Consider the following 141,137-nt stretch of genomic DNA (forward strand, 5'->3'; position numbering starts at 1 on the left):
ATGTCAGGGTTTAAGAGGCTCTTGCTAAGGGCTGGCTGAGCTAAAGTGTCTTGAGCATATGGGCTTATTTTGTGCAGTTTCTGTGGTGGTTTCTTCGTTAGATTTTCGGTGGTAATGAGCCCACACAGTAGATTGCTGCAGGGAGAAAAAATCATTCTGAATAGGTTTGCTGAATAATTATGAACTGAGCTGAACTCTTACATTTGCTTACTAATTGTATGGTCCATGATGTTTTATGTATGATGCATTCATTTTGTTAAAAAGGAATTTTTTTTTCTTTTTTTTTGCTGAGCAGCAACTTTTCTCAGTGCAAGTTAAACTGACACAGTGGAAAGAGCTGGATTTAAGTCTAATGAATTGATGTTGTTTGAATTATTTTTTTTTTAAACATCAGTCCTACTATTTGGTTTTCAGAGCTTGCAATATGAAACCCAAAATTGTGCTATTGTCTGGAGAGTTGAAATAAATGAACCCCCTCAACTTTGGATTTGGCAGGCACAATTACCATTGTTAATTTAGAAAATAATCCCCAGCAGCTACAACTATTTAAATAATGCCTTTCCTTGCTTCCCCCATGATGACCGAAATCCCAAGACTGAAAGTAAAAATACGTTTCCTAAAACACACTTTTCACTGCTTGGTCTGATTGAGGGAGGCTTCCTTCTCCTTGCCTGGGGGCTGCGACCCTTTGTGACACAGGTGACCTGGTAGTGCTGGCCACAGCCCAGGGCCACGCTCCCACCAGCGCTCCCGGCCCCGTGCCGGACAGTGGGAGCCGTGGGAGCTGTGGGGGAGGTTGGCAGCCGTGGGTGAGCTTAGCCCAGAGCACACCTCAGTTAGAAACAGGGGCTGAGCCACCTTCCACAAGCACACCACGGGCCGGCAGAACTCTGCAGCTGGTGTCCGACCTTGCCATTCCAAGCATCTCACTGTTCTTACTGTCAGAATACTTAGGCTGAGATTATTTCCATGTTTGCCATTGTCCACTTATAGACACCATCTGGCTCCCACCAAAGTCCACAGAAGGAGTGGTGCTGGGCGAGCTGGGCCAAGCCATGGGTGGGCATCTGATGTCCCTCTCCAGCTGCGAGGCTGCGGTGGCTCTGGAGGGAGCGGGACTGAGCCCTGGTGCGGCGCACGGACACTCGAGACCCCGGGTGCAGCCCGGGGCGTGACATCGCCACTGGGCTCAGGGCCGTTCTGCGCCCACGGTGAAGAGTGGCCCGGGAGGGAGTGGCGGTATCCTGGTGCGGTGGGCTGCCCGCCCAGGGCCCCCAGAAAAGCGGCAGGACGGGCCGGGGAAGGGAGTGGCGGCGGTGCCGGTGCCCCAAGAGGAATCCGGGCAGCCGCTCCCGGCGACTCCGCCCGACGTCTCCCGCACCCGACCCTGTCCTCCCGCGGGGAGAATGCTCGGGGGTCTCGGCCCGCGCCGTCCGGCCCGACTATCCGCAGCCGGGGCGGAACGGGGGCACGGACCGTGGGGCGGAGCGGGGGCTCTCCGACCGCCGTCCGGGCGGATCGGGGGCGGGGGCACGGAGCGGGGCAGGGAGCGGGGCAGGGAGCGGGGCTCGGAGCGGGGCACGGAGCGGGGCTCGCTGGCCGGCGGGGGCACGGAGCGGGGCACGGAGCGGGTCACGGAACACGGCACGGAGGGGGGCTCGCTGGCCGTCGGGGTCACGGAGCGGGGCACGGAGCGGGGCTCGGAGCGGGGCAGGGAGCGGGGCTCGGAGCGGGGCACGGAGCGGGGGACGGAGCGGGGCACGGAGCGGGGCTCGGAGCGGGGCAGGGAGCGGGGCTCTGAGCGGGGCAGGGAGCGGGGCAGGGAGCGGGGCAGGGAGCGGGGCTCGGAGCGGGGCACGGAGCGGGGCTCGGAGCGGGGCTCGGAGCGGGGCACGGAGCGGGGCTCGGAGCGGGGCACGGAGCGGGGCTCGGAGCGGGGCTCGGAGCGGGGCACGGAGCGGGGCTCGGAGCGGGGCTCGCTGGCCGTCGGGGTCACGGAGCGGGGCACGGAGCGGGGCTCGGAGCGGGGCTCGGAGCGGGGCACGGAGCGGGGCTCGGAGCGGGACACGGAGCGGGGCTCGCTGGCCGTCGGGGTCACGGAGCGGGGCTCGGAGCGGGGCTCGGAGCGGGGCTCGCTGGCCGTCGGGGTCACGGAGCGGGGCTCGGAGCGGGGCTCGGAGCGGGGCTCGCTGGCCGTCGGGGTCACGGAGCGGGGCTCGGAGCGGGGCTCGGAGCGGGGCTCGCTGGCCGTCGGGGTCACGGAGCGGGGCTCGGAGCGGGGCTCGGAGCGGGGCGGCGGAGGCGCGACAGGGGCCGGGTGGGCGCCAGGGGGCGCTGTGTCCGTTCGGAAGAGCCGCTCCGACGGCGCGCACGCAGGCGCAGAGGGGCCGCGACGGCCGCGGCGCTGGGGGGAGCCCCGGGCGCGGGGCCGCCTCTGCCCCGGGGCCGCGGCGGGTGCGGGGCCGGGGTGCGGATCCCCGGTGCGGGTCCCCCGTCGGTGCAGCCGTGGGTCCGGGCCGGCGCCCCTATGCAGGGACGCAGCGCTGAGGCCGGCGGCTCCGTCTCTCACTCAGTCCCTCCCTCCGTTGCCGCCGTTCCCGTAGCGAGGGGCGAGACATCCCCTTCGTTCCTTTGTGCCGCGGCCGCGCCGCGCGTGCTTCGTTTTCCACCCCGGTGCCCGCCCCGCAGCTCGAGCCCCGGGTCCCCCTCCTCCCCCCTTGTCACTTCGCTAAGTAATAATTTCCACGTCCAATTCCATTTCTTCGCCAGTTCTGAAATCTCCAGGCCATCAGCAAGGAGGATAGTTCACATGAAAACTAATTACACAAAATCAATATTTAATCACAGCGCAGCATCCTGATCCTGCAGAAAAAAATCCCGTTAAAACTCTCCTGCCATATACAAACAGTCCTCAGCCGCTTATTTATAGATCTCATTTTTTTTGGTGGGAGCAATATTCATTACTATTTCTTTAAACTATCGACATGTGCATCCGCGAGCACCTGAAGCACCGTGTCCCGCCGGCGGTCTGTGGGCCCCCGGGCCTGGTGGGTGTTTGTCCCTCCGGGGGAACGGGGTTGTGACTCCCCCCCGCTGCCGCAGCGCCCGCTCCCCGCGCGGCTCCGTGCGGTGCCCGGCTCGGGGTGGGCCGGCGGGGCCGCTGCTGGTCCCGGCTCGGGGTTGCCGGGCGGGTTTCGCCCCGGCGGGCAGTGCGGCCGGTGGCTCCCCACACCCGCCACTTGGTCCCAGCTCCAGTGCCCCCAGCCCCGCTCCTGGGCCCCGCTCCGGGACCCCGAGGCTCCGCGCACCTCCCCGTCCGCCCGCGCTCCGTGCGCCGCGGGAGCAGCGGCGCCGCCGGGCACGGGGGGCGGTGCAGGGCGCGGTGCGGGCGGGGCGCGGGGCCGGCGGCGGAGCCACCTTAACGGCAGCCCCGCCCCGGACCGCGGCTCTCATTGGCGCAGCCCCGATGGCTGAAATTCATCGCTGAAATGCAAAACTTGTTGCTGCTCCGCCAGCGCTGGGTGAGAGCGCGGCAGCGCGCGGGGAGCGCGGCGCAGCCCTCGCAGCGCCCGCCCGGCCCCGCGCCCCGGCCCCGCCGCCGCCGGAGCGCTGCGAGCCGCGGGAGCGCACGGCTGGCCGGCGATGCGGCGCGCAGCTCCCGGGCGCCGGAGCCTGTGAGCGGCGGCGCGCCGCCCCGTCGGCTCTCGGGCAGCAGCGAGCGGCGAGCGGCGGGGTGAGCGCGGGCGAGCGGCCGGTGCCAGCGGCGCGGCAGGATGTGAGCGGGGGCGGCCGAGTGGCGCGGAGCGGAGCAGCGGGGAGCGGCGGGCAGCGGGACGGCGGAGAGGCGCGGAGCAGCCATGCCCTGCTGAGGAGCCGCGCAGGATGTTCGGGCTGGAGCAGTTCGAGCCGCAGAACAGCGGCCGGAGCGGCGGGCAGGCGGAGCGGGGCTTCGGCCAGCCCGGACTGAGCATGAGCGCGCACTTCAAGGCGCCGGCCTTCCCCGGCGGCGGCCCAGCGCCGGCGGACCCGGCCCTGGGAGCGCTGGGCGAGCCGCCCCTCCTGGGCATGAACATGAGCCTGGCCGGGGACGCCTACGGCTTCCCGGGCCGCGGCCCCGCCGAGCTGCACGGTGGCGGCATGCAGCCGCCGGTGCACGGCTTCTTCGGCGGACAGCAGCCGCACGGCGGCCCCGGCGGCGCCCCCCACCCGCACCAGCACCCCCCGCACTTCGGTGGCGGCTTCGGGCCCGACCCCGGTGCCTCCTGCGTGCACGGCGGGCGCCTTCTGGGCTACAGCGGCGCTCTGGGCGGGCAGACGGCGTTCGCCGACGGCTACGAGCACATGGCCGAGGGCCAGGGCGGCGAGGGCTTCGGGCAGCAGCGCCCCGGGACCTTGCCCGATTTCCAGCACCACGGCGCCGGCGCCGCCAGCCACGCCGTGCCGGCCCCCTGCCTGCCCCTCGACCAGTCCCCCAACCGCGCTGCCTCCTTCCACGGGCTGCCGGCGGCCGGCTCCTCCGAGCCCCACGGCCTGGAGCCGCGGCGGCTGCCGGCGCAGGGCGGCGTGGACTCGCTGGAATACAATTACCCTGGCGACGGCCCTGCCAGCCACTTCGAGCTGCCCGTCTTCTCCCCGTCGGAGCCTGAGGGGCAGCTGCCGCACTACGGCGGCGGGCGGCAGGTGCCGGCGGGCGGCAGCTTCGCGGGGGCGCCCGCCCTGCCCCGGGCGCCAGGCATGGCCGTGGCCAAGGCGCACCCGCCGCAGCAGCACGGCGTCTTCTTCGAGCGCTTCGGGGGGGCGCGGAAGATGTCGGCCAGTCTGGAGGCGGGGGCCAACGCCAGGCACCCGCTGATGCAGCAGCAGCAGCCGCCACCACCGCCACAACCACCGCAGCAGCCGCCGGGCTTGCTGGCCAGACAGAACTCCTGCCCGCCAGCCATCCCTAGGCAACAGCAAACAGAAGCCAACGCTCCCAACTCCAACCTGCAGGACAATGGGCCCATAATGCAGAACCAGCATGCACAGTTTGAATACCCTATTCACAGACTGGAGAACAGGAATATGCATCCCTACACCGACCCCGTGTTTAATATGCAGCACCCTCCTCCGCAACAGCCACCAAATCAAAGACTGCAGCACTTCGATGCCCCCTACGTGAGCGTCGCCAAGAGGCCGCGGTTTGACTTCCCCAGCACTCCTGGCGTCGAGCGCTGCGCCTCCTGGGGCGGCGGCATGCACGGCCCGGCCATGGAGAGTCACCTTTCCCCGACGGCCTACCCTGGCCTGCCGGGCGAGTTCACCCCGCCGGCACCTGAGGCCTTTGGGGGCCCATTGCCACACGGCGGCCCTGAGCACCCGGCACTGGCGCAGCGCCAGAACGCGGCCCTGGTGATGAAGCAGATGGCCTCGCGAAGCCAGCAGCGCCTGCGGCCGCCCAGTCTGCAGCAGCTGGGGCATCATGGTGAGGTGGGCGCACCCGGTGGCCTGCCCCCGCCAGCCTTCGAGCGGGAGGCTGGTGGCGGCCGCAGCTTCGATCCACCGGCGCCGCACCTGGCCCCTGACAGTGCCTGGTTCGCAGGACCACCGCCACCTGGGGAGCTGCTGCCGAGGCGCTTGGCAGCGCCCGGGCTGCCAGCTGAGGCAGCCCCCCACGAGCTGGGCCTGCAACCGGGTGGCCCTGCCGTGCTCTTCCGGCCGGGCGGCACTGGGCTGGGGTTGCAGGAACCCTTGCGGATGGCAGGCGAGGGGCCAGCACAGGCCCTGCCATCTCCCGGCGTCCACCCGCCCTTCACACCCACAATGGGTGGCCTCTCGCAGCTGCAGTCACCAGGCAGCGGTGTGGCACTGCCCAGTGCCCCTGCTGAGCGCCGTGGCCCCGCCGACTTCGCCGCTCAGCCTGGCTTTCCCTTTGCGGCGGCAGCGCGGCAGCCGGCGGCCCACGGGGCTGCACCTGCCCTCAGCGCCTCGCCAGGGGCCTACCCACCACCCCCGTCCGAGTTCCCCCCGCCACCCCCACCACGGCCCACTGCCAGTAAGCTGGGTGCCCTCTCGCTGGGCTCCTTCAGCAAGGCGGCCAGCAAGGACAATGTATTCGGGCAGAGCTGCCTGGCTGCCCTCTCCACTGCCTGCCAAAACATGATCGCGAGCCTGGGTGCTCCCAACCTCAACGTCACCTTCAACAAGAAGAGCCCGGCCGAGGCCAAGCGCAAGCTCAGCCAGGCCGAGCCCGACCCGCCACCTGCTGCGCCGGACTACTTCCCAGCAGGGCCACCAGTAGGCGGGGGTGGCACTGGCAAAGCGGCGGGTACTGCCCCACTGCTGCCCGCGGAGAGCAGCCTCTCACCCGGCTATGCGCTGGAGCCAGTGGCCGGGGGTGAGGGGAAGGCGGGTGGCGGGCGGGGTCGGGGTCGCCGGAAACGGGACAGCGGGCACGTCAGCCCTGGCACGTTTTTTGAGAAGTTCTCAGCTGCGGAGGGTGGGGGAGCCGGTGTCAGCCCAGGGCAGCCGGCAGTGCCGGTGGCGGCGGGGGGTCCACCGGGGGCTGCGGGCGCTGAGCGCGGTGGAGGCACCCCTCATGACAAGCCCCTGACCTCACCGTCCTGGGGCAAGGGCAGTGAACTGTTGCTGGCGGAGCAGCCAGACCTGATGTCCTCCCTGGACAGCGGCATCCAGAGCGTGACCAAGTCAGATGGCAGCTCCCCGCACGTGGACTTTCCCGACGAGGTCAGCACCAGCTATGGCAACGAGGACGAGGTGTCCTCCAGCTCTGACAATGCCACCTCCAAGCCCACCCGTAGCCCGCTGCTGGGTGGTTCGCCCAAGCTGCCCCGTGGGGAGCACGCACTTCTCAACGGACAGAAGCCCCTGGCCCTTGGCCTTCTCAGTACGTCTACCTCGACCCCCGACAGCTATGGGCTCAGCACCACGGCGGGCGCTCACCCTGGCACGCCAAGCATGGAGCAGGTGCGGACCCCCACAAGCACCTCGGCCCAGGATGAGATCCACCCCCTGGAGATCCTGCAGGCACAGATCCAGCTCCAGCGGCAGCAGTTCAGCATCTCGGAAGACCAGCCCTTGGGGTTGAAGAGCAAGAAGGGGGAGTGTGCGGGGCAGAATGGGGACAGCGACCTGGGCAGCTGCTGCTCGGAGGGTGTCAAGGGCACCATGAGCACCATCGACCTGGACTCCCTGATGGCGGAGCACAACTCCACCTGGTACCTGCCTGGAGAGAAGGCCCTGATGGAGGGGCAGGAGGAGGACAAGCCCATGGCGCCCTGGGAGAAGCCCAAGCCCCCGAACCCCAGCAAAGAAGGTATCAGTTGTCCCACATGGGTGCTGGCACAGGGGCAGGGGTGGTTGTGGGCTGCTCAGGGGAGGGGATGTGGTGGGGCTGCAGCCCTGGTACTCTGGGCACACACTGGCTCCACTCCCACTCCACCCTTGGTGGGTGCCAGGTGCCTTCCCAGTCTGGGCTGGGGCTGCAGGATGCTGGGTGACTCTGCTGGGAGAACCAGTGTCAGGGACAAAGTGCCTGCTGCCTGACTGGTCTAGGTGACAACTGCCCCATGGCATCTCTGCTGCCAGCCCTGTCCCCATCATGCCTCCTAGGGAATGGGCAAGTAGGGATGCTGAGCAGAGGGGGCTCCAGTGAGCCCCAGCTGAGCTCCTGGGCCTGAGGTGCTGCAAAGGGGACTGGGATGCTGAGGAGGGGGCTCCTGTGGAGTCCCACCAGGCACAGGGTGCTGAGGAAGGGGCTCCCACAGAGCCTGGTGTCAGCTGAACCTTCCAGCCACTTTCCCAAAACTGCGACTGAGGGTTTTCCTAAACCACAAAAATGTGAGGCTGGTGGTAGTGCTGCCCCTTCAGGTCCAGGTGCCCCCTGCTTGCATTTGGAGCCCACAGCAGCGTGATACTGAACTGAACGGCTTGTAACAAATTATTTCTCATTTAACTGAAAGGCAATTTAAAATAAGGCTCTGGGTCTGTTAGTGTAAAACTTGCTTAGTTGACAGATGTTTAATTTCGACATTAGTTGTCATTTTTGATCCTTCCTTGTGTCCAGAGGGCATCATAATTCCCCAGGCTCAGGAAAAAAAATATTTTAATGGAAAAAACCTCTATTATAAAAGCTGTTTAAGATAAGGACGATTATAGATTCAGTTGGTTTCTATTTTATCTTATCAAATCCCTATTTTGCAACCTGCCTGGCTGTATGTGTGATTGTTACAATGGGTGCACATGCTGTACCTGCTATCTGAGGGCAGGCGGGCGGGTTTTGGTGTGCTAGAAATACATGCGTGCAGTTTACACAATATAAACTCATTATTTGTGCCTAGGAAAGGTGGTACTTTGGTACTGCAGTGTAGTTTGAAATTGTTTTCATTACCTCTGGTAGTACAGACTGACTTTTTACAGCCCTCCACATTTAGTAATTTTGCTAAGAAAGTTGTTGGTGAAATTAGAAGGGAGCTGGTTTGGAAACTGGGCTGTTTCCTAACCCGGTTCTGGTTGGCTTTGCAGCTTTGGCTTTCTGAAGCGTGAATCCTAGCCCCCACGGTTTGTCTCTTTGTTCATGTTTAATGCCCAGCGCAGGAGACTCTCATTTCGAGCAGAGTGTTTAGCATGCACGGCAGACCCGAGGAAGCCCATCAGCATTCTCCATGCTTCACCCAGGCAAGGACATAAATTGGTTTGTTTGGGGCCCTTCTTTTCCATTTTTAAATGGAGTTGCACACAGCATCCTTCCTAGCCCCTTCTCTTTTATTGTTTCTTGTACACAACATCTAGATCTGACTGGATCAATAGCTAGTTAGCACAAATCACAGTTCCTGTCACTTCTGCCTTGGCAGGCTCAAGCACATATATACGTTCTCTCACACCACACGCACCCCGTTACGTGTGCACTTTCACACACACACACACACACAGATACACAGATCTCACACCGTGCTGTGTTTAGAAATCGATTTTAAAAGAATAACTTATTCTACAGATCTTGACTTCCTGGATGAAAAAAGAAATCCTAGGCAGTGATTTAATTCTGAACAGCACATTTATTAAAAGTGTAATTTGGCTTAAAATGATCTATATTTTGTGTGTGTGTGTGATACGGAGCGATGTTTCTGCAGCGTCTTTTAACAGCACTCCTCCAGTCACTTTGATCACAGCTATTCTTAGTAACAGCTAGTGAAAGAAGTAATTGCTTTCTGGTCGCGATAACCACAATGTTGGTGTTAAAACAGTTCATCACTTGGAAGGAAAACCATTTAATCAGTGTTCCTATATAAGGATATGTTTTAGTATTTCAGAGGCTTAACATAAAATAGCAAACCAGTTCCACAACAATGCAGAGGCGCTCGGGTTGGTTCATGCTTTAGTCACTTGAGGGATTTGAATGGGCTGGTTCCTCGGATGAGGAAATTTATACAGACTCACAGAGAATTTACTTAAACTGTTGTTGGAGATGATAAAGATACAATAGGTGAGACTAAACAGGCTGTTCACCTCGCTCAGTAGAAATAATGTAACTTTACATTGCCATACTCCTGAGTGTGTGAAACTGTGTTTAAGAAAAGGCTTTCTTTAGACATGGGCTGAGATTTTAAACCTCCTCAGTCGGCTGGGATCTGCAGTAACCCAGTGTCGGGGTGGATGCGCAGGCTCCAGACAGCGCTCCTCCGAATTCAGGCAGTTCCTCGGCGTGCGGAACGCCGTGCTGGAAGGTGGGCGCCGTTTTGGGGCTGGGCAGTGTCCATGAGAGCAGCATTAGACCCATGACCCCAACAGTCATTGTTGGGGGCTTCTGATTTACACCTGCCGTGAGAGGGCAGGCGGTGGGGGATTTATTCCCATTGTGGCACTGCTGCGATTAGCACCGGCGGCTCCTCAGGTGCCAGGGAGGCGGAGGAAGGGGCGGTGGGTGTCGGGGGGCAGTTTCCCCTCGGTGCAGTGCTGGGCACTGTGTCCACTGCCTGCTACTCTCAGCCAGTGCAGCAGAGGGTCCGGCTTCAGTGCTGGCCATGAAGGAAAGAGCAGGCTCCCGAAAACACAGCAGGATCAGGAACTTCTCAAATACTCTGTTAATGCACAGGTTATGGGGGAAACAGCTTGAGTTGTTTTAATGGCTGCTCAGATTCCTTGGAGCTCACCTTTTTTCCCATAACGGCATTAAAATGATTTGCTTATCTCTGGCAGTTGTGTGAGCTGTGGGTCTGGAGGTTGCTGAGAGCAGACACTGGTGCTGCTGGTGCCCCTGCGAGGTGTGACACCTCCGACGCTGGCCTGCCGCGAGCTCTGTGCGTGCGTTCACGTTTCGTTTCGGAATGTAGTATTAGTAACGCTGCCTGGATGTGGCTCTGCCCTGAAATGTGTTTTCTGTAAGGAGTTTTCTCTGATGCATCATTTCTTGTACCAACATGTTTTATGTGAAGTAGCTGGTTAGGTTTGGGGTTTTTTTCCTCCGAAAGTGCTTTCTAGAATTTCATGTTTTCCTCTGCCTAGCAGCTTGAGCTGGGAGTAAGAGATAAATAACACTGAGTCTAGAGGGGTTGTCTTGACTTCCAACACCACAGCTCTAGCTGACAAAGAATAACCAGATCAAATTCACTTAAAAATATAGGGCTGGTTTAATGGGGTTTTGCTTTTCCTGGCTTGACTGAACCAGAACAACTTCCCCTTCAGCGAAATGTGTATTAGTATTCTTTAGAAACCCAGTAATTAAGTGCTGGTGGGGTTTTGGTTTTAGTTTTTAATTGAAATTTTGAAGGTCCCATACTGCAGATGTCAGGTGAAGACATCATTATGTACCTAGAACTGTGCAGGTGTTGATTGGAAAGAATGGGAATATATTCGGCTGCTCGGTGGCTGTTGGGCTTGTCGGTCCGGGCTGACGGGCACGTGCCACACGGCACCATTAGCCTTCATCTGTGAGTTTTTGTTAATATTTCATCGCTACACCGATCCCATCACTGGAATGAGCCCACAGGCCAACCCTCTTGCTGGAGCAGCGCGTAACATCTGTGAATTACTAGAAATACATTAACAAAGGTCAAATTTGGTCCAGATGCGGCCGGGAGCCTTTGTTTTCTTTTCCTTTCCAGTGCATTCTGCTGCATGCTTTATTTTAAATACTGCCTACTTCTTTTAGAGGCTTTACCAAGGCACTGGGTTTGTTTACTGGGACCGAGTTTGTCAGACCTCTCGTGAGGTTTTTCAGGCACTGAACCCTCACTGCAAGCAATGTGCTGTGAGCGGCTGTGTTGTAGCGAGCGCTGTGGAAGCGAGTTCAGCGGCAAAGCTCAGCGCCCTTTGCAGCGAGGGGCCTGTGATTCCCGATGCTGCTTTGTTTGCCTCACTGGGATGCTGAAACTTACACAATTTTAACAATTCAGTGAAAAAAGAAGCTACTGCCTTTATCTTGAAGTTACACGATAAACTCCACGTACATCAAACGCACATCTTTATTAAATCATCTGAATTAGCAAGCAGAGCGATGAGGGAAGAACGCTCCCGCTGCTTATCCTGGGGGAGAGTTTGGTGTGCATTAGGTTTGGATTTAATATGATGCTTTAAACTTTTCTAACCTGTTAAAAAAAAAATTAATTGGAAGGGTTGCCCCTGCTTGGCCTCATGTGAATGACAGAAATTCTCTATTGTTTACCTTGACTGACTATAATTTTTAATACTTTCTACTAGAAAATGGTCCTGTTTAGAAATGTTTTCCTTTGTTTTATAAACATTCTGTAGCAGTGTGCTTGTTGACCTTTATGGCAAATATTAGAGAAAGCAAGGGACAAAATTTTCAGTAGTATTTCCTCTTGCTGTGATATACTAAAATATTTAGTGCAGGAAGTGTGTAAATTTATTGGCATTTCAGTAACAACTGTGGCCACTGTTTGCCTTTGCATCCACCGTCTGTCTGGCTATTAATTTTTGGTCTCTAGATTTACCTGTTCTCATTTCAGTGGGCAATCTGGCTATGTTTGAATTAATGCAGATTACCTATCTGGTTTGCATCCTGGTGCTTCCTTGCCCCAAAGTCTGTTATTTTCTGATGGCCCGTTCAGTTGCAAGGTGAGTTTTAACGGGGTTGTTTTGCACACACTTGGTGCGAGGATGTGCGTGACAGACTTCGAGGGAGATGTTTCTTGAAATTGGTGTGTGAATGTGCTTCAGATCTTTCTGTATAATGTAAAAGGAAATGAATTACACTTAGTATTTATATATGAGCTTGGATGACAGCATAGATTTATTTTGATCGGTGATGTATTACACCGTGTCTGCTCTTAATTTTTAAGGTACAATACCTGTTTTTTTTTTACCAGTGACCTAGTGGAATGCTCGACCATAAAACTGCAAATAATATTTTGATAAAAAACGTTATTAATTAGCAATACCTTCAGATACAGTTTGTTGTTACTTGTGTAGAACAAAGAGTAAGGCATCAAACAAAAATCTAACCTAAAACGATATAGTCTGCTTTTATTTGAACCAGCTGACTCCCAGCCTCAGTAGTGTTCTATACCAGGGAGAAGTTTTGGTACAGTAAAATGCCTTTATGTGGCCATATAAAATTTTAGTACTAGACAAATTACTGTACATTTTCAGTCAGTGGTTTCTCATGTATTTCTGTTAAATCTGAGCATGAGGAGAGTCTCCCCAGAAAGTGCAGAGCCAGCTCTAAAATGAATCTTCAGGTGGCCTAACGTGTATGCTTTGTTAACGCTAAATTTACTGAAATACCAGAAAGAGTTTAGTGACATAATTTCTCAAGCACATTGAGAATATTGAAAGAGGCCAGTCAAATTATAGGCAGAGGCTCATTCCCTGGTTTTTCTCTGGTATGGAATAGATTGTCCTTTGCGTGTTTCGGACTGGAGCGTGTTGGATGCAGGCAGTGTGGGTGGTGGGCGTCAGGCGCTGGTACCCACCTCGCCATCGCGCCGTGGCTCCGGCCGGCATCCGCCTCCCTGTCCAGCTGGTCCAGCTTTTCCATTGAAAAATCTACATCCTTGAGAAGAACAATGTTTGCACCTGTAAACACATGATTAAGGTTTGCAGGACGTGTTTAAGATTGGTGTGTTGTTTATTTTTAAATACGAAGTGATTCTTGTTTCATTTTTTTGAGGGGCGTTTTTAAACGAGAGCCTCTGTTAGTGAGGACTGTTAAGAACATGGCTGGCTGTGTACCAGATCTTGGGTAAGGGGCACGGGGAACCTCAAGGAAATTAAATAGGTGAAGCTGTGGAGTCACCCAGGAAATTCAAGGTCTGCCCTCACCTTCCTGGTCTTGGTTAGATTTCTCAGCTTTTAAAATGTAATTCCGAATTTTTGCTGTTCTATAGATAAACCCAGTTTACACACAGTGATTAGATGACTGGCTTATATAAAAATACTGCAGTTCTTTGTAGTTTGCTGCTTTTCCTTTGCCAGATGCTTTTGTGTTGATGCAGTTTAAAACATTCTGAGTTATTAGTGACCTTTTAATACAAGGGATTTGGGGGTTTTTTTACAAATTTAAATATATTTTATGGATTATGTGCCAATGTTCCAAAGTCAAATGCCTTCTAAATTTAAAGCTGAGAATTGAACAGCTGGAGGTCTAATCCATTAATTTTTACAAGCTGACTTTCTTAATACTTCAAAGAGAACATCTTAGATGATATTGCTTCGCTGTTCCCTTCCTCAGCACCCCTTCTTCTCCTGTCCCCTCCAGTGCCCTCTCCTCTAAGGCTTCATGTTCCGCTCATCTCCTGGCAAATGACAAAAGCATCTGGATGAGGGGGAATGCATTTTCCTTAGTTGATGTAATAAGTTTTAAGACTCAATGGTCTAGAAACGTGGCTTTCTTAGTGTTGCACCTTTTATCCATACTAATGCAAAAATACGTGGTCACCACTGTTCTGTGTTTCTTTCCTGTACGTGGGTTATTCTTTGCAGCAGCGCAGGCGTTGTCATAGGAGTATTTGTGCTCCGTGCTTGTGCCCTTTCAAGACACCTGACTCACACGTAGGGCACATCCCTCTCCGTAGGACTGGGTCTGATTCATGCTGGCCATTTGCAAGTAAGGTTTTTCCAAGTTTTGCCTTGCCCGTTTGGGCAGGAACTGCTCTGGCACCGCCGACTGTGCGGCTCCCTGGGATGCACGTGCGCATCCGTCACGGGCAGCTCCCGAGCAGGAGCCGAGCCTCGGCTGCAGGCTGAGGTGCTGCCTGGATGCTGGAGCAGGGCACTTTGTGTCTGTTTGTTTTCAATTCCAGCAAATCTGTTTGTGCCTGCTCAGTGTTTTAACGTAACACCACCAAGCATGACGCTGGGCGGTCTACATTTTTTATTAGCTTTTAACATTTGTCTAAAAAAAGCTCTTTTTGGTTTGGTAAGCAGAAATCTGGTTACGTTTAAGTGCTGCTTTGATAGATTTTTTTACATCAAAATAAATACAGTTTATTTGAGTTTAAACACAGACAACACGTGTGGGAGCTCAAAGGGCTCCACTAGCTCTGACTGTAAGCAGTGTGAGGGACGTGCCACAACCCTGCTCCCGTGGCCAGTTTGTGTGAACTTTGGGATATTTATCTTTTTTTATCCACCCCTGTGTTTGGAGCATTTAAAATACAAAATGAGGAACTTCGTTTTTTTTTCCTTTTAACTCTCCTACTTTCAGTTCTGACTGCTGGGGTTGTAGGACTTTAGGATCCCCTTGATCCCAGCAAAGCCTGTGATCGGTCAGTAGTTGGAAGACAGCAGGGTTTCTTTGTGGTAAAATATATGTTTTCAGAGTTAAGTCTGCATTTAATTAATTTTGTGAATTAGTATTCACAAAATACTCGAAAGCATTCTGTTGCTAATAGAAAGATCATCCTGAGGCTGGGGAAGCACAGTTAATTGAAAAAGCAGCCATTTGTAAAGTGAAGAAAATTTTAAAACATTTCATACCCTAATTAAGAATGTACTCCTGAGTTAAAATTGAGAATATTAATTTGATGTGTGAAGCAAATACCCTACAAAGCCCTGGAAAGAGTCATATCCTTCCTTCCTCCTTAATCTTCTCCCAAAATGCAGTTTAAGAAGAAAGGCATGACTTTTTTCTTTTTTTTTTCATGTAGCCTGAAACCATTTTGCTAGAAAGATGTAAATTGATCTATTAACATAGGAAATGGAGGTTGGGCTGGGGGTTATTATCTGGTCAGAATTTTAGGATCTCTTTCCTAGAAAAATTTTCCACTAATTTTTTTTTGGGGGGGGGGGGGTGGGGGGTGGTGCGGGGAGGGTGTGGGTATAATATTCCTCTATAATGGCATTTAAAAGCCTTTTGGTCTCAGGTGAGAGCAGTCAGAAGAGGCAGAGGATGCTTTCGGTGGGGGTGTCTGAGGCACAGCTGCGCTTCACTGCGAGCAGTGCCGGTCCCCAGGGAATGGGGCTGAGCCTTCCCTCCCATGCACTGCTGGAGGTGAGGCTGCCAGTGGGCTGGCTGGTGGAAACGGGCAGGGAGCAAGTGTGTCTGCAGCGTGTTCTGCTCCTGGCTGGATTGCTCGGTCAGTCAAGGCATCGCCATCGTACTTACAGAGATTGGGGTCTACGTGTGATTTAGAGCGCAGCGGAGTCCATATTCAGGTCCCACTCTAGGATTATTTTTATTTAAGATCATATTTATTGCACCATAAATTGCCACGGCGCTTTAGAAACCTGGGAGATGTTCCCACTGCTAAAGATTTACTGTCCAAATGAGATAAAACAGGCGTTGTTGGGCAAGGCAGCGGGCGGTTCACCGCCGGAACACGGTGTGGTGCCACCAGGGCTTGGGCAGAGGATGCTGGAGAGGTGCACAGTGGAACTGGAGGGACCCTGGGGCACTTGGGGACCCAGCAAAGGCTGGCACGCCGGCGCTGAATGGTGCTGGGTTGGGCGTGCGGTGGTTCGGAAATGTGCGTGGGCAGGGAATGAAGGGCTGAGAGATCTCATCTCACCTGGTGATCTCATTTCTGCGTGGATTCCTTCTTCGGTGGGGATGGCGTGGCTCTGCTGCCCTCTCTGGGGCAGCGTTTCTCCTCTGGTGGAAAAAAAACCCCACCAAACGCCAGTTATGGGCACTTCTGATTTGTGTGTGAGTGAATTTCTAAATAAGTTTGTCCGTCTTAGCAACAGGAAATGAGACCTAAATGTTGCAGAAGTAGTTTGATGCAAGGTGGGTTTTCACCACCTCCAGATGCCTGGGGTTGGAAGCATCACCAAGGGTGGGCTTCTCCTCCCTGCTCCTCTGGGCAATGGGAGAGGAGGACCCAGACCTCAGGTCTGAGCTGCCCGGTAGGTCACAACCACCTGGTGTGACTTATTCCTGGAGTGCTACTGAGCTGATAATTAGAAGAAGGGTGTCTCTTAGACCTGCCAGGCAGCCAGTTAACTGTTTGCATCTAGTGTTACAGGTATTTTTGGTCTGACTCAATTGTTTTAATTTTTATTGGTGCCAAATACTAGGCTGAAAAATGTTTTTTGTCGAGTCTGAAGAGTAACACAAAATTTCAGACCAAATACAGTTTTAAAAGCAAGAAGATAATAAATGGGCCTATTGATTGTATTGTACAAAAGAAAAAAAAGGGAGTTCCCCAGTAATTGTAATAAAAGCTACCACAATCCATGAGACAATAATTCTGAAACCCTTTAAAAATAGTATTATTATTCGAAGTGCAAAGCAGCTGGTATTTTATGATGGAACAGATTTTATTGTTGCTGGATATAGGGTCAAGCGCTTGCAGCACATTTTTGATTTAAACAAACCAAAAACACAAATGCTTTTTTTTGAAGATAAAATCAGTATGATTTATTTCTTTTTTTCCTGGATGCTATAGTTCCCTTCTCTACCTCTAAATATAGGCACGGGCTGTTCTTTCTGTGAAAGAACTGGGAGAAACCACATGCAGCCCAGCTCCCTGTGCTCTCCCTACCATGCCATGGTTCTGGAGGCAGAGGGAAAACAAGGGCTGTCCCAAGTACAATTCAAATCTTAAATGAATTACTTTGAAATAGGCAGATCACAAAAAAGGGAGAATAGCAAAACATTCCTTCATTCTGGCTTCTTATTATGATTATGATTATTATTATTATTATTATTATTATGGAAGTTTCATCCCATCATTTGCCAATTCCTTGTGCTCTTGGCAGGGCAGGTGTGAGGGTGATGGCTGGAAAATGTGCAGGGGGACGAGGCAGTGTCAGGAAAAGCTCAAGGGCAGCCCCATGGATTTGGGTGAGCTTTGCTTTTAAACTCTGCGCATCAAAGTCGCGTTGTATGTTACATGACAAAGTGGTTTGTCCTGTGGATAAATCCAGTTCATGTACTATGTCCTGATGTTACTTATTTTAGCTGAGGTGTGAACGGGAAGGGCAGAAGGGAATTTGCTGCTTGCCAGTGCTCCGGGCCCCTCGGGCAGGCGACCACGGTCCTGGCTCTGCCAGGGCTCCTGCTGGTGCAGGGGCACAGGAGTCCAGCTACTGCGGACCAACAAACACCAGTTTGGAAATGTGAGGTTTTAACAACACAGTGAAGTCTTACTCCAAATAAATTTCCAGATCCTCTAGTGTTTTGTGTAGTTTTCCTCGAGTGGCTGATGCCAATGGGGCCGCAGTGTTTCTCTTATGGAAAAGAACAGATAAAAAATCTCTTCTTTGAGCCAGACACGTGTGAGCCTCAGAGCTGGGAACGTGCATTGGGAGATTGTGATACAATTACGGTTTATGTCTACCTATTAAGCATAATGAAGGGTTGGTTGCTGGCCTTAAATTTGGAAAGGGCTTACTGTAGAGCTTAAACCAGAAGTAGATTCCTGTAATTACTGCTTTGCCGTGCGGAGTGTGGTGAGGTAGAGGGAATAAAAACTGTTCATTGTCCAATTGTATTTCCATAACTGCTGCACTTTTAAATGTCTGTTTTGAAAGATAAAATTTTTTGTTATACTAATTTTCTGAAGTAAGCTAATAAAAGTCAATGCAGGGGAAAAAAAAAAAAAAAAGAGGTGAAGAATGTCAAATGAACAATGCTTAGAAAACACGGAGCTTCAGCTTCTTCAGTGAGCCCTGCTGCGGTGCTTGGAAAGTCAGTGGCTTTGTTTGTTAAACACAAGGCCGCTGTGCTGTTGCGGTTTGGGTTCGCTTGAATCTGAGATCCTTGATGATGAAATGAAGAATTTTAAAAACTTTGAATTTTATGTTTGCTTTTCTTTGTACTAGATTAGGCAAACGTGGTAAAACTCAAAGCAGTCGGTTCCGAATCTGCTTTTGCTTTTACTTGACTTTGTTCTTGCTGTGTGATGGCAGTATGTCAGGGAAACTTGGATCCCAGCATCAGTTGTTTGAAATTATTGTTTGGATTATATTCAGTTTCAAGTGGTATGAAACTGTAGTGAGAAATGAGCATTTGTTTATGCTGATAAAATGAGTCTTTCACAGCATACACTTGTTTTGGTTGTACATACTAGTACATGTTATAGCTCAGAATGTCCGGGTTTTCAGAGTGATGACATGGCCAAATTCTGCTCTTTGTGTGCTTTTGGGACTGGGAACTGGAGGTGTTTCTGCTTCCAGTGAGGAAGAAGAGAGGGAAGATCAAAACTCTTCTTGGCCCCTAGGGAAAAAAAAACACCCTAAACCACATCCTTTTTCCTTTCCCCCTCAAAAATTTGACTTACATCTTTGAGAGAGGTTTTTTTCCTTTTCTTTTCCAGCCATCCTTTAAGGTGTGCTCTTCTGGCCTTTCTCCAGTTTGTGGAGCTTCTCTTGGAATACTATTTAAGGGGTTATATTTGACATGTTCCTGAAGGCTGCCTTCCACAGTGCTTGAATAGAAATGTGAAAAGTTCCCAGTACTGAGCTGTAAAAGAATACTGGAAATGGGTTATGCAGAAAAAACCATTTAGATAAAAATGCAATTTTCCCTTCCACATACACTGCTAAGAATTAATAGCACATTCTTCCTAAATGGGTAGTTCTGTATTATATTTTCACCTTAATGAAATTCTTTCCAAAACAGGAGAGTTTCATTTAAAATTGTAGAACAAAATTGATCTGTCTTTATCTGCAGCGCTCCCAGCTTTAAAATATTGCTGCCGTGGGCTGTCGGGGCACTCCATGGAAAACAGATGTTGGGTTCTAAGGTGGGTGTCCCAGTCTGACTCTGTCCCATCACAGGGTGTGCTCCTTACCCTGTTGTCACAGCTGGATTTGGGCTGTCACTGTGGTGGTGTGTCCTGCACACGCCAGTTGTGCTTTCACGGCTCCTCTACTTGGCCAGCGGCCACCACGCAGTGGGGACATGAATGTGGCACTTACCAGGGCATTTCTACCAGAAATACCCCAAAAGGGAGAAGGGCCAAGCCCACTGTGGCCTTTGCCTGTGTTGGTTCATTATTGTACACGTGGGGCACAGGTGGTGAGCCCAAGTATGGTGTGGCCTGGAACAACATCAGCAAAAACACACAGACTTTCTGTAGAAGATGCATAAATGCCTAATGAAAGAAAGAAGGGTGAATCCTCAGTGGTAGCGGTGAAACTGAAGTGGAGATGCCCCCAGGAACACTTGCCAGTTCCAGATAAGAGAAAACCAAACCATATATTCATGCTTTCTAATTGTTTCATTTTTTGGCAAAAGGTTTTTAATGTAATGGTAAGAACAGAAGTGTGCGTAAGGAGTAGGGCTGATGGAGAGACTCTGCTTTGAACAGCTCTTCACTGCTGAGTTGCAGTGGAGAAAATGCTTTTATTAAATAAATTGTTTGGTGTTTTCATCATTTTAATAAAATGGTTCCCACATATAAGCAATGCTCATAGTGATGGAGACACAGACAGGATTGATACAACTCAAAGTCTCCATGTTAAAAATACAAATTTTGGTGGTAGTGATGCTGCGCAGCTTTTGCATCGTTTTTGTGACAAATGACCCTTCGGGGGGCTGTGCTTGGGCTTTCCCCTAAAAGGTGAAATAAAGGAGAGGTGTGAGGCAGTCTGTCTGACTCTTACTCCAGACTAACACTGAGCTTAATCCAAATTCTGTTTTTGAAAGGGGTATTTTAAGTCATCTTCCGATAGTCTCCCAATCAAATACGATACTGCTCGTTAGGTGTGTTACAGAACAGCTGTTTTTTTAGTCACAAAACTTGCCTTTTATGATTCATTTTCTGTGAATCATAGTAGTTCAGTGAAGAGTGCAGATCACGACTTTTACAGCCAAATATGCAATTTCCTGGAAGCAGATATCAAAAAATTTAAATATTTTAGTGTAGTGCCTTGTAACTTGCAAGTTTTGTATTAATGGGACATAGGCTCTTGAGTTTTCCTGTAAAGCTTCACTCCCTGGGACAAGCATGCCCATCAGTAGGAGTGTTTGCTCCCTGGCATGAGTGGTTCACACTCAGAGTGTTGCCTGGTTCCACTTCAGGAAGGAATTTCTTAGGTGTCACAGTTTTATTTTTTCATGGTTTTTGCTGTTGGTGCTCAGTGTACCTGCAGGCATGCAGCCTGCTGAGTTGTGCATTTAAACATTGGCTGCTACAGTAAAAATCTTGATGGCCATTGTTTCAATCAAAAAAACCCTTCTCATCTTCAAAGTCACTGTTGTTACAATAATTTTCTCTTTGAACATGTCAGGATTCTGTCTTTGATTATAGACTGGATTGTCTCTTGTCATTGCATAATGATTTTTTTTTTTTGGGTAGGCAGAAACATTTTTCAGTTCCTCACAGTTCATCCCCCATTCCAGTACTTCTTTTAAAAGAGATCATGTTGAAACCAGGTATTTAAGAATATAGATCCTCAAGAAAATAACTGGTTTTGACTTTTTATTTTCCTGGGAATTTTATAAAGCTGGTGTGAAATACAGATTTATTTTACAATCTGAACTTAGGCTTTTAAAATTCCCCTTTCCCCCCACTCCTTCTTTTGCTTTTGATTGGACCAGAAGTCATTACTACAGAGATTTTCTTCTACTTTTTCATTTTCTCTTTTTGCAACTTACACCACACAAAAAGAATTGATCTCTGTAATTCTGCCGTTGGTTGGATGGTTGCTTGGATGGATGGTCGGGTGAATGGTGGTTAAGGTGGCTGTCTGACCTGGGGGCCTGAGCACTGCTGCCAGGCCCTTCCTGCACTGCTGCCTGTTGAGGATTGGTGTAAAACCTTGGTAAGTGCTTGCTGAGGCCTCTTCTGTTGGAAGCTGTTTTGTGGTTTGGTGGGCTATCCACTCTCTAGGGACCAGAGTTTCCTTTGCTGTTGCAACCCTCAGGGACCTTGCAGCTCTCTGAGCACGGTGGTGGGATGAAGGTGCCCTGGAAGCAGAGCTCCTCTCACACTGCTGCTGAGGTGTGGAGGGACTTAACAGCTTTGTGGCCCTTCATGGCTGATGGCTTTAACTGTGGTGCTCTGCACTAGTACAGTGTTCACCTTGGCTCAAAAGGCAGGGGACCTCCTGAAATGGGAAGAGCCTTGGAAGGTCCTCCCAAGCCTCCTCAAGCTAAGTGAAAGCCCAGAGGCAAGAGCGTTTGTGGTTGTCTTGCTTTATGTGTACGTGCAGTCTCTTCCATTGCTGGGTGATGTTGATGCCACCGTGGGAAAACTGGACAAAAATGGGGGACAGTAGAACTGCATCAAGCACTGAAAGAGATTTATCCCTTGGGAAAGGGGTATCATGTAAGAACAGCAGGAGACCCCGAGTCCAGGTGAGATCTGCAGATCTGTGCCTGGTTGTGATCATGTGTGTGCAGGCTTTCAGCCAGTCACTCTAAAGCTGTCATGTGATGGGTGTATTGCCTCAGAGGGTCTGGGATGACTAAATCCAAGATGCCCCCTCAGTGGGGGTTGCCTGCATGTGTCCATGCAATGGAAGCCTTTGTCACAGCATTAGTAAATCCTGACTATGGTTTTGCCCTTGTGTTTTGTAAGGAAAGAGCTAAAAAGGTTTCCCTGTGTCTTTAAACTTGGAGATCCTCAAAACCTCCCTGGAAGTAGAAGGGGGAAGGGATCCTTTCAGGATTAATTAAACAGAGATGTCTTGCTGTAGTCTTCAGGGTTTACTGATAAATGCCAGTCCCTCACCCACGTCTGGTGGTGCTGCTGTTATTTAATCAGGGCCTTGACAAGGAATCTGAGCAATCTTCCCTTTCTCCTCCTCTCTTCCATTTATCTGTCCTCCCAACCTGTTTGTTTGTGTATGGTTAAGTTTTCCATGCCAGGGAGAAGCAGAGTGGAAATGTCAGGGGTCAGGCTGCAGGCAGGGCAGGCAGGAGCAGGCAGGGAGCAGAAAGCCCAGCTCTGCAGCCTTGGAGTTTCTGAGAAACCGGAGATAGGTTGTTCCAGGCGAGATTAACTCCTTCAGCACAGCTGCCTTCTGCTTAAGACCTGCAGGAAGGGGGAGGCAAGGCAGGTACATTAAGACACTGAGCTCACCCCCTTATTGAAGCCTAGCTGGCCCATCTGCCTTGGCAGCTCTGCTGCTGGGGGATGAAACTGCACGGATCCAGACCTGAGACGGATGTCAGATAGCAGAACTCATTGCAGTACTGTTATGGATACCTGAGTTATTTGGCACGTTTCCCAGTGGACAAAATGTTCATCCATGGAGGGTAGGATGCTGCTGTTCAGAGACATGCCTTTGAGTAGACACGTAAGCTGGGTTTGTCACTCAGAAGTTACCTAAAGACCAGTCTGGATACCCTTGGCTTCAGAAAAACCAGTTCTGATGTTGTGCTGGTAGACTTGGTATCTCATAGGCTCTCAGCCATGTGCTCTGTGGTGGCTCACAGGTGTGTCAGCCCCAGCTGATGCTGCTGTGATGGCTGGGGTTGGGTGAAGTTTTGGTTGTATGACTCAAGCTGTTGAACTTGCACTTCACCCCACCTGTGCAAAGGAAAAGCCTAATTCAGGGTGGGGTGGAGGATTTTGTTTGTTTGTTTGGTGATGCCTTTGCATTTGTGTTGTGGCAGCAAAGCAGGTGCTGCAGAGCTGAATCCTGCCTGGTTTGGCAGTGTTTGCATTGCAGGCAGTGCCCTGCCTGGGACAGTTGCAGGTAGAGATTACAAGGTCCTTACGCCCTGCTAGTGGGATGTTCTGTAAACTAGACCAGGTTAACAGCAGTTGTCACAAACAGCCATAGTTGCAAATGGGACAGGAACTCATAGAAGAGAATCAGAGAATTACTTGGGTTGGAAGGGTCATCTCATTCCAACTCTGGGCAGGGACACCTTTCACTAGACCAGGTTGCTCCAAGCTCCATCCAGCCTGGCCTTGAACACTTCTCTGGGCAACTTGTTCCAGTGCTTCAGTACTTGCTGAGTAAATACTTTCTTCCCAATATCCAACCTAACCCTGCCCTCTCTCAGAAGGAAGACATTTCCCCTTATCTTGTCACTCCAGGCCCAGGTTAGAAGTCCCTCTGCATCTCTCTTGGAGTCCCTGTGGGCTGCTCCATGCAGTGAAGTCCTGGGGATGTGCTGTGCTCCCTGTGCCAGTGCTTGGGTGCTGCTCAGCCCCATGCCCTCCCCTGCTCTTGACAGGGGCAGCTGGTGCTTCTGGCCCCCACTCCCAGGGGAGGTGCTGCAGGGCAGAGCCCACACAATCCCCAGTGTAGTGGGATGAACTGATTGTCTGCTGTTCTTTCATTTTCCAGGAGTACTGAAATTGTTGTGGGTCATAAATCACATGAGCATATGGCCGGAAGAAGAACACAGGCCCGTATATCAGCTTTGGGCTGGAAGATGAGACTGTTCGTCCTGTGTTGTACAGGCCCATTTTGTTGATTTACTGTCCTGTGAAACTTTGGAGTTAATTTTTTGTTGAAGCAAGGAAAGTCTGTCTACCTGTGACTTTCCTGCTTGAACAGCTGTTTGCTCCTGATTCGTTGCTATTCTGAGAATTTCATGAAGACTCTCCACAGTGATGTGACAATTGGAAGTAAAAGATGAGCTTGTATTTTTCTTATCCTAATAGTGGCACTTACAGCCGTACCTAAGAACGCCAGGTTTCTTTGCGTGGTTTTTTTATGCTGAATTTCCCTCACTGCCATTCCTCCTCACATGGTCATGCATTTCTTCTCAGGATTTTTTTTTCCTTTCCTTCAGCTGGATTTAATTTTTAAACATGCTGTTCAATCAAACCCTGTTCCTCCATCAGATTTCTGGGCCCCAGCTCAATCACCACACCTTTTTGCTGCTGTAGGCGATGTTTCTGAATATGCCAAATCTATTATATGACAATGACATTTCTATCTCTTTCTGTAGTCAAAATTTGGGGTATACCAGAATTCGGGATTTTTCTGCATCAGAATAGATCTATCTAGCAAGAATTTGCACAGGAAGTGCTGTATTGATAGTATCAGCTCTCGGTCTGATTTGCCAGCACATAAATGTTTTCCAGCAGAGATTTTGACCCTTTTCTTTAAGAAGCTTAGGCCTCCTGACAATTCTGCTTTTTTAAGTTATTTCTTGCAGATTCTTTAGAATCTGCCTGTAAATTACTTGCAAGGGACTTGCAAACAGTGATTTGGAACCTCCTGTTTTTGAAGTGTCGAGTGTCAAGCAGTCGGTGCTGCTGGGCACAGAGCAGGTCAAGGAGTGCCGTAGCATCACAGAATGGTTTGTGCTGGGAGAGACCTTAAAACTCATCTCATTCCACGCCCCTGCTAGGGGCAGGGACACCTTCCACTAGACCAGGTGCTTAGAGCCCTGTTCAACCTGTTCTGTCCATCTCTGAATTGTGTCTCTGCAGGTACCAGCTTTGACCTGGGGTCTCTGGTCTCACTTTTCTCTTATCTGTGAGTGGCAAAGTTGCTTGAGCACCTTTTGTTGTCATGAATACTGTTTCCCAAAGTCTCCTCATTTACCCCTGAGACGCCAAAGTTCAGCTGTAGGTGTCCTAAAGAGAAATGGGATGTGTTTCAAGGTAGGCTATAAATAAATGGCATAAAAGAGCTAATGATCCTTGATGCTGGTTCTTCTCACTAATGTTAGCCTTTGGTAAACTCCCACTGTATTTTCAGGAATATCCTTGAACTTGTGTGGTTTAACCCCAAGCATTACTGCACATGATCACCGTTTCTTGGTGTGCAGGAGCCTCAGATGTGTGAGGCCCCTGGGAGAGATTGACTTTGCCTGTGGCAGTTTTGTGTTACTGTCTCTCGTAATTGTGAGTTATAGATGGGGCAGAGGCACCTCCGGGAACTGCGGGCAGAGCCAGCGAGGAGATGGAAGGACCAAACAGATCCCTGGCCCTGGCAGCCAGGCTGGATTCAGATCTGGCTTTGGGATGTGAGAACACAGGTCCTTGGGGAGCTCTTGGGGAGCAAGGTGACAAAACACCTAAAAGTCTTTGGCCAGCTGTATCCGAGCCTCACAAGAGACTGATAATATTCCAGAGCTAATTCCCTTCTTATGCTTGTCTAACAAGTGCTCATTTAATTTGCATCCTGAAACTAAATGACCACAAACAAAGTTCTTTGAAGGGAATCTTCGTCTTTCATTCTGTTTTCACTTAAGGAAAATAGTTTTCCAGGTATAATCCGCAGGGCTTAAATATCCTACTTGTTACTGTAATATCTATTTTTCTCCCCACAATTGTGTCAAAGCTCTTGCACAAATCTGATGAGGGAATGCTGGAATTTATGTGTTTCCTTTTGTGTTTGCTCTGTGCATAATCATGAGCTATTCACTGCCTTTACAAATCCATTGGTGCACCCCTTCCCTTGCTAGTGAAAGTGGGCATTTTATCTTGTGTTTGGAGGCCTGCTCTGTGTGAAATGTCCAGGTGGTGATTTAATGCAGAACGTTTAAGTAGCATTGTTTTTCAATATTGGCCTGTCCTGAAATAATACTAGACAGTGTCCAGAACTGGTTTTATTTAAGTGGGGGCTTAGTGAACAATTTCATGTGACTTCTGTGCAATCAGAAAATTTGGATTTTATGGAAAACCTTTGTTTGCTTGTGCATTCTGGCAGTCTGGAGATGGGTTTTGCATGGGCTGGAGCTGTGTGTAAAGCTGTCATGTGATAGTTTGCGTACATACAAAATAAATTTGAAAGCAAAACCCAGCATTTCCTTACTCATCACAGATGTGTCATTTGTCATTCTTAGTGAAAATAGGCTCAGAGCATTTAGTTAGTGCAAGCAGGTCATGTATGCCAGCAGCACAGAAAATAGAGGATCAGTCAGCCAATATTCTTTCCTTCCATGGAGGTGGTCTTCTCACCTGGGGGCTGGATTCAGAGGCAGGGACATGTCTGGGACAGCCACAGCCCTCTGGAAGGAGGGGTTATGTGGGAGAAGCTGGTTGTAGCCTCTTCCCAGTGCTGGGTCTGAGTGTCAGTGTGATGGAGCTGGTGGGTGGGGCTTAGGCAGTTCACTCCTTCCAGAGATGAGCAGAAGTGTTCAGATTTTTTGAGGGGGGAGAAGGACAGACCCTGAAAAATAACTTGGAGCTCCCCAGCTTCACTGGTTTTGGAGGGCAGCATATGGATGTTGTGAATGTTGAGTTGGCTGTGCTGGAATGGACTGCAGTTACTGGACTCCCATTTATTTTCTCTTGGAATTGTCCAGACATTGTTTGACTATTGGTGGCAGTTGATTTGGTTTGATTTTTAAAGCTGGTTTTCCTTGCTTGGGCAGGGCCACAGTTCTCATACTGTGCAGAGCTGAGGAGAGCACAGTGTTGGTGATGGCACCGAGAGCTGACCAGCAGTTCGGAGCCGAGCGGTTGGGTTAGGCCCTGGTCGGAAGCTCAGCTTTCCGTGTCTATCACAGACGAGCAGTGGTTCACCTGCATGGGGTGGGCAGGACCACACTGGCAGACAGCAGCACTGCAGTTGGGCTGGGACCTGGTTTGCCAGAATGGTCTTTTGTTCTGTGAGAACCAAACCCCGACATCAGCCACTTCACTGGGGGGTAGGCAGGACCCCCCTCTGTGGTTTGTGTTTTGCAGGGAAGCCAGCCTGAGAGTCAGTGTGTTAAACTGAAAAGAGGAACTGAAGGTAGCCAAAAGAGAGGAAGGATATGAGTTAGAAACAGTCCGTTGTCCCTGTGGCCATCTAGCAAGGTACAGGAGCTGTTGCTGTCCCAAGGCCCAGAGCTTCTGGCTTCTCCTGGGATGCAGAGCTTGCCTTTCTTCTTGGAGAGTCATAGAGCTGGAAAACAGTGATTTAACAGTAGCCTCCAGAGAAATAAATAGGTGTAGGCAGTTTCACACTTGCCTGTGAAGCCATGGTGGCGTGTTGCTCTCCTGCTGGGCAGTGGCAGCAAGGTGGAGGGCAGTGTGTTCCCCATCTCTTGTCTCCTCCTGGCACAGTAGAGGGAATGTGGTTTTTAGAACAGCAATGTCATTGTCCTCATCCACACATCCTTCATTCTGTGTCTTCAAGGTCATGCTACATGTAAGATAAGTGCCACCTTTTCCATTGATAGGGTTAGCATTTTTCCTACTTCACATTTTTTTCACCAGTTTCTTCGGTTTCTTTCTGTGAGCATGTGGCTCACAGTCTGACTGTAACCCTACAGCCTGACAGCAAACTCTTAACGCTGCTGTGGGTTTGGGCAGCCTCCCTGTCGTGGCTTGCACGTCCTTCCATTGCTCCTGGTGAAAACAGGAGCAGGAAAAGAGGTCAAGGGAGAAAAAAGAAAAATATGTATTTGCAGCAAGCACTGTGTGTCTCCTGTTATCTGAATTCTGTGCAAGCAGCGAGCTCTGATGAAGCCCCATGCCAGCTTGGAGACCACTGAAAACAAAATAAACATCTCTGCAGCATGGGCTGATACACGCTCCCTTTAGAGCCTCAGGCACCTCCAATTAATCAAGCTGTCTGTGGAGGAAGGGGCTGTGAGGACCAGAGGATGCTGTCAGAGCTGATGGGCTGATGAAAGGGTGGGCAGCAAGCAGCATTAAGGGTGAACAGACTGTTAGCCTGGGCGTGCCATGCCTTTGGGTGAGTGCTGTCCCGTCTGTATTGCAGCAAAGTCGGAGCTTTAATCCTGGTTTGTGGGATATATGAGTACTGTGGGACGGTGCTCAGCACTGTGCACGCATGTTTGATGAAGAGCCTTCCCTCCTTTCGTGAGAAAGGCTCTCAGAGAGTGCTCAGCTGGCTGGGCCTTGACAATAAATTGAGGGGCTGACCAAGCCAAATGGCTTCTTGAAATGTCATCGAGTGAAATGTGGCCGATATCCGGGAGCTGGGGTGTCTCTGCAGAGCGCTTCTGGTCAGCAACGTGAGGAGTCACCTGTCCTCATTTCCGCTGAGCTCGTTGTGATGAGTCCTTGGCATCAGCTGTTCACCTTAACCACCAACACTGAATTCTGTGCATACAGAGCAGAGAGCAGCAGGGGAGAGCAGCACCTTTATTACACAGAATAAATGAAGAAGTAAAATCAAAGTAAGAGGAATGTTCTAGTAATGGTTAGTTAGGGCTTTTCCTCGAGTGTCAGCAGAGCTGGGTGCTGCCAGTCCAGGGCCAGAGGCAGCCTGTGCCTTTCAAGCGTTGGGAACATAGAGACATCCAGCCCGAAGTGGGCACAGGTTGCCAGGGGTGAAGGCACCTGAAAGTGGTGCAAGTTTATGGTGTAAGCAGGTGGCAGATGCCATGTTTGTGTCTATGAACAAATGCAAGCCGTTGCCTCCTTTTATTCCAGGGTCAAGCAAATGCCTTTGTCTAGGACTTTGCCAGTGCTGCAGAGGTGAGGAAGGAGATTGTTTATCGACACAAATGAACTAGATGTGTTTAAAAGTAAAATTTTGGGAGTGTTTAAAAATACAATTTCAGGAATAAATTAATCTGTGGAGACTAGGTCCAGTGTCCAGGGAAACATGAAATGTTTTCAGACCTTATTTTTCTCAAAAACTGAAAAAAGATGCTTCTGTGCTGTGTACAAATGCAGAGCTATGTGCCTGAACCAATATGTCAAACTGTCATGTGGGAGATTTGGTGAAAAACATCTTGTCCTAAGGGAATAATTTTAAACACTGTATGTAGGTTTGCTGCCTCATAAGGGATCATTACTCAAATCTATTCCCTCTTATGGTAGCTTGGCCTCTGCTTAACGGGCACAGAGTGAACGGAAGCTCATTAACGCGTCCTTTAAGAGTGGTTATCAGATGGTAGAGGGGAAACAGATCTCTGATCAGGGAATATAGTGTTATTGGCCAAATCCTCGGATTCAGCCTTAACAAGATCAGTAGCAATCCAGGGCCTTCACGCTTGGCTGGCCATCGAGGGCGGCGGCGGGGCCGTGCTGTGCCGGGCAGCCGGACCCTGGGCAGCGCGGGCGGCTGAGGCTGTGTCAGAGCGGTGAAGAAGTGTAAGGGATGAGCCCTGGGGCAAGGAGCCATTCTAGGGATCTTCACCTCCTGTTTGTCACTTCAATCTCGCAGGAACACTGAAATGTGGAGTGGAACCCACTCCCAACCAGACCCCTACCAGACTGTGTCTGTGCTCTCATTCCTGTGTCTCTCTGCTTTCCGTCCTTTTGTTGGTGGTGATTTTGGCAAAAATGAGAAGGATGGCATAAGCAGCACCTGAAGAGCAGCATCAGCTCCCCGTGTAGCATCTGCAGTTGCCTTGGCTACACCAGCCCTCCCTCAATTAGCCTCCTCTCTGATGAGAAGATGCATGCAACGTGCGGTAGCTGTGCAGGTGAACTTGTTTTTAATGGGATTACATTACTTAAAAATTGGGACACCTCTGAGTTTGCACGGTGCTCAATGGGGTTGTCACAGTTAAGAGAACACGTTTATTTTTTAATAATGCATAAGAAGATGCTACATGGTGAAAGAGGCTTTATGGAGCAGCTTAACTGCTCAGGGGCTCACAAAAAAGGGAGAAGGAAGCTGGAGGGACTGAAGGTGTGTACACACAGTGTCTGCAGAGCAAGGTGAGTGCCAGGGTCTAACCTCACTAGAGAAATGTGTTTTTCCTGAGCTGGTATGGAAAAGCAGTCTGTAGTGTGTGTATTGAATTTTTCTGTTGAGCAGAACTCCTGGTTCTCTTTCTGTGTCCCAGCTGCAGGCTCCAACGCTGCTGGCCAGGCTCCTGGGTTAGTCACCACGCTGCCATTAATGCTGTGTAAACAAACAAACAAACAGCAACCTTTTGTTTTCGAAGGCTGTGTGCCTTTGCAAAGTAGAGCAGAACGAAAGAGCAGCTTCCTAAATGTGCAAGGTCAGAGCAGAGGGTCGGGCCTGGAGGGAGGCTGGGGAGCCTGGCCGGGCGCTCTCTTCTTGCTGTTTGTCTGGGGCTGAATGGCTGGAATGTGTTTGGCGGGGTAAAGCTTGGTCAGAAGCTCTTCCTAAAAGCAAACTGGCTCTTGGGACCACCACAGCATCACCAGCAGCGGTGGGGAAGGACACCATCATGGGTGAGCCATTTCCAGAGTTCTTTTGGTCTTTGGTCACTTTACTGCTTTGAGTTTCATGCCTTTCATGTGAACATGACATGAGCTTACATCTGATGTTTGATTTCTTACCTCTGCTTCAGCATTTGCTGCTCCCAAGTGGCACGCGCTGTCCTTTGCGCAGGGGGGTTGTACTTCTCTCGGTCCCGGGTTTGTGTCGTGTCCTTTGGTTTGGAGGGGAAGTCTCCACCCAGACCATCTCAAGATCTTGGGTGTGGAGGATGGCCCTTATTAGAAGCATTCTGCTTTTTTTAATAACACACATTTCTTGCAGTAGTTGCTAATAGAGGCAGCTGTGCAGTTTAAAGATAATTTGTTTGAAAATTCCGTGCTTTCAGTGAGGTACTTCATGACTGACAATGATTTATCTGGAACTTGGCAGCTGCGAGGCAAAGATGTGGTGACACCATCTTGCATTACCTGACTAATTTTAATGCTCCAAGTCATGTCCATTGCAGCTAACAGAACTGCTCTGGACCATGGGCACCGTGGCTGTGGAGTGCAGGGACACTGTGGCTGTGAGGGAGGGAGGAGGCAGAGAGGATGACTGGTGAAACAGGTCTGCTGGGAGAGTGTTACTGTACTGGATAAGCATCAGGCAGTATCTCATGCTTAAGAACATAATTCTCATCAGGTGGATCAGCACAACTTTTAATTTTTTGCTACAAAGGTTTTTTTCCGGAAAGTGTCATACCTTTGTCAAGGCAGAAATACTGGAAAAAAGTAAATTGCACTGAAAATTACCATCCAGACTGGCTCTGAGAATTCTTGTGCCTGTGCAAGCTTTGCTGTGAGCCCTCTTTGTTTTGGATTTGAATACGTCATTTTCTGTGCTCGTTAACGATAGACAGGAGAGCTGGAGCTCCCACAGTGGTGTCCCATGGCGAGCAAGGCTCATGTGGACAGTGGCAGTCAGCAGTGGCTTTGCAAACTGAGGCTCAGTTCCTGCTCACCTCTTTTACTTAAGTTTTCCTCTCAAGCCAATGAATCCTGTTCATCCCTGTGGGATAGATTTTGCTTTGATTTCTTTATCAGTAGTTTGCTTATGAATTTTATCCACGGCAAATGGCTTAGAAATAATTTGCTGATTTACAAGCAAATAAGCCTAATTTTTTATTCTTCAGTTGCTTGTGGCACATGAACTTGTTCACGTAGTTGTTGCTGAGGACCTGCTCTGTTCGAGGTGTTGGGGTGCCTGCACAGCTGGTGCAGCAGAGCTCTGGCTCCGATCCCAGCCTCAGAATGTGCCGCCTCTGCCTTGGCTGTTGGAGTCCTCAGCTGTGGGGGGTCTCCTGCAGCCCTTGCAGAAACACCACTGGGACCTCTGGGCCCCTTGTGGCAGCAGTTCAGCTGTGGGACTCTTTCCTCTTTCTCTGGAGGAGAGGAAGAGAGCTGCTGTCACAAGGACTAATCTCGAGGCGCTGGCTCTTCCTGTGCCGAGCCCAGCATGTCCTGTGCAGTCAGGGAGACCTAAGAATAAAAACAGTGGGTACTGTGTGTCTTGTGAACAGATACAAGTAAGGAAAATATTTCCTGTTCACAATTTTCTGCACAATCCCATCTGAGTTTTGAATATTTTATAAAAAAACAAAATTCAGAGGTATATTTGCATTTGGGACAGTAAGTTTAATTGAACACCTGATCAAATAGCGGTTATTCAGGGAGTCTGGGGTTTTTGCCCTGTGGTTTTCCCAAAGCAATGGGACTCAGGGGTGACGGGAAGGAAGAGTAGAAGCTCCATGTGCTGGGAAGGCATCTGTGCCAACAACACCTCTCTGCCTGCTGGAACTTCAGGTATAACACGGTGGCCTCTGCTCCATGCTTCTGCTCAGCCCCTCGGTGCTGCCTGTTTATCAAAACTGACTAAAAACACCCAACACCAACTGCAGGGAGCTGGAATCCATCTGAGTGTAGATAGTGTGAGCACCTTTGCCCTGCTGCTGCTGGATTCTTGACTGGAGCAGCGCAGGAGGGTGTCTGGAGAAAAGCGAGTGCGGGGCCCGGCTGACGTGTGCAGCAGAGCTCTGTGTGGATTTTGCACATTTGCGTTAACACAGAGCAGGGCTGAGCAGGCAGCAGCGCTGCTCTGGAGCCTGGTTCCTTCTCCCAGCATTTGTGGCATTACATCCCCAGGTTCTAGGTAGTTCTGTGTGGTGGTGTTATTCTGTTTTAGATATGAGCATCTCTTGACATCCTGTTATAATCAAGCATTAAAAGCCTTTTCCAGTTTAAACCAGGGATTTCCAGGCTAGTTTAGCATTATTTTTTAATATCATTGTGTAACAAGCTGTTCAGTTATGGTTTTGTATCTGGTATAGCAGGAGGTTCAGTGAAAGTAATATGCGTTGCCCCATGAAGTGTGGTACCCTCACTGCTTGGCTTTGTGGAACAGGAGAAAGGTGATGGGAGGAAAAGTCCTGAGATGTTAAACATTCACAGCTGGTTTTTGGCATCTTTATCATGTTCCACCCATTTTAGCTACTCTTCACATTAACTGTAAAATCCAGAGGAAAATGGCCCAGAGACATTGTTTAGGTTGTTTCAGTTAAAGTCCTGTATTTCTGTGGTTAACAGAAACTAATGATAGCTAAAGATCATACAAAGTCCTAAAATGAAAGAAATGTTAAGAAAAATATTATCACGGTGCTCCTTTAAAAGAGGGGAACTGGAAGACTGATGCTGGGACTGACCACGAGGGCATGGAGGGTTCGGGGCTTGCTTCCTGCTTGGAGGTGTTTCAGCATCTGTTTCCAGCAGCAGAGGGTGCGCGGGGGAGGAGAGCTCCTGATTCTGCTGCGGTCTTAGGACACACTCAGTCCCGGGTCCATCCCCGGCGTTCAGACATAGCCTGGTTTCTCTCAGGTGGTGTTCTTCTGGCCCGGTGAAAAACCACGCACGGGATCTCCCTTCAGGATGGGGAGGGGGAGCCATACGGTGGTGGTGGTGGTGGTGGTGATTCGGCATCTCCAGAGCGGAGCCGGGGGGTGCAGGAGAGGGGTGTGGCAGGTGGGGAGAGAGGGTGTGGCAACACCACTGGAAGGCTGTGAGTTGACGGGGTTGCGTGTCACAGGTCTCCTAACCTTTCTCTGTGAACCCTTTCCAGCCCACGACCTTCCCCCGAGCAAGACCTCGGCGGCGGCGGCGCAGACGGGCACCCACCTGCAGTGCCTCTCGGTCCACTGCACGGACGACGTGGGCGAGGCGAAGGGCCGGACTGCGGTGCCGACGTGGAGGTCCCTGCACTCGGACATCTCCAACAGATTCGGGACTTTTGTGGCTGCCCTGACTTGAACAAAAGAAATTATTTTTTTTCTTTTTTTAATTTCAAAGGGCCGCTACTGCTAGGTGGACTATTTTTCTAGGTTGGTACCTGCTTAGTGGCATATGGACTGGAAAGGGTTAATTTAAAGTAAACCTCAACTTTTTTTTAATCTTCTGCCACAGTATGTTACCAGTGTTAACCCTTCTGCAGTTAGCACACTTTTGCTTAAGATTTTCCTGCTAGACCACTTTTTCCCATTATTCTGTAACCTTGGCATACATTTATAGATGAGGCCTTTTCCTTTTTCATCTCAGTGTGTGTCCAAGTCACGTATGTCATAATAAGACAAAGATTCTCCTCTTCCTCCTCCTCCTTTTCTTCCTCATTTGCTTTGTTTTTCTTTTCTTTTTTTTTTTTTGTTTTTGTTTTGTTTTGTTTTGCTTTGTTCAGTGCTTATTAGGATGGTGATCCTGAGGAGCAGCAGTTCAGGAATAAACACCAGTGAAAGCGAAATGGTCAGCATTAAATCATATGTTATAGTGACACCCAGCCTTTGCCAGTCACAAACCAAGCAGTTGATGCTCTGTTGAATGTTCAGGCATGGACCTGCCCTTTCCTGAGAGAATGAGGCTCTGTTATTAGAAAGGTTCAGCCTCGTTTTGCTCTGTGCCTCCTGGTGAGGCCAGGACGCTCCTTCCTCTGTGTACCTGGGCGCAGCCCTGGGATGGAGCTCTGTCATGAATGGGCTGGTTCAGGCGCAGCAGGGAAGGTATGGAGAGGTTTTTCTAAATAAGTCTAGTAGTAAGTTTGCTTAATGGTCAAGACTCATTATCTCCTCCTCCAAAGGCCCAGGCTCCATCTTGCTTGCCTGGGCCTGGTGGTGCTCCTGCAGTTCCCAGTTTATTGATACTGGAGAAGAGAATCCCCTGCTCCCTGCCCATTTTTTGCCCATTTTAAGCTGCAAAGAGATTCTGTTGATTGGCAGCGGGTCCAGTGTCCCCTGCACTTGTCTGGGGGTTCCCCAGCCCCTGCCACAACAGGTCCCAGTGCAGTGGCAGGGGTCAGGGACAGCCCAGGTTGCAGGATGCAAGGGACTGTGTGCCCAGGGGCAGCATTTCCTAATCTGCCAGGGCAGGGAGACCTCATGTTGGAAGCCCCCAAACTCTCGTTCAAGGCCCCATTTCTGCCACACACTGAAGAACAGCGTTGCTGGATGCACACAATAAAAGGAAAGCCATACTTTCCTGCTTGGGCTAGATAATGCTCATTCGAGATGAAAGTTGGAAGCAAACCAGATAAACCCACGACTGACACGATGGGCTGATTCTCCGGTAGTTTTATGTAACACTGTCCATTATTTGTGTGTCTCTGCGCCCAGGAGTGGCCCCGTCCTGCCCCGCGCCAGCAGCTCGCCTCCCACAGCTCCTGGAGCTCAGGAACAGCACTGGAGGGTTTGGTTGTGGTTGTGAAATAAAGGTTGGCCTCTCTAGGGTTATTTATTCACGATTTCACAAATGTGTCCCTGCTGAAGGGACAGAGTTGAAGACTGCTTTATATTTTATCTTTGATGATTGTGCTGGGTCTTTAATTACTTTGACGTAATATTCTCAGTAGACACCAGTGGAGAGGAAATTCTGCCTAAAAAGCCAAGGGTGGTCTGGAATCCTCACTCTCGGTCATATGTGGCTTCAGAGAGACTCACAGTGTTTGGAAATGTGATTTGAATGTGCTCTTATTAACCATGCATGGATTGATTTATGGGTCTGGTCAATGAATTGACTTTGGATAAATTTGGATAGTTTTTAATCTTGGTTTTCAATATTATTTTACTTTGTATTAAAGCTGGAGCTTCCACGAGGATGAGGATTTTTGCCCATCCTGAAGCAACTGGCTGTGGAGCTGCCTCACACCCACTTGGTTTGGATCAAAAAGCTGGGATGGTTTGTACCTCTGTCAGGGTGTGCAACCAGGAGCACAGAGCTCCTCCCACACCTGCAATAAAATGTCACCGTCCCCAGTAAAGTATCTCCTAGTAATCACTGCCAGCTCCCTTCTGGAAGGTGCCTCTTTGCCTGTGATTCCTGAAGTCCTGGCTTACCTAAGTACATGTTTGATTTTAAATCCTGTCAGCAGAGCACGGGTGTTCTGTGCCTGGCAGAGCAGGTGTGCTGCTGTGGAGGGCTCAGTCTGCAGCAGGGGGCTCTGGGGTGACGCTGGTACGGTACTTACTGTGTTCCATCACTTACAGCTGGAAATTTCGGCCAAGTTCATAGTCTGGTGGCATTCCTGCTCAGAGTGCAGCCCCTTGCCTTGTGCTTTGTTTTTAGTTTTTCCTGCTGCACTGAAGAGAACAGGTTTTTCAGGCTTCCTGAGGTCAGGGATGCACACCCTGTGCCACGGGAAGGAACCTGTCAGGGAACACCGAGTTCAGATGCTTTTAAAGAGAAATCCCCATTTGAGTGGAACTGTGGTGGCTTGGTCTCACCACCCAATTCTGCTGGCTCATTCTCAGCAGCTTGCGCTTCTCTCCTGGAGTGTTGTTCTCATCCACTTGAACTTGCTTCCTCACTTGCTTATGGAAATGCAGAGCGTAAGCAATTCCTTAAAAATCAGTGGAATCCTGTGAAATGAGGAGGCCAGGGTGTCCTGGGGCCAGGGGCTGTGTCTGCAGGAGCTGTGGAGCCGTGGGAGCTGTGGCACCTGGCCGCCGCTGTCTCTGCTGCGGGTGGTGGGTGCAGTGCGGGCTCGGGAAGGTCAGAGAGTGAGGAGTTAAGGCAGTGGCTGCCTGTGCTGGGCTCACTGGCCGTGGAGTTTTACTGAATCATACAGTCACACACACTCCTCTTGCTAACCTCCTGTCCATTTGATCTAGATTGAAATAGCTCTGCTTGAGGCAGCTGTTGGCGATGCCAGGACCAACCGAACCTGTGTTTTTAGGGTTTTGTTGCTTTTTGCCAAAGATCAGAACAGAAACTCTACATTCTGACCAGAACAGACATCATGTCGTGCTCATCACCTGGGGGTGTGGTACTGATAGCATATACAGAAGGCTCAAGCTTTGTCACAGAGTTGGTGGTACCTGCAGTAATTTAATTGTACCCATTTTCTCCATTAATTTTACACTGAATGCCCTGATCAGTTTTTTTAACACGCGTGAAGTGTCAGCATGGCCTGACATGGTAAGAATGGAAATGATGTCATTTTCTGAATAATAATATTCCAACTGAAACATGTTTGGGAGCTGTAGGTAAAAGCCAGTTGTGGAAGAGGTAAGTTGCACTCTTGTGAAGAGGGAAACTCGGGCACAGACAGCAGTGGGAGACTGAGGGAACAGTGGGAGGGCTGAGCTGCACTGAGGTCTGACCTCTGCTTGCTGCAGAGCCCTGTGCCCGAATCTCGCTTCTTTTGGGGGCTGAGTTGGGTGAACAGGGAGGGAATTTTATCAGATCCATGTTCCCCAAATGCCAGGGTGAAACCTCCCTCCCGCCTGTGTGTCCTACATGGCTTCCAGATGGGGGACAGTTGTACAAGAAGCCAAAGACCGGTGGTACGATGCACAATCTGCTTTGGATTGTGAACAACAGCTAAAATGTGGCTTTGCCTTTTGCCGTGGGGATTCTCCCTGGCCAGCCTGGCGCCGGAGGCTCCCACACAGCCTCGGGGCTGGGTTGGGGGAGCCAGGACATCCCCCATCTCCTGGCCCTGTGCCCTGGCTCCCTCTGTGTTTCTTAAAAGAAACCCTGTGCTTAGTCTGCAAGTTACAATGTCGTAGCAAACTGAGCAAAATTTCTCTTGCATTTCAATTGGGAGCAGTGATAAAATACCTCTGCCAAAAAAGGACAGAATAGGCCTGATTTATTAAATACTCTTGCGCATTTTCTCTAGATCACATTCTCTTGGGGTTACCTGCTCTCTGCTGTTTGAGCATCAGTAAGGGGCCTTAGGCTTGTTATTTAAGGTTTTCACAGTGTGAGGGTGGAAGGGGATGAGCACCAGAATTCTGTCACCTGGATCACTTGGGGAGTTGTGCAGGTCCTCTGGTCTCCATGGTCACCCTGGGGCTGGCTGGCCCTTCGGAACCTGGGATCGGCACTGGACTTCCAGGCACCACCAATAAGGCAAAAAGTTCCAGTTTTGGGAGGTGGAAGAGATGAGGTGAGCACAGCGGTGGGATGGGCACTGGGAGGGTGGGGACAATAGAAACCAAACTGGTACATTTGACTTATTTTTGTTAAGCTGCAGTGTAAGGTTTTGTCAGCTACTGGATTCACAGTTGTTCAAGGGATGGTGTGTAAGAGCATAACCCATTTTTATAGAATTATTTCTTCTTTAATGCTTAAGGCTAATGGAGGAAATAGTCTAATTTTGTCTTAGAAATTCTCTATTAAAATTGTTGCTTTGAGTCCATCCGTTCATAGGTTCTGACTGATGAAACTGCAGGCTCTGATTTCTGGCAGTTATAACTTTATCACTATTCACTACCCAAGAATATTACAGCTTTAAAACAGCCTTAAGCAAAAGGATGTTATTTCTTTGTACTAAATTTGGTTCATGGAAAAGAAAAAAAAACCTCAAAACACTGGTAATCCGTACTGCATTAGCAAACTCTTCTGAAAAATGTTATTGCACATGTAAAATATGAAAACTTGACTCTGCTGTGTGTTAGGCAATCCTGTAATCTTTTTTTTTTTCTTTTTTTTTTTCTTTTTTTTTTATTCTTGTTAAATTCATTTCCTAAATGCTTGGTTGGAAGACTGTGACAATAGCTCATGAAATTGAGTGTTATTTTTCTTTCTTTTTTTTTTTAATATGTAAAGTGCAGTCTTCTGTATTCCTGCATATTGTACATATCTGTATATGTTTTACTGAGCAACTAAATAACAATAAATATGATGTTAATGGTGGCTACTCTATATTTCATACCAGGTTTGTTGATTTTTGTAGTAAGTCCTTTTTCTCCAGGGATGTGAAGTGAACTGATACTGTTCATCATATTCATGTAAGTCCTGAGCCTCGTGATGGTACAAATTTGCCCATGATCTGGGGAAACCCTCACGGACATGTGGCTCCCTGGGGCTCCCGGGAGGTTTGGGGTGCACTTTGCTTTCCCATTTCCTCTCTGCCATCAATGGTGACCCTCCACCCAGCAGGAGTGGTGGTTCTTAAGTCTTACTTCTTTTTGATCCTGAGGGAGGAAGAAAGGCAGTGTTCATGGCAGCTGTGCAGTCCCTGCTCTGCAGGGAAGCCCACAGAAGATAAGACCTTCCCCTCTGCCCAGGCAGTTCCCCCATGAGACTGAGGACTGGTTGGGCAGCAAAAGCTTCTGGTGTTCCTCATTCCTGCTGGCAGTCCTGATCACCCCCCAGCCTGTCCTCAGAGGCACTGCAGGGTGGTGGCCCTGTCTGTACCCTGAGGTTGTTGGTACCCTCTTTGCTACTGGGTGGTGGAGATGTCCGTGCAGCTCTGCCCAGATGCTGCCAAGGGGATTCTTGGGGCTGCCCTGCTCTCTGTGTGCTGTCTCTCTGTGGCAGTGTCTCTCTTTCTCCTCTTGTCACTGGAGTTTGCCCAGAGGGGCTGGACCATGCCCGGAGCCGCTGGGCAGTGGGAGCAGCCCCCAGGGCAGCTCCCCAAGCCCCCAGCCCTGCTCAGCACTGCTCCTGCTTTGTCCTAGTTGTTCAGTAAAACTGACCACGAGCTCTGTTAATGGTTGGATTCACACGGCTCTTCCAGCACACGAGGCCGTTTCTTGGCTCCCAGATCTCCCACTGTGCAAAGGCTCCTTTGCTTCTGCCAGCAGCTGGAGCAGCCCCTCCTGCTCCAGCAACGCTCCGCCCCAAGCTCCTGCTTCCAAAAGGCAGCAGGAGCTCACTGTTCGCTGCACATCACATTAACAGATGAAAATCAACGGACTGCTCTTTGATTTCTGCTCTTGACGCTGGCTTTACTTGTCACCTGGTAATGTGACCTCTGCTGATGCTGGCACGGTGCCTGCCTATCCCAAACACTCGCCTTCATCTCAGGGCACTGTGCTCAGAGGCTCACCTGGTCTGTGTCAGTGTTAAGCGTGGATTATAGTTTATTAAGTAAAGAAAAACAAGCTGTTGGTCCTGGAGCTTTTACAGTTCTTGCTCTCCTATCATTTCCTGCAGCCTGTGACTGTGCCGAGAGTTGGAATCTGTCTGTAGCTGCGTCTTTGCCCAAGCCATTTAACTGATTTAATTACGTCCTTTGAGTTACTTTCTGGATGAGGCTTTGGAATTCCTGTCACGGAGGAGACTCTGTAAATATGTATTGTATGTTCAGCAGTCAGGAATCCATCGGCAGTGCAGCTGGATCCCATGTGCTGAGATCTGCTCAGCCGCTCCGTGGCCGCCGCGAAGCCGTGTGGCGGTGGGGAAGCTCTGCCCTTGCAGTGCCAGCCAACATTCCTGCCGTGCTGTTTGGGGGCTCCTGTGTGTCACTCCAGAGTCGTTTAAACCCCCTTTTCCTGGGCTGTTTGGGTGAGCTGCTTGCAGATTGCTGCTGGTGCTATGAGAGTTATGACAGAAGGCATCTCTCTCCATAAAAACCAAGGTAAATAAACACAGGAATGAAAGTTTGGGTCAATGACATCCTTTTGTCCGAGAAAGTTGTTAGAAACTAGAATTATGATGGGTTTCTTTTAATATTAATTATTTCCAAAAGTCCCTAGGTCATTTGCCTGAAATGGTTACTCTCCTGCCTGGGGACCAGTTGGTAGCCCCCCCAGCAGTTTTAATGTTATGGCCAATAACATCACATATATTTTGCTTGTAAAATGTTTGAAAACTCTGCTCAGGTGAGCTCTGTAAGGCTGTGCCTAGAGGACAGAGGTGTGGATGAGGGTAATGTCTGTTCTAAGCTCTCCTTTCTGAGATGTTTCGAGAGTTCATTAATGACAGTGAAGGAAGTGGAGGTGACAAGACCTGAAGAAAATCATGTAGGTTATCTTTGGTTCATTAGTGCAGGATTGTGCCGTGTTCTCTAACACCCAGAGCTCTGACCAGCACAACCAAAATAGACAGAGTAGTGGGGGGCCTTAACCTCTTAGTGAAAAAGAATAAAAGCAACCAACCAAACATCCCTTTCCTCCGGCTGTGGAGTGGTGATGACATTCGAGGTGATGGAGCACTGGCAGGTAGGGTCAGTTTGGGCCCTTGCCAAGCCTGGGTGGGAGGTGCCAGGGATGCTCTGACAGGACCCTCGGGGTCCCTGGTCTTGGGGGACAGCACGTGGCCCATGGGTGGGATGTGGGAGGTGGGATCAGTGGCTCCTTTGCATTCTCACTTGGCCTTGGACACGTGTCACCGTGTCACCATTGCTGAGCCTCGTTATTTCCTTTTAGATGGAGCTTGTGTCACACCTGTGAAACAAGGAACAGAGGAGGAGCCCTGGTGAATGGTTGCTGTGTCCTCTTAGGGGCTTCTGTTAGCAGTCCACAGACAAAGGAGCTGTTGAAGTGTCACCCTAAATGTGATGTTGAAACATTCATTTCAGCCTCCATCTCGAAGGAGGCTGAGAAGTTTGATGCTATGAGGGCTCATGTTCTGCCAAAACATCCTCCTGCTTCGGGGTTAACTGATGGAGAATATTCAGCGCTGAGCTTCAGGAGGTGGGAACTTTTCTCAATTTCCTTTTATCCTCTGCAAAATGCCCCTGTCTCCCTTCCCCCTTTCTTCCCCCCCCCTTTTCTCTTTATAAAGCTGGAATTCTTCCAGACTCTGCTCTGGGCTTGCAAGAAAACTTTACTGTGTAAATTTGCTCTTTGTGTTGGGAGTCCTTTGTTTAAACAGCATTGTGAGCTTGCTGGGGAGGGATGGAAAGAGGGGGAGCTGGGAGGAAGAATTTGAAAAGCCCTGACCCCTGATGAATAAAATCCAGCACATTAACACATTCTTCAATAAATTCATGATTGCAGATAAGGTGGGAGTCCCCAGGGCCGGGCTTTTCATTAACCCCCTGCTGACTAACCCAAACAGACGGAGTGTTTTGTCAGCGCTAGGACAAGCAGAGCCCTTTTGTGGTGGAGGGGCCGGGTGAGCATGGGGAGCGCTCCTCCAGGAAGCCAGGTTACAAAATGGGACTCTATTTCAGAACAAACTCCTTTTGGTTAGTTTGATGAGATTACAGAAAGGAAAAGGCTTTAACAAGGGGCTTATTGAAGCTAAGTAACTGTTCTGAATACAGTGAGGACCAGGGCAGAAAACATATGATTCCCAAGTAAACAGGCGCCTCAACAGTATGGCTGAAACAACAAAGCTGGACATGGTCCGTGCGGTTCTCCTGTGGCATGAGGGACGGCTCAGAGACACGAAGCTGTGTGGGAGCCCTGCAATAACCTGTGCACAGCACCCAGCACAGTGGGACACCACCAGCCAGGGCTGCCCCGCCCCGTGCACTGGGTGCCGGGCTGGAGAGAGACCTTGGGGAGACACGTGCACCATGCCCGTGGTGTGAGGTGTGCCTTGTCCAAGGTTTCAGCCTTTGAAACCTTACTTGTTCCTCTGCCTACTCAGGAAATATTTTGCTTCTGTGGAAACCTATCCCCAGAATGCTTCCCTCCCATATTCGGGAGGTGTTTTGGGTTGTTTATTAGATTACCTACATTTTAAAATGATCTGAATTCTGTGCCTTGTGCTCCCAAGTTTTGGTTAGCCAAGCAACTCTGAGTATCACTTAGCCCAAAGAAAAGTGTTTTGGGATGAAATACAGAAAACTCCTGAGTTTGTCTTAGGTTCCTGCTGACTGCCAGTGATGATGCTGTGCTCTTCTCATTCTGCCCACTCCCTCAGGAGGTAACATCTGGTGGTGGACTCCAAGCCTTTCACAGAGCAGCTCATGCCCAGGTGAAGTGAATCCTGTCCTTTGGGAATAAACCAGGTACTCCTGCACAGGACCCTGCACACCTGCACCCAGAAGCAGGTGGGCTGTGGCACACCCCTCCTGCAGACATCCCACTGGAAAGCACCTTCAGGTGAGGGCTGCAGCGCTGGGGCTGGGGGCTGCAGGCAGCATCAGCCCTGCCAACTCCCACCTGAACTCTGCAGGCCCAGCCTTCTTCCACTACTGTGTTTTTGGTGTGCACTTTCATTTACCTCCAAGATACAATTTTAAATTGTTTCCCATTGCTGCTAACAGAAGCTTTTTGTTAATTTCCATGCAAAATAATTCCTCTCTTTTAGGGGAACTGAAGTGTTCCAGGTGACTGTGCTCCTGGCCCCATCAGCATTGTGTCTCCTCTCCTAAATGCAAGGGTAGGTGCTGGGTTTGATGCCTTGGAACGTGCCTGGTGCAGCTTCCACTCCGTGCTGAGCTCCTGGCCTGCTCTGCCGGCAGCTCTGTGGTGATATTGGGGAAGTGGTTGACAATTTAAGCCTGCAATCCCTTGTAAACAAACACCACGTCTGCTGCGGCCTTCTCTCCCAGCAGCAAGCATGGCAGGGGCTCCTTTGCAGTCTGTGTTGAACTATTTACATTTCTGATGTTAATAAAGATAGAGAGAGAAATATTGTGTTTGTATTAAAATCAACTTATCTCAATTCATGGACCTTCAATGTCCCTTATTCTTGATGCAGCAAAATTAAACACTGTCAGTTTCCCTAATTAATGGCCCACACCCTCATCTCTGAGAACTCCCTGTGTCTGACTCAATGCTGTGCATGGATTTTGGCCTGAAATAACCCCAGTGGAATAACCCCTAACCCTAACCCATGTGTGAACAACCGCTGAAATTTGCTGGCCTTATAAGCCTGATACTCCTTATCAAGGCACTTGTGTAGGAGCCCAGGTGAAGGCAGCCTCTTGTGTGAGAGATTACTGCTGCATTAATGCAATTTTGTATTTTACTGTCACTTTATCTCATTGACAAGAAGTACAAGAGAAAAACCTCATTGTTTGGGTACATACAAATGATGGGTTCAGGCTTTGGCCATGGATCTCTGTGGCCTGTCTGTCTTGTGCCAGCCTAAGGAGCATTTCCCTCTGAATATCCCTCCTCAAAGCCCTCTCTCCTCTCACTGCTGGCAGAGCAAAGGCAGCAGTTTAATGGTTTGAACACATGGCTCTGCTGGGCTGACATGTTCAACTGGAAGGAGCAGTCACAGCTCCTTCCCATGGAAAATCCATCTGTTCCCCTGCATTCCCTGGTGTGTGGGGTCTCGGTGCTGGGGCAGGGGGGACAGTGGAGTGGGTATTATTTGCCGTGCACCCTGCTCAGCTGAGTGACGCTGTGCATGCTGGAGGTGGTGCAGAGGGGTTGCTCAGGCACGTTCCCTCCCCTTCCTTTCCCTTCATTTACTGTTTGAGACTTTGCTTTGTAAGAAAAGGCTGGTTTTCACGTTGGGGCTGTTATTTATTCCCCTCAGCTGTGCTCATACTTGCAGAGGGCTGTGGAGCCCCTTGGAAGAGCTCCACAGGCAGCCTGTGCCGGAGAGCCAGGGCCCAGATGCCGGGGCTGGGCTTGGCAGTGGGGGCTGCAGAAGGGGTTTGTTCTGGGTGGAGGTCTGGGGATTAATCTGAGGACAAGGTTTTGTGTTTCTTTTCCCCTGGAATAATCTAAGTTTAGCTCTTTCCAGGCACTGGAAACTCTCCAGCAAAACTTGGGAGGGATGGCTGTGGGGCAGAGGGAGCACGCTCACCATGCCCCAGCCAGGCCCAGGACCCCCAGTCCCACTGAGCTCCAGGACTGGGGTTGTGTGAGTAGTGGCCGTGCTTGGCTGAGGTCTGACCATCCCGGCAGGATTTCTGTTTCGGGTTGGCCTCCCTCAAGCACTGACAGCACGTGCCCATGGTGTGGGCTGGGATGTTTTCTCTCCATCCTGAGCAGGCTGTTGTTGGACAGTCATTAGCTGATCATACCTGGCCCAGTTGCTGGCCTGGTTGGATGGGGGGACAGCCTGGATGCTGCATCCTGGCTTGCTGCTCTGTCCACTGTGGCTGCAGCAGATCTGCTGTCCATGTGGCTGGGGCATCCCGGGGCTGCTCAGCAGTGACACGCAGCCAGGGAAAGGCACAGGTAGCTCCTGGCCTGAAAACGAAGGCATTTTGTCTTAATTTGAGCTGTTAAGAAGTATCTCTTTTCCTGTGATTTATGGAGCAAGATCAGGCCGGGGGGCCCAGGTGGGTCCTGCACAGCCCACGGGGCGTGACCCGGGTCGGAGCCCGGTGGGGCCGGTACGGGCTGTGATGGGGTTGGCTCAGCCTCCCAGCACTTTGAAGGCTGTTTGTGTTTGATGGGCTGATGCGTGTCAAATGCAATCCAGCTTCCCACTGTCTGCTCTGGCAGCCCCCTGAGGTTGGCCTTTGACAGATAAAGCACCCCCTCCCCGAATTTCTGATTTCACACTGATGCACAAACATTCTTTGGCAATTTGAGCCCATTGTATTAAAGTAGTTAAATTCCTTAAGCATGTGCCTCTGAGATGACAGTGGTGATATTCATTACAGAAATACCGGGGTGGTGGCAGCGCTGGCTGTCTGGCTATGCCAGATCTGTAGCAGTGGTGGCCCCACTGGCCCCTGAGCCATGGGAACCCTCTGCAGGCTGAGGATGAGCCACGGGTCCATGGAGCTGTGGACACTGTGGCACACACTGACACACAGGACATCCATGCTGTCTGCAGTGCTGCTGCAGCATGCACATCCCTGCTCTCCCACAGGGGCCTCATCCTTTCTGTGCTGGAGGAGCCACGCTGGTGTGGCCCAAGGAGTCTGAGCTGCACACTGGCCATGGGAGCAGGGGCTGTGTGTGTGTGTGAATGAGGAAGTGTTAAAACATGAATCTTTCTTGTATAGTGCCTTTGTCTTTGTGCTGGACCTCAGAGAAATCACTCTGCCTGTCCTCATGTCAGTGTATTGTGGGAATTGGCTATTGGAACTGGTCTGGAAGCCTCCTTTTCCAGCCAGGAGTGCCCACTGGGTCCAGGAATAGCCTGGAAATCAGGACAAAAGGTGTCAGAAAGGGAAGCACCTTTGGCAGATGCAAGAATTGAATTGTTCTTTGCTAAGTGGAAGAGCTGGAGGGGGCACCATTGCTGGGATGTGTTACAGTCCTGCGTCTGCTCTGCGAGCTCTTGCCTCAGAAACTGCCCCATGTGATGGAGTCACTTGTGAGTTAAGATTTTGTTTCAAATGTCTTAAGTTATTATTGATGCTTGAAAAGGTTACATCTGCAACTCATTTTCTATGTAATTGACGTTCTTTTCTGACAAATAATTTCAGAAATATGCAGCAAAATGTTTTGGCCCACAACCGCTGCAGCTCACCAAGTGTGCAGACCAAATCTTTACACATTTTGCAAGAAAAAGCTTAACTCCTCATGTTCTCTCACAGCTCTGCCTGCACAGCCAGGCACAAGGAGGACACAAAGTGCTTGCTGCTGGGCAGACCTTGCTGCTTATGCAGTGCCGAGGTGGGTGACAGGAGGCACAGTGGGCACAGGGTGTGGGCACAGAAGTGCTGCCCCCTTCCTGCTCTCTGCCATGGGTTGGGCTGTGAAGGGCTGACCATGTCCCTCTCTGCTGTGCTCAGTGCAGGGTGGAAACACAAGGGAAGGAAGCTGCTAGGTCACCTGTTGTAGTAACAGCCACGTCTTCAGTCCCAGAGAAACACGGATTGGGAAGGGAATACTTGGTGGCGGTGCCAATCCTTTACAGTTTTGTTGTTGCCCAGGATTTGATGTGCAGGTGTTGCATGGTCTCAAGACCTGGAAGAGCTTCAGACAACAAACCTGAAAGGGAGAATTCAATCATTTTGCTGGAGTAGTCAGACACTGTTTGCCACTGCTCCCCACCACAGTGCCAGTGACTGCAGCCAGGCATGCTGCTCCTGGGCTCACAGGAGTCCCAGACTGCTCCATGCACAGGGCCAGGCTCCTTGGCTTCCCGGCTGCTGTCACAGCGTGGTGATGATTTCAGGGAGACGTGATCCAGATCGTTCGAATGAAAAAGTAGTAAGTGTCCTTGACTGTGGTTAATGCCCAGGTGTGTGAAGGTGAAATGTGAGGCTTGACTCCTAGGAATCATCATCAAAGCCAAGCATCATTCATGTGGTTTGGTTTGGAAGGTGGAACTTGTCTTTTTATTTACCAAGCACTGCCAGTGTCCAACATAGCATTTGTAACAGATGGGAGCTTTTACAGTGCTGCTCAGGCAGAGCTGTGACCTCCTTCTGGTCTCATTAAATGTTCTCTTCAGTTATCTGAATTTCCAGCCTGGCTGAGAAAGGTGCTGCTGCAGCGAGCTGGGTGAGGTTAGATGTCATCTGAGTGTCTCTGCTTGATGTGCCTTTGCAGGCAGAGCTCAGCGGGAACTGTGCTATTGGGATGAAAGCCGGAGCTTAACCTATGGGCGGTTTGAAATAACTTCATTGTGGAGTGGTATCCAGAGTGAAGATGGGACTCCACAGGAACGCTTCCCTTTCCCCAGCTTGCCTTTGTTGTTGCTGCTTTGGTGAATATTAAGAGGGGTTGCTGACCCTTGCAAGCCCTCGACCTTTGTATCTAAAGGCTGGTGGAGAAGAGCCTTCTTCTCAAACTCGCCAAGCCAGTCTTTCCCCAGCGCTCTCCTTTCTTTGTGACCCTATGGAAATGTGAGCTATGGAAATGCACCTTCAGAGCTGCCACCCTGGGAGCAGACTCCGTGCACTTCCACCGTGTGTGGCTGACTGCTCTGCTTTGCATCCGTCGGGCAGGGTCATGTCTTCCCTGGGATGGGAATCTGCAGGTGGTCTGGCTCACATCCTGCAAGACAGACCCGGCTGAACAGGGTGATAAGAATGACCGAAAACTGCAGAAGAAACTTATCTGGGGGAATGTGGGAGGCACATGGCTAAAGGCTGCACCTAGACCTAAGGAAACAGCACAGGAATGGCTGTGATGGCTCTCAGAGGTGGCTGGTCTGTGCACAGCACTGCTGCTTTCCATTTGGAATGCAGGACCATGCAGGCATTGAGAGAGAGAGACTGTCTCTGAGCTGAACAGGGCCTTCAGGACCAGGGGGGATCAGAGCTGGACGTTTCCCAGAGTGGGACACGTGTCTTCTATAAAGCCAGACTGTCCTGCAAATGGCATGGGAAAAGCGAAGAGCAGTGGAGCAAATCTTTTGCCCCTTCACCCCCCTGTTTTTGCCACCGATGAAGCAGTGAGGTGTGAGTGTGATGTACCTTGTCATCAGTGGCCATCAAAATCTAAGATATTTACTGAGAGCCTTTGTGGCAGACTGGGAGCTGAGAGCTCTGGCTCCGAACCCCATGCTTTAGCAGCTAATTATTTCTTTTTGTGTTTTATGAGAAGGTGCCTAGTGAAGCAAGACAATAACTTTAAAAACTGGATTCCTTTGGTTAACACAGCTGTTTTGAGCCCTCCAAGTCTTTTTCATGGCTCTGAGGAAGCACAACATAAAGGTAGATTGTGACATAACAATAGCAGTAACATAGAGACAGCAGACTGTTTCTTTCGTCTGTATTTTGAATGCTTTTCTTAATGACAGTAAATATTTGTCCTTCAGCTAACAGGAGTTTATTTTCTTAAAAATTTCTAGCTTACTGTAACTGAGTTCACCTATTTGTATTTTACACTTGTATTTTTTTCTATCTTACTTTTCTTCTTGTTCTGCAGTGCTGAGAGTTTGACATCGTACTATCTTCTTTTCATGTGGAATCATGTCTGCAAGTGGAAATGTAGCTCCTGCTCTTGCAGCTCAAGCTGTGAGAGCTCTTTGCAGAGGAAGGCATGTCATGCACAGCCTTTCGCAATGTCCCAGCACCATCAGGTCTTGAGATTCTTTGAACTTCTCTCCCTTTGGGGATCTGTGCTTTGCTGCCTAAGAACTGTCAGAGGATGTTACTGTTTTCCTCTGGTTGGTGAGGATGTTCCCTGTGTTCCCATTAATCCAGCTGCATTAGGAAGCGCAGTGCAAGGCTCACACTGCTGAAGTGAATCTGGTCCCAGTACCAGAGCCCCTATGATGGACAGTAATGAGATGCTGAGTGGATTTGCAGTGAAAACCCAACTGGCTGTGCATGCAGGGCAACAGGACAGCGGCTGCTGTCACCTCTCCTTTTGCAAACACTAGCAGATATGAGGATTTTTTAAAGTTTCATGATATTTAAGGAGGTTTTGTTTCTAAAATCTGGTAAAACATCTCCCAGGCTCCCTCCTGTACAGTGTTTGTCAGCCTTTTGGGATCAGTCAATATTAATTTGAGAGCCTTGGGAATTTGTTTGGATGTTATGGTGCTGAACACAGTTTGTGTGTCCAGACAGACAGACTCACTGCATATGTTCTCCTGCGTGGAATCACGGGTGTTTCTGTCTGCCCTATCTGTCTGCTCAGAGTGTTGTTCAGTGGATGCCCATGAGACAGATGTGCCAATGAAGGAGTAGGATTTTTTGAGGGAAGTAGTAGAGATGAATTCCTCTTCCAGGCTGTTGAAAGAAAGGACAAAAGTTATATTCTGTCTGGAACATTCTCATTCTGGTTGCTAGAAGCTTCCTGCTGATCTCTAGCCTGGGTTTATTCCTGGCCTGCTTCTTCCTCTGTGTTCCCATGACAGCTTCCCATCCCTTCAGTTTCCATAAGGCTTCTCTTTCCCAGTGGTTTTCTTTCTCTGTACTGTCAGTGAAGCATCCAAACACACTTTTTTCTGAGCCTGAGCAATGCTAGCATGTCTCGTGGGGTTGGCTCTGCAGTGCTTTGTCGGTCCTGGTTGCCTTGCCCCTGTTCTGGTTGGCCTCATTTTCCCCAAGCCTGGGTGAGTGGTGTCAGGAGTTTGCAGGTTTGGTTACTTGCAGTTGTAAGGAGATGAGGAAATATTAAAAACAATAAAAACATGAAAATAGTGGAGTGAAATTTCTGTGCAGTCTAGTAAAGACTAGAAGGGATCCTCCATAGGTGTTCTTCAGGGCGACATGCTCTGCCCCTGGCATGTGAGCACACAGCACTTCCTTGCAGGAGTGTGTCTCCTCTCCAGTCTGCACTCAAGTGTTTTAGAGGAGGGGAATTAATTAAAATGGCTTGATAGATTTCTTGCTTGGGTGTAATATGAACCGTATCCTCAGAGTAAGAGGATTTGTGATCTGCTGGTGGGCAGAATCACCATTTATTTCCCCTTGTTGTTGAAGGGTCTAATTGAGCTTTCTGACTGTAAAGAGATCGATGTGCACAAGCTTTGATGGAGCTCATCTCAAAGAATGCCTCTTCCTGCTAGAGCAAACCACATGAAAATGAGTGTCAGGTTTTAGGGCTGAGCTCAGCTCCTGGCAGGTGCAGGTGAGAGCCAGGTTTGCAGCCCTGGTGCTGCATGGAGCCACAACTGCTGGGAAGCAGAGCAAGGGCAGTGCTGACTTCAGTGGCCCATCTGCCTGCCCCAGGGGTGCTGCTGCATCCCCAAGGGTCACATGGGAATCACAGTGGGGATTTGCCCAGTTGAGGAATGAGGAAACTTCTCAGTTTCAAATGAGACTTCTACTCTTTTTTCAACAACTAACTATAGTTTTCCTGGTATTCCCAGGCTGCCTTCCTGCACCATGCACTTATAACCATGTTTTCTGTGGTATTTTTTCTCAATGAGATAATGTAAAATGCTGCTGCTGCCTCAGGTTAGCTTTGCACTTGTGGGAAGATCATTAATTCCAAGCTATAACCACAGCTAAAAAATATATTGCTCCTTAGACCTCTGGTTCATTGCCCTCCACAAAAAATGACAACACGCAGATCTTCTTCCAGGAAGACTTACATCAGGGGAGTGCAGTGCTGAGGTGCAGCTCTCCTCTCTGTTGGAGGGAGGCTCCCACTCAGATGTTGCGTTTTTAATTCTGGTCATTTCTTTTTAATTTGCAGAGTAGGGGCAAGATCAATAGAGTTGCTTTGTAAATTGGTGATAGGAAACATAATTAACAGTGTTAAGGATTTAGCTAACAGTGTTGGTTAGGAATCCTAAATGACCTGATTTGTGACATGGCTTTTGGCTGGGGATTTGGCTGACATAATCAGGTGTCAAGCGAGGCACCTGTCACTCGTTCATGGGTGGGAATATGGATTAATCTGAAAAAAGCAAACACCTGTGAAGGGTGTGTGAGCTGCTGGTGGTCCGGGGAGGGGCTCTGAGACTTTGGTCACTTCCAGAGCCTTCAGGTTAAAAACCTGCGTGGCAGAAGGCAGAATGTGGGGGTATTTTGTGTGAGCTGCTGCTGATTTATTGATGTGATGATGGACCTTGGCAACAAGTTGTATGTCGAGGTCTGTCAGGAGGGTGAGTAAGAAGGGTTCTAGCTGGCACTGGGGCAAAGTGGAGGGCTGTGATGACGTGCAGGGAGGGGAGTTTGCTTTCCCTGTTGTGGGGTGCTGGGCTGTCGCAGGGAGCAGAGCCACTAGTGTGGGGTTGGGGACAGCAGCACGTGCACTTGTCTCCTGCACTGCCCCTGCCTGGCACTTGTGTCAGGCATCTGTGGGTGAGCCTAGAGCTTCTGGAAGGGCCTTCAGGAGCACTGTACAGCTCATAGCTGAGGAGAACCAGCTGCCCAGCATCCCTGGACCTGGAAAATGTCTGCAGTTGGGTGTCCCTGTTGTACGACAAGTCACTTAATCTGCATTTTCACATGTGTGAAAGCAGAGCAAGGGAGGGTTCTGCTGCATCTCTAGGCTGGGAGTGTTTGAGCTCCCCATCCCTGCTGTGGGGCTGATGTTCTGGAGGATCTCCTTGGCCCCTACAGCGCTGTGGTGCCTGGCAGGGGCTGGCTGGGTGCTGTGCTCAGAGCAGGGCTGGTGTTAGTCTGCCCCTGTGACATGCCACAGCCCTCTCGGTGCTTCCCTGGGGTGTGCTGTGTGTCTGTGGTGAGAGCAGGGAAGGCCAGAGCTGGTTAGCTCTGAGCCTGGGGGAGGCCTTTCCTTGTGTGGGGCTGATGGCCAGGGAGAAGGTGCTGCTTTGGACCTGGCTGAGCCCCACTCAGGGCTGAGATTGGCCACGCTGGACCTCCCTGTCCACCCTGCCTGCTCGGGCAGAGGCTCGGTGCCCGGCCCTGTGGCTGTCTGCTGTCATGCCCACAGTTTTATTGGTGCTGTGGCCCCTCCGCGGAGGGTGGGCAGCGCCGCGGTGGGGCTGTGCCCATCTCGCCCATTCTTTGGAGGCACGGTGGGGGATGGCACTGGTTGCTTCCATGCTGCTGCCTGCTGGGCCTGGATGTGACATTTGGCTGGTGCTGCCAGGCCACCAGGACTGTGGAGCTCTTTCTCTGCAGCTTGTTCTCCTGGGGCACGAATTGCATCTCTTAAAGCACTTAATAAACTAACAATGGCTTGAAAGGAGGCAGTGAACAGAGGGACATCCTAGGGAGGCAGTGAAGAGCTGGAGGAGGAGAACCTGTGAGGAGGGTGGGCACAGAGCTGCTCACAGAGAGGTGCTGGCTGCTCCTCTGGGTGAGAGTTCCAGTGCCACCGTGCCCTGTGACCTCACCCACTCCGAGCTGGTGATGTGTTGTGATCCCACTGTACATCGGGAGGCGGAACCTGAGCCTGAGATTTAATTGTGTGCTGCAGAGCAGAGGGAGGGAATGTACTCGACCTAAGGCATCACCTCAGACTGATGTGGGATGGGGACTTTGGGCAATAAATAATGTGATGACACCGGGACTTAGGTGCTTGTTGAGCTGCATTGATTTCATTCAAAGGGCCTGGCGGTTGTATTGATCTGGGTCTTTCTGTGCCTGCAGAGCCTTGGGAGGGGGCAGGCCGGTCCCAAGCACACATGGGTGCACGTATGATGTTTTACCAAAGCCTTTTGGCGCTTTGCACGCCGTTGCTCAACAGCTCTGGGGTGTTTGCTCAGGTGCCTGTGTAGGGGAAGAGTCTCCCCAAAGGGTCATGCAGTTAATCATTGCTAGCTGCCCATAATGGATGGGAGAGCAAGAACCTCTGTATCTGTTTATAGACTTCAATTACTCCACTGTAATTGAGCCAATGCACAGGCTAACCTAACAAAACTAACAGGGGTAAAATACCCTGAAAACCTCCATCCCCACCCCAGACCAGGCTGTTTTTTCCAGACATTTGTCCCAGGCCAGAACCACTTGCTACTGTAATAAGGGAAGCAGCAGTCTTCAGGGTCACTTACCCTCCCTGGCTGTGCCAGGCCTTGTTCCCCCCTTGACCCTCCTGGCTAACCTCCTCATTCTTAATGGGGGGCTCTGCTCTTGTCTCTCAAGGGCTAAACTTGTTAAAATGAATCACATTTGGCATATCTCCCTGTGGTGCCTCTCCAGATAAAAGTGGTCCCAGCTCGCATGCTCTATTTTTGTTTTGTTTCTGTATGTGGCAATTTTCTCTATACAAAACCCTCTTTTGTCAGTTTGTAGAAGAGATTATGGGGAGACAAGAGCCCGCCTTTTTTATATCCATCTTGCACTTTCTCATGGCTCCACGGATGGTATTGTTCATGGCCAAGGAACAATGACATTTTTCTGTTCCCATATCTGATGTGATTAAAGGAGCTGCAGAGCAGAAGTTACACTGAAGATTATAATGAACAGAGGAGCCCTCGCTACTGGACATGAGATGCAGGGGAAGATTTTAGCCTTGGATTTGCTTCCTGTAAAAGAAAAAAAACAACCCCCTTTTTTTCTAATCTGCAGAAAATGTCTGAAATTATGCCCTTGGTGAGACTGGTAAGTGGACAAAGTGCATCCTGCCCGGGCTCTCCTGGCCGTGGCGTGCCTTCCCGTTGGGCTCAGCGTGTGAGCGGCCACCCTCGCTCCCCAGGGAGCTGTTTTGCCGTGTCTGGGAGAGTGCATTTGGACCAAAGAGCACAAGGAGGAAGCTTTCCAGCAAGCTCTTAGGCCAGGGGCTGTAACCCTTTTAGAAAGACCAGAGAAGACCCTGCCCTTAAAAATTTTTATCTGAAAGGACCAGAACATTTGTGAAAGAGCAGGAGCTGGGAAAGCTGGTTCTGCATGGCTGAGCTCCTTCCCGTGAAGTCCTTAACAGCCAGGAGGGACCTCCTGGGGGGCTTTGGAAAGGGGCTGGAAACTGCTGAGGGTTTTTTAACCTCGTTTTCTAGGGAAATATCGGTACTGGGTATGCTGGCTGTTCTCTGCCTGCAAGAGCAGGAGCCTTGTTGCAGGCTGATGTGTGAAGGAAGAGGGGCTGCTGAGTTAATGTGAAGAACAGTGACAGGCCTGTTCGTGTGGAGAAGGGGTACACAGGAGCACCTGGGTCTGCAGGCACCAGCTTTGCAAGAAAGACAGTCTCACACTTTTATTTCGGTTTTCAGAGTTGTAGAAGAAGGGCAACTGAGGTCTTTCGGTGACTGGCATCCTTGCACAGAATTAGTCATCCCAGAGCTGGCATGGGAAGGGAAGGACATGCTTTGTATTGCAGTTGTGTTCTCCACACACTGTTTGCTGTACACATTTGCTTTTCCTCTTGATAACTTCTCTGTGGACTCTTGCAGCAGAAGCTGTATTTACCGATGCATATTCGATCTGCTGTGTGATGCTGGGATGCACAGCTGGAATACTAAACTGTCTCGATCATGAACGGAGAGACACCATGGCAGGCTCTTGTAGGAGGCCCCGTTTCAGAGCAGCATGAGCACTGCTGCTGCAGAGCCTGTGAAATCTGTTCCCAAATGCTTTGAGGTATGACCACCCATCCTGTGGCTGTGGGGGGCCTTGGGGGTCTCTTGTGGAGTGGCTGAGGTTCCCTCTGGTCTCCATCCTCTCCCCAGGAGATGGAGTTGGTGGGTGTACAGAAGGGGAGTGTCCAGCAGCGATGCCAGTCCATGCCCACACTGCTGCCTGCGTCCTGCCTGGCATTGCCACCAGGCTTGGGAACCCTTTGCAAAGGGATTTAGGTGCTCACATCAGCCTGATTTTGTTCTTGGCCCTTTGGAATTTGCTTTTACTTGGTGTTTTCCTTTGAGGTCACGTAGGCAACTCAAATGACTGTCTCTGTGTAAAAAGGAAAAGGTTTATTACAAAAAATTGAGTTTCTGGTGGCAGCTGCTGTTGCTGTGCTCAGTGTTGTATGGCCAGAACAGAGGGGATCTCTGTCCTGAGGTACATCTGCTCCTACTAGGCAAAAAGTGAGGTGCTGGGCAGGTAGAGACACTGTGGTAGTGGGGTACCCTCCAGCTCTGCTCACCTCTGCATTTCCTCAGACATGCAACTGACTGCATTGGTTATGGGAAATGTGTTTGTGCTCTCCCCAGAAAGGAAAAAAACCCCACATTTATTGTCTAAAAAACAAATCCTTGGCAGGCTTCCAGAGTACATGTGGCCCTGTGTTAGCAGGGGAGGGTTAATCCTGGCTTGAGGGGCAGAGGCTGGTGTCAGCCAAGCAGCACAGTACACAACATGTTAAAGTTCTATAAGGAGGGAGAAAAGCTTTTCTACCTACAAGGTTAGGCAGGGATCAATGAATCAAAGACATAGGTATTTCATAAAGCAGGTGGCAGGAGGCAGCCCTTGGATTACTAGAAATAATGTGATATATTAGCCCTTGATTTGGCAGAGTCTACCTTATACTAAAGAGGAGGAGAGTGTAAATTGTGGTGATTTGTGTAGAGTTTCTGACATTATCTTGGCATAAAAAGGGCAATCTATATAGATAAATGCACTTGATTGAAACCGTGCATGAGAATTTTTATATGCACTTTTTTTATTATTAGAGAGGTCTGGGATGGACATGAAGAGATCTGTGTAAAATGAGGGTTTGTAACTTTCTTTGAGGAAATTATTTTGCCAATACCAAAACTCTCAGGATTGTAATAAAGCATCTCAGGCTTTCTTTTTTGTTGATGGACATTTTTTCTGCATTAGTTGATTAATACTTGTTCCATATACAAATGCACTTTGCTCTTTGTGCATTAGAAATCCTGCCTGCACATAAGCTGTTAAAGCCCTCACTCCAAAATGAGCTTGCTTGAGACTTAGGTTTTCCAGTCAAAGGGCTTTTTGTTTCCAGTTTGCAGCATTGCAGGGCTCCAGGTTTTGCCTTTTCTATGTCAGAGTGGGCTGCTGGGATCTGAAGTCTTGGACCAAGTGTGTCTAGGCTGGCAGGAATTCAAGTTCATTGCTCTGACTTTGTAGGGTAGTCTTCACAAGTATCTGTGTGAAAGTCAGGTCAGTGCTGGGTTCAGATCATGTTGGATTTGAGGCCCCTGGTGCTGTGCTGAGTGTCCCTGAGCTTCTGTCTGTGACTGTACAGACCAGCAAATTCTGTATGTACATGGACACAAAAGTCTTACCACAGCATTTGCCCTGGGGGCTGCTGGATTCAGAAATGGAAGGATTCTTTCATGCCAGTGCAAGTGCCTGAAGGAGTTCCATAACTCTTTGCTAGGGACAGATACTCCTCCAGATCTTCTGACAGCAGAGATCCTGGCCATGGGGAGCAGGGAGAGGACCAGCTGCAGCTCCCAGCTCGCATGATCCCAGGAGCTCAGCGCTGCTAGGGGCAGGCAGCCCTCGGCTGGGGATGGGCAGGTGGGCTCTGTGCAGGGTGCTTTGAACAACTAATGTAACTTCCCTGGCCATAATTCTTTCTCCTCCATTATTTCATTGGCTCTAAGTGTTCCTGCTTCACATAACCCTGCAAAATCAACAGTTGAATTTAATATGACTGAGTAATTCATATGGCACAGGTACCGACGGTGGTAATTCAGCCCTAAATTATGATCATAAATTTCCACGGCATGGCACTGCTGAGGGGGGTGATGATTTTATTGGGCAGAGCAGAGTCACTCAACTAATTAAAGAGGGAAGGAGCCTTCAGCTGCTGGGGGAGCAGCACAGCCTGCACAGTGAACGTGGGGCCGGCTCGCAGCAGCACCAGGGTGTGCCATCGTTGTGCCAGCCCGCTCAGGCCTTTGGACAAAGCTGCTGCACTCGCTGTGCTCCTCTGCAGAGGTGACAGTGGTGGCTCTGTGGGCTTTGCCTGGGCCTGTGCCTGGGCCAGAGAGAGCAGCTGGCCGGCCTCAGGAGAGGGCAGGAGGCTGGAAGGGGAACCGAGGGCAGATGTGCCTCCTGCTTCATCTGCAGTGATGCCCGGCCGTGCTGACCATTAGCTCTGGAGCCAGTCTCCAGTGTTCCTGTTTACAGGGCTGACAGTTTCTGTCTCAGATGAGTTGGGTTGCTTAGTGCTCCTAAGCAGTGTAATAAAAAGGTCATTTAACAGCTTATAATTTGGAATTGAGACTAAAACATACCACTTGCTTCCTGTTTCTGTATTAGGAAAGACCAGCTTCAGCCATTGTATTGTCTACTGAGCTCAGCTGTGGCCTTATGTAGATAAAGAAATAATGGAAGCAGTGGGCATCCCAAGCTGTCAGCATCGGCCTAGCAAACATGATGTGTCTTAGTGCCTGGCATGGGAAGTGAAATGACAGGGAGTGTAGAAGCAGTGCAGGCTGCATTCATGGGAGACAGTATCTGGCTTCTTGGACGTGGTGACGGCACTCAAGCTCGTGGAGACCCTGAGCCTCCTCATCCAGAGCTGGCTCTGCTGTGGATGCAGCTGGCTGACCCTGTCGTGGGCACTGCCAGGGGTTTGAGCTGAGGGATCTATGTGTGACCCAAGGAGTGGGAAATGAGGGGGTGCCCTGAGCACAGGCTTTGTGGTGTCCCCAGGACTCACCAGGCAAGCAGGAACTGCAGGGCACTGCTGTGCTCCCCCCTGCTCAGCCTGAGCTGTATGTGCCAGAGTGGGGCCAGCTCTTGCCAGTGTGCAGAGGCCCCTGCTTGCTGGCTGTGGCACCAGTGCCACTGTCCTGCTGCTGTGCAGCAGCCACCGTGCCGGGGCCCCCTCCTTCCCTGAAAAGTACAGGTAGGCTCTAAGTTACTGAACCGTGGGAGGGGTTTATGAGCCAGACATGCAAGAATGGTCCAAAGTTAGAGAAAATGTATTTATTACAACACTTTTCATGGGCAAGTTATCATTTTGTCAAACTTTATTAGAGAAAGTAATTAATGGGCTGTAAAAGGTGCTAGTGCGTAGCCAGTAAAAGAGCTAGTCCTGTGCAAATTGGCAGTTCATAGATTGATGGTTCCTTCTTTCCCCATTTATTAATATGGAGAATGCACATGAAGTGTGTTATATGTGTGGGCTGGTGAGCCCTGTATCTGTGCACTGGGCCCGTGCTCCTGGGGCCTGGCCATGGCTGCTGGGGTGCAACAGCTCCCAAATCCCTGCTCCCCTCCCGGTTCTGGTGGCTCTGCACGGTGAGCAGCACTGGGGATAAGTAGGATTAAGTCCATCATGCCTGCTGTGGGTGGGCTGTGGCCCCTGCCCGGCAGTGAGGGCCAGTGTGGCATGGCCCAGACGCTTGGGCAGCAGCCATTCGCCTCTGTGCTCGGGCAGGGTCTGGCCTGGGGGATCGAGTCGGGCTGCAGCAGCTGCCACACGGGTGAGCCAGCCGGGTGGTCTCGGTGCCAGCCCTGCCCAAGGCTGTGGTGGCTGTGGCGAAGGGCTGGGGAGGTGATTTCTATTCTCTGCTCTTGGCTGAACCAGAGCCCCTGCCTGGCCTTGCAGCTCGGGGACCTCTCTGTCCCCTCTGGCTGACTGCTGTCCCAAAGGTCCCTTTCTCCTTGGCCCGATCTGCCCCGATCCCAGCGCTGTGTGCGGTGTCTTGTTTTCTCCTGGGGATTACGTTAATACCATCGATTGGTTTGTTTTAAATAGCGTTGGCTGCTAGGTCATTATTACTAGATGCTGATGCATAATTTATTGATAGAAATATCGGCTGCCTGGTAGAGGGGCATTGGCTTCCACCTGTTAACCCTTCACCTGCCCGCACAACCTCTCATCGCTTCTGTGGTCTCATAACATGCAGCTTTTTCCAGGCTGTTGAGAGTGATTTTATTTTCCACAAGCTCCCTTCTCTCTCTCTCTCCCCTTTGGAAGGGGAAACAAGCAGGTTTGCTGTTGGCTGCCTTACAGCCAGGGAAAAAACAGTGTGGTTAAGTGGCTGGGCTGACAGCAGAGCATGTGTCAGTGGCAGCTGGCACTGGTTTATACTGGTCTTGCACCATGCCATTGCAGACTGCTCCCTCTGCCTCTGCTGCCTTGGTTTGGGGCACTCACGGGTTTGCCTGCAGAGACAGGCTGGGAAAAGTGCCTTGGAGTCGTGAGCCTTGGCTGGAGGCAAGGGGAATGGTGCTGCTCTCCTCTGGGGGGGGAGCTCAGCTCCTCCTGCTGCTGGGGGTTGCTGCCAGCCCATATGCAGTGGGGCTGGAGCTCCGTCTCCAGCCTGGAGCTGGCAGTTTGGAGGAAACCCATTGGCACAGGTCAGGCTGCTGGCAGAGCAGACTGCTGCGTTAGGGAGCTGTTGGCCAGGCTTGGGGAGTGCCTGATGTTTAAAAGATCAGAAACATGAAACCAGAACTAGCCAGTGAAAACAAGGGATTTTTGCTCAGGCTCCACAATTGCTGCCTGCTGCTCTGCTTCTGCTATTATAGCACTTCCTACAGTGCCAGGAGCTAATCCAGGCTTCCCTCTGTGCTGGGCTCTCAGCTGCATGGAGCTGCTGAGCCTATAGCCAGCGTGTCACTTGCTGGCTGGACCCTTGCCCTGAGAACCCAGGACAAACTGCTGGGTCACGTCGGTGGACAGACACACGCCAGGCAGTGCCTCCATCACTGCCCTGCACCGGTGGGGAGAGCTGTGCCCCGAGCATGGCACAGCTCAGGGCCAGGCTTCTGCCTGTGCCATCACAGCCCTAGTCTCAGTGGCTCTGCAGTCATGGGCCTCTGCAGGTGTGGCAAGTGAGAGCCAGGTTGCTGTGCATCTGCCTGAGCTCCTCAGCAGGGAACTGTGGGGCCGGCATGTTCCTGAAACCTCTCGGGGACTTGGTGTCTCCCGCCAACATCTCACAGCCCCCCAGCCTCTCTCTGAGTTATGCCTTGGCTCTCAAATCAGACAAGCTGCCACTGTGGAGTTACTTTATATGAATTATTTGTAGAAAAACCCAGAATCAAGTTTATTTTCTAAAAGCCTTTTTTTCCAGAGGCACAGCAGTGCGTGCACTCTTGCTGTCTGCCTATCCGAAGGAACACCTACCAAATACCCCTAAGAGGAGGGACACAGAACCACAGAATCAATTCAGCTGGAAAAGACCTGAGACTATTGAGTTCAACCTTTGACCAAACACCACCTTGTCAACTAGACCATGGCACTCAGTGCCACATTCAGTTGTTTCTTGAACATACCTGGAACTTGAACCCCTTCAAAGCAAGGAGTGAGTGCCCTGGCTGCTCCTCCATTCCTGGATGAAAGAATGGTGTCCTCACCTCCCTTGTGTAATGGGAGTCTCACATGGTGAACGTCCCTCAGAAGCAGGACTGTGTCTCTGCTTTGCACAGACAGTGTTCTTGTGGGACTTCTGTGGAAGAGATTTCCTGAACCCTTCCAAGACTGAGCACAGGTTGTGGGGTGCTGGGCTGCTGACTCCTGCTTCTTGGTCCTGCATTGCCACTGAAACTGGCTGTGAGCCTGAGTGGCATCCTCTGATGTGGTTAAAGCCCTCGGGGCAGATGCCCATGTCCTGGCAGGAACCAGGAAGAGTTGTACAGCGTGGTGCTGTGATTCCAGCTCCAGTCGGTGGAGCGAGGAAACAAGCGGCCACTTTCTCTGCAGGCCATGGTCAAGTCTTTCATCCTGGTTTTGTTTGCAGTGCTGACATTCACACAGATTCTAATTTCTGCTGCCAGCGTGGCAAAAGTCTTGCAGGCACCTCTCCAAGCACGTCCTTGGTCTTGCCTCATCTTATGTTGATCAATAGGCTGCTCGGGGTGTGCCGCTCGCTGTAGCCTTGCTGCTGTCAGTGGGGACCCACCCATGCCCACCCTCTGCAGTGGAAGGAAGGCAACCAGATGTTCCTCATGGGCTCAGGAGACAGGAACATGGAAACAAAGCTTGGCCATTGTTCACGTCTCATACTGCTGGTGTGCTCTGCTGGGCCAAGGAATGCTGCTAAAGCACAGCGTGATTAAGGGCCTCGCAGCACTATTGTGCTGGGACTTCACTAACCAGGCCCAGAGTGATCCTGCTGTGGGCTCAGCGGGAAATGGACGGACATCCTCAGCACCAGACGTTAGCTCTTGACTGGGATGTGCACGTCGATGAGATGCAAGGGTATCACAGCCCGGCTCTGAATGTTTTCAGAATTTCCTCTGAAGACCCTTAGCACCCTGGCATGCCAAGAAAAGGCTTCAAGGAAGGCTGTTTGTATCGTATCTGGTGCTCCCAGGAGAATGGAAAGAGGATATGAAAATGAGTAATTATCTTTAAAACTTATCCAGATGCACTTGATGACCTTTCTTTTGTGTACCCTGAATGGGTTTCTACCTTCCTTGCTGTAGGTTCTCAAAATCTTGGAGAAAATGTATTTTCAAAGGATGAGGGAAGGAGAAAGCAGTGAAGTCAGATGCTAATTTCACAACATGGGAAATGTCTTGTTTAACTGACAGAGCAGCAGCCAGCCTGTTCCTCTTGGTGTTTCTGCCCATGGTGATGAAGCTTTTCAGGGCAGCAATGGGGAGCAGCCAGTGGGGCAAAGATGGGCATTAGCCTGCTCCCAGCCACTGTTCCTGGCTGCAGCATGCTGAGATCCTGGCTCCACCGCCTGTTTATGAAAGAAAAATGTTTGGTTTGTTTTTTCAAATTGTTCATGTTCCCCAGGAAAGTGAATTTTAAGTCCTTCCCAAGTTTTTAATTAGTAGGTTTGTTAGTGCTGGTTCAGACTGCTATCCCTCCCCCTGCAGAGGGGAGCAGTGCTGGCCTGGAGCTGTGCCTGGGGTGGGAGCAGCGCTGTTGGAGGGGTCTTTGGTCAGGCCAGCTGCTGATGGGGTGACCCATCCTCCCATGGAGCTGAGGGAAGGCACAGAAGCAGGGGCAGCTCTGCACAGCTTGTGCAGACACCCGGTGGGCTTCAGTGCCCAACAGGCACGTGTGGCTGGGCTGGGGCAGACTCCTCCAGAGAGAGCAGCAGGAGTTTGTGCTCCTGTAGAGGACTGTTCTAGGCTGGGGGTGGCTGCAAATGATTGCCTTGCCCTTTGTGTCAGTGTGTGGCTTTCTTAAGAGATGGCACTTGAGGGAGTGAACTTTTTGTCTGTCCCCACTTCAGCCTCCAGCCAGCTTTCCAGCTCCGTGTCAGGCACGGGACTCCTTTAGCACACAGTGTTCATTCGCAGTGAAGCCTCTGGCAGCTGTTTTCCTTGGACGCATTCCCTAGATCAAGAGTCAGCACATGTTCACTACGAGACCTATTTGGTAAATGGGCTGAGAACAGAGATAATCTTAGACTAGTTTGGTTTGCATAGGAGCACTGACACAGCTCAGTTTGTGTCTGAATGCTAATTTGGAGCTGGAGTCTGTGTTGGGTTCGGTTCATGCAGCTCCTGGTCACGTTGTTGTCACGTGAATGTGGATGTGCACATCTCTGGTTGACTGCCTGTTGTCTGTGTGAGGATGTTGTACCATGCATAGGGAGGAGAAATGGAAGAAATTCAGTCATTCATAAAAATGAATATTGGTTTAATATGTACTCCAAGACCCTTTTACCTACATCTTGCTTATGTGACCTAGAGAAACGTTTTGTGCCCATCTCCCCTGGGGGCTCTTGCCCTTTTCCCAAAGCCTGTCATTATGAAGAGCTTTGGATCTTCTGAATGCATTCACGGTGTAAAAGGTACTGGGGAGTCAGTTTATCCTCTCTCCTGGACAGGTGTCCCCTTTGCCCAAAGCCTGAACATCCGTGTTGGAATATTGCAGCTGAGCTTCTTGGGATGCTTTCACCAGCAACTGTTTAAATCACTATCATCAGATCTCTGCTTTGCTGTACTCAAAAGATCATGTTAGGTGATTTAATCTGATATTCTGGGTTTAGCAGGCAGATTAGTGGCTGTTAAAATGCAAAGTCATATGCCATTGATAGTCTATCGCCAGCAGTGAGTCCCGGGTAATTGTCACTTAGTCAACAGAACTAGTCAGGTGCAGCACAGGGGTGCTGGAACACATGCCCTGGACACGATCCTGCTCCTTTCCAGAGCTTTCAGAGAGCACTGCTTGGTGTGTTTTTGACTGTGATAGAGGCAGTGGTGGTGTGACCCAGACTGAGCCCTGCCTGGCCTGTGTGGGACCTGGCCCTTGGCGTGAAAGCAGTGTAGTGATACTGTCCCAAAGGCCCTTCTCTTTCATGTGCTTCAGGGATATAAATTCATTTTTGTCAGAGCACTGCAACTGCCAGTTAAATCAATTAGACAAATCCCCTGTATCTTAAGGAAGAGCTGCGTGTGAAGTGGAGGAGAAGGGAGGTTCTGTGCAGGATCTTGCACCCCAAGCCCAGGCTCTGTGCTGGCTGGGGCTGGCGCTGCTGCCAGCTCTGTGCCACAGAGCACTCCCCAGGCCTTCGGCCTCTGGAAACAGCTGCACATCACCAGGCGCAGTTCTAAAGCTGCATGCAGGAGTTGCTCAGGGAAAATCCAGCTCGAGAAGGCTTACAAAAAGGAAAAAGATTTGTGTCTAAACGCCCACGCAGTGCTTTGTGCCTTTACCTGCTCTGTTAGCATGGGATTGGGCATCCCATCTGCGCCTGGCTGAGCCCTGTGCCGCCTGGGATTTGTGGGTGCTAATAGCAGGAATCCAGTGCTCCTGTGCTAGAAGAGATACAGCATGAAGGCATGTTGTCCTTGCCATGTGCTATTTGTATGGAAGAATAATCCATAAATCAAGATATTACAAGGCTATTTAGTGATTCTTCTACTGTTATACATGTGTCAACAACAAATAAAAGAAGCATTTGATGGCGTTAGTCCATGTGCCAGGAAATCCTCCTGGTTCTGTTCCTTACCTAAGGAAGGGGGGACCTAAGGCTATTTGGCTGAGCAGGCTGTGCTGTGATGCTCCTGCACAGGCAGCTCGTTCTTCTTGAGCTCTGCCAAGAATTTGCTTGTCACAGAGATGTGTAATGTGATTGCCGTGGAAAATACATGCAAATGTTTACCCACCTTTTTTTTTTTTTTTTTTTTTTCTTCCTAGAGGGGAAGAGATCTTGATTAAACGGTAATTAAGAGTGTTTTGGACAATGTGAGGCAGTCTCTCTCCCAGGTGCTTAATAAGTGCCAAGACTGTTGAGTGAAGTGTTTATTTAGCATAGTAATAGGAGGAGAGTTTTGCCAGGCTCACCAGAACCCAGGCTATTGTATGTGCAACCTTGGGCCTGCCTCTGTCCCTGCCACAGTGCAATAGACACTACTAAAACTGGTACCAGGCAGAGGTTTCCTGCAGCATTGGGGTTAAAGGGTGGAGAAAGCATCTTGCTTTGTATTGCTGGTATTTTTTTCAAAGATGCTGTTTGCATTGATAGAGTTTTGGATGATGCTCTAGAAAAAAAAAGAAAAGGGAAAAAATCAATGTCCCAGTGATTGTACCAGGAAGGGCAGTCGATTGGTGAAAAAGCTGCAGCAGGCATATTGGGAAATGGATTTTTCTGCCCTCCAGACATTAACTTGAAATTCTTTGAAATGAGGAGAAAACAGTGTGTGTCAGAAATGAAAAATTAAGGAGGTTAATGTGATGCCTTTTCCACTTCTAATTTCTTGGAGAGAGCCCTTGCCCGAGCCGTGCTCTGCCTTGCCCGCTCCCGCTGCCCGTGGCCGGACCACTGGGCACTCCCTGCAGGGTCACTGCAGGCTGGCAGCGGGGCCAGCAAGGCCGCTGCCCTCATGGGTGTGCAAGGCCATTGTTGCTGGGTGTGTAAGAGCAGACACCTCACGGGTAAGCACGCTCTGAGTGTTGCAATAGCTGGATCTCTGTGGAGATCAGCTGCGGGGCTCGAGCCGTTTGCTCCACAGTTAGTGAGCAACAAACTGGGGTCTCTGTAAGGGGAAGGGCGCTGAAGTGTTTCCTGTGCCCGAGATGCTGCTGGTTTTTCGGTAAGGACACGTGCTGGTGCATGCATGTACACACACGTGTGCTCCCTGGTACCTTCTCCCGTGCTGGCAGCTCTGTTGCCCGTGGCACAGCACAGTGCCGGCCAGTGCTCCTGTCTGGGCTCTTGGAGGGAAAAGCTGAGCAGGAGATTTCATGGGGGCTTTTTTTTCTGCTTTGGGTAATTGTCTGTGCTTCAGCCTTTCTAAACAAAATGCCTCTTTCTTCCCTCTTGGGGACCACTTTCCCAGTCCCTTGGGTGGTCTTTTTATGCGGGTTTTTATCCACTCTGTGGTAGGCTATAGGCAGCTCTCCAGAGAGCCGGAAAAACCTCCGCTTGCCTTACTCTATTGCAGAGGAGAAAAATGAACTCCCAGGGACTCGATTTTGGGAAATTAAAAAGCAAGACGAACATTAAAAAAGGACGTAAATTACAGAAGGTTTTCTTTCCCCCTGAGCTGCAGGGAGGCCGATTTCCCCGTGCCCCCAGGGCTGGTTGGTGTGAGCCCCCCTCTCCCTGCACTGCAGCAGCCTGCCCAGGCCAGGGGATGCAGACATGCTCTCATTGCAGAATGAGTGCCTGTGGCTTTCTCTGCCACATGCAGGCTGCTTTCCACTTCCCTGGGCAGGCATGCTGGCATTTTCTTTGGGATTGTGGCTGCAGTCAGGATCTATTGGTTTTCTCCTCATGAGAGGTGTAAAGGAACAGTGGTGTTTGATGGCTGTGCATGACCAAAGAGGATAGAGGGCCAGACAAAGTTACGCTGTTGAAAAGCTGCAGTGGTCTTTGCAAGCACATTTTGGATATAGCAAGTGATGTGCTAGTCAAGCCCTCTCTCGCCAAAAAGGCAGAATGAACCTCTGAGGAGGCTGAAAGGAGGAGAAGGTGGTGTGAAAGAACTCCTGTGCGAGGCAGGCTAGAAGAGCAGGTTGTCCATGGGAAAGGAGTGTTGGGTTGGTCCCTGGGGGTGCTGACCAGCCATGTGCAGTCATGCGTGGAAGGCAAAGGTTCATTAGAAAACAACTAATTGCTTTCCTCTTGGGCGAGAGCTGGGGGTATGTAATGAAGCTAGCCAGCAGTTTTGAAGCTGGAACACCTTTTATATCATGATGTTCAGATATGCCCCTGGAGTTAATGACTATGGGTTGTTGTAGAAACCAAGACAGAAATGGATTCAAAGGGGACATAGGTGAGTTCAGGGGACAGAAGTCTGTTTGGTCACTGGGGATGAAGGTTTGATATATAGTTTGGCTCCATTTCTAAATAGGTAATCATTAGGATGGAGGGTGTTTTCCTGTCATAGGGAAGGGAGTAAACTCCAGTTTCTTGTATTTTTTCCCTAAACATTAGGATTGAGGCCAACCCTGGCTGGACAACCATCCCTTGGCCATGGGAAGAGGTTCCAGCATGGGAGTGCAGCCATGCTGGGGACCATGGCCTGCTCCTGTTAGGAACAGCCAGGGTTTGGCAAAGACACACTCCAAGAGTGGATCTTTCCTCTCCTCACCCAAGTTGGTTGAGCCATGTGGGTGTAGGCCAGGGCCAGATTTGGCACATTGAGTTTATATGATGGCTCTAACGAAGAGCAGACATGTGTTTCCTCACCTTCACTGTCATTATTTATTGTGCAACTAGAAGGCAGAGACAGCGGCTACTGCACTTGTTTCCATCTGCATCAAAGTTTATCATTCAATTCATTTCTCTATTTTAGCTTTGCGGAAGTGAAGGAGAAAATCACCAAAGTTAACAGTGAGGTAGCGGGGAACAGCGAAGGACATATGGGTATGTAAGGGAAGCAGATGGCCTATCTGACTAAACCACATCATATAAGTTTATGAGTCAGGCAGGTGCTCTTTCCTGCTGTTTTATAGTGATGTCTTAAGGATTTCCCTTTTGATATACGAGGGCAAATCGTCAGCCGAGCCCTTCTCTATCAGAGGCTAATCCAAAAGTAAATCACTCTAAAGCAGCAGGAGAGAGGTCTTGCAAGGCACCCACTATAGAGATATTCTTTTGTTATAAATCATCAGTCGTGTTCTTAAGGGATTATGCTGGAAAAAGCAAACATTATAAAAAGGTCAAATACAAATAGTAAAAATGAAATAGTTTGTTGCCTTATTCTGTCTGCTCACAGAGGAGATGCTACTTGGCCAGGAGAAGAGATGGCTCTTCAATCCCAGTGGAGGGTGGCTGGATCTGGGGATGGGGCTGGGTGGAAGTAGACAGCAAGGGATGGTCTGGGTGTGCCCCTCTGGACCTTGGGGGATCTGTTCCCTGGCATCCATGGGAGCACCCCTGAGCTGTGCCTGTACCCCGAGTGCTGGTGGTGGGGAGGGGGAGCAGCCATGCACAGCCGCTGCCTTGCCTGGGCTCTGCTGGCATGCCTGGGTTTACTTCTGTGGGGAGTGTGCAGGTGTTGGGCAGGTGGGGATACACGTGGGTGCCCCTTGAGGCATGGCTGGAGTGAGGTGAGAGGTTTTGCTCAGACACCTGTCCCTGGACTGAGCTTAGCACAACCTGGCTGATGCGTGATGCCGTCTCATTGCTGCTTGGGCTGCCGTTGGGGAAAGCCCTCTCATCACGATCCAGCTACACAATCACCCTGGGCATTAAACTGCTTTGCTGCAGCTCCTGGTGTAGTATCAAAACTTGAGGGAAATGTAAGTGAAAGAACATGCCCACTGCTGGCCAGCCATATGGATGTGCCACGGAGAGCTGGTGGTGATGTCAGCTCAGTGGCACATCCTGCTGTGCACTGAGCAGCGCTTCATTTTGCAGGAGAGATTTATTCCTTGTGCCCATAGAGCAACCTGAGCCTCTGCCTCGCCAGGTAGGGGGCACAGATCCAGGCCTCAGGCTGTCCTGCTGGGAAGGTGCTTGGCAGCGATGTCCCTGGGGTCTGTGGGCTGTCTCACAGCTCTGTGATGGCTGCTCAGCATGCCCTGGTCAAATCCTGCAGTGCAGGGCTGGGAAGCAGGACCAGCACCCCATTAATAACTGCCTGCAGTTCACAGCGCTTCCAGAAAATTGAGTCCCTCATTTGGAGGGTAAGTTGGCAAACTGTGTTCCTGCTTGTGGATGCTGGGAATCCCAGCAACATTTCACACAAGTCTGGGCAACCTGGGGCACTGCTCTCTGCTCTTTTGCCTCTCCCTCTCATTGCAGCTGACCCCAGGAGGTGTTTCCCGTGTGATGTCTGAGAGGATTCCATGTCTCTGTGGGAGCAGAGGTGATGCTGGTCTCATACTTCTTACACTGTCAAGGGGAAAGGTGTGATCCAGGAAAGGTGCAATGCCAGGAAACAGCTGTTGCCATTATCTTCTCCAAATCTCAAAGTTTAATTTATTAATGATGTGAGTAAAACCACCAGAGCTGCTGCTGGGGGCTCTGACATGCTTTGGCTCTTTACCCTGACGTTTCAGCATGGCAGAGTGGCGGGTACCACACACAGGTATAAACACTGCTTGGCTGCCCACAGGCTGAGGGAATCCCTTTTCTGTGGCATCCCTGTTTTCCCTGCCCTCTGAAGGAGGGAGAGCTTGATTATAGCAATGGCTGGGCTCTGCTGGGGTGCTGCAGGCTGGTGTGGGCTGGCAGACAGAGGGGCAGCTGCGTGGGCTCCAAGGATCTGATGCTGGGCACTGGTGGCCGCTGCTGCCTTCCCCTGCTCCACGTGTCGGATCAGTAGCAGCATCTCTGCTGCCAGACCATGAGCTTGTGCCTCTCTGCAATTATGCCGAGGCCGTTGGCTGTCCCTGACACAGACTCGGATTAGGAGTCCCCGTACTGACACGCTGACAGGTCGGCTGTGCTCGGTGGTGTCCAGTTAAGTGTGCGATTCATTGGCACACGCGTGCAGCTGCTCGTGCCCGTGCTGCCCAGCCTGCTGCCAGGCTCGGCCTGTGCCCTGCAGCCCTGTGCCCTGCAGCCCTGTGCCCTTCCTCACAGCCCTGCGCTGGACTCATCCAGCCCAAGGCAGGGCTGGGGAGAGTTGCTGGGTCTGCAGGACCCACGACGCTGCTTTCCAGTGAGGCCATGTGGGCAGCAGGCTGCTCCCCTAGCTCTGGGGGCTGCCAGCCTGTTGCAATCCCCTCTCCAGCCCCACAGGGTCTGAAGCCTGGCAGCAGTGCCTGGGCAGCACAGGATCTGCCAGTGCTGAGTACAGCAAGCAGTGTTCTGTGAGGCTTCCCTCAACCAACCAACCATTTTTGTCTCCTATACCCACACTTTCCAGCTCCAGCAGGCAAAGCTGGATTTTGATGGCATCAGTGTCCACGACTTTGTGTCTTCAGTTTGTTCACAGAGCAGCTCCAGCATTCAGCACCTGGCTGCACCCAGCTTCTCAGAGGAAAACCAGTGCAACCCAAGTATGTTGCAACTGAAAGAAACAAGGTCAAATGCAGGTTGCAGAGGCATTCCTAACTCCTGAATGCTGGATTTGGGGCATGGAAATAATGTCTTTTTAACGTAGTTTAATGCAGTTTTATGAGTCTATGGGAGCACAAATGATCCCCTTCCTGAGTTTAACATTTATGACTCTAAAACCGATGAAGTGATTTTCTTTGAATTCAACTTCACTTTAAAGCACTGTGTTTTCTTCAGCCTTGGCCTGCTCTGTGGGTTTTCTTGAGGCCTCAGGAGCTCTGAGCCCTCAGAGCTGGAGAGCTTCGAGGGCTGTAGCTGCAGCCAGCTGTGGGCAGGTGTGGAGTGGAGGTGGCTGTAACGCTGCTGCTTCTACTGGAGCTGCTTTCACTGCTCATTGTTCAGTGCAGTAACTATGTGATAGCATAACTCTGTAAATCAAACTCGTGTTTTTTCTGAACACAGAACGTGCTTTTGCCCTCTAAAGTGAAGAGAGTGGGAGAGATGGAGAGTTTACATCAGAAATATTTCCCAGAAATAACCAAGAAATTCTGAATTAAGTCTTCAAATCAATATATCCAGTCCAGCTGATGTATTTGCCATGGAAAATTGGGGCTGATCAGTTAACCCTTGGCAAATTTATAAGCAACTGAAAATGAGACTTGCTAGTTAGACATTTCAGTCTTGTCAGTGGATGGGTCCATTGCCTCTGGTGCAGGCAGGTGCCAGTGGGGATGGGGCATGCACCCTGTCTGGGCTGGGGCTTGGGATTGCTCCTGGGCTTTACCCTGAGTGCTTGATGGAGGCAAAGGAGACTCTTTTGTAACATTTCCTCTTCCTTTGAAGAGACACAAACCCAACAAGCCTCCTAGGAAACAGGATGCAGGAGGTCAAGTGAATGCAGTGAAATTGCACTGCCAAGTGTTGAAAAATTAAAATATGCAAAACTTTACCTCAGGTGCACAACTCTGACTCTGCCCCCTTGTGCATATTCATTAGAATACAGCCTCTAATTACCTGTCCTAGTGGTGCAAGCCATGTGTCCATAGGTGCTGGTGTGGGGGGTCCTGTCGCCCTGCACGCTGCAGTGCCATGGGTGGGTTGTGGTTTGAGGCTGCTGTGGTGTGAGGGGCAGAGGCTCAGGCTGGTGCGACTTGCCTGGCACTAAGCTGGGCTGGAACTAAAGAGACTTTGCTGAGGAGCCACCTTGGAGCATGGGATACAGGGCAGGAGGAGATCAGGTGAAATGTACCTTTTCTTGCAAGGTGACAGTGCAAACACCATGTTCCCAGGAAGGAGTTAATATCGGTCTATCTACAGATGTCCTGATGGAGTGAAGGCAAGCAATGATATTTTGTATCATTTTGATATCCGGTCTAAATTAGGCCCGAGGGAAAGACTGTGGCCTATTTAACCCAGCATCTGTCAGTTATCATTATTTTCAGCCAACTTTAGTAGCTCCAAGTAGAAGACTTATATGTGGGGGAGGAGAGGGAAAGAGGCTAGTAGAAGCTGGATTTGGCTACCTCAGCTTTTGTTGAAAGGATTTGCAGTGGCCTTTTAGGAGTTGTTACATGAGGTAAGAAACCAATTATTGGGGGGAGCACTGTGGGTGAAACTGGCTGTCTGGTCACCAGCCAAGAGCTGTGTGGAGAGGATACACAGAGGAAGAAGGAAGGATGTTAGTGAGGTTTCCAAGGACGAGTTTCAGATCTGGATAGGGGTATTTGGTTAGTTGTGTTACGAGAAAAACTGGAATTTGCTCATAATGTAACCTTGAAAAGCGTTCCCACAGATATGGGTGGCCTTCCCACTGAGCAGACTGCGAGGTAACAGATGGGTGGGGATGTCTGTGACCTTGCTGATGGTGCTTCTGCCACCACTGAGAACGTGGGTGTAGGGCCCAGGGAGAGCAGGGGCTGGTGTCCCAAGGTGATAGGAGGGTGCTGGTGGGATGCAGCTGTGGAAGAGGCAAATCTCATCTTGGTGGGACTTTCAATAGAGGTGAAATGCTCCACACCAGCCCACAAGCTGGGAGGACTTCACAGGTTTGCTCAGACCCTCCAAGCATTGCATTTCCATCCACCCCCTGCATGGGCAAGAGCCGCTGGAGCAGAGCAGAGCTCAGGCTGAGACAGTGGCTCCTGCTGGGACCTGCTCTGCCGTGCTGGGGAGGGACACCCTGGATGACCTGAGCCTGGTCCTGGTGCTTACCAGAGCAGAGGTGGTGGTGTGGTGTGTGGCCGTGGGGTTCCCAGCCAGCGCTGTGTGTGCCGTGCATTGGGAAGGGACGTGTCTGGCCTCCCGCGGTGCTGCTGGCTGCAGTCAGGCAAGCTGAGCAATTTTTTTTACCTGCTGTCATTGAAACCAAGCAGAAACCCTGAACTCCTGATGACTGACTAATGCAATTGCCCTTTTATTTCCTGATACTTCCTTGAGAAGCAGAGGGACTCTGAAATTTATGCTGTTGTAAATCCTTGCTCAGGCCGCAGGCATCTAGCTTGGGTACAGAAAATGGAGACTTTAGTGGCTGGGGAAGAAACCCAAGCCTCGTCCTTCCAAGCAGCCTTCTCTGTGCTGTGTGGTGTGGTAGATGCTTGTTTTTCACACACTGGGATGTACTGGATGGATTTTGTTGAAACAGGGACCAGGAGTTCACACCTGTGGTGCTGTATGGCAGCACCTGACAGTGCTGCTCCTTCTCTCAGCAGCTTGGGGTAGAAGCTACAAACTGCTGATGACCCCAGTATTGCCTTTGTCACCCAGCTGAAACCTGCAGACTGGGGAACTGCTGCTTGTCTCTTGTGCCGGGCTGGCCCTGGATGATCCCTAATGAAATTTACTTTAAATTCTCCAGAAGTTACAACAATTTCTTTGTCCAGCAAGAAAGAACTCCCCAGGTTCTGTGATTTGGGGTCAAATCAGCCTCTTCCCATGATGTGGTGAAATAGCTCCTTCTCTTGCCTGCTGGTATCGTGCCGTGATGCTTCTTGACATTGTGCTGGGCTGCCTCCTCTCAGGAGTGGCCTGGAAGGGCCAGTGGGGAGGCAGCATGGTGGGAATGTGCTTTGGGTGACCAGTGGTGGGTTTGCTGTCCCAGCACGTCGCCACCTCCGGGGTTTCGGGTGTGCCAGTCCTGGCCTTATGCAATCTGCGGAAGTGCCGTGTTGTGTAATGCTGTTGTGTAAGCAGGGCACGGGCGGGTGTCGGGGTTTCGGCACACAAACCATGCTCTGTCATGCTCCCTGCATTTCCCCACCTGCAGCCTGGAGGGGATCTGTCCCAAGAGCTTCCCATCCACTTCCCTGGGGGTGTTGCAGGGACAGGCACCAGAGCAGGTTCTCAGACGGTGCTGTTGGTGGAAGGGTTGTCTTTAGGCTGCAAACAGTTGGCACTCGTGTCTGACTCCTGCTCTTGTGTGTAGCTGCACCTTTTACAGAGACATGGCAGAGTCCAGGGCCATCTTTGCAGGATGTGAAGCTGGCGGTGTGCCTGGACACTAATGAGAATGGCTTTGCAGGAGACTTCTTGTTCAGCCAGCGCTGCCTCTCTCTCTGTCCTCCTGTTCCAGCTGACATTACCATGGTACTGTGCTACCTGTTACGAAGCTGTCTTGTGGAGGGATTGCCGAGCCTTCCACAGCAGTGGCACCTCAAAGGGGTGCTTGAAAGAAGCTCGGGGGGAAATGTATCCCCCTGCCTGTGATCTCGCTGCGGTGACAGTGGCGCGGTTGGGAACATGGTGAGCAGGCTCTGAATGTCAGCACATTGTTCGTAGTGAGATACGTGTCATGTCGCATTAGGTCAGGCCGACAGCTACTGGTGGGAAAATATTTCCGTGAGTTCCTCGAAGTGCCCCCACCTCCTACAGGCAAGGACTTGTGCCCGGCGAGGCAGCAGCAGAGCTGTGCCCAGCCACACTGGGGGAGCAAGGAGACCATCTGGTGCCTGCATACGTGGAAGGTCACCCGAGTGTTGTGTCCAAAGGGCAAGCTGCCTGTGCTGGGAGCATTCTCATGGAGAGTGTGTCTGGCTGTTCAGAAGACAAAGCTCAGTTTTATTTCTTGGTAGCCTCTGCTCAGGGAAGAGGAGGTGGGGTTAGCATGACTTATTTGGTGAAATCCACCGTGCCCAGAATGAAGGGAGCAGCTGACAGTGCTGGGAGCTGAGGAAACCCTCTTGTTCCTGCCCGCAGGATGCAGAAGCCTGGAGCTGTAAGTGTGGTTCAGGAGCACTTGGAGCAGGACAAGGCAGTCTCTTGTGAGTGCAAGGACCCGCTCAGCACTACACAACCATGTAATGGTGCAAGGATGGAGCTGGAACAGGGCTGCTGTGGGGGAGAGATAAGGCAGGTGGGAGGATGTTTGCTCGCACATGTGGAGGGATTGACTGCAGAGTCCCAGGGCTTCACTGGACTGGGAAACTTTTTGGGGATGGTCCCTCTCTAAGTCCTCATGCCCTCATCTGCAGAAACATCTCTTCACCCGTCCCTGGGACTTCTGTGTACCCCTCACAGCTTCCTCGATGCTCTTGGCTCACAGCTCCCCTCTGCCTGGGTTGACTCAGCCCTGCCTTGCCTGCTGGGCTGGGGGCTCCAGCCTCGAGCGCTGCCTGCTCTCCTGACATTCTTACTTCAGCATCAGCTTTTCTGAGCCTTCCCTCTTTATTTTCTTCCAATGTCAGAAAGGTGAGGAGGTCAAACGCTAATGCAGTATTTTTTTCCTTTTGTAAAGTGTACCTAGCAGATGAGGAGTGTCAACACAGATTTGTTTTTCAAGTGTTTCTGCAGGATTATTTTCTTGTTAAAAGTGACAAGGAGGTGCAGAACTGTCGGCCTTTAGCCAGAGATGTCATCTCGTCTTTGCGTAGGTGAACAGGCACGAGATGACAGAGCACCTTTTTGTGGGAAAGATGAAAAGTTGAGCCCAATTTAATAATTTCCTTAAAAACCAAAAGGAGCACATGCTCCTTCTGTTTTCCTGGTCCTCAGTAATGAGAAGCTGGAGAGAGGAAGACCGTGTCAGGCCATAGATAGTGCAGTGTGTTTATGCAGAACTGATCTCAGTACTGAGGGGATGGTTTGAACAGGGTTATTCATCTGTGGCCTTTCCAAGTTCCTCTGCATCTTTTGACAGCAGAATCTGATGATGGTTTCAGCACAGATAAGGTGCCACTGTGTACCTGGCAGTATGGACCATGTGGGGAAACCATTCTGGGTTTCAGCTGCGCTCTCAGGACCTGCCCAGGAAGCTGCCCTGTGCTGGGTGCTGCCAGCTTGACACAGATAAACCCCCTTGCAGCTCCATGGAGGGGCTGGATTTTGTTCCTGGTTGCACGTGCCCATTGGAAGCCCAGTGTGCGGCTTCCTGTGAACCCAGGCTGTGGCTCATGGCCTGTGCCAGGGCTGACGAGGAGGAGGAGGGAGCAGGGATGGGTTGGGGGTGTGATCCTGCTCCTTGGCCAGCCTGGCCATGGGTTGCCCTTCAGCATGTGGCGCACTTCCTGGCACCAGGGAGTCGAGGAGACACTAAACGCTTGCTTGGGTCCCTGGTGCTGATGTTTTCTGGCAGTTAAAGGGACTAATAACTGACTTGCCACTTGACATAGTTGTTAAGGGGCTGGCTGTGCTTTTGAAACTCTCTCCTTCTGCTCTGCACAGTTTCTGGTGACCCTCCAGGAAAAGGAGCATTGTTGATCAGTGTGATTGAGTATGGGATGGAGCTGAGGGGGCTGGACTCCTGTGGATGGCATTGGCTCCAGCACACGGACTGAAGCTTGGGTGGTGTGGCACAATGCAGGACCAGTCCTGGGGCTGGTGTGAGACCAGGTTTGGGGTTTGTCATCTGGGTCAGCAGAGAGGCAGATCGGAGAGTCCAGGATGGCTGGAGACGTGGCTGGGTTCCAGTTCCCCAGACCACATCTCCTTTGCTGGATTCATACTGGTTCATACTGGTCACCTCCCTGTGGTGCGTCGGCTCCAGGGGAGGTGTCAGCCGGCGGGAGCAGAGCGGTGTGGAGGGGGGTGAATCAGTGCATTCTTTTGTCATGCTTCCAAGTCTAGAAATCCAGCAACTTTGGAGAAAGCTGTTTTTAGAGGAGCAATAAAAAGGCAACTGACTCACATGGAAACAACATCAGTGGAATAAAAAGGGAGAGGCTTGGACTGCTGCAAGGAGACTCTGTGGTGGGGGGAGTATGCTTAGGTCTGTGTGGTGGACATGCAAGTATTGAAGCACCCGAGATGTGTCTGGCCTTGTCCAGAAATGAATTAGCAGAAGTAAGTAATGTATATCCACCTTCCCGTGAGTTCTGGCTTTGTTAACAGTGATATCATGCCTTGCTTTTAATAGCTTTTGTAATCACGGGGCAAGGTATTATTTTAAAATCGAGATAATTCTTTTGTTTGAAAAAACCACCCTAAAAGCCCTGAAGTGACCTTTCATTCTAAGTGAAGGAGCAGGCGGGCTGATGGCTTTTTCAGATAGGAAGAGTCAGGGCAGAGAGCAGCCCGTGCTGGCCAGCCCTCCGAAGCGGGAGCGCTGCCGGCAGCGCACACTTGGCCCTATTGTCTCTGCTTGTATGGACTAGTCGGTGGGAAATGAGGTATTTCCTCCTCGCAGCCTGCTCTGTTGGAGTGCTGGAGGCTGGATCCTGCCCTGCCCTGCGCCACGGTGCAGCCCTTGCAACACCGGGCTTTGGGGAGGCTCTTGCTGTGGGAGCAGGATCAGCCTCTCCACCAGGTGTCTGGGAGGCTCTGACCCTCTGGGGCTGCTGGGGCATCGTTATTTAAACATGTTCTGATTAGCCTGCACTGTAAATCCAGCATTTTAATTCTTTCCATATGTAAGATCCAATCTAATAAGCCAAAGTTTAAGACCATGCAATCTATTTGGAATAACCATATGGATTAGGAGTCAGACTGTGCTTTTCTGCTTCTTGTATTTACACTAATAGAGAGACAGTTGCTAATGTGCATGTAGCTTGTGCTGGTACCCATTTTTTAAAAATATGACACCAAATGGCTTGCATTAAAATATTTGAAAAGCAGTAAAACTGTGAAAGTTCCTCTCTTGCGCAGACACAGACACATCTGTGAAATGAGGCGTCTCCACGCAGCAACATTCCTGTCCCTCCCTGTAGGCTTATCAGTGGGACTGGAGACCTCTGCAGGGTGCTGGGCCAGCCCAATTCCCCCGAGCTGCACCTGCTGAGCCAGTTTAGACCCTCTGGGCATGAGGGAGAGCCACCTTTGGGGCAAGGAGGACCTGGCTGGATCCAGACCCCTCCTGCAAAGTCAGGAACTGGAGGAACTATGGCTATGGAGAACCTGGGGCTGCCTATGGTTGGTTGGCTTGGCACATGGTGCTGACTGTGGTGTTGTCACCCCCCACTCTCAGGGCAGATTCCAGCTAATGCCCTCCCATGGGCCAGAGAGAGGTCCAGAGAAAGGAGTAGCAGAGCTGGGAGCTGGCCACTTGCTCAGCTACTGAGGTCTTTGCATTCATCTGTCATTTATTTTACTGTTTTTTTCTGCCATTTCTTGGTTCTCTTGGGCAGATCCCCAGTTTGAGTCTTTCTCGGTCTTTGTGTTCCTCTATCTTTACATTGCTATGGATTTGAAATGTCATTTTAAAAGAAAGCCAGCAGTGCTGCTTTTGAAGCTTTGTTCTTGTGCTCTGAAGTGAGCATCCCTTGGGAGGTCAAACAAGCTTTTGATGGTCACCTCTTCTGCAAGGACCTGCCAGCACTGGGGTTGGTGGTGGGGTTTATGGGCTGTCACAGGGTCCCCAGCCCCTGGCAGTGTCCATCAGGCTCCAGAGCTGGTGTAACCTTCATGTCCATACTTCATCCATTGCTTGTTTCTTGTCAATGAAGTGATCACCTCATTGTGTCCCTGCAGCTGATGGGACAGGGACATTGTGAGTGAGGCTGCTGAGGAGGCTCCAGTGTGTGTCTCCAAGGTGAAGGCAGTCACTTTGCTCACTGCTCATTGCCTCTGGCTTTGTCTGGAAGGGGGGTGGGATAGGCTCCCCCTGCCTTGGGCAGGTGGGCACTGCTTCCCCCCAGGGGCTCTCTGAAGGTCTTGCTGAGTTCAGGGGGAACTGCATCAGTCCCTGCTGCACTGGGGAAGTGCTGGGGCAGGGAGCAGCATCCTCTGTCCTCATCTTGCAGCCCTCAGCCTTCTGCATGGGTCTGGTGACCACACATGGCCAGAAGCCTCTCCCCTCTCTTTGAGGTGTTTCTTAGAGGATGTGTTTTGACTGAGGGCAAGAGCCTGTGCTGCTGGCTCTTCCCAGGGCACCAAAAGCATTTGGCACAGGTTTACAAAGAAGTTGGCTTGTCATGGGAGCTGGAGTCGGACCTGGGTCTGTGCGAGCACTGGAAAGCATTTCCGAGTGGGAGTTGCACTCTGTCATCCTTCATTTGCTCAGACAGAGAGGAGGGAGTCAGTGTGAGACATGGCAACTTCTTCCTCCCTGTCTCCAGCATTAATCTAAATGCCAAAACGCAGACCTTTTGGAATGCACTGGCACTGTGGAGAGCACCAGCCTCTAATTCCATACGGCATGGAAATATCCCCAGGTAGCCTTCACAGGCAGCCAGAGCTGCCTTCAAGGTGTAGAGGAATGCTGCTGCTGCTCTGTGCCCGTGTTGGGCCATATTGAGGAGCTGCTGGGCTTGGCTTCCTGAGGTGAGCAGGGAGCCTGGGGGAGACATTCCCAGTGCTGGGCTGGAAGTGGTTTATTGAAAGGAAAGGATCATATTACACTCAATTTTTGCTGAGTTTATCTTGGTTTTTATCAGATTACACACAGGATAGCTCATCAATACTGTGATCCTGCTGACATGTAAGTGAGCCGCTGCATAATTCATGGCTGCTGCAGGGCTCTGGCACTGGGAGGCACATATTTAATTAGGCACCTTACCATTCCAGTCTTCTGGAGCAGCCTCAGGATCGCACCCATGGAGATGGATGCGGTGGCCCTGCCTGTGCAGCTCCTGGCCGCCTTGGAGGAGCCATGCTGGTACTGTCCCTGGCCCCAGCTCAGGGACAGAGACACTGTGTCATGGCATCATGGTGAGCAGCACTTTCCAACAGGCTCCTGGGGAGGGGAAATGTCCCAGCAGAGATGAGAGGTTCTCTCTATCAGGCCTCCTTTGGCCTGAATGAGTGGTGTAGCACATCTTTGCACTCCTGTCAGCTGTACTGTTTAACTCTGAGGAACTGTGTTATCCATAAAAACACCCCGTCCTTTGTTAGTCTTTTCAATTTCAGGTTCCTGCTGCAGTGAAGTCTGCAGCTGAATTATGTGTTTTGTGGCAAAGTCTTCCTTAACAACTGGAAATGTCTCACTCATCTTCTTCATCTTGGGCTGGAGAACCAAGTCAGTGGCTGGCTCTGCTGCCCCTCTCCAAACCAGCCCAGCTCTCTGGGATCATTTTCAGATCCCTGCTCAGAATCTCCCTCCCGTGGCAAGCAGGGTCCAGCAGGGCAAGGACCCATCACTGGGGTTCAGCAAAGGACCCTCCCCAGCACTGGCCTCTCTCTGGCTGTGTTCAAGGCAGTGTGTGTAACTTATTCTCACAGCGTGCTTGAAAATGTATCCGGGATAGGGAGAATTCTTTTCCATTTTTGTGGTGCTTCCCTCCATTAATTTTCTGGTTGTAGTACATTACTCATGGATAATTAAGAGTGAGCTATTAATACAACAGTTAATATTCAAGTGCAGTGAAGAGGAGAGAACAATAAGTCAAGGAATCATATACTACAAGACATTTTAGTTTAGTGATGCAATTTTTTTTTGCTGGCTTTGGCTATCAGAGCACAGTGCTGCTTCCATTTAAGTATGGTCCTGAGAACTCCATTTATTGATAGAATACAAATAGGACATTAAATCAAGGGAAGTGAATTTGAATTGCTGGTCATATATACAATTATAAACGGGATTGGCTACTTCTATCTAGTATCTTGTATCTTAAGTTAGGAGAATTATGTTAGGGACTGCTAAAGAGAGTTTGAAGTGTTTTAAAATTAATGAGATTGAAGTCTGTCTAGGAAAAAAAAAAATTAATGTTAAAATGCAGCTCTCACTTTAGGGATGAAAAGATGGCTTTGGAGAAGTGGTTGTGCCTTGTCCAGATGGAGGAATGTGGGGAGTACAGGCTGTGTACTGGCATCAAATAAACACATTCTAGCCTTAAGTGCTCCTCCCTCCCCTGCCGTCCTCACTGGGATGGATGGATGAATGGATGGATGGATGGATGCCAGCTGCAGAGAGGAGAGGGGGACAATTCCCTGTGCCTGGCTGGAGGGTGGCTATGATAGAGCTCATCACCATGTTCACCACCCTCCTCCCTTTGCAGTCGTGGCTGACTGCTTCCAGCCCCGCTCTGCACCACCCAGCACCGCGCCTGCAGAGCCCCCGTCACGGTGTTTTGGGGGTTGCTGGGAGCATTCTCCTGTCCCCCCAAGGCCAAAGGTTTGGGTGTCCTCTGTCTGCAGTGTGCTGCTTTCTGGGGCAGCTCCTCCTAGGGCATTTCAGGTCAGTCTGAGCTGAGAACACCTTGCATTGTCCTTGTGCTGTGGGTCTGCCTCTGCTTTGGAGATGAGGAGGGAGGTTCGGGTGCCTGACTGTGACCATCGGGAACGCACAGTGGATGGTGGCACCGGCAGTGCACACATGGCCAGAGGTCACACTCCCTGGCAGAGGGCTTGCCTGGGCTCCCAGCTGTAGCAGGGGCACGAGGGGTGGGCACAGAGGAGGTGAGATCCCCCTGTGCCACGTTGGGTGCCTCAGGAGCACCGTGCAGCCGCCAGTTCGTGGCACACGTGTCCTGTTGTGGAGCTTCTCCGTTTCCAAAGGCTGGAGCAGAGTGCGAGTGAGTGTGCACGGGGAGGGGTATGGGTGCATGAGCCTGTGGCTGAGAGCAGGGATCTGGGGGAGGGGGAGGCTTCAGCAAACAGCTCCTTACCAAAACAGCCCTGACCTTTGCAGGGCTGGAGCTGTCTGATGCAACAGGCTGAACCTTTCCAGGCTTCAGCTCCAACTTGAAATGCTTCAGAGCAAAATTGATGGCCACAGCACTGGCCCCAGAGCTTACATCCAGCGCTTACCGAGCTGCTGCTGGGGGTGGGGAGAGGGTGCCAACAGCCCAGTGCGGGAGCCACAGTCTCTGTTGTTCTCATGTGTAGCTGGATCGGTGTTGGCTGATGCCTGTGAGGGCTGGCTGCTGTGGCATGGGCAGCTGCACTCCCCTGAGCCCTTTGGGGCACAGAGGAAGAGCTGAGGGCACAGGAAGAGGCCATGTTGTGCACTCTGGAGTACCAGCATGGTTTAGAGGGATGGGTGGAGGTATTCATTTTGACCAGAGGGAAGGGTCAGCGTGTCCCTGATGGGGACTCATACCCAGTCCATTGAAACCAAGTGGGAGGTCATTTGCAGCACCTCTGTTGTGTGGGAGGGAGCTGCTGTGCCCTGGGGGGATCAGTGCTGAGAGGGCTCCTTGCTGCCTGGCTCTCTGGCAAACCAGCGTTAGTTACAGAGATGCTGTTGTTTCTGTGTCCTGTGGTGAATAAAATTCAACAACTCTTTATTTCTGAATGACAGCCCAGGGACTGCACTTCTGCTCTGGCTCGGTGTGAAGTGGCTTCATCCCAGCGCAGCTCCTCTGGGGCCTGAAGCCCTCGATTCATTAGTTGTCAGGCTCGTAGGTGGATTCTGCATTAGGCCTTTAATTTAGTGTATTGCCATGGGCTACTGACCACATGACACTGCTCAAATGTGAGCAAATCTAACGAGGATCCAGGACTGCTCTTTAATTTGGTGAGAATAACAGAGTGAGCATGGGCCCGGAGAGTGTTAATCATGAAGGAAAACTGGCTGAAACCAGGTCAGCTGGTGCCGGTTCTCAGTGCAACATGATGGAGAGGGAGCACGGGGGGTGGGGGACTGGTAGTCCCACTCCACCAGCGACAGGAAGCGCCATGGCCACAGCAGTCTTTACTGCTGCCTTTTTTCTTCCCTGTGGCTGAGCACTGTGGCCCACAGATCCCGTTTAGTGGCCAGGGTCTGGAGGGGCTGCACTCAGATCCCCAGCCTGGGGCAGTGTTCCAGGGTCTGGCAGTCCCCTTGGTGCCATGGGAAGGGGCAGGTGCTGCTCCCTGGCTGTGACAATCCAGGGGTGCTGGGTGTCCTTGTGGGAGCTGGTGGCGAAGGCCAGTCCCAGCTGCCACCTGCCTGTCCCTCGGTCCTGCACCGAATCATGTGGCACAAAGGACCCGGAGTCACCAGCTCCTCGTGGGAGCAGCAGCGAGTCCCCACAGTTAGATTTGTTCTGTCCAATAAACAAATCCACACCACTCTCCTGCTGGCTGTTCCTGTCTGGGGCTGGCTCCCCTAAGCACGCATCACGTGGATTTACTGTGTTATCCTGGAGTGGCGCCTGAGCTTGGCTGGCTTCCTTAAACCACCCTTTTTGGAGGGGTGGGCTTTGAGAGAGGGGCAAAAGAACCCTCTGCGGTAACTCCTGTTGACTGCAGTGACCAGCGAGGCAGAACTGATCAACTGCAGGCTTCCCTGCTGCTGAGCTCTGCCAGCAAAGTCCTTACATCTGCTTTTACACTAATGGGAACTTTATGGACTGGCGTGTCCCCCCTAGGAGCAAATTCCTACAAGGTCAGAATCCAGAAAGTTGCCACTTGACACCGTCTGTGAAGTCCTGAGCCAGCCGGAGGAGGCCAGGTTGCACAGAGGACCTTCTGGGGCAGCAGATCTAATGCTGTCACCTGCAACTGATAGCCTGGAGGCCCCTCCACACGCCACTGCTGCCATCCCACTCCCCAGTGGCTCCTCCGTGCTGGGCCATGCTGCCCGAGGAGTTGTGTGGATGGGTGCCAGGTCGAGCAGGCACTGAGTTGCTTGGCGCACAGGGAGCCATGGTGGCTGTCCTGGCAGCGTGGGCTGTTCTCTCTGCACACCCAGAAGGGGATGATATGGCAGTGCTGCTCCTGCTGCATGGTCTGGGAGCGTGGCTGTGCTGCCACTGGCAAGTGGGTGCCAGCTGAACAGGGCGGCATCGGGCAGCAGTGGCCCAAGACAGGCCGTGCACAGGGAGCACAGGTGCTGTGTGGTGAGTGCCCCAGGTACTGAAACCATGAAATGATTGCTTTGAGGCCCTGTATTTTCCTGAATTTAATGAACAACCATTACACATTCATGTTTGTTAAGGTGGTTAATATTAGTTTGTGTGGAAGAAAGTTTGCAGAAACATAACTTGCTTCTGTGCAAGAGTTACTGTTCATTTTTTCAGGACATACAATCAGCCTGGACAAGGCCTGCTGAATTGCGGCTGCTTTGGCAGCCTGAGTGTGAATGATTGTGGAAGCTCTCCGATTAACTGTCTCTTTTTTAATCTAACATTGCAGGGCCCTAATTGTTTTGACTTTGAGTAAGGAGAGGGTGGTTTCTGTAAGGGCATCCCATGGCACTGTGTGTGGCCGCTGGCCCTGGACAGGGCACTTGGGGTCGGGTCCCCGTCCTCCCCGGTGTGTTTATGTGCTGTTGTATGTCACATATTGCTCTCCCGGGATGTTGGTCAGGTTTTGTGCAATGCAGCTGTGGCTGGAGCCACCTTCTCATTGCCCCTCTCCTGAACAGGACCAGCCAGCAATGAAGGGCTTCTGCAGCCTGCCCCATGGGGCACCCACGGGTGTTCACCCTGTGCTGGCGGCTGCGGGCGGTGAGTGAGGCAGGCGTGCTCCTCCCCAGCGTGGCGCCTCTTCTCCTTCCTTCACCTTGCTCAAAGCTTTGTTTGGCTTCAGCTCTTTAAAGCCTGTACCACCCTCTGGGTGCCCCATGGCACAGGGGTGGCTGGGATGAGTGATATGAGGGCCCTTAGGGCATTTCTCTGGTTCCCAACCCCAGGTGCAGGTGCTGCCCTTGTCCTGTCCCAGGCACAGCTCTGGTACACAGACTGCCATGCTCGGGACCCCTGGCCACAGCAGGGGATGGGCAGCTCCTGCAGCTCCTCATCCCTGGAGCTGTGACCACCAGGTCTCAGCTGGTGGGAGTGGGTTCAAGTCCCCCTGCCTGATGCCGGGAGATGGATGCTGGTGGTGATGCCCGGAGAGGCCGAAGGCTTCTGTGCCAGCCCAGCTCCTCCCGCTGCTGCTGCGGTTTGCAGTGGTTTGTTAAGTGAAAGGCGATTTCAGAGCAGGCAGCAGTGAATAAATTCTGTTTTTCTCAAGCATTTAGTGTTGCTTTCAGTTTGCTTTGATGATGTCTTCTCACAACTAGTGTAAACAGACTGCGCGATGGGGAGCACTCACATGTGTACAGGAAGCTGCACATGAAAGACAGAGGCATCTTGAAAGCCATAATAACGCTCTGAGTGCCAGTTAAAGGATTTGTCACTAAGAGCACTTTACAGATAGAAAGAACTTATTAACTAGTGTGACTAACAGCTTGCAAGGTTTAATTGATGTGTGTTTGTTGTCCTTTTATATCTCTCCCCCTTGTCTTCCTCTTGGCACTGATTCCAGCAGTTGCTGGTGCAAGAGCAGTAACCTCAAAGCAGCCTGAATAGGTACCAGAAATAAAAGGGAGGCCAAGCCCTGCCCTGAGTGCCCCCGGATCTGGAGCTGCAGCGGTTGTGGGAGCTCGGCCCCAACATCCGGATTCCCCCTAGGAACTGGGGCTGGGCCTATTTTCTTGCTCAGGGTTCTGTTATTCCTCCCTAAGTGACGCAGAGTTTTTGAAGATAAAGCTTTTCAATGCATGAATAGGATGGATAATGAATGTTTCTGCCAGACAGACTGCTCGTTGCAAGATTGATTGACTATTAAGGTCATAACGCAGCAGCCACCCACACGAAGCAAACAGGCTAATGTTAGACTCCAGGTTAAGCCGAGAGTTGGTCAGCTGTCCACGGGCACAGTGGGGGCTTCCAGTCATCTGTCAACAAGTGATTGATTGATGTGGACACCTTCCAATCTTATTCTGATGATTCTCAGCAGCTTGCCTGCCTGGTGGCCATTTTTCAGGAGTTGGCAGGACTCAGACCTCCAGGACTCCAAGCGATGACTGCATGGGGGTTAACCCTTTCCTTTGATCCCAAACGCCTTTGTTGTGGGCAGCGCATGGGGGAAGGATTGTATTTGTGAGGCTCAGTTACGAAATACAACAACACCGTGAAACTCCCTGAGTGAGAGCAATGCTTTGGCTTTCAGTTTCTAAGTGAGTTGGCCTGAGTGAAGCTGCGAGTGGGGATCTGCAGAGAATCATCTGGAGCAGGGCAGGTACAGTGCTGTACTTCATGGGCATTTTAACGTGCCCTGGGTAAACTGTGTGCATCAGAGCTCCAGGGAGCAGCAAGGCAAAACCAGGTGGGAGGGAGTTTGGTATTCAGAAGGGGAAAAAAAATAGGATTAGCATGGACTTGTTCTGGTGTGAGAGACAATGAGTTAAGAGAGCTCTTCTGGTTTTAAGGATTTCTCCTGGTTCAGTGCTTTGAATTCACCAGAAGTTTGTTGCCTGGATGCTGGCTTTACGTGTGCATGAAGAGGACTTTATATATATCTCTCTGTATTATTTTATGTACATGTTATACTTGCTGTGTGCCCACACACGTGCTAGTGGGAAATTGAAGTTATGCATGCCATGTAGTGCACGTTTGCCATCTGTAAACAACTTCAAGGGTCCTCTGGTTGCAGCGTGTGACCTTGTATGTTTCCTTGTCTGTTTTCAAGCAGTTTTAGTTCAACTGTTTGGAGAGCCCTGAAGCCTGCCTTCACCTTTCCATGCACTTTCCATCTATGGTTTTAGCATTCCTAACGTACCCTAAAAGCCTGCTGTGGGGAAACATCAAGAGCCTCTTCTCCACGAGTTGGATCTTTATGCTCAAGTGCATTGTTGAGTTTTGATGGTGTGATCCAAGTGCCGTAATGTGGCAGAGCTGGCACAGAGCTATTGAAAGTGACAGGAGAGCTGTGCTCAGCTGCTCTGAGTGCTGCTGTGTTGTTGTGCACACCCTTCCCCAGCCCCAGCAGTGGGCTGCAGTCTGATATTTTTCCCATGGAAGATGGTGCCTGATCCAGGACCACTTAATGTCAGTCTCTCTCCTGGTGGAGCTGGGATAGGGTCTGAGCCAGAAGGAGCTGCTGGGAGCTGGGCTTCCATGGCTGTGACTGGGTTCTGCTAATCCTCTCTTCTCTCCATCCCTTGCAGATGGTGGTTCCCACTCGGACGGTGCCCCCACGCAGCACCACACTGGCCTTGCTGCTGACTGTCTCCTGGATGCCAAGAACCATCTCCCACTGCCAGGCTGGGCAGTGCCCTGCTCAGAGCTGCTGCCCTGGGCAGGCTCCGTGGCAACAGTACTGACCTGCACCTAAGGAAGAGCCGTGCCCAGCGCCCAGAACGTTTGGTACGAGTTTCAGCTGGCCCCATGGGCAGGTGCACCATGGTCATGCTGGTGGAGAGGCTTCTCCCAGGCCAGCATCAGCCCCTTGGCCAGAGAAAGCAGGGCTGTGCTGGGGGGGGGGAATGAATGACCTGTGCTCCTGTAAACTGAAACAGGGGACTGAAATGCCACGTGCCCGCTGCAGAATTTTTCCAGGGCACAGCAGAGCCATGTGTAGAGCTTCAGCCGTCTTGTCCAGAGCTCTGAGGGCTGTTGGCCTGAGTATATGAAAGATCAAGAATTTGTCTCTGGGGCCTTTTGGAGCAGCACCATGGCTTTCTCCTCTTCACCTTGCACACCCCACACTCACACGTGTGTGCTTAGTTCCTGCCTGGTGGGGCAAAAGGACCTGTTTGATCCAGGGGAAGGTCTCTGATAGTGGAAGATGAGTCCATGAAAAGCAAGTAGTCAGTTCTGTCCGTGGAGTAGAACCACAAATTGCTTTTCTTCTCTCAGGCATCCTTCCCTCCTAGGCCTTGGCCAAAGGGTACCACCACTGGTTGCAGCACAAAGTCTGGGCATTTTCAGTAAAGCTCTCTGCCATCATTGTTTTTAACATATGTGGGCAGATGCAAAGTGCTCTGGTACTGCCATCAAATGCAGTGGAAGTGTGGATGTCAATGAATATTGTTCCCATTTTAGCTTTTGTTGAGCAGAAAGTGGCTTGTTAGGGCATGGTCATGCCATGGAACACTGGTAGGGCTGGGAGAACCCAGCCTAGGTCATTCATCCCTAGCAGCCTGTGTCCTCTGGATGTTGACTATCAGCCAAGAAGGGATGCTGCTGAGTGCTTTTCTGCTGAGTGCAGGTGGTAAAGAGTTGAAAGGCACCAGCTCTGCTCGCTGACAGCTCCCGCTCAACAGGGTGTGTGGAATTTCTGTGGAGCAGCCCCAGACAGATGCGGAGCAGTGCTGGTGGTGCATGGAGAAAGCCTTCCCTGTGCTCGGGGAGGGGCACCAGGGTGTCTCCTGCAGCTCATTATGTAGAAGGGAGAGACCTGTAGTTATTTCTCCTTGACTGATCTCTGATCTGGCACTGATCATTAAAATGGTTTTGTGTATTGGAGAGTCACACTGAGGCAGGTGCACTCGACTTCAGCCTCCCTCCAGGTTCCTGCCGCCCACAGTGCACAGCCCCCCAGACAGAGCTGCCCCCGGGCAGAGCCCGAGCGAGGCCTGCAGAGCCTGGGAGTAGATGTGGCAGCCCTGCTGATGGGATGGACAAGGGCTGGGAGCGAGCAGCTTGGCCGTGCTGCCTGCTCCGCCAGCAGCCTCGGTGTCCCTGCGGTGTAAGCCCAGCCAGCGTGGCCTCAGGGCTTCTCCTGAGGCAGTGCTGGTATAATAACACTGATGAAAAGCTGATTAATCCTTGTGAGCGAGCCGCAATAGCTTCCCTCTAGAACTGAAGAGATTACCACTGATTTGTCATTCTGATTGTTTCAAAGAGACGTGCAATTAGTTGCTCTAATTTAGCTCCACTGCCGCTCGCGGAGCGGCGTGACAAGGGCGCTGTAATCAGTGGGGCTGCGATGGCAGCCACTGGTGGTGCAGCTGTGCCGACACCATTTCACGCGCCGAGGGCGGCCGCCAAAATGGTGGAGCATCACATGCTCCCGTTCGAAGGCCCAGGTCCCCTCAGTGCTGTGAGGCACTGGGGCAGCAGGGCAGGCCTGGCTCAGGGTGTCCTGTTCTGCCCCGTGCCGATGGAGCTGGGGCTCAAGGGCTCCTGTGCCATGTCTGATCAGGGCTCTTCCCAATGCTGGTTGGTCAGGAGAGTCTTGGGAAGACAAAGGGAGAGCAGCAAGTTCTGGCCTAAGGCCCCCACAGGGTGATGGGCTGCACTGGATGGTGGGCATGATGTTACACTTAGTTTGATTATAAAAAAGAAAGTCATAAGGAAATCTTGTTTTCTTATTCTGTTCCCTCTAGCTATTGGCCCTCTTTGCCAGGTGCAGTAAAACCTGTCCCCAGGTACAGGAGAGGAGGGTATTTGCTTGAGGTTACCCCTTTCTGAGGACTGTCTTTGCTTTAGAAAAGGTACAAAACTGCCACAGAAAATGAGGAGCTTGTGGCTCAGCCCCCCAACTCACTGCGCTGGGTCAGCAGCCAACCCCCTCTGGGCAGAGAGGAGGGAACACATGGGATTTCAAAATGTGTCCATTTTCAGTGAGACAAATCATTTAAAAATTCAATTCAAAATGAAGAAAATAAAAATGCTTTAAAAACAAAACCTGCCTGTGGCTATTTCTTGGTTGAAGCTGTCTCTTTTTTTTTTTCCCCTTTTTTTTTTTTTTTTTTTTTGGGAAGGCATTTTGTTTCTGGAGCGAGCTGGCTGTGCTTGCTAGGGAGGGTCTTTGAGGGGCCTCAGAGCAGCTCTTGTGCTGGCTACCAGCAGCCCGTGCACCTCGGCCCCTGGCCAAGCACCACCATGCAGCTGCTCGGCTCATGTTCCCGGCCACAGCATGGCACGGCCAGGCCTGTGTCACTGCAAGGTCGTGGTTTTCCCCGGCTCCTCCAGCTCAGCTGTCAGCTGTCGTCCCCCACTGGGCAGCACCCCGTGGCACCCAGGGGACCCGGCCTCTTGTGTGTGTCCTGGGGCTGTGCTCTGGTGCTGCCTGGGGCAGAGCCTGGCTTGGTCATCCTGCCTGGACAGCTCGGCTCTGCTGCCCGGGCACAGAGCAGCACCTGGCCAGCGCTGTGCCCCAGCCCTCACCGTCCTTGTCCCCAGGCATTGCTCAGTAGCAGCTCCCGCAGTGCAGGTGACGTCCAGCTCGTGCCGTACCTGCTGCTCTGCTGGTGACAGCTGCTCTAAAGGGCAGCCGGGGTCTTGGCAGTGCCAGGTGGGCCAAGCCGGACAAGTGCCATCGGCCGGGACACATTCCCCTTGCCTTTCCTGGACTGGGTCAAGGTTGGCCTCAGTGAACTGGCCGAGGGATGGTCTGGCACAGGGAGCACCAGCAGGACATTTTCGAGTGCTCCTGCTCCCCTCAGCTAAATATAAGCCCCAGTGGGAAGCCTACCTCTCACTAGTTTTATGTTTCTTGCCCCTGTGCTTCCTAAACCTGGCAGCAGGCCCAGTTGTCTCCAAGTCTAAGATGAAAATACCCTTGCAAATCCCACTCATAAAAATACCTGCTGTATTCCCAAAACATGCCTGAGATAGCTTCCAGAGAGGATGGGGAGCTAAAATAAGATGCATGAGCTCAGAGCCCCATTTTCCACTGGCCCCGCGGTTCCCGTCGCCGCAGCACACCGCAACATGGACTGAAATGGAAGTGCTGCTGCACGGGGTGGCCTTGGGCTGGAGCTGGATGAGCCACAGCTCTCCCAGAGCAGGCTCTGCTGCAGCCCTTGTGTGTGCCAGCAAGGCCTTGTGCTCCTGGGGACAAGCTCCCAGCTGGTGGCACCACCCGGACAGTCACGCTGACCAGCAGTGTTGGCTCAGCAGAGGAAACCTGGGTGAGAGTGGGGCACAGAGCTGTGGGGAATGTTTGGTCCCCAGACTGGCCACGTGAGGGGCAGCAGGAGGCTGCTGTTCCCTGGGAGGCCCGCATGGCCAAGCCACGCTGGCAGTGGCACCTGCCCTTGGGATGGGATGCAGGGGCTCTGTTGTGGACCTCAGCCTCCCCATGTCACTCCCCATGTCACCCTCTGCACTGGAGAGACTGAGGGGACACACAGATCTGTTGTCCTGCTGAAGCGCACAGGCTTGCAGTGTGGGCACAGCAGCTGGGCACTGGGAGGGGAGTGAGCTCCACTCTGCCTCTGGGCAGCCCCTGGACAAAGGGGTGAGCCCTTGGGGAGGTGGCATGACCTGCCCATCGGAGACTGGCTCCTGGCAGGGTCACAGTCCATGGAGCAGAGTGTCAGGCTTCCTGGGAGCTGAAATCTCAGCCTTGTCCTCTTCTGAAATGCTCTGCTGCAGCCTGCAAATGTATCCCAGATCTTCTCGCAATCACACATCTCTTTTTTTCCTTTTTAACAACCCACTACTTCTACTAGATGCCAAAATGTTTCCTGGATCAGGCACAGATGTCCCCACAGTCACGTCCTGCCATTGTCTCTGCTGGGCTGCAGCCCAAGGTGGGGGCAGACACACCCCCAGGTTTACTCCAGCTGTAGGCAGGAATGTGGTGGCCATGAGCCCTTAGCAGGGACACTGACTGCCTGCCTGGAGTGGGGTCTGGGGGCCAGGAGCAGAGCCAGTCGCTGCTCCAAGCACCCCAGCTAGGATGGTCACAGGGCACAGAACCCTTGGCAGCCACGAAAGAGCCATGTCCTGCGGCACCTGGGCACAGACATCTGCTCCTGCTGCTCACACTGGAGACCCCTTCTTGTACCTGCCATGCTCTGAGTTAAAGCCTTGGGGTCTGCCCTTGTCCTTATTGCTCTTCTGTGCTGTGCTGCTCCTGAAGTTTTAGAGGAATTTTGTCCACACAAGCTGATTACCTTGCAGCCATGAACTCAGTGGGGAGCCCCCTTAGGCTCAGCAATGGTGTTACTGGGCCCTGGGCAGCCTTCACGTCCCCTTGGTGGTGGCCAGGCCATGTGGGTCCCACGGGTCCCCCTGCAACAGCGTTAGTGCGGGGTGCTTGCATAGATGCTTTGAGCTGAGATTTGTTTGGGAGGGCAGAACTGTCCCCCTTCTTCAGACAATTACATCCTGAATCTCATTTACTGTGGGGCTGGGTGGCAATATTCAAAGTTCCCCACTCACTTGCATTGCCTTGTATGTCAGCAAGTGCTACTTAATGATCTGTGAATGGAGGGAATGCTGGGAATGGGCCGGACCTCGTGTGAAATACCCATCCAGAGTCTATAAATAATGCAGCCTCTTTATGCTGTGCACAGTTTGGAGCTTCATGGGAGGAGCATCTCCCTGCTATGACTGGAGGAGCCTGTAAGTGATTTGGGTACGAAACAAAGGCGATGAAATGTAAAGAGAGGGACTGTTCAGTTTCTGAAATATCCTGCAAATGTGCCTCAGCCACTTCTGCCAGGTCCTGAGCTGCCACCCAGGGCTGTGCCACATGCACCAGGACATGGTCCCCAACACTGACCCTGCACTGACGGTGGAGACAGCTGGGAGCAGGGTCCCTGCTTGCCCTCAGGACTCTGCCTCACATCCATCATGGTGAGGAACCCGGGGCTGCCAGGCACGGCGCTGTCCCACTGGCACTGCTTGCAGTGTCCCACTGAGTGGCAGCTGCCCTGGCCCTGGCTCATGAGCTGTTCCACTGTTGACAGGGCGTGTGCTCCCAGACCTTGACTGCCTCTGTGGTGGTTTATGGCTCACTCCCTTTTCCTGCCAAGGAAAAGGCCTGGCACTGGGGAAATACAGGCAGATTTCTGCTAGAGAAGTTCTCTGGTCGCTTTTCTAGGGCAGTATATGGGTTTCCCTGCACGTTTGGAAATGCAAGCAGAGGCAGCTGCATCAGCATTGCCACAGCATGGGTGTTCAGCAGCCTGTGCTGGGCACACCGAGGGTGTCTGCTCAGAGACACACTCACAGCCAAGGAAAGCCAAGGCTGTCACACTCAGACATGGGTGGATGGAAGGTCCCTTTCCCTGGCACATTCCACCTGCATGTGAAGGCAGCCACGACCAGCACAGGGTGTTTTCCTGGGCATGGAGGGTCTGCCTTGCCAGGGCAGGAAGGGTTGCATGAATTTGATTAATTAAAGGATACGTTTCTGTCATAAATATTCTGTCACTGCTCTGCATGTCTTGTAAAATTTGCTGTGCCGGCGCTCACAGTGGCATTTGCGTGATTAATAACAGCAAAGCAGGAATGAGCCGGTGCTGCACCAGCATGGCAGCGATCAGGGCACACGGAGCCCGGCCCTGGCATGGCCCAGGTGTTATCTGTGGCAAAGCAGGTGGAGCAGCCCCAGCGTGGGGATCGCAGCCGGGGCTGTGCCTGGCTTTTATTTTTAACACCCTGCTCCCAGGCGGTGACAAGCCTTCGCTAAGTGAGGTAATAGCCAATTGATTTTGTTCCGTTTTGCAGTGGGCAGTAATAAATCACACGGCTTGTCAGGGGGTGTTTCATGTTTTCAGTGAGAGTGTGCCAGCAATTAACCATCAGAAAGCTCTTGTGGCTCCGCTCCTGAAGACGTGGCTGCAGTCTGAAACTCAGGAATGTGGGGCCCTCCACCACCAAAACAGAGCGGTTGTGGCGGAGATTTACAGGGGGATTTATTTCCAGGCTCCAGAGTGGACAGAGCGGGAGATTGATGACAGGGAGGAGCAGCGACTCCATTCATGGGCACAGCCGCCCACGAGGGGTTACAGGGAGTGTGGAACTGTGGGACATCCCCATCCCCATCCCTGTTCCCACTGTGGCCTAGGGACCCCCAGCATTGGGGCCAGCAAAGGTGTGTGACCCATCCAGCTGCATGCTCCTCAGCCACACTGGCAGTGGGTCATGGGATGAGGATAGGGTGAGATGGAGCTACCAGGCACTTTGTGGCCCTGCTGTAGCTATCGCTGTATGCTGCCATCCTGGGCTGCCTGTGCCTGGCTCTGGGGGTGCAGAACTGCTGTGCTGGGGTGCGAGGAGGGACATGGCAGCCACTCTTCCCTCCAGCCCCTTTCAGTGGGGTGCAGGGTGTCACTTGGCTTGGCTCAGCTTGGTTCGGTGCCCCTCACACCGTGCTCCTGGGGCTGGGTCCTTGCAGCCTTCGGCTGGCTGTTGGGGTTTGGGGGGCTGAGGCACACACGGGTGGTGGGCCGTGGGGTCAGCCCGGTCTCTGCAGCCTGCTCCATCCCTCTGGGCTCTGCCTGATGATTCCCAGATGGTAATCGCTCTGCTTTTATTTCCTGTAACCTTTGTTACTCTGAGAAGGCAGAGGCAGAGGCTGGGCTAGAGGCCGGGGTGAGGGATGTGGCGGGAGGGTCGGGACCCTGGGGAATAATGCTGGTTTCAAAGCAAGGCCTTTCACAGAGGCATTTGCATTTGGAAATAGGGAGTGACTGCTTTGCATGCAGAGCTGGAGGCCCTGGTCCTGGGGGAAAGGAACGGGAGCAAGTGGCCAATTGATCCCCGACTGAAATCAGGAAATTATCAGGAAATCATCCCCTGCTCTGAGCTGAGGGGTCTGTGACAAAAGAACCTTCTCCAGCCCATGGCCCAGCTGCCCACTGTGGCCCTGCTCAGGCTGTGACTTTCCCACTGCAGCACTGTGGATGAAAAGTCCAGGATCACAGGAGAAGGGGGTGGCCACCGCTGGCCCCCAGCCGTTGTGTCACTCCCGGTTAGATCAGAGCAGCAGAGCTGCCTCCTCCCAGGGCCACGCTCTCCCTGCTCCCTAGGACTTTGCTGGAGGCGACGTGCGGCAGCTCCAGTGTCTGTCTTAGGGAGCTGACAAACACAAAAGCTCTGGAATGAGTGAGACGGGCACACATGGGCTCTGCTGTTGCTGCCCAAGGTGGCACGAGACGAGCTGTGTCCCACACCCCAGACAAGCTGCATACATGTGTGCATGTTTGTGATGGCTGGAGAAGACCCTTGGGAAGGCTCCTGAGAGGAGGGAAGGGATGTATCACCTAAACCTTCCTCCTTGGGACCAGACTGTCCAGTAAAACCAGTTACCCCACTGGCAGCAGTTGTTACAAGCCTGTGACTCCACTGGAGGTTCTTGTGCTGGCACCCCACTGTGTGTGCCCAGGCATGGTTAGGAAGGGGACTGGATGCTTTCATGGAAATGCATCTGGGATTTCATGGGTTTGTTATGGGTTAAAATTCCAGATTTGACATTTTTGTCATGGAGCTTTGGCTGGTGAAAGCCGTGGAGAGATCCCGGTGAGCACAGGCTGGTGCCATGCTGTGCCTTCTCCTGCCCAGTCTGGGCTCATCTCGTGGGCACAGGGAGTTCATCTGACTTCCTTGGGGTCACCCCATTAGAAAGAAGTTCCTAACCCTGACCATGGGGTCCCTAATGCAGCGTGGTCCCGCCATAACCCTGTGTGCAGGACCCGTTCTGCAGCTGCCGTGCACGAGGCACACACGGACACAAGGACAGTTGTTTTCAAACCTCCTCCATGGGAGGCAAGGAATGGATGGAAAGGCAGTGCTTCCTCTCACCAGACCCCCAACATTTTTGTGATTTCATGGGAACTCGTAGGAAAGGAGTGCACATTTCCCGCGGCGCTGGGAGGAGGAGGATGGTTCATGGGGTGTGACGGAGAGTGGGGTCATGGGCCCCTGGGTGTGCAGGAAGCGAGGCTCTCCTTCCAGGGAGGAACCTGCCTGTGTGGGGGAAAACCTGCCTCACTGCACCCCAACTGAAAAAAATTTATATTTTTCATCCTTGTTTTTATTTTTCAACATCCCAAGCGACTTCTTTGTTACATGATTAATATGCCTTGTGAATTACAGCCTGGAGTGTGATGCGTTGCTGGGATCTGCATGGGAGCCGGAGGCAGGTGATGCTCCATCTCCCAACTCCTGCAGCCCTTTCTTTTACAGACTTCAGGGTGGAAAAAAATTCTGTCTCCGCTTGGACTCTATTTATTGCCACAGTGTGAGACTGATGAGGGGTGACACAGCTCACACGAGTCCAGGTAATGCCTCATACGGAAGCAAGTGACCCAGAAACATCCTGGAAAAGTGCAGCCAAGGAAACAGCCCCTTGGAGTCAGTCGGGGTGTTTGCAGGCATTTGCTGTCTCCCACGTCTCGGTGCCCACTGTGACTGGAATGGAGGAGGATTGCTCCCTGGCACCTCGGGCTCAGGCAGCCTCAGTGTCTGCAAAGTCTGGGCACTAGTGGGCTCATGGAGCAGAGCTGTTGAAATGTCTGAAATATTTTTATTTTCAGAGGTGTTGTTTAGCTGTTTCACAAATACCTAAATGATGGTGCTGCACAACAGCCCCGGGTTTTCTTTGCCTGGGTGACAGAGCTCTTGCCCTGTGTGTTGTGGGCCGGGAGCGCCCCGGGTCCAGTTCCTCCTCCAGTGCTCGGCCCCTGCTTTGAGTACAAACTTCTCCACTTGGAATCCAGAGAGGTTCAGTTCCCTGTCACCACGGCTGTCACACTGTTGCACAGGATTTTGTTCAGACAAAGCCTGCTCATCTTCTCTGAAGCATGGGGAACCTTTTCCCAGCGCGAGGGCTGACGAGGGGCTCTTTCGGACATTTACATTTCCCAGTGGAGGAAATTCTTACACAATCTAAAGTTAAGATGGACTTCCTAGAGACAGTGTGTGCTGGCTGTGGTGGCCCTGGGCTCAGCAATCAGTGCTATGTAGTAAACAGCATATTTTTTAGAAATGGACTAAAACTTCAGGGATCAGCAGAACCTGTCCAGAATGACTGCAACACGTGCCAGACCACAGATGCATTCTGACCATCCATGCAGTGCAGAGCAGCGCTCCCACTGACCAACGGGCTTCTCCTGGCCTCCAGAAATGGGATGTGAGACCCAGGACCCAGTGCAGCTCCTGGTCCATGGACCCCATGCCCAGGGTGGGTAACTCTGAGCATGGAGGCTCTGCTGAGGATGGCTGCTTAGCTCAGAGGAGCTGGTGTGAAGCAGCCCTGGCAATCTCCGGAGCTACATTTCTGAATCATCGCTGCACATGTCTTGTTTCTATAAAAGGAAACCAAGGACAGATTTGAAATCGTCAACGTCTCCTTTGTCCAGCTAAAATCAGAGATTTTTCCAGTTCTCGCTGTCTGTGCTAGAGAGAAAGAATATGTGGGTTTTCTGAAGACTGGACCTGGCCCCCCACGCCCTGCACTGTGGGCGATGCACCTCAGATTGCTGGAAGGAGGTGTCTAAAGCCATAATCAGGGCTGGCACTTCAGAAAAAATACGTGCAGGCTCTTCCCAGGGCGGTGTGATTTTTAAAATGGGAACACAGTGGCACCCTTGTATGTGGAAGTGGTTGTTTCCTTTCCTCCTTCCTCTCTCACCAGCGCTGGTCACAGAGCTCCCGCCGCTCTGAGCAGGGCCTTCAGCCTCCCTTCCTGTTACAAATTCTGCGGGACAAATCAACATCTTCCCATTAGGAAGTGATGACAAACCAGTCCATTTGGGGTGATTAATTGACATCTTAAATTAATCACGAGCACTCCTCTTAATGCTGTGACTCAAGATATTAACTGTTCCACCAGCCACATGAGAAAGAGCAGAGACCATTACAAAGCCCATTTGTCAAGCAGTCACTTACACAGCCATTGTGGTGGCTGAAAAAAGGTCAAGTGACTTTGTTATTGTTAAGTAGAGAGCAGACCGAAACTCCTAATTCCTTACTCTGTGCTTAATGTGCCAGTTAAGTAGTGGTAATTGGCAGCAGCTGTGCCCTGGAACCGATGGGTCCGTACTGGAGCAGGAGCCCTGATGTGCTCAGTGGTGCAGTGGGGAGACTGAGGCGTTTACAAAGCAGGAGCTGGGGGAAGGTGAATCCCGGGGAACTGGAGGTGCTGGGGGCAGGTGGCTGTGATGAGAAGGAAGCGGGTAAGAAGTGAGTTTGTGCTGATTTAAACATTTAAAAATCAATAGACAAATCAAAATGTGATTTCCACGGGGGTTAGTGCAGTGGTGGTGATAAACTGCCGGGACTGGCGGCTATTGTTTCTGGTGTCAGTCGTGCTGGGGGTGGCTCGTGGTGAGCTGCTGGGTCAGATCTGGGTGCAGCGTGGTCCCCGGCTGCGGGAGGGTGCTGGTCTCCCTGCTCGGGCTGGAGCAGGAGGGTTCCCCCACCGTGAGGGGCTGCATTGGGGGCTCTGCGTGCCCAGCACCCTGCTCTGTGCTGTGGGAGTGCAGGGGGTGCCCTGGCTCTGGGGGGGTTGTGTCCTGCCCCTCTGGCTGGAGTGGCTCACCTGGCCAGGGAGACCTGGGAAGCAGAGATGCTCTGTCTCTGCGCTACCTTGGGGTGCCTGACTGCGAACCAGCATTTTTCCTTGCCTGGTACCGAACTGGTGGCATTTTCCTCCTGGCATGTGACTCAGACCAAGTGCCATGGCTGTGCCATGCTCTGTGTTTGGAGGAGCTGATGCGGTGAGTCAGAGGCTGCAGGGATTTACAGAGAGCTCAGACCCACGATTCCTGCAGCTTGTTCTCCTTGGATGGAGGTGGTGAGGGGGCAGTTCTGCACGGGCAGGTAGACCTGGGGATGGGCTAGAGGTGCTGTTCAATGTGTGATTCCCCTTCCAGCCTCCCAGGACTCTCCTGGCTGTGCAGGTGTGTGTACTGGCAGCACAGAAGTGTCACCTCAGTGTCACCCAGAAGGCTGGGCTTCCTTGGAGGCACAGAGATGCTCAGTATATGGACTTGCTTTTGGCTCTGTTCCAGTTTTTACACTCACCTTGCTCCGGGCCAAGCCATGCAAGCTGCTGCTGGGCTGTTTCTGGCTCAGAAGGGTGGTTGCATAAGGGTTTCAGCTCAGTTTCCAGGCCTACAGTTTGCACAGCTTTGGATAAACAACGACTCTTTCAGGTATAAACGCGGGGTGAGCAAACTTCCCCTGGGGCTGGGGCTGTTTCCATCCCAGCGCGATGCGGAGCAGAGATAAGCGGTGCTGGAGGCAGGTCAGGAATGCTGAGCAAACTGAACATCGTGAGGGCACCCGGAGCAGCCTGCCTGCGACCTCGGGCATGCTTCCAGGGGTGTCCCTGCTGGGGGCTGTGGCTGGAACCTCTTGGCCCATGTCCCCAGACCAGAGATCTCCCACCTCTCCACGTCCAGCCCAGTCCCAGGAAGGAGCAGCGAGCTTGGCCACTGGGACTGGTGCCCTGATAGACCGTGGTGGTGGCTGTGCAGGTGGTCTGGGGGTGTGTGGGCACCGGGGGAGCACCAGCCAGACCGATGCTGAGGACCCGCCCCTGCGTGCCCCGCCCTGCCTCGTTGGCAGCCGGGTGGGGCTCAGCACCTTTGCTGAGAAAAACACAGGAGGTTGCAACAGCAGCAGCACGGAGTTCGTGGCTGTGAAGAGGAATTAGGGAATGGTCGCCTCCTGCAGCTGGACGGAAGCCTCCTTCCAGCAGGGGTTGGAAAGCTCCATAGCTCGAAGTCGTTGTTTCCCACTGTGAATCTGGAGCCTTAATATTTGAGTGCTTGGAATATTTATTTTTTCGTGTTGCTTGCTGACACCGGGAAGGGGAAATGAGTAAATCTTTATGCACGTTTAATCACCTGTTAGCGGAGGAGCTGCAGGGCACTGCTGCTTTGTGTCTGCCGATAAAAGATTGCGGCTGGGCTTGCCAGGGAGCGGTGCTGGCACCAGCGCTGTGTGGGTGCCTGCGCTAGAGGTGCCCCGGGCGAGGGGGCCATCGGCCAGGAGTGCTTTGATGGGATTATAACAAGGAGGGGATGATAAAGCAGCTTTCTCCCTCGAGTGGAAGGGGAGCTGATGCCCCTGGAAGCAAGGATTGAGGGGGTTCAGCCTGGTCCCATGAGCGAGCTGCAGGCAGGGTTCCTAAGGGCTCTCCAAGGGCTGGGTGTGCTCTTCAGGCTCCTGGGATCATGGTACGGAACTCCTGTCAGGACTGGTCCTGCGAGGAGAGCTTGGACTGCAGCCATCCAGTGCCACCAGCATGGGGCCACCCAGCAGCAGTGTGGCAGAAGGATCTGGCCAGGGCTGGGAAAATCTGGGGGCTGCTCTGGGGCTGCTGTGCTTCCCACCCAATCCTGATAGTGACCCTGCATGGCCAGGCAGGACCCTTGGACCTCCATTGCCCCTCTTTAAAATGGGGGGAACTTAAAGAAAAGAAAGGGTCTTTAGGGGAAGCTGTATTTAATCAACATCCTTGAGGGCCTTGGCTGAGGGTCCTAAAGTGTTGTGGTATTCTCACTAAAAAGGACAGCGTTTAAAGGGAATCAGCTGACAGGCACAGAAGAATAGCAGCCACTTTAATATTCTCCGTTTCATTCTGTACTTAAACCCCCTGTCAGTCTCCAGTGAGGAACAAGGAGAATTTATGATGAAAAATCAAAGTTGTCCATGAAAATCAAGGATGAGATCAGTGGGCTGATGGATGACTGGCAGGCGCGCGCCCGTCGCCGTGGAGGTGCTCTTGGCAGGGATGGGAACTATGGATTCCAGCGCAGAATTGCAATGCCCTCCTCTTCCCTCACTGCTTTTGTTGGAATACAGGGTGGCTTTGCTCCCCGGGCGCCTTAACTTGCCTGCCACGTTTGTCCCCTGCAGTTTGGGGAAGGTGCAGCCTTCCTCGCCCCCTTCACCCCTGCACTGGCCCTGCTGCCTGTAGCATCCAGCTATGTCCTGCCCGGGAAGGGAGGGGAAAGCTGGGCTGGCTGGGCAGCCCTCCCGGTGCCCCCAGGTGCTGCCTGTGCCACGCGGGTCCCCTGTCCTGGGCAGCGGTGACCGCCGTGCTCTGCAGGCGCAGCGATGCCAGGGACCTGAGCTCGCGGCTAATTAGCAGTGCCGCAAAGTTCATCAATAATAGATCTCGTGGCGGCAGCTGATTGCCGGCTCGCGGCGGGTGGGCACGGGGTGGTAAATCAGCCTGATTGATTGTTGACCACTCCAGTTTTTCCAGCAGTAATTTAAAGCAATTAAAACGCCTCCCTCAGAAATTAACAAGGTAAATAGTGCCCCCCGCGGAGCCGCCTGTGGCAGAGGGTCCCTGGAGATCCAGGGTTCCTGGGAGACCCTGGCCAGGCATGGACAGCGGCCATCCCTGTAGTCCTGGAGTGCCCTGAAGCAGGGATGTGCCTGGAGCTCCTGGATGGGCCCCGTGACGCGGTACCCGGAGCAGTGTTGTGCGCACGTGTTTGCAGGATGTGGAGCGGTGCTGATCTTGGGAAATGGCATGACTGAGCCTTGGGATTAAATCTTTGCCTCTAGGGCTTCTAACCCTGAGGTAAAAATACCTAATTTTTAGGTACTGGAAAATACTGGATTTTCCCTTCAGTAGGAATTGTGCCCAGCCCTTCTGCTGCAGCTCCTGCTTTAATTGCACAGCCTATTCATCCTGCTGCAGTGGTATAAATAGAGGCTCCTTCACCCATGAAGGGTGATTATCTTTTATGAGTGTGAAGGATCTATAACTCTTGAGGTGCAATAGGAAGAAAGTGAAGAGAGACGGGGAGCCGCTCTGCATGGATCAGATACTCTGTTCTGTGTATGGGAAATGCTGGCTTTCAACTAAAATCTGAGTTTTCAGAATTGAGGATGAGATGCGGGTTCATTTCACACCAACTGCTGAAGCTTCCCCTGAGACTGGTCACCCCACAGGTCATCCTGGGCTGCTGCTCTTGGCTGATGCTGTGAAGGGATGAGTCGTGAGTACAGGTCAAGGTGTTCAGGTGGCTCTCCTGGGCACCTGTCTGCCAGCATCACCAGGCTGGGTTGAATCCCTCCTGCTCACTGCTGCTTGCTGTTGCCTGGGTTTGGATGTTCTTTTTTCCTGGTGGAGGAACCTCCTGCAGCTCTCCTGGAGGTTTCCCTCACTGTTGGCTTTGCCGTATGCCCAGCCCTTGGAGCTCTGCGTGTTCCGGCACCCCCGAGCAGGGCATGTTAAGTCAAGCGGGGCCTCGCAGCCGTGTCTGCCCATGATGGGTCCCTGGCACGGAGCAGTGATCGAATTGGCTCGTGCTGTAACAGGGCACACACGAGTGGGGAGTACTCTGGAGTGGGGTCTGTGGGCAGTGGCAGCAGGATGGGCAGTGTTTGCTGGCCGAGCTCCTCCCTGTGCCCACGGCACGCTCCACAGCCCAGTTTAGGCTGTACCAGTCAAGAGATTTCTCCCACTAAAGCTTTACAGCTCCACAGAGCTCAGCCAGATGGCTGCCAGCAGATCCTTCTGGAGGACTGATGACAGTTTGTCTTTGGGATCGCTGGCGGGTCCCACTGCCAAGGGGCAGGGAGTGTCTGGTCTATTTTGTGTCGAAAGCCATGTTTGTTTATCCCCAGGACTTCAGCAATATTTACATGGCTGTAAGTGACTACTTTTGTGTATTGGCAAGCCCCTCTTCACCTGAAGGCATCAGGAGCATTTTGAGGGCTGTTGGGGGCTGTGCATGCCGGTGTGTGCTGCTGCTCCTTGGGGCCATGACTCCAGATGATTGTGGTTTTCAGGCATCCAGGTGTGTGACAAATAAGTGAAACCGGAGAGGTTTCTTGCAATCCAACTGGCTTCAGCCTTGCCCAGCCTAGGCAGGAGAGACCAGGCCTAAAGTGTCAGAAGTCCTGAAACAAATACCCTGATGCCCATGAATAAATGTGTGCTGATCTCCCCTGTTTTTACTCAGTGTGTCTTTCTGTTTGGGGAGGGTCACAGAAGGGAAGTCAATCCTGCTCAGCGCAGAGGGCGTTCATGGGATGCCATTTATTTTGAATAATCTACAGAAAGTCAAGGGAAGTTGTATGTTAAGAGTAATTTAATGAATTTAAGCTGTAATGCCCTACCTGCTCCAGTCAGATGCTGAATAGGAAGGAACGAAGTGCAATTTGTCAGGCCCTCGGTAACGGCTGTGTTGCCATTAAAAGAAGACGATCTTACAAAAGAGGTAGGATGCGAAATCCAGCAGAGTAATTAAGCTACTCATCTAATTGAAAGTTCTATGATTTATTGAGCCATAAACCCCAATTCTTTCCACTTACTGACCAGGACCTACGATATATGCTATTGCCTGATGGATTCTCATTTCCAGCTGGGCAATATGCTCCTTAAAAACAGTGTTAAAAATGTCACCAAGGAAGGCATCCTTTATACTAGGCAAGTGATTTAGTCCCATCTGAAGTCTGCAGCACATCAGAGTTATTCCTGCAAAGGACCCCAGGATCTCATAATGGATGTGTGTGCTGGCACCTGTGGGAGCAGAGCTCTTCAGGGCAGGAGGTGGTGGCAGGGGGGTTCAGCAGATGGTTTGTAGAGGTCACAGGGGAGATCAAGGTGCAGCCACCTGCTCACACAGCAGTTAGTGAGGTACAAATGCTTCTACTGGTCACCAAAGCACTGTGCTGGTGGGACAAGGGCAGTGTGCTTCTGGAGGGGTGGAGGCCGTGCTGGTGATGGGTACTCCTGGCTGCTCACAGGCAATGTTGCCTCCCTGTCCCCTGGACCAAAGCTGAGCAGCAGGAGGGATCAGTGTGCTTTCCTTCCTGTGCTGTGCTGCAGTCCTCGGCTCCAGGGATGTCTGGTCCTGGGAGCCCCTGTGGTGTCCTGGTCCTACATTCACCAGGAGCCATCGTGGGCTCACCAGCACTTCCTTGCAGCTCAGCTCTGGGAGCAGCCAGGATGTCTCTCCTCAGCACCACCTCAGCCTTTGTCTCTTGCTGTTCGGATTCTTTGGCCCTCACCCTGTCATTCCCTGGAGTTACCTTTGCCTCTGCAGCTCCTGGATCCTCCAGTAGGCTCACAGTGATTGATGTCTGAGGATATTTCCACCCTCCAAATATTTTTAGCTTGGGGGTTTCCTGGGCTGGATAAAAGTGTGTGTCTGGAATTGTAATGATGGACATTGTTCTCTAGATGGGTGGATGTGGAAGTTGTTACACATCACTTGTGTGTGAAAACACACCTGTGGGTGTTGGATTCCAGATCTTGCTGACACAGTGAATGGGAGAAAATGGGAACAGAGGAGGATTAAAGGAGTCGAGAGTTCAGTGATGATTTGCAATATCTTTCCCTCAGCCTTTCATCTGGACAGAAGCCTCTGGAGTTCTGTGCTCCTGATCATAAATGCAATGAACTCTTGAAACCTCACAGCATCCTCGGTCTCCCTGGTTAATGCAGGGCTGCTGCAAGGTGGCTCTCTGTATTACTTTTTTCCTGTCAATTAGGTGTTTCTTAGGCCATCTTTTCTTTAACCTGTACCGATTGCCTTAATTGACTTCCGCCTTAATTGGTAACAAATCATTTCCACTGAGCCCTTGTAATTTCTCTGTGTCAATTGGTTCAGCCTTCCCCTGGGAGCGCATGTGAGCTGCCAAGCAGAGGTGCAGGAGCTGGGCAGGAGGTGCTGGTTCCTGTCCCAGCCATGTCTGTCCCATCTCCTGTGACTTCCCCAGCTTGTGACTGCCCAGTGTCACACTGGTGTCCAGAGCCATTACCTGGTGGTCCCTGGCTGGTGCCACAGAGGTGATTGAGTTCACCCTGAGTTCATCCCCAGATGCTGCAGTTGCACCTGGAGCAGGACAACTTGAAATAGTGACAGGGAGAAGGTAGTGCAGTGTATGACAAAGTTGAGGGTGAAATCCCAATGCACACTGTAAATCAAAGGAAAACATCTTGGAAAATACCCCTCCCTTTGATATTCTTGTGGGGGGTTTAATTAGCTGTAACTGGAATATTATTTGATCTGTGTTGTTTAAAATCATGGTTTGTTTTCCTTTGCTTGCATATGAACGTACTTACAACATCTCTTCATGCTAGTTGTTGTTCTGAAAGCCACAGCTGACCTCCCAGAACACCCAGACACAAAACCTGGGGCTGCCCACAGGCAAGTGGAAAGATCCTTTGTTCCTCAGAGAGATCTAGCTTGGGTATGATGAGAGAGAGTTGGGCTGTAAGGTAATGGAGATGTCTGTCCCCAGCAGCCAGCCTGCTCTGTAGCAGATGTGTCCCCATGGAGCAGCTCATCCCTTTGGGCTGCTCTCCCACGACGGTCAGGCATGAGGGTCTCAACCTGGGGAACTGTGCAACGCTCACCTGGTGGGTGAGAGAAAACTCCTGTTGCCTTTTTCAAAGGGAGTGAAATCCCTGGCCCAACAGCAGTCCCTGGGAGAGCTCCCTTGGTGTCCGCAACAGCTGGGATTGTGCGGCTCAGTCGGGAAGAGCCCAGCCCCGTCCCCTCGGTGTGTCTGGAGAATGAGCTGCAGGGCAGAGCACTGCAGGCAGTGCATGAGCTGCCTGTGAGGCTGGGGTTACCTGGTGCCCTGGCTGAGCTGCCACTTCCTTATTTACCCCGTTTCTGCAGCAATCACACCCGACCAGCATGTTCACACTGGCTGGTGCTGGCGGCGTTTTCCCCGGTGCTGGGGCGTACGGTGCCGCTCGCGTTCCCAGCGCCGGTGCAGGATTAATCACGCTCCTCCAGCGCTGCCAGGCGTGTTTCGGCGGGATGAGATGCTCCCCTTCCAGCCCCAAAACTCCTCCCTTGGCAGGGATTGAGGGAGCTCATGGGACAGCTGCTCCAGGTGCCTGGTGGGTCAGGAGCTGCCTGATTTCCTCCTGCCCTTTACCTGCAGGTAAAGGCAGCGGGACGTGGCACACTGTGGTCCCTGACTCAAGGGTGTGGGGTGAGTGTGTGCTGTGCTGAGCAGAGTGCTCCCATGGGGAGAAACACCGTGCTGTGACCTGGATGAGGAGACCACCCTGACCCCTGGGAGGGCTTCTGGGCACTGGCATCCCGAGATACAGTGGGGTGGGCTCCTAGCTCTGGGCTCAGCAAGGCTGGAGCTGGAAACCTGGAAAACACGTGGTTTTTCCTTTCCCTGTGTCAAAGTTACCCTATCATTGCTCTAGACTGGACCCCTGCATCCACTTCTTCCCAGCCCTGATGACCCAACTCCATGTCTCTCTGGGACAGCCTGGAGGAGGATGGTCCTGAGTCCTCTGAGGTGCAGCCTCCTGTTTCCCACCTGAGAGACTGGCTGGGCAGCAGGGTCCTCTGGGCAGCTCTTGGGCTACCAAGGGTCTGGAGATGTAATTCCAGCTGCACTGGTGGTGACAGACTTGGGATTTGCAGGTGAAAGTGTCCCCGACTCCTCCAGGGTCATCCATACCTTGTAGGCAGAACAGAATCATTTGAAGGGAGTTTGCTGTCAGGACAAGAAATGTCCAACACCTTCCATCTTGTGGAGCTGTCTGCCTCCAAAGGCAGCGAAATTTCTCTTATGAGTTGTCCAGATTGCTGCCAATGCATCCAGTTTCCTTGGAAAATGCTTTGAAAAGGAGTCAGGAAGGACCACCCTGATTAGAGGGGCAGCCCTTGACCCCCTTTTCATGAGCTCTGCTCTGGCACCCAGCAGCCCTCCTGACAAAGCATGGATATCCTTTGGAGGGGAAGGGAGGTCTCTCCTCCCCATTGCAGGGATGACTTGTGGTATCAAAATAGCTGGCAATAGAAAGGTTTGCGAAAACAATCCCTGCAAAGCATTTTCTCTGCCGCAGCTGGAGCAGTCCCAGCAGGAGCCTCGCCTCTCAGGAGTCACAGGCAGGGGCAGGGGCCAGACTGGAAGCTGTGTTCCCAGCCAGCAATAATACAGATGGAAATGCCAGGAGCAGCTTTGCAGTTCTGCTGCTGTGAGGTGTGATGGAGCGTCCAGAAAGATGAATAATCACCTCTGAAAGGACTGCAGAGGTGAAACGGGGGAGATGCAACCTCTGAGAATGCCCTGGGGTTCTGCTGGGGTGCAGCAGAACCCAAAGTGTATGGCAGGGGCTTGGGGGACTGAGAGTTTGGGAGCCTTTGGAGGGATCTGCAATTAGCAGAGGTGACACGTAAACTTTCTGCTGGGTACCGAATCACCACTCTGTGACCCCTGGTGATGGCCCTGTATTGCATCCTGCATGTCCTTTCCAAAGCTGAGGAGGAAAGCTGGCACCATCCTATTTGCTGCACAATTACCGTGTGTGCTCTTAAAGAGCTTTCCTGCTTCAGCAGCACTTTAAATTGAAGAGACAATCTGAGTTTGACTTGGCCAAGTGACAAAGGCCATTTCCTTTCTGATTAGCCTGGTTGTTGCTCAGCTTTCCTCCCTTTCCATCCATATCTGCTCATGGAGGTCTCTGTCTGAGGACATTTGGGGGGCTTGCAGAGACGCGGTGGATGAAGCACATAATCTGGGCAATAATTGATGTTCGTTGTCATCATCTTGCTAAGTATCTGCAAGTATCTTGCTCAGTTCAAAGACCTGCCACATTTGCCTTCAGATGGTGGGAAGTGCTCTCCAAGAGCTCCCCAAGGACTGGGGCCTTCAGCTGCTGAGGACCAGGGTGGTCAGTGGATGCAGACAGATTTAGAACCACCCTCGGCCAAAGCCTCAGGGCTCTGCCTGGCTGCCACGAGCAGCCCAAGAGCAGCAGGCATGTCCTGTTCCTTGTGTGCAGCGGGCACTGGGGTGAGGGTTCTCGTGTCTTTGGGCTCTGGCTGTAGTGAGGACAGCCAGACTGCTCTGGGGCACAGACCAAACCCAGCCTCCCCTTGTGTGAGCCCTGTGGCTCCTCTGTGCCCACAGCCCTGCTGGCAGAAGCTGTGTGGCCCTGTGGTGTGAGCTGAGGCCGTGGGAGAGCCTGGGACCAGGAACTGGTGCAGATGGTGGGGCTTGACTGGGGTCACACTTGCTCTTAGCTCCCCTTTAAACCAAGACACTGTGAACAGCTGCTGGTGCAGGACAGTGGGAAAAGGCCATTTGGGCTTGTGGGACTTTGTCCACCACGGAACAACCTGGCTGGTAGGACAGAGTGCTTGGCAAGTGGAGGCCTGGGAGGGAAGAGGAGTAATTAATGTAAAAAGCTGGAAGGATGCATGCACTGAGCAAACCCTCTGCTTTACTCTTGTTTTTTCCTTTTTTGAGCATTATCTTGCTGATGGATGAAAGGGCAGGCCTGGAAACCTCCCCCAGCCCCAGGAGATCTGCTGCTTCAGTGCAGGATTTCAGTTTTCTAAAGCTGCAGTGATTCTTGTCTAAGGGAGGTAAATGGGGATTCAAGAGTTGATGTGGGGAGAGTCTTGGAAGGCTAGGGAGCAAACTCTCAATGAAATGTTGAGCTTTTCCCCAAGGAGCTTCCCTGGGGGAGATTTCAGCTATCAGAAGACTCAGTGTGTGTACTCATGGCTCTTTGCCCCCTCCCCAAATACAGGGAGTACAATCCAGGCCCCCGTGCTGTGGTCCCTGCACTGCCACTGCTCTGTGCAGGGTGAGAGCTCCTTTGGCTGAAGCTCCTGATGGTACTGGGCTCTGCTGCTGAGGAGGGGAAGATACCGTGTGCTGGTCCTGTCATGGAAACTGCCTAAAGATGCCTCAGGCTTCAATGTGCAACACACACTGGGGAGCAAGGGTGTTGGGGCATGCAGTGGTGTGACAAGGCGAGGTTAGGGACAAGGGGGCTTGTGGGAGCCTTGCTGCAACCACCCCAGCAGGGTCTGTGGCCCAGCCCAGGGATGGTGCCAGGAGCAGGACGGTGGAAGCTGCTGATGGTGTTGAGGCCTGGGAGAAACAATTCGTGATAAGGCAAGTCCTGACCTGAACTTGTGCCCAGCGGTTTTCAGTGGGAAGGGAGCAAACCTACTCGGTGGTGTGAGAAACCTCTTCGAACTTCCTTGTTTAGTTTTCCCACAGCCCTGTGCTTCCTGCTTGCCCCGGCGCTGGAAGTACCGAGATAGCATCAGGGGGGCCGTGCTGGTGGGATTTTTGTCCGTGCAGGAGCAGGATGTGCCAGCCATCCCCTGGGACAGCCCCACGAGCATGAGAAGGGCTTGGGAGGCTGCTCTGGAGCAAGGGAGGCTGCCCACTCCCTGGGGTTATGTTCAGGATCAGATCCTGGCTGTATGATAAACCTGAGTGAGGGGCACAGGATACCTGGGGCGGAGGACTGCTGCCTTGGTTACAGGAATTAATTTTCAGGGTGATGGTCCCTGCCCAGCAGGAGGGTGTGTGGTGCCTCCACAGATTGAGATTATTGGAGGGGGGAAAAGGGTGGGACGTGAGTCTGGCTCTTCCTCCCCCTCCACAGGTCATGGGCTGTAAATTGGCGCAGCCTTTCTGGGCATAAGGAAAAATACCAGTTGCCTGCCAAGGAAAACAATAGGTCTTTCCACTGTTGAGCCACGTCCAGACAGTCTGGGCCGGTGTCCAGCCCCACACTGGCGCTCAGCTCGGCCTCCTCTCGCCAGAGCTTTAATGGGAAGGAAAGGAGAAGCAGCGGAGAGTAATGAAACAGAGGAATGTCTGTGACATTTTTCTAAAAAGGAAAAATGTGGAGTTTCCAGTCAAACTGAAAGACTTATTGGGTTCGCTGGGAGGCTAAGTCCAGCTCCTTAGGACAAACTGCTAGATAAGGAAAACAATTTAGTCCCAAGTAATATTCACTTCAGGATGGCCTAGACTGCCAGAATCTGTTTTGACTGCACCGTGCTCATTGATTTTTTTTTTTTTTTCTTCCCAGCTCTTCAGCAAATGTGGCCCTGCCGGTCCACTCTGGAGAGCCGGGATGGTGGCTGTGCCTTGCGCTGTGGTCACTGGCACAAGACCCCATGCAAAACAGTCTCAGCTGGCCCATACCCTCTGCCAGAATCATCAGCTGGGCAAAGGTTAGGCTGAGCACCACGGGCAAGCAGAAGTGACTGAATGGCACCAGGGGTCCAGGTGCTGCCTGAGGGAGGGCAGGGGAATGAGCTGGTGTCACACTAAAGGCCAGAAAGGTCTCTGCTGCTCAGGGCCTGCTGCCTTTGACACGGAGTCCCCTGAGAGTCCTGTGTCTGCTGCAGTGGCACAGCATCTCCCCAGCACACTGCCTGCTGTTTGCTCAGCACTTGCCCACTCTCCTGGACTTGGTGTTCCTGAGGCATCTGACAATTCCTGACCCAGCAGCTGCTGCCTCCACTGCCCAAGTGCCACAGGAGCTTGGGAACGCTATCGATGCCCAATGATTGACTAATAAATAGAATTTCATGGCACACTCACAGGGTTTGTGCAGAGCTCACTGTGCTGCTGTGTGTTTTATTTGGGGTCTGGCTGCAGGCAGGTTCTCCCTGCAGTTAACTGTTCTGGGGCTGTTTTGTGCCATGCTGGAGTGGGGCACATGGAGTGATCGAGCGCGCTGGGGAGATTCCATCTGCTCGGGTAGTGGAGGGCAGCCCAGGAGCAGAAACTCGGGAGTTCCTTGCAGGAACAAGCAGTTAATTACAGCAATGGCCAGACATCTTGTGCACTTTCCCTTGCTGATCCAGCAGTGCTGTGTGGAGCAGGGACAGGCAGCTCCTGCTGGGAGAAAACATATGAGGAGTCCAGTATGATCAAATTTTGGGCCCGGTTAGGAAGCGTAGCACAGTTGGTGCTGTGTATTTCAATTTTTTTGAAGATGTTTGACATTTTGCCCAGAGGACCTGTAGCTAATAGCACATATTATGTGGATTAAAAATTGGCTTAATGACAGTTTTCAAAGTCTGGTCAGTAATGGCAGTGTTGCTCCCTGTGGTGTTCCTAAGGAACATTCTGACATGATTTAATGTGTGATTTAACAACAATGATGATAAAAACCTTTGCTGGTAGTGCCTGCAGGTGACATGGAGCTGGGTGGTGTCAGCAGCGAGGGCAGAGCTGTGACTCTCCTGGTTCAATGGTCACGAGCCAATGTGATGCATCACCACAGAGCTAAATGCAAGGTAACCCCCTAGAACTGAGGTGGGATCCCCAGCCTCTGGGCATGAGATGCTCCCACAAAGCTCTGAGCCAGCAGCAGGTGTGGGGGAATGTCAGCTGACACGACGACTCTGGGGGTTTGGTGTAAACCTCCCCCCTTCTTGCTGTTGTTGCTCCCCATCTTGGGCTGTGCCATGGACTTGTACAGTTTTTAAATGAAGTTTCCCCACATGGGGCTGAATTCTGGATTTTATTCCTCTACAAACCTGTGTGACTCCTTTGCCTGTCTGGAATGGTGTAATCCCTAGCCTTTCCCAAGCCTGGACCATGCTTGAGGGTGAAACACTCACTGTTTGTGCTTCTCCATGTGTTCCCCCTGCACCCCTCGGATGGAGAAGAGGGTCTGCAGCCAGATTCCAGCCTCCATCTGAGCTGTGCCTTGTTGCTCACAGCAGTGTGGAGCGAGGCTGGCTTCAGCTGGAGGGACAGAGAGGAAAATCCAAGCATGACAATATTCCCTCTGAGGGCAATTACTCTCAACAGGCAACAGCCACAGCATGAATTCTGGCACCTCAAACCCTGCTCTTCCTCCCTGGGTTGCTTGGAGGGTTTGTCTGATGCAGAAAGTGAACTCCCTTGCTGGAAGCCCATGTAGCCTCAGCGATAGCTACAGGGATCTCATCAAGAAGGAATTTCTTGGCAGGGGATAGGACCTGTCTGCCATATGGTTTCCATGTTTGGAGCAGAAGGTGATCTGTGGAAATGGAAGAAAAAAAAATCCTCAACTTCTGTGGCTGATTTTCACTAGAGACTAATTGTTGAGTGCAGCCCTGTAGAGGGACCGGCGACAGGGCTGACCCTCAGCCCCAACAGCTCCCAAGGCATTTCTCACAGTAATGCCTCAGGACCTCCTCTACAGAGCATGCTTATCGTCAGGAGACTTTAGATTTGACAGCTCCAATATCTGTTTGAAGGGCTTAGACTATAAAAAATAAGACAATAAAATGTAAAACTCTCCAGAGCGTAAAATGTACAAATGATGGTCACGTCCTGCCCGGCTCTGGCTTCCTGCTGCCCCCCTGGCCTGCACTGGCTGCAGGAGATACTGCTTCATCAGTAGCCCTTCAAAGGGAGAGCCTTGGCTGGTGTTGGGGAGACATCAAATTTGGGGCTGCATCTCTGAAAAACCTGTTTTCCCTTAGTGTAAGGAAAGCTGGGAACAGCCTGTTGTGGGGAGAGATGTCTTGTAAGATGGACTCGTCTGCCACCTCTGCTTTTCTGGCACCCTGTTCTTCAGCCTGAGGAGGTGGAAGATGTGCTGTGACCTTATTAGAGGGTTTTTGCACTCTCCCACCTTTCTCCTAAACCTGGAGTCAAGCCAGTAGAGCACATTCCTGGGGGGCATAATATCTGACTGTCTAACTGGATAGATGAACAAACCTGATCTGCCTCCTGTAATGGTTTGTCACAGAGAAATGCTCATTTACTTACAATTTGAGCCAGGACAGTGAAGCTTATGTCCTAAAAGTGCTAGAAGCATGGGAATGGCTCAGCCAGGATGCCAGGAGTGCTCTGCCACAGAAGCGTGGGTTTGTCCCTTGTGGAGGGGGCTGTGAGAGCTTCCCAGGGAGGGCACAGGCGCCATGGGGCTCTGGGGAGCTGTGGCCTGGAGCCCAGGGTGAGAACCTGCTGTGCCACCTGTGTACACAGGGGGAGAGATGTGAGACTGAGTCTGAGGGCTTGGGCTCAGCAAGACACTTCTCTGCCTGGCTAAAAATTCATCCTGCTCTGCGAGGGCCTGGATTGCACAGTCCAGCTTCCAACTGGCAGCAACAAAGCAGGATAAATGGCTGAGCAGACGCAGAAGAAAAGTCTCTCTGTGCCTGACACACAAAGACACTCACTACTCTTGAACAAATATTTAGGCCATTTCTGTTGCCAAAATCATCACAAGGACACATGTTTGCAGCAGAGCTGTGACCCACGGTGTCCTCAGACCTGCAGCCCTCAGAAGGCAGCTCAGAGCCTCGCCAGGGCACCAGCTGAGCTGTGTGCCCAGCAGGGATGGGACACGGAGCCCTGGGCAGGAGCAGCAGTGCTGGAAATGGGGTTTTGTGGATAAGGTTTTATATGTGAGCCTGGGCCTGGGAGCTGTTGGTCTCTGCTGTTGGTGGGGATGGTCGGGGTCCTGCTGCCACAGCGGTGTCACCGTTCCCCCGTGCAGGGCTCCAGGCTGTCCCTGCTGAGCCAGTGATCCCTTGCATGGGGTGGCTGCTCAGTGCCTCTAAAAGTGCTCCTGTACCCTATCCCCCGCTGCCTCCCCAACCCCAGTAAGGAGCAGTGGGTGCCTGTGCTGTCTGTTCCCATTGTCCCACAAGCTGGTGACAGCTGATCTCTCTGTGCCCCTTCTGAGTCACCACTTGGTTGGGAAGTTCTTGCTTGTTTTCATCAACAGAAGGTTGTGCCCTGGCACGTTGCTGCTGTGTTATGGGGTACCTGCCCCCAGTCTGGGGTGCAGTGATGCTGGAGCTGGGAGCTGCCCAACCTTCTGTGAGAGGAGGAGACCTCCCCTGTCCTTCCTGTGGGCCGAGTGACAACCAAAGTGGCTCCATGTGGCTGTCCTTAAATGTCTTGCCTCCATTCGGATGGAAGTGTTGCTAATCAGCAATGACTAAGGAGAGCCAAGTTAAGAGTAGTTGGTGTATTTGAATTCTTTTGACATCTTTGCAGTGTTTCTGTAAAGGCATGGAGTGTTTTAAAACATGAAATGTAACATCAAAACAGTAAAAGTAGATCAGAATGTTCTGTCTTGCGTTTCAAACAATGCCCTGGAAATTTCCAAGTCTTTCCTGTTTGTCCCGCTGCTTGCTGGACTCCTCTGGTTGCCATCCTTCTGCTGTTTATGATGGCAAAGCTATTTGATTTTTCCTACTCACGGGCATCGATCTGGAGGCATTTAGCATATTTTGCTAAAATAGTCTCTCCAAAAGTTTCCTAGCGCGCTCAGGCAAAGTGGAAACATTCCGGTTCCTTCTATGGGTTGGGCTGCCCTGTCCTGTCGGAGGCAGGAGCCCTCCCACCGTCCCCCAGCACGGCAGGCAGAGCCCGCCCGGGCTCGTCCCAGGAGGAGCGCTGGGCTCCAGCCAGAGCTCAGCTCCAGTAGTTCCAGCCGGGGACCCAGAACCTCTCCTGACTCGAGGTCAGATGAAAACAGAGCTCCCTCCTCTTGCTCTAGTTCTGGCAGGCAAATTCCATCACTGCACAAATATTTTGGCAATCAGCAATAATGGAAAAGGAAACGCAGAACCGTCCAGTCCATCAGGAATTGTGCAAACTAGGACACAGCGAGCAGGGCGAGCGGCAGGGCTGGGCCAGGCCCTCAGCAGCGGCTCTCCCGTGGCCACCAGCCCCAGTCCAGCTGCTGGCCCCTGGTGTTTGCGGCCTGAGCGTGTGATTTGTGCCTGTGGGCCGCACGGATGGAAGCGGTTTGCGCTCTAAGTGGTTGCAGCAGTGTGGGGTGGTGTGTGTGTATTTTGGTATCTATAAACAAAGCAGCTCAGGAATGCCTTGATACCAAAGGTTGTTCTTGGCTTTGGATCAAATACTCAGTGTCTAGTTTTTTGCTTTTTCTTTTATTCTTTTTTTCTTAAAAAAATGTTCAGCTGTTGAAAGTGAGGAAAAGGAGCTTCTCACTCATGTGGTTCTCTAAGTTAAAAGGGATAATTTCCAGCTCTTTGGAAGCAGTGGATCTGGCAACTCGAAGGCAGGGGCACTGAACTGCAGGTGGGGACTCCTCTGGCCAGAGCCCCTGAGGCTAGGACAGCTCAGCTCCCTGCAGGCACCCAGCCCAGCAGTAGGAGAAGTGGGGATCCTCGTGGCGTGGCGGGTCTGAAGCTGGGAGGGTTTCAGAGTGAAGCCCCCAGGGCCCCGGGATGGATGCCACCCCTGCCCCGGGCACTGCTGGGTTCCAGCCTGTGGCATCGCAGCTGGTGCTGGGGCTGTCTCTTGAAATGGATGTTGTGACACCAGACAATTATATCCATTTCCCTGGTTTGAGGAGCTGGATTCTTGTGTTTCATGCTATTTTGGTATTCATTTCAGTTTTTATCATTTTAAGGTTCATGCGTTTCTAATTGTCATGAATACCATGCTAAAATTAATAGTTCTATGGTTGGTTTATTACATTTAGTAAAATTATGGGCATGTAATGTTTGCCAAGAAAAGACGCAGCAGAGACTTTAATCATGTAAAGATGATAATTTAGTTGTTACACTTGTTGAAATGATGGGATTAATTTTTTGAAAGTTTGCAAACTAGAGGAGAAATGTAAAACATTAATTTAGTCAAGACAAGCCAGCTAGTGAGTGAGTGGTCCCCCCAGGCTGGGGAGGAATGCTGCCATCATGGCAGGGAAAGGGGCACTGGACAGTTTTACAGTTATGGGACTTGTTATTCAGGCCAGACACTCTTTCTTTGATGAACTTGGAAAACTTCAAAACTGCAGCATTCTCCCTGTCTCACTCCTGCTCACGCTGTTTCTAGGGATGAGCTCATAGGTTCTGCACAGAGAACAAAAAATGATTCACAAATCAAAAGCTCTGCATCTGGAGGGAGTGCTCTGGTACCAACAGAAGGCAGCTGATGCTCCAACCCCAGCCCTTTGCCCCTGGGCTGGTGCCTGTGGCCCATTGGGAGGTGTGTGCTGGGGGTCACTGCTTTCCCAGGAGGTCAGGCAGGACACAGGGACACTGTCAGTGCCACTGTGACAGGGTGATGCTTCACACCGCTGAGACACCTCCCCTCAAGTCCTGCCCTGGAATACATCCCACAGCCTCCCTTCCCATTTGATTTTCCTCTCCTGCCTACCTGCCCTTCTGGAGTAGGAGTGGGCATGGGGAGCCTCACACAGAGTCCTGCAGTGGAGCTTGAAGCTTCATCTTGGAGGTCTTTTCCAGCCTTAATGATTCCATGATTCTGGCTGCACACAGGCTTTTCTGTCCTCCCCAGGGTGCAGGTACTGCTGTGCACGTGCTGTGGGAATCCGGCCACAACTTCAGCCTCAGTTCTGCAGCGTGTTTTGTGGCAGATTGTCAGGAAAGGAGAGAAAAATGTAAAATAAGTCTTGTTTACTATAGATGATGATGTGGCAAAGTAACTCAACAGCCAGTTTGCAGAAGTTTATGACAATAATCATGACTATGGTTTATAAGTGTATAGCAATGTGAGTGGACTCAATTCTGGCTGAATTTAAATAATATAGCTTTGTGCAGCAAAGTCTAAATCAAATGGCTGTAATTTATGCTGAAATGTGCTACAGGATGCATTTAGTCACAAGTATGTGCTGATTGTAGCATTGTGCCTGATTTATGGCATTTTACTTTTTCAGATGAAAATCCCTACCAAAAATAATATTTAGAGACTCCTTTTATTTACCGAGCCCAGCAGTTTTCAGTGGTGCTGTAGCAGAGGATCGCTTATCTTCCTGCTCTGGTTCCCAGAAGCCGGCCTGGAGCTGAGGGCTGGACATAACTCCCAGTTTGTGGACTGGGAGAAGTGTTGAAGGCTCGGTGGGGGCAGCTTGGAGCCTGCATCCCCATCCAGCTTTGATTCAATAAGTGTCCCTCACATTCATTCAGAGCTTGGCTAAGATGAGTAAGAGTAAAGTTAATTAAACCATTCCCTCTCCATCTCTGGGGGGTCAGTGAGCCATGGTGGGTGTCAAAAACAGGCCAGGGAGTGCGGGATGGACTTTATTTCTCACCGCCGTGCTTTGGTTGGCAACTGATGGTAATGTGGGCGTGGGAGGCACCTATGGGTGCGTTTAGAGCATGGAGCTGAGGGATTCACATCTGCAAGCTCTTTGCTGACACGCGAGAGGCTGAGATCCGATCGCCTCTGACATCTGCTGATTTCCCGGGCAGCGGACCGGCTGGCGAGCCCGCGGGACCAACACGCGGCTCCCGCAGCTTTCAGGTCTCATTAAACCGGACCCTTCACAACTCCTGCCTCAGGGCCAGGGCTGGCCCCAGTCACGGTGCCTTCGGGGTCATGCTCCTGCCTCTGCCCTGGGCTGTTGCCATGTGTGGCTCCTCCTGGCAGGTGCCAGCCCCATGGGTGCCGAGCCCTGTGGGTGCTCCAGCAGCCAGCACCCATGGGGCTGGGCACAGGGTGCCTCGGTGCGTGCCCAGCCCTGTGCCAGCTCCCAGCAGTGCTGTGGGGACATGCAGAGATCCCAGCGTATGGGGGAAAACCGAAGAGGGCACCAGCTGGGGATCCCTGTGCGGGACCCGCACAGAGCCGGCACTGGGCGAGCGCCTGGTGTGTCCAGGCACGGGGCCTGAGTCTCTCTGCTGGTGAGGGGTCAAAGGCTAAGCCATGAACAGTGACAAGCCCATGTGGGACCCTCTCCCTGCGTCCTGCACTGGGGGCACGGGCAGTGGGTAAAGCTCGGATGGGTGGCGTGACCCCGTGGCCTGAGTGGCATCCCTTCAGCAGCTGTACTGCCAGGAGTATTTTATATTGGGTGTGACAATGTCTCCAGTACAATCAAGCTGAGAAACTCCATTTATCATCACCACTGAAGGCGAGAGGCAGCCCCTGAGCACCCTTTGCTTTGTTTTTTGGAAGTCATAGAAGAGGCTTCTGTCATCAGGCGAGTGGGAAGGTTTGGGTGATCCTGGCCTTGCAGAATTACCTCAAGAAAGTGTCAGATCTCTGGCTCTGCAAGAAAAATATGTAATTCAGAGACTAAAAGAAAGGTTTATTTAAAGCATTTGAAATCCCTAAATAAATCATTTCATCTTGTAATGGGTCCCAAACCATCCTAGGAGTGACCACATCCATTCGAAGACTCAGGATCCACAGTATTCCATCCTGTGTTAAAACTACTTGTGCTGAAAATTTATCAGTGATTTATATTGCAGAGTTACTCCATTTGTAACTCTCCTTCCTGAACGTTTCAGCACCATTGTGTTTGATGATAAGAACTTGTTGTAGCAACCCCTGTCCCTAAACACTTGGAAACTCTTGTTTAAATAAACATGCAACTTGTGAGCAACATGCAGCTCCAATGTGTATCTTATTAAAAGCTGGCAGGAGCGGAGCCTCCTGGCTTTCTTGCCAATGTTTGGAATACAGTAGCATTTTTACTCCATAGTAATAAATTTCTGTAGAATGAAGGGCCATAATATCTGCTGTTTTGGGGGGAAACTCTGTTTAGATAGGCGGAGTGATGGAAAATATTCCTAATAACTAGGAAACAAAATGAAGCAGGTAAATATTTAGGTTGTTAATGCTGCATCTGCTCTTCCCAGGGCTACAGCTCTCACCTTTGAAGAAGGGAAGGAGATATTTCCCAGCTCTTCCAAGGGGAGGCCTTGTGGCGAGTCATTCAAAGAGAATTGATTTGAAACTTGCTCAAAACCAGACTGAGAATTTCCTCTCGCCCTTCCCCATCCGCCCCTTCAGCTTGTGCTGCCTCGCTCCAACCCGACTCTCCTTATGGAAAGAACTTTTCCTGCTGTCTTTAAGTTAGTGTTTTCTAATTAGTTCACTATTAATTAAGGGGTTTTGATGTTACGATGTGAAAATTAGCTGGCAAACCAGACTGCCATTATCCAGAATTTGCGGAATTAAACTCAGAATTCCAAAATAACTTCTTCATTAATAATTCTGATTTTCCAGACATTACACAGAAACACTGGTGATTAGCAGAAATGCGATGTGCTCTCATTCATAGTATCCCTAATTAGCAGTAATTTAGTTATTAACTCTGGTGCAAATAAGCAGGGACACAACTGGGGAGCATTGACTTCTTTTTGCACAAGAAGGTTTTGCCATTGCTTTTAGGTTTCGTGCCCTGGGGATGCTTGGTCTGCCCAGAGCCCAGGTTTGCTGCAGGAAGGGCCCTCTCCTTGTGCAGGGTCAGAGGACAAGCTGCTTGCAAGGGGCCAGAGGAGATCTCCCATGGACCCCCACAGCTCCCCAGTGCCGCAGGGAAGCACTGGACATGGCTGGTGCTGAGGCGTTACCTGCTTCATTCAAAACTCGGCGAGAGTTCAAGTGGGCAGGAAGCTGGCCCTCTGCCCGGGGGAATTTGTCACAAGATTAAGGAATTAATGAGAAAATACAATATATTAAAGAATGAGAGGTTTTGCTAACCTCTTACCTTGTCTTTGCCTTAATTGCCTTTAAAAATCAGGGGATACAATGAATTATCATTGATTTTTCTCAATACCTTTTATTTCTGAAGAAACCTGGTAAGTGGCAGTGAGAGGTGATGGTTCAAAGGGACCCAGGAGATAGATGAGATGGGCAGGATCACAGAGATCACCCCAGGGGCCCAGGCTCCCTTGGTGACAGCACCAGTGTGTGGCAGAGCATTGTGGCTCCTCTTCCCTGCCCAGGTGCTTGGCTGGAGCTGCATGGGGAAGATGGTGCAGGGAGCAGGGGTGCTGCTCACCCTGCAGGTGTGTGTCTGCTCCTTTGGCTGGTGCAAGGAGCCAGGCACCCCCATCTCCAGGACAAGGACTTCTGTTTAAAGCACTTTGCCTCAGCTTTACTTTTTTATCCTAAATCTGATATTTTGGCCAATGTAACTTCTCTGTGAGCCAGTGAAGGACAGAGCTGGGAGCTCTGTTGCTTCTCACGACCATGTGTACCATGTGCCTGCACAGCCACGGCCCCACAGGCAGGATGGGGACCTGCTCCAAGCACTGTGGCCGTGCAGCGTCCCCTCTGTGGGATTTGGGTTTACCTAAGACCCAGGAGTGAACACCACTGCTATGGCAATGCAGTTCTCATCCCAGGGGTTTCCAGCCCTCATTGCAAAGGAGTCCTGTCAAAACTTCAAGCAGAGACATGGGATTTGTATCAGGAATGGAGACAGAAAAGCCCTCAGGTCTCTTCTCCTACTTAGCAGAGGCCAGATGAGCGTGAGGATCCCTCTGGCCTGAAATGTATGATCTGTTATTAGAAAACACCTGGCAGTCTGACTGGCATCACTGGGAAGGGACAAGGGACAGGGGTAGGAAAATTCTGAACTGAAGCTCTGTTCCCAGGGCTGGCCGTGCACAGGGGTAGCCCCAGGCAAAGAGTAACCTCAGATTCAACGAACCTCACAGTCAACAGCACGTGCTCTGTCCAGAGCATGGCTTTCCAGGCAAGGAATAGCTCACATCTTCGGTTCCAGGCAGCAGGAATTTGTGGCTGCTTTCCTTTGCATGACACGCCTGGACAGTGTCCAGGTGGGACTGCACTCCCCACGGGCAGCAGCAACCTTGGAGTCCACCTGCTGTGCAGTGCATGTTCCCCTCCAAGTCAGAGCCTCAGCCTCCTGCCAGCCATTCGTGGGGGATGCTTGGGAAGCCTCAGCCTTAATGGGATCATTTTCCTGCAAGCTGTTTTGGGAGGCTCACCCAGGCAGTCATATTTCTGTGCAGCATCTGCCAGGGTTCTGCACCTCAGTGAGCTTCAGGCAGGATCGTTGAGAGTTTCAATAATGCTTTATTCAGAGACAGATTAAGATAACTTCCTTCCCTCTGTTCTGCGGATATGATGTAATTTGGACATGTCTGTGGAAGTTGGAATCAAGGAATTGTCTTGTATGTATGATGAATATTCTAATTGAGAATAATATTCAATAAAGACCAAGTCAGGTGCTTTCTCCTTCCTGGGATTCCTAATTGCTGATGTGTGACTGCAATTTGTATGTGCTCTTAAACTTCTTTCCAGTGGTTTCCCAGATTTATTACTGTTCCATACTACCGAACAAAAAGAATTTAAATTAGCCTTTGCCTTGGTATTTGATATAAGGTGGATCTTGCTGCCACATGCAAATTCCACGTGTAAAGAAGGTACCAACCAGGGGGCAACTTAAATTTTACCCTGACTTTGGTAATGCCTGGGCCCCCTGTGAACACCTGGGTGGTTCAAAGGTGTCCTGATGTAGCAGCTACTCCTGATGCCTTTCTGGCGCTTTCGGATCAGTAGATAGTTGCAGAAATCCTTCCATGGTGCCCAGCCTCAGTTGCCAGAGGCAAGTGAAAGTATTTTGGAGTGGAGCAGGGAGATCAGAGACCTGGCTAATGGTGCTGACTTCAGGTGCTGGAGAAGAGACAGACCCCGCTTCAACGTCCATGTGACTCAGAAGTGACCCAACAACCTGTCCTGGGCACATTTGTCATTGCACTTGAAATAGCTGGAGAACGGCAGTTCATTTTAGCAGTCTGGGTTTTGTCTGCCTGGGACTGTTTCCCTCAGCTTTCCACCGCTTCCTGCTAATCTCTGTTCTTTGGGAAATAAATGGACAGCAAAGAGGGAGATGGAAGTAACCCTGTCCCGTTTGTCCTGGTGGCTCATCCCATCAGACAGCCCTTCTCCATGCTGCTCCTTTCTGAGCTGTATAACACCATGGGCTGGAGCTTTCATCCTGGCCTCCTTTTCCTCCACCCTCTTGGTTTCCTCTGTGTTTCTGGCTGTTTTCTTCATTTGCAAACCTCGGTTTGTCGTTTTCCCAGAACTCCAGTTCCTCGAGCGGTTGTGCTGACGGTGCAGCGAGCACAGGTCTCCCCGCAGACCACCTGGGAAACAGGAAACACTCTGGACCTCTGGATTAACTGAAACACCATACTTGGGTCCCCCTTGACTTCTCCATTTCCAACTCCTGCTCTTTGGGCCACCTTTAGTCCTAGCAGCTATGATTGTGCTCACACACCAAAGTGGTTTGAGGCAAGCTGGAGAGCCCTGCATGCCAGGAGTAAGTGTATCTTCCTCTGGAAAAGCCTGGGATGTGCATTAAGGCTCTCATACAAATCTTCCCACTATGCTGACATTTGATTTGACAGAAGCTCAGCTTCCTGTGTCCCTGCAGAGCAGAGGTGTGCTCACCAGGCAGCTCCTAGTGGCCTGGAACCTGCTCTGGGACTGGCACATTCTGGCTCCTCGTTCCTCATTGTCACCAACTCAAATGGGTGGGAAACCTGTGGTTTTGAACCAAGAGCAGGAGACTCTTTCCAAGAGCCATCTCCAGGCTGAAGTTCCCAGAGGCTGCACGGAACCGTGGGGAGACTTGCCCTGTGTGCCTTGCTGAGGGTTCAGGCTGGGCACCGTGGGCGCAGCTGGCCGGGGAAGCTGCTCCCTCCCCACACCTCCCTGCCACCCAGAAATGCGTTCAGAAGCCATAATTAGGGCATTCAGAGGAGTCGTGTTCCTTGATCCCGTGCACATTAAAGGAAATGGAGTGGAGCACAAATGAAACCAAACATGTTGCTGTCCTGTGAGGAGTGTGCAAGCGCTGGGGGTGCCGCAGAGCCGGCCCCGGTGCGAGGAGATGGCCCTCTTCCCCATTCATGTATTTTGTATTATAAAATGACTGCGGTTGTCATAGCAACATAAAGGGAGCAGATCTCATTACTGAGGCCTGGCCACATTATTTTCTCCAAGGAATTTCTTCTTTTCATTATTTTTCTCCAAAGGTCAGTTATCCTCTGAGGCAGGGTGGGAGATTCTGCGAAAGGTGAAGCATATTCATGGCAGAATTCCCCTGGTGGAATTTACAATCATTTTGCTTTTTTTATACTTGTAGAGAGATTTCTTTTAGTATAACATTTTCTTTTAACCCTTTCTGTGTGAGCCTGGCTGCTCCGCATATCCAGCTGGGTTGGTGGCTAAGAAGCTTTGCGCAGGGATTTGCTACAGAAAGCAGAGAATTAATGTCAAACCATGCTTTTATTATCACATAAACCGAGGTGTGTCATGCTGCTTATGAGCATTTCGCTGACTTTTTGTCTGTTTTTAGCAGCTGTACAAACTGTAGGAACTATTTCAAACTTTGTTCTGAAGCTGTTTCTTCTCTTCTCACCCAGCCATGGCTGGGTGATGGTGCTGGTGGCAGGGGAGTAACTCCAACCATCACATTCATCACTTTGAATATTGGGGTGCTCAGCTCAGATGGAGATGCAGGAAAATATATGCACAAACAGGGTATGCCTGTTCAAGAAATGACTGGGCATGGCACTCAGTGCTCTGGTCTAGTTCACAAGGTGGTGAAAATTGGACTCGATGACCTTGAAGGTCTTTTCCAACCTAAATGATTCTGTAATTCTGTGATTTGAACTGCGGCATTTCATCAGTTCCGGAATTTCACACAAATATCCCAGTTCCTTTTTGAAAGAAATATTTCTCATTACCTAGTTATTAAAGCTTTTAAACAAGCATTCCAAGGTCCAACTGACAACTTGTATTTTCTAGATATGTTCTAAAAGAAGAATGATAATGCCTAACCAAAGAGAGAAGAATGCAGATTGCACCCCTGGGGTGGGGTATCCATGAGGTCAGGTAAAAGACCTCTCTGGCTCTCCAATGTGTCACGTAGAAGATTGACAGGGATAAAGAAGTTTTTTCAGCTTTGCAGAGTTTTCAAGGATTGCTTGTCCTGGGGTATGAGAGAGAGCTTGGACACATAAAAAGAGAGTAGCTCTTGATTGTCTTACAGGATGCAGAGCCCTGCACATCTCAGAGTTTTCTAAGAGGATGTATGGGCCTTTATGCTGTACAGAAAGGCTGTTTTGTCTTTCTATTCACAGGTGTTTGTAAATAATTGTGTGATACTACATAGATAAAAGGTCTGGAACCTTGCTCACACCTGTGTCCCGTGTTAATTCTGTGTGGTCAGAGGGAAGCAGTCCTGGCTCTCTGTGCATGTGAGTCTGGCCTACTGGACTGTACAGCACAGCCTAACGGAAGGAATTAAGTTGTATATCCTGCTGTTATTTTAAATTTCTCTAATTTAACATGGGTAAAAGCCTTACAGTCCTTGTATGATAGTGAAACAGCATGGAAACGTATCATGTCTCTTCCCCACTACGTGTAAGGAACTCGCAGTGAGCGGGAGAGGCTGTGGGGAGCATATGGCCATCAAGGCTTTGCTCATTAGTGGAAATCTGCCTGAAAATAGGATCACTTTCTGCTATAAACTTCAGTCATGCCGAAAGCCAGGATTTCCCAGAACGGCTCCTTTGTGTGTGGCAGCGCGCCGGAGCGCGTGTTCAGTGGGCTGCCAAGGAGCCGGTCTGGGGAGGCAGGAAAGCCTTGTGGTGGAGTGCGTGATGAGCAGAGCCATCTTCCAGGAGCACTGGCTGGACATGGCTGGGAGGACACTTAGGGAGTCTTTGCCAAACCCATCAGCTGCTGGAAGCTCACAGGGTCACTGATGAATTCTGTGTTAGAGATAGCCCCCTTCAAAGATGTCCTTGGCATTGCTCGGGGCAGGGTGGGCTCATTGGGATCAGAGCAGGTTGAGAGGGAAGGGGCTACTTCTGACCCCTCACAGCCTCTCGTCCTTTGTTGTGTCTGGCAGGCTGCACAGAGCAAGGGCCAGGGCAGAGGGGTCAGCACTACTGACCCACTCCAAAGGTGTCTTTTAAAAATGAATGGATTCTAATGAATCCCCAGCTGTAAGAGCAGCAACAATGCCTGGCCATTTCACAGCCCTTTTCGTCCCGTGCTCATCATGATTTAGCACTGTCAGTGCTGTCAGTAGCGGGGGCAGAGCCAATGCTGGGACTTCGATTTAGATGTCCATTTCCTGTAAATCACATTTTGCATGCAAAATGAGTGTTTGCATATGCAAATGAGCAGGCATCTAAGTGGCCATGTGTGGCTGCTAATATCTACTTTGCATGTTCGCTGATGGTAACTGTGCCTGGTGAACAGGAGCGTGTGAATTTGTGCATAACCACCACGGCACGTGCTCCGTGGCAGCGGAGGAAACCCAAGAAAATCGAAATGTGCCTTGGTTTGAAATGATTTAGGCAGCCCTAGGTGTTATTTTACAAACAGATCAGCTGCGGGCTAGACTGCACCAGCGAGCTTCAGTCAGCGCAGGAGAGCGCGACGCTCCGTCGGAAAGGCCGGCAGAGCCAGGATTTGTGCTGAGCACATCCACTCCAGCCGGGCTCGGGCACTGCGGATGCCGTGACGGTCGGGTGCATCTGCCAGGTGATGTTGCTGTGCAGTGTCTCGCTTCGGTTCCTTGCAGGCTGAGCCGCTGCCTGGCTTTAATTGCGGGCTGCAGCAGGTAGATGGTGTCACATCACACGCGCCTCGGAGCAAGCCGGAGTGCCTGGAATATCTGATGAACATGGGCTGTTATAGGGCTTTTAACTGTGCATTTAGCAGTGGTGGATGTAAAGCTTTTTGCTTGCACTCCTGTTTATTAATTAATAAAGGGCTCTGTTCCGACATTACTTACGTCCCCCCGTGTCTCGTCAGAGCTGCAGGGCTCATTGCAAATGATAAGAGGCCCAGTGCACTTCTCATGAAATTCACTTAAAGCTGGCAGCCGGCCCTACAACCGCGTGCCAGGATTCCGCTCCGCTCCTCTCTGGCAGGCTCTCCTCCAGGACCCCTTTACTGCTCAGCTTTTGCAGTTGGCACAGGCAGAGGGATGCTGCGACGTGGGCAGCTGGGCAGAGCCAAGGCCAAAGCCATTCCCTCGAGGGCTGTCCTGTGGTCAGAAAGGCTGAGCGAGGCTCTTCTGGGCTGTCCTCACATCTCCTTTCATCTTCCTGGAGGGATGGAAGATTTAAAGATTTAAACTGGCACAGAGTGTCCTGCAGACATGTGGCATGGGGTGCACGTGCCATGGTGGGACAGGAGTCAGAGGCAGCATGGGAGCAGGGCAGTGCCAGGAGCTCAGGTGGCAGGTTGGGCACTCTGCTGGGTAGAGCCCCCAGTTCCCACACAGGAGAGTTGATGGAGCAGGAGGGTAAAACCAACAGGAAAGGAAGAGAATCCCTAAACTCTGGGCAAAGTGCTTCCAGGTCCTGATGTGTTAATGGTGTTATTTCAATACATAATTTCCCATCCCACTCAGTCCACCACCTCCATTGGTTCTGCCCAGTCCTGGAGGACTCTGCTTTGGGACTGCAGCATCTCTCAGCATTGAGGACAGGCAGCTGTGCTGGGCTGGAGCTGGAATCTGCAGTCTGGTCCCATGGACGTGACAGGGGATGTGGCTTTAGCAGATACAGGCCCCAGCACTTGGCACCACAGGGCCTCTTGCCAGATTTTCGAGGTGGTCTGAGTCTGTGGTGCTGGGGTCTGGAGCTGAGGGTCCTCTCACACGGTTAGAGGTGCTTTAGCAGGTCCTCTGGCAGCGGATGTGGTCGGGACTTGCCTGACTCGGTGTAGGCATGGACAGCTGCTGGTGCTCAGCTCCTTTGCAGCCTCTTCTCTCTATTTTTTTTGTTTTTACCCCGACTGGCTTGTGGTGGGCCAATAACTCACAACAGAAACATCTTCTTCTGATTAGGATCTGTTGAGGTATTTTTGTATCTTTAGCTCTAATTTGGATGACAAATCCCCCATAGCTGTGATAGCAGGAAGGGAAATGGGCACTGCTGGTTTAGGCAGGATGAAGTGGTGTGATAATGTGGTGTTTGTGCTTATTGCAAACATGTGTGGAATGGAGAGAGCCTCTTCACCTCCAGCAGCCCTGGGTTCTCTGCTCCTGGGTTGCCAGAATCAGTATGTGAGCAAGGGGTGAACCCAGTGGGAGCAGGAGAAACTCTGGGGTGTTATCCCAGAAAAGCATCCCATCCTCTCCTTGCCTTGTGTGGAAAAGCCTGAAGGTACATTTTTGTTTTAAAAGGTTGCAGGAGGAATGTTCAGGGCTTGGTGCTCTGTTTCCAGAGCCAACAGGTGAGGCTGGGGGAGCTGGGGGCAGCCAGCTGGTTCCTGCCCCGTGGTGCCAGGGTTCCCTCTGGCCCTGGTGCAGCACTGCCACATTCTGATCCGGGTGGCCAGGGCAGGGCTGAGGTGCTTCAGCCGCTTTCCCTTCCTCCCCTCCAGCTGCCACCCTCCAGCTTGTGCAGGCTGGAAGAAAGTTCCCAGAGCCAAATCCCTGGTCGTGGACTTGGTGGCTCAGCCCGATTTGGCTGGCCTGGGTGAGCGTTCCTCCGAGGTGCAGCAAACACGGAGCAGATGTACCAATAGCAAGGATATTTTTGTCATGGATGTTGAAGGTTTGTTTTCATTAAGCATTCTGGAAACGTTGCTCTTTGTGCCTGAGCATTCGGGTTATGGAGCATCCTGCAGGCTCTGAAATTTGCTTTTTTTATTTAAGTTTTTTCTGACTTGAAAGGCTGGTTTTTATAACAGGTCAATTTCAGCCCATTTGATATTGATATATGAAGATCCTCAGGGATTATTGTAATGCATTTTTCATCCTGCTGTGATAGTATCATATAAGGAAAATGGGACTGACTGTTAAGTACAAATTGAAAAAGACATGGTCATTTAAGATAACTCCTTATCTGTATACAAGGAAATGGTATCAAGGAAATAGACCACCAGTTGACAGAAATAAATTTTTCCTCAGGCTTCTTCTCTTCCCCAGCTGCTCAGGCTTTCCCTTTCCCTTTCCCTTTCCCTTTCCCTTTCCCTTTCCCTTTCCCTTATTCAATTACGTTTATTGACAGGTCTCTCTGGGCTGGATGAGAACCCAGCCAGGCTCCTCTCAGGGGGCGCAGTCCTGCCTGAGGACCTTGGAAGAGCCCTGAGGACCCCCAGCATCCTGGGGGACCCCTGGTGCCACCGCGACTGTGCCACCGCCAGCCTGTCCTGCCCAGGTGGCACAGCTGGAGCCAGTGGGCCCCAGCAGCGTTCTTGGGATGAGCTCCAGAAAGGGACACCCGGAATTTATTTGCATGTGTCTGGATGTGCTGGAACAAGTGGAGGAGCTTAATGAATGATTTCTTTAGTCAAGTGAGAGCTGTTTGTTTTTATAGCCCTTATAAAAAGAGAGGAAACAAACTCAATAAGCCAAGTCACACTCGATCCAGTCAGAGTTTTTTATTCCCAGCATTTTATCTCAACTCTCTCTATTTTAATAAGCTATAAATCAGGGCTTATGGTGTGAACAGTGTCGGTGGGTCCTGCCCGCGCCACCAGGAATGACACTGCTCTGCCAACACCTTCCTGCAGACGGTCTGGCTTGTCCCTGGCTGGTGGGGTTTGTTGGAGAGTCTTCCCCACAGAAAGCTGCAAAACCCATTTGAATTTATGATCATTTTGGAGTCTGAGCAGGAAAAGTGTGTTTTTCCAGCTCCTGTGAGGTAATCACAGTGCGATGACATATGCTGCCGTTCCCTGTGCGCTGCACACGCTGTGCTGAGCATCAGCTCTGAGCCTGCTTTCTCCTCCTCGGTGATTATTACATCCCGTTTGGGCTCCAGGCGTTCTGACCATCAGCAGAATGAGGGCGATTACAATTTGGCATAAGGCACTGCAGTCAGAAGCCAATGTTTAGAGACAGTGGTATAAGAGAAGTTCCATAATTGGAGCTGGAGGACTGAGTTTGCCAGAGTATCTATTGCTGGCACCGCGTCCTTCTTGGCGCTGCACCTATTGGAGCTGCACTTTGGCCCACACCTTGTTTCATACTGAGCCTGCAATTAAAGCACAATCAGTGGTCCCTGTCCAGCCCTGGGATGGAGTTGTGCAGCCTAGATTCCTGTACGTGCCAAAAAGGTCTTTGAGGCGCCCGCGGTGTAACACGCACGCTTACGATTCTGAGGAGAACTTCTCCAGCTTTAACTTAGTGTCAAGACAGTCCTGGAGCAAAATCCCTGCGCCGACCATGGCACTGCTGTCCAGCCTCCCAGCACTTCAGGGCTTCGTGTCTTCAGTTCTCAGGTTCTCTTTGTGTTATGGCGGGGCACTCAGTGGCTGTTGCATTTAGCAGTAACTGTTTATTTTATTATTTCCTTGCTGAATTCATATTTCTGTGTTCCATTTCCCAGTAGAGATACCTCAGAATACAACAGCAGCCATGGCTCTGAACTGAAACTCTCACTGGTGCTTATGGAAAAGCAGTGAGAGAGGCACACATGGGGTGCTTGGGAAGGAGGGATGGGTGGCAGAGAGGAGATGAATAACCAAGAACGTAGGAGATACCTTGGCAGCTGAAAAAGTCCTCAGGAAATTCCAGCCAATGCAGATCTGCAGCAGCGATGTAGGAACCACGTCTGACTCCAGAGAGGGTCTGTGGAGGCTTCATCCTTTGCCTTGTGGCTTGGTCTGTGCCGGGAGTGCAGCAGATCCTTGTCTGTCCCCAGAGGTGTGAAGTGGGTGTCTGCTGAGGAAAGCTTTGTACTGGGAAGGATGGTGGCACCGAGCCCGGGGTGCTGCAGAGCGCAGCCGGCTGTGGGGGAAGCTCCACACTTGGCTGTGGGGAGGAGCTCGTTGGCTTTCTGGAGAAGCATTATCCCAGCATCCCACTTAGAGCCCACGCCTGGTGGCACTGGGCCTTCCCTGAGCCGGTGGCTTCAGATAACTGACTCAACAGCATGCTTCATAATTAAAATATTATAGCTGGAAATGTTGAGTATCTTCCAAGTATGCCAGGAGGCTTCTGTTTGCACGGCTTGGAGCACAGGCTGTCAGGGAAGGCTGGTCAGAGCAGAGACAAACGCATTTATGTTGCATATTGCTCCAGCATTTCACAGCATTCACACAGCCGTGCTGCTGCTGGCAGCTTCTCATTTCCTTCACACCTAATTGAACTTTGTTTTAAAGTCTTTTGTCTGACTAATGTCCGGAGTGCTCTGACATGGCCGCTTGGCCTTTCATTCTGGTTCTCCATCGGTATTTACAATGGGAAGCTTGGGCAAAGGCCTCTGCATGGAGGGGGGCTGGAAGGGGAAGGGCACGGCTTGAGGCAGTGGCTGTGGGGACCCACAGGGAACCCATGGAGGGAGGGCAGGGTGGCAGTCTGGGACCCTGCCGGGACAGTCAGGTAAGGGCTGGATCCCCCCAGCCCTTGGTGTCTGCACTCCTGCCTCGCTAGGACAGGGTGCAGGTGTGGGTGCTTTGGTGGGGTCCCTTTGCTGTCACCTGATGCCTCTGCTGCGACCTGAACATCAGCTGGAAACAAAAGCGTCTGCAAGGGAACAGCCTGTCTCTCTCTTCAGGAGCTGCTTAAGACTGTACAAGGAGATAAGCAAATTATATGGCCTTAAATATCGGTGGGATCTGTGGTTCTCCAGACAGCCATCAACGCAGGGCTAACAAGGGCACTTTAAACACCGAGTCAGGCATTTCTGCTGCAGAGATCCTTGTCTCAGCCTTCCCCTGGGAGAAGAGCAGACAGCAGGTTTGTTAAAGAACACTGCTTTAAGTTCTTCAAAGTGAAAGTCTTGTTTTTCTGCTATTGCTAAGGAAACTGAACATTTTGTCCCTGCTGGCCCCTGAGCTCCAGGACTTAGTGCTGCAGTGGTGCAAAACCAAGCCTAGGCCAAGAACCCTTCCCTGTGTGTGCAGAGGGGAGGGGGGATGCTGAAGCACGGTGCCAGGCAACGCCTTGCCAGCCTGGCACATTTGTTTCAAGAGCTCTCCTGGCTGGGACAAGAAGGATCCAGCCAGGGAAAATGCTGGCGGTGGCAGGATCTCTGTCTGGCACGGGGACCCTGCCCTCCACCCCACGGCCACCCACTGGGGACACACCATTTGTGCCATCTCCATGACGTGGCTGCAGGCCTGGGAGTCAAGGAGGAGCTGGGATGAGGGTTCTCTGGATTGATCAGCTGTTCCTTGGGCTGGCAGGAAGGATAATCCTCATTAACACACCCATTATTGCTGCAGCTCCTCAGGAAAGAGACCGAATGCCAGCATTGAAAAGAAAAGTGCTTTAGAATTAGTAATGTTCGTCTAACACAGAAAACTCCGGGTCACCTGGGATAGTTCACAAGTGGTGTCTTGTGTTTTGGAGGAGAGGGGAAAAAGGGGTTTCAAGAGACAAAGCCCTCGCTGAGCTGGGTAGGAGGCACAGGACCGCAGGAGCTGCAGATGGGCAGTGACCTTCTCCGCAGTGTCCCAGGCTGCTCTGACCCTCACCAGGAGCTCGTCCTGCCCCTCCAGCCCCAGCAAACCCTCGCCACACTGCCTGGAACCCTCATCCTCTCAGCTGTCCCTCTCCCCCTTGCTGCAGCGGCTGTGCCAGGAGGATCCCAGTCTTGCTTAGGGTGATATTCAGAGGGGCTGAAGGATATTATTCTCTCTGTCAGACTCATCAATACTTCTAATTAGCTTTTTTTTTTACCCTGCTTCCATTCCCTTCCTATATATCAGCCTCTTAACAGATTTGAGTATGTTTTGAGCTGCCATACCCAACGCCATTTAAATCACTTCTCAAGGGTGCTGGGCCAGGGATGTGCAGTGGTAGTTTAAAGGGATTAGAGCCCTTTGTTTTTTCACAAGTGGTTCAATTTACAAAAGATCAGAGTTCAAGACCTGCACACTATAAAGTGACTTAAAGCCATGAAATCTATTTCTCACTAATTCTAGATTACTCTCTACTTAGGAGCCCAGGGTGCCAAAAATGGTGGTTTTTGTTAAAATGATATGAAGTCCTAATGCCAGTCTTTTTAACCACTATTGCATAGTGTACAGTGTCATGCAAATTCCGGACCTATGTGAGCAATTATGGAGCAATGAACATGATCATTTCGATTAAACCAACATGTGTTTTCAAAGATTTTATTTAAGGCAGATAACCGTAAAACTTTGTCACTTCGCTTCTCTTCTCGGGCATACGCACAAAGCCTTAAACACCCCACGTATCTCCTTTGTAAAGTCTGAGCATTAATTGCCCACTGCTTATTCAAGCAAAGCCCCCATTGAGAGAAATGGGATTTTGTCTGAATAAAGGCTGCAGAATTGGACCTCTTGTCTGTGGGTGAGAGATAGGCGACCGGTTTGGTTTTAGGGTCTCCCGTTGCAAAATCGGAGCATTAGGGAAGATGAGCTTTCTGTTAATAAAGTTTTATCTTACTCAGCATCATACTTGTAATTTGAAATGGAGAGAACCGGTGGCCCACGCGATCATGAATAAAGAACAGTGGGAGAAACTGGGTCAGGCTGGCAAGAAGGTAGGAGCTGCCCCGATTGTTTTTCTCCCAGCCATTAGCTTCACAAGAGAATCCTTTTTCTCACTGGACGACTGTACTTTATTTTTCTAAAGCAGTATCCCTCTGACAACCCAAAAGAAATACTGCATCTGCAAATGAATGGTGCCTGCAAAGAGACAACATGAAATTTTTAAAAAGCATGGTAATAAACGCTATTCAAAAAAACACAATCTCTGAAAAACACAGCCTATTGAAATGACAAGCCGAAAATCATTTGCTAAGCACTGAAATGGCCCCTTTTGTCACCCCAATCCTTCTGTTGACAGTTACCTTTCAATCCTACAATTGTGCAGTAAGTACTGATTTTTATTCAATGTTCTATTCACCCTGCGTATTAATGAAAAGAAAAAAACTTGTAAGAATAGCCTTTAATAGGCTGATAGACAAGGCTCCCCTATTCTCCTGCTAGAGCTCCTCTTATCAGCTTCTCACAGTATTGCTGCTCGCTCAATTCTTTCCCATTTCTAAACTTTGCTCACCCATCTGGGCTTGTTCTCAACTGAGATGGAAACATTTTTATTTCACAAGTCTTGCTGACCTTTTCTTATTCTTCAGGCAGCGTTAGGTGAAGCTCTAACCTCAGACTAGCCTTTTTTAAAGCTCAAAAAGCACAATGAGTGGATCAGGTCTCAGCTCATCCGAAGAGGAACGGAGGGGTTGTTCCCTGGACACTTCTGAGCTCTCCAGGGCCGGGGTGATGGGACAGCACCTGCGGTGCAGTGACACAGTCCCCGTGTTGTGGGGTGCAGGGGTAGGGGAAGGCTGGCCACACTCCTGGGTCTCACAGGGACCATTGGCATCACCGTTCCTTGGCCAAAGCAGTGACTTTTATGTAGTTGTCGCAATTAAAAAGTGTATAACAAAAACTGGGCAGTGTTGTCTTTGGCTGCGAGTATCCAGTGCCAGTTCTCCCAATGTTCCTGGGGCAGTAACGAGCAGATTTGCCCCAAATCAGCAATTACATTTATTACAACTAAACCTTAACTTCATAGCACATGTCCCTAGCCTGTGATTGAAAACACGTCCCCACTCACTCCGAGCTGGTGGTCACGGTGGCCGGGCTCTCTGCGGAGCTTTGTGGGGGCTGCCCCTTGCCTGGGCCCCTCTCTGGAGACTGTCCTTCTGCCTGGGCTGCCCAGCACGACCCCTTGGCCAAGCAGGGCTGTGAGGGGCCCCTCAGATGGGGCAGCGAGGGTCCATGTGGGCTCCCGAGCCCGCTCCCAGATGCGACGCATTGCCTGTGCTGCAAAGGGGAGAAGCCTCCTCCTTCTCTGCATTCCCCGCTCATGCAGTTTTTCTTTCCAGTAGGGAAATTCAGCACATAACTGTCCAGGATTGCAAAAATGTAAACAGTCTGTGTTACATGTCTTCAAATTACAGCCCTGCTGCTCGACACATGTGCAGATAATCGAAGCCCTCTGCTCGCGGGGGCCCGGTCCGGGCGAGTGCCAGCAACTGTCCAGTGTCCCCTGCCCTGGATGCCCACTGCCCTGGGTGTCCCAGCCCCAGCACTGCTCCAGGAGCTCTGCCACCGCCGTGCCCTCCACACCCCGCTGGCACCTCCACCACCACCAGGGCCGCCCGGGGCTGGCCCTACCACCCAGCAAATATTAACGAGAAGTCTACTTAGGGGTTGTTTGAATAGAGGAAATTGTTTTACATTGTGATGCAATATTTCCACACCGGGGTCTCATTTATGCAGCATATTAAAGTCAACACTCGGCACATCTATCTCCATAAGGAGCCAGGCCCATTATCCCCAGTTACTTTTAAGCAGTCTTTGGCTGAGTCCTGACGTGCTGCCGGTGCCATACATCACAGGGATACAGTTCCTTAAACTGCAGCTCATGATTGATAGTTTAACCTTTTTCTCGGAGGTTAATTCGATATATGCTGGTGTAAACTATAAACCACAGCTCCAGCCTGTCGGGAGGAGGTAATCTGCATGGCACTCTTATGAGATCTCAGGTGCTGCAGTAATTACACCATCTCCTCCTCCTCCTCCCTCTGCTACTTCTCCCTCCTGGAAAGAGGAGGAGGAGGAAGAGGAGGAGGGTACTCACCAGCACCTGAGGAGTCCAGCTCTGACTCTGTTGTGGCAGAGGAGGCTGGTGCCCAGCTTGAGGGACTCCCCGAAGTTCCTGCTCCCACCAGTTCTTGAGGTCATGCCAGGGTTTCCCCAGGCAGGTTGGGATTTTGGTGTGGCACAGCCCTTGGGCTGCTCCCAAGCACATTCCTTCCCGGAATCCCTGTGCTGTTCCTGGGAATGGCAGTGGAGGTGGCGAGATGGGCAGCACCTGTCTTAGCACAATGGGGTCTCACAGAGCTGTGGGGGATGTAAGCTCCCTGTTCCACTGCATCCCTGTGGGCATCCCTAAGCCCTGACCCATGGTGCTGTCACACACCACAACCAGCCATCACAGATGCTGCTCTCCTGCCCCAGTTCCCCTCCTGGAGCTTCAGCCTTCCTTGCTTTCTTAATTTCTCTTTTTTTATTTGTTGTTTTGGCTCCTCAGGGAAGCTGGGGGTTGGAGGGATGCGCTGCCATCCAGTTGCTCTTTGTTGCTCTTCCCAGTAGGGCTGGGAAGCCACCCAGCTCTGCTGGTCCGGCAGCACCTGCACTGCCCTGGCCTTGTGGGAGCCTGATCATTGGGGAACCTGGTCACGGGGGAATCCTGTCACTGCTGCCAAGCTGGAGTGAGGTTTGGGGGAATCTGCACTAGGTTTGGGAGGCTTCAGTGGGTTTAGAGGGGCTGCAGTGGGTTTGGGAGGTTTCAGTAGGTTTGGAGGGCCTGCAGTGGGCTTGGGGATCTGCAGTGGGTTTGCCATCAGGCTCTCACCCTCCCTGTGGGGGTCTCGTGCTGGCTGTCCAGTGGTCGACTGTGTGTGGCACAGCTGTGACCTGCCAGTACTCCCCAGCAATGGCTGCGTGAGGTTCATGCGGTTTTTTGGCCTCTGTCCCCAAAGTGTCCTTTTTTTCCATAGGAAATAACTATTTCTGCTCAAGATCAATAAGATTTTGTTGAGAAAAAGGGAGAATTTTAAAGGCTTGGTTTAATTTAATCTATTTCTTTGCAGGACGCTCCCTTTGGTAACAATAGGAATTCGATTCCTGCCAGAGCAGACTCCTTAATTAGACCCCACAAAATGAACAGTAACGTGTCTCTGGGCTGAAATTCTCCCTTTCTGGAGCTTGCAGAAAGGAGGGAGTTTCTAACTCATAATTGCATCTGAATGCAAATGGCTGTGCCAATGTGAATATATTAAAAGCAGCAGCGTCAGCAATCACTGTGAAAAAAAAATACATACAAATGAGGCCCCCAGCTTATTGCTCCATTTGGATGCTGTGAAATGGCACCTTATTGTGTTATTATAAGATTTCTTGCTTAGTTAACAGAAAATGCTTACAATTAAGTCTGAACTCATTTAGTGCTCAGACTAATTCACGTTAGAAAAAGGATGTGACCTCGGCTCCAGATCCCTTTTCTATGGCTCTTGCTGTACGTGGAGGTGGCGGGTCTGGCGGATTGGGGAGGAGCTGTGCCACATTCCCTGTGTCCCCTGTCCCAGCAGTGAGCAGCCTCAGGGACAGGGTTTGTGCATAGGCCACGCACTGCAGTGACCCCTGTCCTGCCCATGAACCAGGGGAGCGAGATGATGTCATGGGATTGGCTTTCTGCTTTTTCTACTTGTCTTAATTCCTGACACTCCCTGATGTGTCATGTCCTGTTCAGTCACTCTCTGGTCCTGCCCAGCCCTGGTCCTGTGCTAGGGCTGTTGGAGGAGGGGGCTGCTGCTCATGGAACCCAGCTTTGCTTTGCCAGGAGGATGGCAGGGATGGAGCGGGGATAACAGCAACAGAAAGAGGGGCTGATGTTTTGGGGGTGTAGCACATCTGCTGTGACTCCCTGGGTATCCAAATCAGTGGAAACCACGGAGTTTCATCTCCTTGCTTCTGGGCCCTTTGTTATGATGCTGAGAAATATCATCCCTGTACCGTGTGGGAAGGCTGCAGTTAAATGAGGGTAAGTTCGTGCGTACATCAAACGCTGTGATGATGTGCCTTGTAGAACAGCCTCCCTGGCGCAGCACATAAACACTCCGTCTTGCAGGCACAGCTTTAGACACGGCAGGGGCCATGGGTGGAAGAATGACAATAATCTATATATTGAGAAAGTTGCGCTGTGGGGAGTTCAGCAGGCACCGCATGGTGAGGAGCTGGCAGGGCTCCGGCAGATTCCAGAGCCTGGCCATCCTCCGTGGCTGCCAGTGGCTCCAGGAGCTGAGCTAGGGGTGCCCAGGCCAGCACATGCGTGGCACACTAAGGTCCTTTGCTCCCTTCTTTTCCCCCTTCTTCTTCCCCTTCCTTTTCCCCTTCCCCCTTCCTTTTCTCTTCCCTTTCCCCTTCCTTTTCCCCTTCCCCCTTCCTTTTCTCTTCCCTTTCCCCTTCCCCTTTTCCTTCCTTTCTCTTCTCCCAGCCATCAAAGTACCAACTGTTCTGTACAACCACTTACCTGTAGGACAAGGCCTGTGGATAAATTATTATTGTGACCCTCATTGTGCTGTGAAAAACTTTGTGGAGCTGCTGAGTGAAAAGTCAAAATTTGCATTTAAATAGAAAATGTTTGGCAGTGTGTAACCCACCGGGCCGTGCATGGCAGGGGTCCCTGGCCGTGGTGAAACACCAGCGGGGTGCAGGGCAGCAGAGCTCCAGGCAGCCAGATCAGACCCTCCCTGGCCCCCTCTGCCACTCTGCAGGGTGAGGATGTGGCCCTCGGTCCTTTACAGCCCATCCCAGACCCCCTGTGCTGGGGGCTCACCCCAGGGTGCCTCTGTCCCTGGCCAGCACTGGCTGTGCTCTGCTGGCCCTGTCTTTGCCACATTTTGCTTTCAGTCGCCTCTCGGAGCTCGGGGGCTGCATGGGAGCCTGGCCGAGGCAGCCAGGGCCAGGCAAAGGAGGGAGAAGTGTGAAGCATTTTAGGAGGTCTATAAATTAATTAAACCCCTTTTAAAGGTTAACAAGGTCCACTCTGTCTGTCATTAAAGTAACTTCATGCATTTAAATTTTAACAGTCAAACCAATTAGCAATAAAAATGTTGTATGAATTGCACTTTATTGGATTCTGGTCAAGCCGAAATTGGTTCAACATTTGATGCCTAATACATTCTTTTCCCTTTTCTCAAATTTAAGCACAACCTCTATTTCCCGTGGGTTGTGAGAACACCAGTGAGCTCAGGAGGTGGAACAGTGGCAGTGGCAGCCAGGGCCACTCTGACTGAGACCCCTCCTCGCTCCTTGCACCTCAATCCACACCTACCATGGTTGAGAGAACATTTCTGAAAGGAAAACACTTGGGACTCCTGGTGACACCTTTCCAAAAGCACCCGCTGCTCTGCTGCTGCAGGGCCCCCTCAGAGCCCCTTCCCACCTACACAGGCAGTGGAGGAAAATCATCTACAGAGGGGCCCAAAGTGCTGATGCTGCAAGTTCCAGCCCCAGAAGAAATTACAGGATTAAGGCACATCTTGTGCCCGTAACAGGGACCATGTGAAGGGGATGTTTGCAGGACTGCAGGCTGCTGGCCCAGCAAAGGGACTGGCTTGGGGAAGCATGGAGGTACCTGATGAGGTAAAAATTTAGAGGAGCAGGAGCTGGCCTCCCTGAGGGGATGGACAGTGGATAAAATCTCTGCACATGGACACAGTGGTATTTATTTCCCACAGGCCCTGCAGCTAGCATGCTGCACAGGTGCTCAAGAACCTGAACCTGAAATGGCAAAATGGAATGGCAAAAAGCCACTAGGACGGAACTGGGATGCAGGGGATTCACTGCAGAACAGCATGAGTTTGGTCCCTCTGAAAGGCCGGTGCAGAATCTGTACTGCCAGGAAACCCAGGATAAACCCGTCAGGAATGGTGGAATGGGGAATTAAAACCTGTTTGATGACGAACACTGGTCAAAATGAAAAGTTATGGGGGGCGGGAGTGAAGGGGGAGAGGAGGTTAATGTTCAGCAGAGCTGCTCCAAGGGTCTGCGCTGGAGCTACAGCTCCGAGTACCCCCGAGAGAGGTTGTGGAAACCAGATGTTGAGGAACAGTCACGGTGGGGGAAGCAAGGGGCTGGTATCTGCTCATAATTACTCTTGATTTTGTGCGATGACATTGAGGCTGTAGGCAAACATGAAAGAACACTTGTGGGGACAGCAGCGCTCATGCCGGCCAATGGATTAATAAAGCATGACTGACAAGCAGGGAGCAGGAAGGCGCACATGGAAGCGTTTTGTAGGGGTTTGATGTTCCACAGGCCCACAGAGACCCTTGCCAATGCTGCTGATTGCCCCCCAGCACAGCCACAGGAGCACTACGCTTGGGAGACTCCCAAACCTTCCATGCCGTGCTCTAACACCTCCATGTGGCCAGTAACCACTCACTTTCTGTGCCAAGGGGCTCCTCGGGAAGCAGCCATCAGGTGCAGGACATGGGCCCGCTTGCCTCTGAGCTCCATTGGCAGCACAGAGAGTTCAGAGCTGCAACAGTGGCGCAGCTTCCAGGAGAACACGGCGAACCTCCTCTCCAAGCAGCTCCCTGACTCGGGAACTGCACACCGATGGTTAACAGGTAAAGGTCACCCACTTTCAGTTAAATCAGAACAATTAACACATAATCACATTAACAAAGTACTCTCTTCTGCCTAAAGGGATTTTTCCTTTAGTAATTGCCCTGTGGCTGCGCAAAGCCTGCAACTTAGGAAGCAACTATGAGCTGAAGAGGGGGTGTTGGCCCCGGGCACCAGGGTGATGGCCACCAGCACCCTCACACCTGGCTCCAGGACCATCCCTGCCACCTCTAGAGTTTAGAATGACTGTTCCTTCCTGCCCTCGGAGAGGTGCTAGGCTGCTGTCAGGTCCCTGGTGGATCCAGGGATCCAAACATGATCCTTTCTGAGGAAGGCCAGCCCCGACCCTATGCCTGCACCCAGCAGGTAGGTTCACACCTGCATCGGGAGAAGTATTCCTAGGGCATGGAATGGGGCTGGGCGGGAGGTGTGGGAAGCACACAGCAAGGGGGAGTCACTCAGTCACCACCTGCCTCCTGCACTCGCTGCAAACCTGCAGAGAGACTGTTACAACTTTTAATTTGTAAAACCAGGAGGAAAGGAGCGTGCGAATGGAGCAGAGCAAGAGAGCAGATGGGCAACGGGCTGCCCAGCTTCACAGGCAAATTCCAGACGCTTCTGGGATTCCTTGCGCCAGCAGGGTTTGTTTTGTCAGCGGTTTGGCATCCTTCCTCTCCTAACCTCCGGGTTGTGAGCAGGAGCCTTGCTGGGTGCAGGACCGGGAGAGCACAGAGCCACACTTTGCATCCCACCAGCTCTGCCAGCAGCTGCCAAGCTCTCCAACGTGCTCACAAGTTGTTTTGCTCCTTCCTCCGCATTCAAACCGTCACCACCACCAGCCCCATTCTTAATTATCACAGGTCAAACCCAGCTGCAGCCTGTGGCTTGGCTCCTGTTTGTTTAACTTGATGTGGCTGGGAAGGGGTCACCTCTTCATGCAGGCAGGGCAGTTTCCCTGCAGGACCTGGGTTGGCAGCCAGCTGGCATGGGGGTCTTCCTGAACACCCTCAGGCTCTGCCTCGACACCCACTGAGCTGGGAAGGTCCTGAGCACAGCCCTGTGCTCAGTCTTGCATGCCCTGCTCAGCACCTTCCCACCAGGGCACAGCGACTTATGATGGTGTGTTGGTGCAGGGATGCTGGGGTGCACACGATGCTGCCCTGTGGGGGGACAGAGGAACCTTCCAAGGGACTGTAAAGCATTGTTGCTGGTTTTCCAGACTCAGCACTGCATGTCCTGAGCCTCAGCAACTGGTAATCTTCCTGGAGGAGTAAACAAAATCGTCAAAGATTCCTGAGGATTTTCAGTTTATACCGTGGTCATTCCTTCTGGGAGCACTGCCTTTGAGTGGCAGCACTGATGGAGGTGGCTGGCTCCTGGCAGGTCCTGTTGTCTGCAGGGATCTCAGCTTCCAGGGACACAGCTACAGCCCATACTCAGCACTCATCTCGGCTGCAGCCCCAAGCTGCAGGGCCCTTTATCCATCCCCAGCCAGAGAACTGAAATCTGCTCAGCCCCAGACCAGCTTCCAGTGCTTTTATCCACTGCAGCTGGGTCCAGCTCAGCTGATCCTGTTTGCCACCGAGATGAATTCCTTCTATGCTGCCTGGGCCAGAACCCTGTCCCTACTCAGCCCCGTCCCACCCAGCCCTGTCCCTGCTCAGCCCCGTCCCCATTCAGTCCTGCCGCGCTGGCTCCATCTGCCACATCAGTGCCACCACGGTCCATCTGTGAGAGCACACACTCCGCATGTTCCTGTGTCCCCAGCAGCAGCCTGAGACGGGGCAGAACCGTGCCTGAGGTTTCCCAGGGACTCATGGAGGGATCCAGACCCAGCTTTGCCGAATGCCTGCGGATGAAGCGCTCACCCCGGCGTTTCTCCGCACGCGTGTGCATGTGTCTGCAGCAGGGGCGGCTGGGCCAGCAGGGAATGGCCTCTCTCCAGAGCAGTAATGCTCGACACAGGATTGTTTTCTCTAGGCCAGGATTATCACAGCGATCTGGGCAGCCAGCGCAGCTCCAATCCCATTACTCCATTAGCATGGGCGTCATAAGGTGACACTCTGCATCTGCTTGACAAAACACAGCTTCAGACTCTTCGCTGAGCATTTTTACCAAAAGGAACACAGTTTTCACTTGGAGAGGATTTGCTATTATTATTGGCTTGTAGCTGCTTAGAAATAAACAGCAATAAAGACTTCACCAATTTACTCTCAGAATGTTCTCATTTGAAACACGCCGTGCAGAAAAATATTAACAAAATAAGCTCCCAGCTTAGAAAAGGCTAAAGAGAGCTTTTTTTTGAGTGCCAATGTTTGTGGAAGTGTTTTCTGAAGAAGCTGCAGTTTGAATTGAGCAGCTCTTGGTGCCATGTTCCCCAGGACAAGGCACTGGGGGTGGCCCAAGGGCAGTCCTGGCAGCACAGAGGGTTGGCAGAGCCCTGCTGCCCTGGGAAGGGCGATTTTTCCTGACCAAATGACTTTCAGGCACAGAGACAAGCCCCACTCCATTTCATCAGTCCAATGCCAGTCTGGGAGGGGCGAACATGATAAGGTGTGAAAGTCTGAAATAAAGCTTAACCCCGAGACTGAAATGGAGTTGTTCAGCATTATTGGCTTGTAAATTGTTCCTGTGATGAGATTTAGTAAAAGACTGAAGGGTCTTTTGGCAGTGGGAGAGTATTTATGATGCTTTTGTACTGGTACACGAACACTTTTCTGTTTTGCCTGTGTTCGCACGGCCCCAGAGGCCATGTCCTGTTCATCAGGGTGTTGTTATAAACACAGGTGCCAGCAAGGTTTGGGCTTTTCCAGCCTCCTGCCTTTGGGTACTCTGTTGCAAAGGTGACAGAGGAGTCCCTGGCCTGGCAAGGAGGAGTGGGGTCCACAGTCCATCCTCGGGAGCAGAAGGAGAGGACCAGTGTCTCACCTGGGGGCTGAAGGCTTCCTTACACTTGCTTTCCAGTGCTGCAGGACTGGTGGTGAATCCCTGTTTTTCAGGGCAGGATGCTGTGAAATGCCCATGTCCTGCTGCTGTCTGGCTGCCAGAGGAGCCCATGGTGCCCCATCCTGGCCTTGGGGGTGGTGGTTGGTGACCAGCAGCATCAGGGATGGCTGAGCAGGGTGATCCTTCTCCACCCTCCCTCTGGTTGCCTTTGGTGGCACTGGGGCTGCCCTCACTGGCACTGTGCTCTGACTGAGGATGCCGGATCACTGCTTCCACCAAAGCAAATTCCAGGTCACCAGAAGCTGAGTGCAGCGAGGGGCCGACAGGTCGTGTGCTGTGGGCATTTCCAACAACAAACAAGCTCCAGCGAGCACTCTCGAGGATGGGGAGTGCAGGAAGAACTCACTGAGTGGAAGCTTAGTTTTGAATTTGCCCAAACGTTGCCCCTTGTGTCAGGACAGAGGTCCTGGGGAGCAGGGAGCACACAGACCGGTGTTTCACTGGAGCAATGGAGACATCTTCCTTTAGCACTCCGGTCACATACACAGCCACCTCGCTGCTGCTGGCAGCCAGGCGCCTTTGTGTCCCTGTGCCTGTGCTGCTGAGTGTCAGAGCCATCGCTGATGCCACACTGCATGCTTTGGAGGGGCTTCCCCACTTTGGTGGTGCTGTTCTAGAAGAGCACAGAGAGTTACCCTCGGTGGGGATTCATGGGTGTACGAGTCCATGAAAGCGTTAATGCCCCAGCCGAGCGCAGGCACAGCAGACCCACCACCTCCCTTGTCTGAGCTTTCTGAGGCAGGAAGCAAAACCTGTGTCTGAGCACAGATTGACAGACTTTCCAGGAAAGATTGCACCTCTGGGATTTCTGGAACAAGCGCTGTAGCAGGTTGCAGCATTTATGCACTGGTCATGTCAGGCCAAACGGGACATGCTGCCCCTGCTGACTGCTGGGCTGGTTGCCACTGGGAATCTCGCATCCAGGTTGCAGACACACTTGGGACTCCCCTGTTTGTATTAACAACACAAGGAAAGCTGAGCAGGAGCCTGGTGATGTGCACAGGCACCACTCCTGTGGGGCTGGAAGGGATCAGAGGGGCCTTGCAGCAGCTCCTCCCGCCGTGCTGACTGGCAGGTGGTGCCAGCCCACAGGGATACCCTGCCTGTGTCTCTGCTGCAGACCAGCTCCTAGTCCTGCCCTTGCTTTTTCCTCCTGTGCTGGAGTTCTTGAGTCTAAAAGCAGCATGCCAGAGAACCACGGCCTGGGTAGGAGCGGGGAGCTGAGCCTGGGATGCTGCAAGGTCTGGAGGAATTGGGATGTTGCAGAGAAAGGCAGCGTCATCAGGAATGCTCTGATGGTGTGGACAGGAGGGAAGGGATCAAGAGCCAACAGACCTCCAAACTGCAGGATGGAAGCACTGCCCCACGACAGCTCTGCTCAGCTGGACTCTCCTGGGAGCCGTAGACTGCATGGAGATGCCTTGGATTATTCCCGACTCCATGGATGAGCTGTTACACGGGATCCTCCCATCTTAGATGCCGTCAGGGTGGGACTTAAGCACTGTCACTAGGATCATATAAAATGTGATGGATCTTACTGTAATCCTTGGAGCCCACGTAAAGAGATACTCTCTAGATATCTATAAAACATGCTGGGATTTGCAATTAAAATACCTGGACGGTGACTGTGCCCACAGCCTGCCTTCTCTTCCTCCCTCCCTCCTTGCCTCTCTGGTTCGGAGCAACTCCATGTAAACCCTGTTTTGCAATCGCTGTTTAAATAACAAGCTGCCTTCAAAGGAATATATTTAGAACAGAGGGTCCCCCCCGTAAGCACGCTCTGAGTGTTTGAGTGATTTCAGCTGGTTTGGCGAGCGTTCCCTGTGATATCATGGGCCGA

The 141,137-nt window shown here is 51.6% G+C and overlaps 1 protein-coding gene across 2 annotated transcripts; it reads left to right on the forward strand.

Moving 5' to 3' along the window:
- Positions 1-3,701: 3,701 nt before the first annotated feature.
- MN1 (MN1 proto-oncogene, transcriptional regulator) lies at positions 3,702-87,650 on the forward strand. Of its 2 annotated transcripts, none has more exons than XM_048322503.1 (2): positions 3,702-7,312; positions 85,195-87,650. In XM_048322503.1, exons 1-2 carry the CDS (start codon positions 3,883-3,885, stop codon positions 85,359-85,361), a joined length of 3,597 nt encoding a protein of 1,198 aa, XP_048178460.1. In that variant the 5' UTR covers positions 3,702-3,882; the 3' UTR covers positions 85,362-87,650. The 2 variants fall into 2 exon arrangements, with proteins under 2 accessions (XP_048178460.1, XP_048178459.1); XM_048322502.1 differs by lacking the exon at positions 85,195-87,650 and adding an exon at positions 33,514-38,585 and having other exon boundaries at positions 3,705-7,312.
- Positions 87,651-141,137: the final 53,487 nt, after the last annotated feature.

The sequence above is a fragment of the Corvus hawaiiensis genome, chromosome 18 (genome assembly GCF_020740725.1).
Source record: "Corvus hawaiiensis isolate bCorHaw1 chromosome 18, bCorHaw1.pri.cur, whole genome shotgun sequence".
NCBI lineage: Eukaryota > Metazoa > Chordata > Aves > Passeriformes > Corvidae > Corvus > Corvus hawaiiensis.

Excerpts from the sequence above, each read along its gene's own strand:
- MN1 (XM_048322502.1), top strand. The coding sequence starts at position 3,883 with ATGTTCGGGCTGGAGCAGTTCGAGCCGCAGAACAGCGGCCGGAGCGGC. Across the intron at positions 7,313-33,513 it reads CCCGAACCCCAGCAAAGAAG|CCCACGACCTTCCCCCGAGC; the intron begins GTATCAGTTGTC and ends AACCCTTTCCAG.